Source organism: Engystomops pustulosus, chromosome 4 (assembly GCF_040894005.1).
Source record: "Engystomops pustulosus chromosome 4, aEngPut4.maternal, whole genome shotgun sequence".
In the NCBI taxonomy this organism is placed as follows: domain Eukaryota; kingdom Metazoa; phylum Chordata; class Amphibia; order Anura; family Leptodactylidae; genus Engystomops; species Engystomops pustulosus.
The window spans coordinates 178,176,927-178,295,452 of record NC_092414.1 but is presented as its reverse complement, the minus strand read 5'-3'; the positions used below and the strand labels follow the sequence as shown (position 1 = coordinate 178,295,452).

The following is a 118,526-nucleotide window of genomic DNA, read 5'->3' as shown; positions in this document are numbered from 1 at the left end:
TATAGACCTAAGCGCCATGGAAATCTCTTCCTCTAAATAGACCAAGATGCAGTCCTCAGCACATGGCAATCTCTACGTCCAAAGTGATCAAAGTTTAGACCTCTAGCACTAATCATAGTTCAACTTCTCTAAATACTGACCTGAGCAGCATCGAGCGCTCTATCAATATCCAAGTATAGACCTGATCTTCATGGACATCTCTATCTCGAATTACAGCAAGGTGATGAATTTATCTACATGGACAGGCCGATCGCTTAAGAGATAAAGATTTAGATCTTAGAATCGTGGACAACTCTATCTTTATTTAGATTAATGTATAGATCTCTGCAATGGGCTGGAAATCAAGAAGTGGACCTCAACATCATAGACTGTTGTATGGTTTGGAGTTCCAGGTATAAGGCTTTGTAACCTGCATAGTGGTTGGAAATCAGGTATAGACATGAAAGCAATGAGAAGAAAACTCAAGGTGTGGTGGACCTTATTGCCATAGACAGTTCTTTCTCTAATGAGATCAAAGTATTGCCCTCCCACTATGGGCGGCAGCTTTGTTATATGTACATGTTTATCTGGAGTCTGGAGATGGCAGTGCAGACATTTGGGGTCAATTTATACAATACAACATATTTCTAATAAAATCTGGGTATTGCTATATGCCCCATTTTCATATCTACTGAGAACTCAAGACATCAAGTGGTTAAATCTAGGCCCAGACTTCCGCAGCAATCTCTCCTTCCATATTGTCACTTGTCAGATATTTTTTAAAATCAACTATCACAATTGTCGAGACATTAATAATAGTGTTAGGGATCAGTCAGTGACCCGGGGTCATAAATCCTGGTATAACATCCCAAATCCACTTCTCTCTTCTCTCAGCCAGCAGTTTTTATGACTTATTTTCAATCTTAATTAATCAATTGATAAACTGGGAAATAATATTGTTATTTTGAACTGATGGAGTGATTATTTTCGTTGCACTCGCCACAAAATATAGCCCATATGTTTAGCAATACAACTTGTCATTGTGAGTTAATGTGAGCCAGCAAATCAATCTTCACCAGGAGATAAGTCAATCGCATCTATTACAAAGGGCCCATTCACAATGTAGTATGACGCTCCTCTGGGGAATACGTCCTATTCCTTCTGTAATAAGGTATTGGAAGTTTTCCCAGAGTGAATTTTCTTTACGTTCCCCAACTACTACCAAGAGGGAAAGTGTGACAACACAAACAATATTTCCATAGACAATTACAGGGATCATAATTTTACATCTACATAGTGAAATAGGAGAGTGACATTTAAAGTTGCATTCTGTTTTTGTGTTGAATTTGTGAATAATGCAAAATTCTCCAAATTCCTTTTATTTAAAGGACATCTACAATTAGAGTTACTGGTGGTAGACTGTCTTCAGTGTCATGCTCGTTACCGTAGGGCGTCTGGGCACTCGTTTTCTTATTCTTCAGAAGGTTCGTTATCCAGAGAAAATAGCTTTGTAACAATATGTAAAAGAGACAGATCCCCGAGACTGCACATGTGCGAGACTTACAGACAGCTGGGTGACATCACTGGCTGCCTGCAGCGCTAGAGGGTGGTACTAGAAGTCAATACAGAGAGTAGGAGTGGGGTCGGGCATAATTTATAAACGTCCGGAGCCAGAAGACGCAATGGTGATGTCGGCCGGAGTGCTCCTGGCTCATTTACATATTTTATAGAGTAATTTTCTCAGCATAACGAGCCTTGTGAAGAATAAGAAACCAAGTACCCTGACCCCCTAAGTTAACAAGGATGACACTGAGGACAGTCTACCATCAGTACATCCTTTAAGGTTTGTTTCTTAAAAATATTAAATAAAACAAAATTGCATAATCCGGTCTGAAAAATCTGAGACAAACACAACAGATGACAATATTGGCTGCTCCTTTATATATTGCTACACATTCATATACACTTTAAAGAAGACCTGTCATAAGAATTTCACATTTCGAACTAATGACAGATTCACACAGGATGTTAAACACTAATCATCAACCTTGTTTTTAAACATTCTAAGTTCCATTTAGTTTTGAAAGTATATAAAAGTTAACCTGGCTCCCTGACAGCAAAGAGGATCTAGTCATAGAGGTGTCTGTGCAAGGCTGTGACTTCATGCGTCATCACTGCTCTCCTAGCTCTCCCCCTCCCCTCATGTAGAAGTGAGCTCTAAGTGAGGGAGGGTCAGATATATGATAGGACAAATAATCTGTTGACTTTGTTTTTATAGACTTACAACTGAATGGAACAAAGAATGTTAATTCTAAAAAAAAAAATTGTAAATTGGCTTCTTGGTGCACCACGGGCAGGGCCACAACTACTGCTGCACCAAGGGCAGGGCCACAACTACTGCTGCACCAAATGCAGGGGCACAACTACTGCCGCACCAAGGGCAGGGCCACAACTACTGCCGCACCAAGGGCAGGGCCACAACTACAGCCGCACCAAGGGCAGGGCCACAACTACTGCCGCACCAAGGGCAGGGCCACAACTACTGCCGCACCAAGGGCAGGGCCACAACTACTGCCGCACCAAGGGCAGGGCCACAACTACTGCCGCACCAAGGGCAGGGCCACAACTACTGCCGCACCAAGGGCAGGGCTACAACTACTGCCGCACCAAGGGCAGGGCCACAACTACTGCCGCACCAAGGGCAGGGCCACAACTACTGCTGCACCAAGGGCAGGGCCACAACTACTGCTGCACCAAGAGCAGGGCCACAACGATTGGTGCACCCGCATTCTTTTTTGTGCAACCCAGGAATGCCCCTTACATACTGGTTGATATTCTATGTTGAAATAAAGATTTACCTTTAAAGATATAATGAATGTACTCTTACATTGCAAGCTTAGACTGTTCCCTACAAAATCTTGCTTTAACTTGTGGGGGGGGGGGGGGGGGGATTTAGGATCTGGTAGACTCTTTTAACTTATGTGACCAATGTTATTTGTGCTATAAAATTAGAGACATTTAGAATACTGCCATCTACATGTACAGAAATGCACCCCCACGGCTCGTACTGCTGGGACCCCCACTGATTACGAGAAAAGGGATTCCCATTCTCACAAATTGACAGAGGTGCTGGTTGATAATGTGTCCTGGATTCAATACTACGGGAGTGTAAGAATTTGCCAAGCTCAGCGCTCGGGTATCTCCGGCACTCTCACTATGAGAATCCTGAAGATTGCCAAGTGACTTTGAGGACTCCCACAATATGACTTGGTACAGCAACTTTAAAGACAATCCATCACCCAGCTATGCCTATGCTATATAGGGCTATGCCCACATGTACCACTGATACCTTAACTTTAGAATGATGCAAATAAGTCCCAAGTAGTAGCCATTGTAATTACAGCTCCACAGCAATAACGCCCCCCTACACTTCCATCTCTCATCACTACTCAGCTATGTCACTCCTGGGTCCAGCGAGAAGTAGAGCCGGTTCCCCGAGGTGCTCTGCCCAAGCACTTCAGCCTCGTATATAAGTGAAGTTATGGCATGGAAGCGGCAGTGGGACAATACAAACAAAGGTGTGGTTGGCATGTGAGGGCATAGCCCTACCTAACATAACACTTAATTCGAGTAGGTAAATTGAAAAGTGAAAAATTTGAAGTTCCAGTTTGGAGAAATGAAGAGCTCCTGAAGGTCCATTATGGAAGGTAACCTCTTGTAGATGCCACTTGCCCTTTCTATAGGTTAATAAAGAAAACCAATTCTGCTCCGAATCTGCCTAATTCCTATCAATTGTGAAGCTGTTCGCTGGTAAGTGATGTTGCAAAATGAAATTTACACAATCAATAGACAAGACTTTATTGATCAGGTTAAAATGGCTCTTAGCGAGACGGAGAAAATGAGTCAAGAGGAGCAATTAAGTCACCCAGTTATCCGGGACATTAAAGAGACTCCATGTGACAGTACGGGATGGATGAAGTGAAGAAATGGGGACGGAGGATCAGATAAAGAGATCAAGAGAAATATATGGCCAATGGGTCCAGGAATATGTGACTGGTGAAAGGTTATGCTCAATTACATTTCCTCACCCTCCGCATTTGGAATAAAGGGACTTGGTGACATCCAGCTGGACCAAGATGTGACACTTGTCACATTGTTTCATTCCTTTTCATGTCCCCAGACAACGATTTCTATTAAAAAAACATCTTGGGTTAGACAGGATTATAAACCTTGAACTTTGAGGCGGCTGTGTGGACGGCCTGTGAGTGGGAGAAAGGGAAGCATCATGCATCCCATAAAGTGACCCCCATAAATCGCTGCTTTAGTGCTCTCTCAATCATCTCTCAGTAAATGGACTGTGAGCCGGGAGCTCAGGGACAGGCCGGCCTCAGGTCTGCAGGTTTATGGCCCATTTGACTTCAGCTTTGATATTTCATATAATTACCATTTATAAGACAAGCATCATTGTCTCCCAAGTTTAATGCAAGTCTCAGGGCTGTGCCGGCTGCTGAATCACTGTCTGGATCCCCAGGTGAAGCCGGGAGTAATGTGCAGACTAAAGACTGCATCAGGTCTTGCTTACCTTTCAGAGGGGGTAGGATGTGCCGATGAAGGGTTAAACGCTATCCCTGTTAGGGGTCACACATCATTATGTCTAGTCAGTCAATTTAGATCCCTAATAAAAGATACCCATAGACTTTAGTAAGCCGAACACTAAATCGACCAAAAGCTATTCTTCTTGAGCCCTCTATACATGCACACTCAGCTCTGCCAAGCATGCATGTGTTATGAATGTACAAGTTTGCGTAGGATGTCGTGTGAGAACAGAAGGACGAAACGTTAAAATTCTTCTTTCCTCTGGTAAACGTCATCATAGGAAAGTTGGCTCTATACCCAGCTAAGGTGACTCCTTGAGGAGAGCACTACTGTACACTGGGGAAAATTCATTAAGACGGATAATTTGAACACCAGTTTTAGAATCCCCCCCCCCCCCTACTTGTGATCCTACAGTGAAATCAACTAATCACATCACTTAGTGGATACAAGTGCAAACTCTGCCAGTTCCAACCTGTATACTAGATCAGAACTAGGGAAGTTTTTTGCTGTAGTTTCCAGCAGTTTTCTAGTAGAGACTATAGTAAATGTGGCAGGTTGAAAGTTCACTCCTCTTCCCGCCCAGCTCCAACACACCCAAAGTGGAGTGCCGGTCGTGGGAACCAGATGGCAGAGAGCACCACAGACACAGGCACTTCCTGCCCAGCAGCAGCTCTAGGTACAAGATAAGCTCTGGATCCGAGGGGAGGGGAGGAATAGCAGTGCTAAGCGTTGGTTTTCTAGATGATGTAGCAAAGCTGAATATGTCATTGTGTCTTATATCCGTCTCATGACTTTGATCAATCTCATCTCTCTTTTTCTATGTGTCATATATTACTAGAATCTTCAGAAGCTAAATGAAAATGTAGATAAACCTGGACCCTGATTATGTAAGCACATTGTCAGCTCATAGCACAGAGGAATCATGAAGTGTCTGCTCAGCTAGTGCCGCTAACAATCTGGAATATTACACTGACCATCACTGAGTGATAGTTTATTGCTGTTTTTGCTCCTGAGAAAAAGGAAGGGGGTTAAAATTTATCCCCTAGTAAACATCACTAGGGGATTTAAATTTGAGAACTTTTTTCATGGGCAAACCCTTTAATTCCATGTTAGTGTACAATCAATAAGGGGTTCACATACATTAAGATGAGAACGAATGCAAGTACAAAATGCAAAAACTACAGAGGTCAGAAACAAGTGGAAGCAGGGGCGTAACTACAGTGGTAGTAGCCATAGCAGCCGTATGTATTTTAAAGGGGGCCCCATTCAGAAGTCTGCTATGGGGCCCTGTCTCTCCTAGTTACGCCCCTTAGTGGAAGGAGGAACCTGCGGGCTCACAATCGTCATAGTTTTGTTCTGCTCATCCTCAAATGACATTATCTTTGGAAAAGCTTTACATATCATATGTACGGTATCAATTCATCTGCCTTTTCAAGGTTCAGCTACAGATGCAGAGGGTGCATGTACTTCTGTAAACTCTCAGCTCTGTTTTCCTGTAGCTTCTTCTCAGTTCTGCCTTCAGCTAACTTCAGACAGTTATATCTTCTGCACCTAGAAACACAGTTCTGGTGTTGTATTAAAATGGAGTTCTATTCTTTAATATCATATGTGGATTGTGTTTCCAGGTGTCACAGAACCAGATATATCCACTGTTAAAGTTGGGAACGTGGAGCCGTCTTTAAAAGAAATAAAATAAAGTTTTTATGACAACTTTAACAGTGTATATATGCAGTTCTGTTGCATCTAGAAACACAATCCAGAAATAATGAAGATTTTCCTTTTTAATTTGACATGAGAATTATTTTTCTAGGTGTTACTGTTCAGAAGATAACGTTTTTTGAAGTTGGCCGCTGTATATACCATGTGCAACCTGCACAGGCTATGTACAAGTAGGGCGTATATAGCCATAAGGCAGTCAAGAAGAGGTTAAAATGACATCATGTTTGTAGGTACTATAGAACCGAAGATAGGTGTGTCTCAAGTGACGCTCTCCCTGCAGCCTCTAAACTTGACTCATCTCAGACAAAATATGACTCTTCTCATTTTGACATAACTTGGGAAGATTTTTTTTTTTTTATTATTTAAGTAAAAGTGGCGAGATTTCAGATAAAAGAGGGATTCTAGAAAGACATTTCATCCCCTACCTGAGGGGACTGGTTGTATTATCAAACAATATATTTTATGTTCACGTCTCAAATACAGGTTTTCTTTTATGAGGCTAATTAGTCATTATCTACTATAATTTTAAGGGGATGCTCCCTATATATAGCCCCTCTGCCTTTAGGACACCATTTTCTATAAAAACACAAGATATCCGTCTATATCAAAAACATTCTGTAATTAAACCGCGTCGATCCGGCCGACTGTAATCAAAATATTGGTGGCGAGTACATTACCCTAAAACTCCGCACTGACAGCTTTAAGACACCAGTAATATTAGTCCTATAAATTAAATTGCTTTCCCCCTGAAGGATTAAATGAGGTTATCGATTTATCAATTGTTCTTTAGCTTCTGGTATTTGCCAGGAACAATTTACACTTTTTTACGGTTTAACCTTTTGTCATTTTTCATCTTAAGCTTTGGACCCTTTCTTCATAAACATTTTATTTCTTCTGGAGTATATAGAATATTTAATATGTACTTACACATGAGTAAGGAAGACACTTGTATCCGGATTATCACCTCCAGGGCATCAAACACTGGTGACCCAGTGACAGGGATATTTTCTCATTTTTCTTTTTCATCCCCACATCCACATATAAACATGAAACGTGTTTATATGGCACCAATTTTTAAAGGGTGTTACCATATAGTATAAAAACATGTAGATTTATTAAAGGAAATCTGCCATCAAAATCCATCATGATAAGTCAGGGACACTGACACCGTGATTGTGGTAATAATCTTCTATTTGTTATCCATGGCCTCTTTCCTTCTAAAATCATGAGCTATATGTGCTATGGGAAGTGGGGAGTTAACAGAGCCCCTCTGTGCTGTCACTTCACAGTCTAATACACTGGTCAGAAGTACTTCCCCCCCCCCCAGGAGTGCTCATGCACAGTGTAACAGCCTGTAAAGATACAGCACTGAGGGGGGTCTGGTTATGCCCCCTAGAGCCCTTTTGACTCATTAGCATAATTTTAAAAGTTGATTTTAGAAGAAAGGAGGCCATGATTTACAAATATAAGAATATTAGAACAGTCTCGGTGTCTGGATCTCTGAGTAAGTGTCCCTGGTTTATCATGATGGATTTTGATGGTAGATTTCCTTAAAGTGGAGGTCATCCGATTATGAAAATAACAAATTTATAAAGTATTACCCTTACTATATTTTCTTAATAAAACAGTATTTTTCAATACTGTTTTTGTGTTGCTATACATGTTTTTTTTTTTTTTTTTTATGTTGGTGAAGCTGTACGAGGGCTGTAGTCTTCATTGGTAGAATTTTGATGGCTTCCATCCTTTGAGAGAGGTACATGCAATTATATATGCATTATTTAAAACCTAGCAACACATATAAAAAGAGTTAAAGTCAAGAATATACAGGTGGTATCTTAATATTTCGACCTTTAGGGCGTTACAATGTACGGTATACATTGCTCAAAAAATTAAAGGGAGCACTAAAATACCACATCCTACAGCTCAATGAATGAAATATTCTTTATTTATTACATAGCGGAATGGGTCAAGAACAATAAAATATGAAAATAATCAAAGAAAATCAAAATGAATATCCCATGGAGCTCTGGAATTGGAATGATATTCAAAATCAAAGTGGAGAATCAAATTTCCGGATGATCCAACTACAATGGAAATGCCCCAAGACAAGGAAAGGCTCAGTAGTGTGTGGTCTTCAAGTGCCTGTATGACCTCTCTACAATGCCTGGGCTTCTCCTGATGAGGTGCTGGGTGTCCAGCATCTAATGAGGGTCCAGCATCTATTGCAGTCAGAATACCTCTAGTTCCTGGTGGACTATGTGATCCTCCAAAGAAATGCTTCAACACACCATTCCTGACCCAATGCCAAACTGGTTTTGCGGAAGGATGTTGCAGTCACCAGTATGTTCTACACACGTCTATAGACTCAAATCTTCCAATCTTGGTGTCCTCTGGCAAATGCCCATCACCTCCAATGGGGTGTAAACACAACACAGACTAGTCGGGCCCTCAAACCACCCTCACAGAGTCCATTTCTGTTCGAGTAGACACATGGATATTAGTGGCCTGCTGAGGTCATTTTGCAAGGCTCGGTCACTGCTCCTCCTGTTCCTCCTTGCAGAAAGGAGCGGTAACGGAACTGCTGCTGGGTTGCTGCCCTCCTGCGCCACATCTCTGGATTTGCCATCCTGGATGAGCGGGACTACCAGAGAAACTTCTGTGGACAGTAGACACCTCCTCGCGTTACCTCTAGGGCTGACAGCAATGACAAAATGCAAAAGTGTTGAAAATAACAGCCAAAAAGGATGATAACAGAGAAATGGTCTGTGGTCACCACCTACAGAACCACTCTTTTACAGCAGTTGGTAATTGCTATAATTTCTACTTTGTTGTCTGTTCCATTTGCACAACAGCAGAACAAATTGATTTACAATCAGAAATGAGCGGACCCAAACTTTAGGTTTACATCCCCTGTTTGGCAGCTCCGCCTTACCCCAACATGTTGCTTGATGGGTTGCAGAGCAGCCAATATGGCAGCTATACCCCCATAGCAAATAGGCATGGCAGTGATTGGCCAGTTGTGTTCACCAGTTGTCCACCTAGCCAATCACAGCCATCCCTAGTTGCTAGGGGAGTAAAGCTGCCCAATCTCATAAAAAAACAATGTCTAGGTGTAGCATCCTCCGTTCTGCAGTAGCACCTAACCCAAAGTCTGGGTCTGCTCATCTCTATTCACAATCAGTGCTGATTTATAATTGTACAGGTCGATTTCATAGACTTGAGATTGACTTGGAGTTACACTGTGTTGTTCCTTTTATTTTTTGAGTAGTGTAGACTGTCAAGATCAGATCACATATGCTACTTAATGTAATACAATATATTTTATAGATGGATGGTGTCCATCAGTTGTCATAAGTCTCTCTTATATCGTGGTACGTAACACAACAGGTTCAACCCACTAAATGATTTTGTTTTGGTGCTACTCTTTAGGGCATTGGTATTAATGCAATATTGTCACCATTTCATCAGTGAGCAGCAATCTGTCTTGGGAAAAGCAGATCGTTCAGAGTCAATGGGGGTCATTTACGAACGGCACGATTTGCGTTTACCCGAATATTTCCGATTTGCGCAGATTTTTCCTGAATTGCCCAGGGTTTTTGGTGCACGTGATTGGATTGTGGCGCATCGGCGCCGGCATGCACGCGACGGAAATCGGGGGGCGTGGCCACTCGACAACCCGATGGATCCGGAGTAACCGCCGCATTAAAAAAAAAACACGCGCTTACCTTCACCAAGAATAGGATCGTAAACTCCGGAGGAACTGCCTTAGTGAATCGCAGGATGACCCGAATCCACCGCAGAGAACGCGCCGCTGGATCGCAAATGGACCGGGCAAGTAAATCTGCCCAAATGTTGGTTTGGAAAAAGTGCAGCAAAGCGTCTTCGTTTGACAAGATACAAGAAAACTTGTAGTACATTTTCTAGTCCGTTGGGCAGGTAGCAAGTTGAATTACATTGTACAATAATTTCTCTGAACTGTCTCACACAGTAGTAACCGTAGTAATCCAAGTAAAAAAAAAAATTATCAAAAATCTTCAAATATAAAAAGAAGGCAAAAACATCATCTGTATAAAAGTTTATTAGACGGAAAATTGAGATATGTGCGAGGCATCTCATCAGAAACATACAATGTCATAGTTATACATGACAGGGGGAGTGTGGTGGCACCCCAGTAACTGCAATAAGAGGATCACAGTACAGTACCACCTACTCACCACTGTCGTAGAGACTCCTGAGGCCTGGAATAATATGGCACTTTATAGAACAAATCCAGGAAGACTTTTTGTGATGAGAGATGAGTATCCAGACGGATCCGAGTGCCTCGATCCCAGACGCTCTTAGCAACTAGCCATAGGTCCGCTCATCTCTAATCACAATGTGTGAAGCTGCTTTTTGTCTGTAGAAAATATGTCCCAATCACCCTAATAGTGTGGCAATGTATATATATAGAGCCTATATACACTGCGTCATGCTACCAGCCTGGCCGCGCTGACAATGCAATGAATAGACCTTGACCTAGTTGGTCCCAAATGATTAACACCGTTTGTCAAGATGACCCCTGTCCTGAATATTCTTCTCCAGACACTGGATGCACGTAGAGTATGTCCCTGGCAGTCACATTGTGTATACAGCGCGACGGGGTCATGCTCACAGTGTATATGATGCTGCTCATAGTCCATGTGTACAGTCTGCCATGCTTCACCCGTATGATGTCTTCTCACTCCTGGCTGCTCTGTGCCCGTCTCTCTTCCAACGCCCTACACACCCACATCGACACAACCTCCGTGTTTCCATCATCAAACTGAACGATGAACGGATGACCCTGTCAGAGAGAGATAAGACCATTATATCCCCCATCTCCACGCTGCATTACTCCGCACCCATTGCTACAGCCATGAATTTTAATATGTAAAGAGTATAATAGGAGCGCCTGTCACTCATGTATATAAATGCACTTTCCAATCACAATATTCCTGGTTTTTGTTTGGAGGATATTAAGGGATTTATATTGGAAATGTAGATGTTACTTGTTTGCAATTCCTTCTTCGCCGTGGAGAATCTGTGGGAAAAATGTTATGAATCTGGGCCCAATGACAGACAAGAAACGGCTTTAAAAAAGCACTTCCTGCAGTACATACAACCTGCCTTAAAGAGAACCCGTCATGCAAAATAACCCCCCTAAACTAAATATATTTTCACAAACTGCCATTAGAGAGCATTGCCTCTATCCCTTCATTGTCCCTCTACATGCCTGTAAACCTAAGCAATGAGGTCCTAAAGCTGTATGCAAATGACCTGTGAAATGTCCAATGAAGCATTAGCATATTCAAGCTGTCCACTCTATTCATGAGTGGGAGTCACAGCCACACCCCCAGTGCTTGACTGACAGCCTGTATAATGATGTGAGGCTGTATAATGATGTGCTTCCTGGTGCTGGTGGCCACGCCCCCTGCAGCCTGTGTGTGCATGTGTGTGTGTTTAGGAGAGATACAGCAGCTCCAGGCAGCCATGTTACAGCAGAACATGTCAGATTCATGTGTAGCTGATGTCTGTGTCTCTCACATGTATATTAGGAGGATGCAGCATGTCAGCAGATGCAGCACACACACTAGCCATGCTTTACTATACATTACACACAGACATGAGCAGGGGGAGGAGAGGGGAGGGGGAACAGGGGTGACCTCACTGCCTCTGACCATGTGACCAGCCTCATTTTCATGATAAAGAATAGATGATTTTACAATGAATAATGTATGAATTGATTAGATAAAGGCTGTGATGGGATCCTTGTGAGCTGCTCCAACAGGTAGAGGTGACAGAACTAGTGGCAAGGACCTGATTACAGGTGTCCTTTAAAGGGGTTGGCCTTTATGACCAACATTTATGACCTATTCACAGGTTAGCGATAAAATGTACACTCATATAACACATCCTAGTTTTGAATGAATGAAACATTCTCATTGAATATTTTGTTCTGTACAAAGCAGAATGGAAATCAAATTTATTCACCGATTGAGGCCTGGATTTTAGGTCAGCCACGAAATTAAAGTGGAAAAACACACTACAGGATGATCCAACTTTGATCTAATCTCTCGTAAAACAAGACAAAATGAGGCCCAGTATTGTGTGTGGCCTCCATGTGCCTGTATGACCTCCCTATAACGCCTCGGCATGAGGTTGAGGATGGTTTTCTAAGTAATCTTCTCCCAGACCAGGACTAAAGCATCCGTCAACTCCTGGACAGTCTGTAGTGAAACGTGATGTTGGTGGATGGAGCAAGACATGATGTCCCAGATGTGCTCAATCGGATTCATGTCTGGGGAATGAGTGGGCCAGTCCATAGCTTCAGTGCCTTCATCTTGCAGGAACTGTTGACACACTGTCCCAGGGTCAACCGCACCAGCATATGGCCTCACAAGGTGTCTGAGGATCTCATCTAGGTACCTAATGGCAGTCAGGCTAATAATAATAATTCCTTTATTTATATAGTGCACACAGATCAGCATTGTGTACTTCTTTAAAAGGCAACTTTAATAGAATTATCTTTTGTAACAAAGAAATACCTGGAATCCCTAAAGGAGTTTTCAGGGGTTGTAAAATTTCTTTTATAAGCACCAAGTTATACTTAACGTTTGTCCAGCACAGCGCCTCCCATTAACTCCGGCCTCCATAGGTATACAGAGGCTCAGTTGTATAGTCACATTGACAGCACGCATCCCCCTATAGCCCAAAAGAGAAGCAGACTGTCCTCCCGGAAAGATGTCACTGCTGATCCTCTTTATATCAAAATAGAACGGCGGTGATGGGAGGTGCCGGGCGGGAACAGAGAAAAGGATTTGGTTTAAAGGATTTTTGACCATGATTAAGTTTGTTCTGTGCACAATTTACTAGACCAAACTAATAAATAAAGGAATTATTATTATTAACCAAAATTCACTGAAAAGAAAAGCATATCCATTTGATTCAGTGATTCTGGGTTCAGTCTAGTAAATCCGAACGCATGGAGCAGGTTTGTCGGACTAAACTAGCTTGCGAGTACATCAGCTCTGATAAATCTCCCCCAAATAATTGTATTTATAGGTTGTACCAAATCCGTAGGTCACAGAAGATGTTTTATTCGGCTCCGTTCACACTTACGTGGGTTTTTTTTCCATTACAATCTCCTTTTTAGGAGAGCATGGGGAAAAAAAAAAGAATGGTAGGTGAATAGAAAATCCACTGTTGATCTTCAACAACTCCAACTCCATTATAGTACAGGCAGTCCCCGGGTTACGTACAAGATAGGGTCTGAAAGTTTGTTCTTAAGTTAAATTTGTATGTAAATCAGAACTGTATATTTTATAATTGTAGCTCCAGATAAAATTTTTGGGTTACAGGATTAACAATAAAGCTTAATTGCAGACACCTTTGATATCTGTTACAGCTGTTTAATGTAGACTGGGACTAAAGTACAGTAAATTACCAACATCCAGAGGTCCATTTGTAACTAGGGGTCGTCTGTAAGACGGGTGTTCTTCGTAGGGGACCACCTGTAGCGGAAAAAAACTGCAGTGCTATTCGCAGCTGGAACCTGATGAATTCAGGTGTGAACTGAGCCCTACTTTATTACTTGGACACTTTTCATTGGTGGCTTAGATCTACTTTATGATGACTATGCCTTACCGCCGCTGTATATTATTATTAACCTGTTGTGGTGATGTAAATAAAAACGGTTCCATCACCACAACAGGTCCTGACCTAGTCCTGTCAGGAGTCCTGGAAGTCTGTGCGTAGTCCTAGCCAGGATAGGTAGCTGCGACCCATCTCTGGCAAGTGATACAGTTGTGGGGTCAGCAAGTGGCATTTGCGAACCTCTTATTGAAATGCTGAGAGCATTAATCATCCTGCCGCCCGCTCCGCCAGGCCCACCTGACTGCCACAATCAGCCGCCACACTGCCCCTGGGACTCCCCACACAATCTTAATTGTTTCTAGGCCTTGATGGTCTTTTAATCCAAGATTAATTTATGCATTTTTAAATAACTCTTCTTATGATTAATAAGCTCGAAAATTAAAAGGAGTTGGAAGCAATTATAATAAGCGGCTGGTCATAACCTCATTAAGGGGAGGAGGAGCGCTTACCTAAAATACACAGAGCAAGTTTCCACAATTTTGCAGATTGAGACAATACTTTGACTGAAAGGTCAGAAAATCCTTTGGCGACATGATGACAGGGTTACGTGATGGGCTGCCAGGCTCTGTTCTCCAACTCATGTTGATCAGTCATGCATTAAAGGGGCAGCACCACAACATCCCCTGTCATCCAGGATCGGTAAAACACAACGTCAAAGGTTTAATTACAGAACTTCTAAGTTATTACTCTATTACCATGGCAATCCTCATCAGTAGGATGTGATGACTCGTTAAATCATGTTAGTGCCACGTGTTGGCAGTGGGTGAAGGTCAAATCCACTACTTCCACTTACATTACTGAGCCCAACATCATATTCTTTATACAGTATGTCTATTTGGCAGGCCTCTAGGTAGCATCAGTGACAAAAAAAGCTGTGTAAATGGCTTTCTAAAAAGTTTAGGAATTTTCTGTAGGTTTAGTTAAGAAACAGAACATCAGCCATATTGGATTTCGAGCAGCCCTACAACCGATTTACAGAAATAGTCTCTGGATGCTGATAATTTATTTTCATTTATAGTTAATCCTTCTTTCCGTGACAACCCAAAATTTTGAAAATCCATTTGTCACAGGGACAATTTTTTTTTTTTAATCTGGGGTTACACTTACAAAATATACCTTTTTCGACATACAAATTCAGCTTAAGAACAAATCTACAGAACCTATCTTGTATGTAACCAGGGGACTGCCTGTATTAGAGACACCAGATCATTCAGCAGCATCTTGGTGTGAGAGTGTGGCCATTCATATACAAGATGGCCTCTACTTGTCATGCAGGTTTTGGAGACAGGGGAAGCATGATAAGTAAAGGGAGACATAACAGGGACCTAGTTTTGACTGAAAGGCTTTGAACTACAGAGGAGGAAATAGTTTTGGCAGCTTTGTAGTAAAACACTTCAAACAAGTATAAAAAACATTAATCCCGATGGACTAATAATCCAATGACCGTTCTAGGCCGCCAAAGCAAGAGTAAATTCATTTGGGGAAGGTCAAGGTAACAACCTTTTGGGGACAATTTTCTATTTTGACTGTTATGCCCCAATGACACGGATGGTCTTTATTAACCGAATTCTTTAACATCCTCTACATGTTAAGAAGTCTCTTGTGAAATCTAATGTGAGCACCTGACAATGTTGGGGCGTAGCCTCCTCGGAACAAACGCTCCATGGTCATAACTAGTTTTGGAGACAGCTTTAATAGCCATTTCTCTTGACTTTCCCATGCACATGCATATTCAGTTGGGCTGGGGATGAAGTTTTTCATGAAAAGAGTGCAACAAGTTGCTGCCAGACTCCAGTGATGTAGCTTACGCCCAGGAATTAGGTGATGATATTCCACATGCCGATCCTTCATTCCCGGGTAATATCTGTTGTTGCGGTTAGGTGGCTCCCTAACATAGAGTATGAAGTAGGCCTGCCACACCAAAATTACCAAGTTCAGACAAATTTTTAATGTGCTGTAAGCCCTTTACAATAGAAGATACCAGCAAAAGGGTCACATCTTTCCTCCAACAAGAGACTTTCCAATCCCACATTTAGCAATGGATTGTATCAAATATAATGTGGCACCATGTATTTATGACTATAACTTAATAAATAAAATTATGGCAATTAAAGATCATTTCTCTGACAATGTACAGCGAAATGTAGAGCATCACAAGTCATCACTCTCTGTAGTATTATCCTCCATGAGCGGCTACTTCTGATGTATGGCCGTAGCCCTCCCTTTCCATCACATAGTAATAATATCAATACACAATTCATCACCTTAGAGAACAGACAAATGTTTTCCTCAACTCCTTGTGAAATGAGTGAATTAGGCCCCTGGAGGGCTCAGTGCTAAGCGGTATAGAGAAGTTCAATACAAGAATTTGCAATTACCGCCCCTGTTTCTTCTCCAGCGTTCTCGTTCCTACACAAGGACTCTGCAGACAGACCTGCTGTCACACAGCAATAGCAGAGCTAAGGTGCTAAAAGGGGCTTTATCATCTTCTCTTTCCAGTACAATATACGGAGAGGAGGAGGGGGAAGAAATACAGTACCAGTAGGATATGAACCTGTTCTGGGTTATGTGGTTCTGGTTAATGGATTTCTACTGAATCTACAAGTCAAGATTATTTTTCAAGAAAATACTTTTCAGTACTAAAAAGATCCATGGAATTACATGTGGAAAATAATATAGGAACAGGGAGACTAAGGAACACGATGCCACAGGATCTTATGGTGGTTGAGACACTGGACAACTCTGTGAGGGGCCTAGACGATATTTTTCTTTCCAAGAAAGACATCATGTAACGAGAAATGGACTCAGAGAATGACACCACGATCCAGGGATTGATTGAGGCAGCCATACTGGAGTCTGGAATTATTTTTCCCTGCTATGGGATAATTGTTTTTTGTTTTTGCTTTCTTTTGTAGGATTTTAGGTTGGACTTGATGGACCGGCGTCTTTATTCTACCTACTCTTCTACGATACAATGAATATGGATTCTTTGGTGGAAATTTGTGAAAGGTCTATTTCTTCACGCTAAACTTAAAAAACTCAAAAAACACTAATCCGATAAATAACAATTTAACAACCTGTGAAATCTAAATACATCCTCGTGTTCAGGATGATTAGAATTGAGCAACTCATAACACCCAACTCATAACAAACTGATTTACTATGTCATCGGCCACAATGCTTACCATTAACTCTTCCGGGGCAGGTCTCTCCTTTGGTAGTTTTCTCATACTGTGAAACAAAAAATATGGCAGCGTTTAGACTATCACCAAGAGGATGACTTTATATGTAAGCTCACCCTTCAACAAACTGTGCAATTAATACAGAGTCCAGTGTGTATTATGTATTATGGTCATTATAATGTTCCCTTTCTTGCAGCTCTCATCTCTGCAGTCCTCTCTTAACTGCTGGGTGGAGACCTAGCTGCTGTGACTCACTGCTCCCCCTCCCCTCTGCATAGACTTCTATATAATCAGTGATTTTCTGTTGGTCCTGCAATAAAGTTTCAGCAAAACTTAGAGAAAATCAAGTAGTTATGAAGGGAGGAGACACAATAAGAGCAGTTAGTGGAGAAAGAAGCACTTGAAGCACAGCTGTAAAAGGGTATATTAAAAAGTTTCTTGTCACTTGTACAACTAAATAATGAAGTTTGTCGAATAGTTGCTGACCCTTTAAATTGTGTCTATATGATGTAAAGTGTTTAATAAATGTGCACTGCCCACAACAGCTATAGATTAGAAGGACAAATGTGTAATATTCTTACCACTGAGTAATGAAATGTACAAAGGGCTCGGAAAATTCCCCAACAGGAAGAACTGGAGAATCCTAAAAACAATCCAAATAAAATAAGTTACATACTGTACACAAACTGGGGTTTTCAAGGGGTTGATCAAAGATTATAAAAATAGGTGCCATATCAAGGACTACCCATAGTCAGGTGCGGCACTGTTTTTAGAAGAAAGCATATATGTTTTTCAACCATTTAATTTAATCAAAATTTACATGAATATATTTGTGTTGTAAACAAATATGATTTAAAATTATGAGCGACTGAACCCGTCTAGCTGAGCATTAGAAAGATACAATGATCTGTTAATGGTCCTGATCATTCTTATTGAGTAAGAATGGTGCTCTGTCAAGATATAAAGTGGGCCCGTCCTTCTAAGTTTTTTCAACCCCTTTAAGGATTTGTGCCACTATTAAACTCATATTCATTGTATAAATTATAATGGAACTTCTATTTTTTTCTACACTTGTATTCTGTTTCGGAGGACCAAATCACTAATTTAGGTATGACATTTACAAGTTATGCTATATACTCATATTATTTTTACAGTATAGCACCACCTGGTGTTCAAAGTATAAAGCACTATGCACGTCCACTAAATAAGCTTAAAATTGGTGGACAGCGGTGCTTGGTACTTCTCCTAGTCAAAAGGTAAAGGTTTGTGACCATGTCCACAGTTGTCCCTAGCAGTACAGATAAGAGCGAACATTAAAAATTTCTTCAAATCAGTTTTTCGTATGATTATAATGTATGGATTACCCATATGTCTTATTATTTATGTGAATGGCTGTGCATGTATTTTTCTGTATGACCAATATGAACACATTTAATGCAGCTCCCCACTGGCTGGAGGCGATGGCTTTGCTATCAGACACACATGATAATGTTTTCTTGTGGCATCATTGCCTTTACGTTATAGGTATCATTATACAAAGCATTCTGTGATATTATAGGTGTCTTTATTCAGTTAACTTTATGGAAGCAATTGTAAGAAAATCAGCAGGGAAAATACTCCATGAGGGCGGTCACAATTATGTGAATATCATCCCAACTACACTTACAACCCTCCGCTCAGATAATCATTCCCATATTCCGATATTCCATTCCCTCCACTCTCCATAATGGAGCTTCTTGGTGATCACAAATTGGGACAATTGAAGTCATCAATTCGATATTTCCACCATCCCTTCTGCGAAAATTTTGGCAATTCACAAATGGCAATTTAATTTTTTTTTTTTTTTTGTTGCATTGTACATAAATAAAATTGCTAAGAACCCAGTAAAAATCTAAAGCTTTCCATGGATTGTAGAACACACAGCAATGGTTACACTTCCCCCTGGCACATGCCTATATATTAAAGGTGACCATGCACTCCTTTGTAAAACAACACAGTAACAAGCATATGCCAATCACTAGGGCGGCATCACACTGCCATCTGATTGCTAACCATATAGATAATTACTGTGGCCCAATTATCAGTGAAACAAGTGCAGTAATTACAAGAGGGACAATTAGTGGGAGCCCTGATTAAGGGTTTCCATTCCCATATTAACAGAACATGGTTCATCCAGCACAGTCAGGAAACAATACAACCCACAATCTGCTCCTGCACAAATTAAATGCGCAACACACACCAGATTTGTGGGCCAATTCCAGTCCACAATAACCGTAACATATGGGCGAGGGAAGCTAAGCAATGTTTAGTCGACAGGGGCCAATATGGCCAGCACATTGTGTGGGATGCTAATCATAACGCTGGGAAAGGCTAACCTTTATCTATCCCGTTTACAAGGCTTAGAAAGCAATGAGAGACTGCGTAACCAACAGGTCCTAGAGCGGTGAACCGGCAGCGGCCCCCGAGCTGGACGCCGATCTACGGAATAAACATATGAGCACATAGATGGACCTAAAAAACATCTGCATAAATATACAAATGTATGCACTTAGAGTGACAGCTCCTAATCCGTACTATTCTCCATTCAATTACGCCACCTCCACATGGACATCCTCGTCTCCATATAACTCCAGCAGCAGGCAGGGCTGAGCCCCGATTAATATTCTCCAGCCCTGTCCATGGGGCCTGGTACAACAGATAGGATCAGTCTGCAGGGGGCTCTCAAAGAGATCCGAGAGGGGGGGAGAGCACAGGCCAAGCCATGTTAAACAGCTCCAAGCCTTGCCAATGAACTCTCTCAGAGGGTGTCGTCCATTGTGCTTCATTAGGAAACAAAATATAAGCTTTCCACTCCATTAGGAATGACTTTAGGAGCGAAAGCACATAAGTCTGAGACTCACCTCATCAACAATGCATTGCAATATCTGGAACGGCTGCGGAGAGATAGAGACAAGTATTAACCTATATGCAATATCTCTACAGTATAGTCATAAGAGACACAAAAAAAACACCATTAATGCAATAAAAATAGCAAGATTAATCAACAGCAGAGAGCTCTTATAAAACACATTGATGCCGGAGCATTGCTATTATTTCTAATGGTACCTAATCTAATACAGGCAGTTAAATGTTTGCTTTTTCCTCAAAATGCAATTTGCAAAGTTTAAAACAAGGCAGTGGAGCATGCAGGAAGAATCAGCCATCAGGAAAAAAAAAAAAAAGAGAAAAGTGATTTTTTTTTTTTTTTTTTTTATAACCCCCCCCCCCTTCTTGCTTTTTCAGATTTCCTTACCGCCACTAACCCCCTCCCCTGCCTGCCTGGACTCATAACACTCACCATTAAAGAGCCATGGTTTTTCTGAATCTGGGGAGGTAAGAGAGATAAAAAAAAAATCTTACATAAAAATATAATAAATAAAAAAAAAAAAACGCAAACAAAAAAAAAAGGAAAAGAATAGAAAAAGCGAGAGCAGAGGGGAAAAAGGCAATATGTAATTAGCATGTCATAATCAAAACATCTCACTAGGACACATTATGATCACTGGGAGAAAATGATTGTCTTGCTGGTGGCAATTTGTGGGCATGTGTTAACACAATTTACATAATGAAAATACACAAGTGTTAATAGCTCTTCTCTCATTTATGGGTGAAAGTCGGCAGAATGCTAATTTACCACAAACACTTTTTAGTATCCTCCAGGTTATATTAGAAGAGGGAGGGAAAAAAAAAACATAATCCATTTCGGAGGCAGAGCCGTTTCCGCTCCGTGTATAAATAATGTTTTATGCGGCTCCATCGTGAGCGCAGAGCTTAATGTGGCAATCATCGCTAATGTGAGGAAACTCGCTCTTTTTAAATTAAAAAACGATTTATTTAAAATTGAAATTAAATCATCGTCAGAAATTAGAATTTCTGGCCGCCTGCCAGGGTTGGCCTGGCGTGTCACCCCTGCCTAATTTCTGGCTGGGAGACACAAACTTTAATTATATCTCTGTAATGGGACAGGGGAGTTGGTGTGTGGAGAGAAGTGGCCGGAGATGCCAGAGAAGACCGCTCTGTGCACACGACAGATCTAAAGTAGGTGGGATGCAGGGTCCAGTGGGAGGGGGGAGATGTAGGGTCCAGTGGGGGGGATGCAGGGTCCAGTGGGGGGATGCAGGGTCCAGTGGGGGGGGGGATGTAGAGTCCAGTGGGGAAGGGGATGTAGGGTCCAGTGGGGAAGGGGATGTACGGTCCCGTCGGGGAGGGGGGATGTAGGGTCCCGTCGGGGAGGGGGGATTTAGGGTCCAGTGGGGTGGTCCCAAGTTACAATTCACATAATTGTCAGCTGAAAGTTGATACCTGGCTATGGCCAACAGGAAGGTAGAACAAACTGTTTCAAGCACAGCTAGCCAAAGGCAGGGCCTGCGTCAACACTAGGCATACATGGGCAGGTGCTGGGGCCCAAGGCTTCTGGGGGTGGCGTGGGGAGGGTGGGCCACATAAAGCTGTACAAAAAACAAAGGAGGGTGAGGGATAACCATGAGGGGGCTGTTTGCTATGATCAACTAGGGAATATTTTAGGGAACAGGAGACTGTTTTACTTTATATATTTTTAATGCCGCCACGTGAGTTCACTGCTGAGGGGCCCACTGAGGCTCTGCCGCCCAGGAACCTACTGAAACCTGGAGATGGTCCAGGCCACAAGGATGTGATGCAGACATTGGGCCTTACAAATCTCGATGATATTGGAGGTGGTGAGAGAATCAAGAATGAGAAATCGTTTAGAGGTCAATGTCAAGACGTTTTTACCTAAAGTGTATGACCAGTGAGTGAGTAAACTTGAATACATCAACTATTCCCCATCACAGAGAGGGCTCACTAAGGTTGCCAGTATTTTTACTGTGTTTTTTCCCCAGATGCACTGAAGACCAATTAACTAAATTAACAGTCCCACTGTAATTTTGAGTTCCAAGACCATTCATGGTGAACTGAGTTTTTACGATGATAGATCGTAAATATTAGATATTATTTTGCAGGAAACTTAACTGTCAAGTATAAAATGTGTAATATTAATCCTAACTTTAAGTAAATGTAATTAATAATTCAACTAATCATTCAAAGTGAATTTTTTTTCTGTAGGAATTATAAACCTAAGAACCTTTGCAATAATCTTATTTTGCTATAGATTTTGACTTTTCTCTATTAGGTGAAAACCTTGTTTGGTCGCGTCTTACTGTGCTATGTTCCATTAGGTAAGGGTTATTCTCATGGGAACGTTTATGAAATTAGTGTTTATGTGTCATCAAATATTAGGGGGAGATTTATCAGAAGTGTCTGAAAGCAGAAGTGTTCACGTTGCCCATGGCAACCAATCAGAGCTCAGCTTTAATTTTCCCACCGCAATTTATATTATTATTATTTATTTATAAAGCAGCATTAACTCCATGGCGCTGTACAATCAATAATGGATAACTATGGTAGGATACAAATACAAGACTACAGTGATCAGGAGACAAGTGGATGGAGGACCCTGCCCATGAGGGCTCACAATCTATATGGGAGGGAAGATGGAGACACAAGGTGAGGGAGCAGAGCAGTGCAGTTATTGTGTATAGTAGATGATCCTGAATAGGTGGGTTTTCAGATGACCTTTGAAGGTTTGGAAAGTGGGGGACAGTGTGACACATTTTGGTAGAGTTTTGGAAGGTCCTGTGAGGAACGGAGATTACATGTGGGATGGTATTGGCTGATAAGTTCAGAGATATATGGATGGGACTGGTTATAAAATTACAGCTGAGCTTTGATTGGTCTTTAATGGGCAACTAGAATAGTTATAACTCAGACACTTCTGATGAATCTCTCCATATGAATGTAGTTAGCTGAAAATAACATACTGGTCATAATGAAGTTTTCGACACTCTGTTATCACATACCACCACCGAGTCTGGACTAGACATAATTCTGTCTACAAGGTGACTCTGTATTGGATTCACAACTGTCTTGAAGTTGCACATCCTAAAATAAACTATACATGTGCACAGGAACTTTGTTCATGACTTTGGACCACAGATCATGTGGACCTTATGGATCAAGACAGAATCATCATACAACAAGGCAGGTTACAACATCTTTCATTTTCCATCCTTCATTGCTTAATGTTGTACCAGATGTAGACACATCTCTACCCCGTTCTCATGTCACAGTCTCTTTTCATCTTGTGATCTTTCGTCTTCCCACTGAGCTCTCTTATCTGTCTCTTCTATCTTGTTCATCAGATAATCTTCCTTTCTCCCCCCCTGACACTATGCACGCCAGCATTTTATTCAAATAATTCTTAAAAACAGCTTAAAAAGCCGTTTGGAATAACAGAGAGCATCTCCATCAATCAGTGCGGGGGAGGGCAAGGATTTCCGCTGGTAAGTGTATAAACAGCAGATCAGCTCTTCAGAAGCAGTCATAAAAAACTCCATTAACTTCTGACAAAGAATGCAAATTAATCACAACATGGGGCAGGGTTGGAATTAGTGTGTGTTCTGATCAGAGGCTATGCCTAGAGAAGGCTCCCCAATCCCCCGCCAGGGGGAAAGCATACCCTTGAGGAGCCCTGGAGCAGATTTAGAGAAAGCCCATATAAACCCATCTTAGACCTGTGGGACCGATTCACAATCCTGCAATGAAAGACCAGCCATGGTTTCCAAGAAGAACCTCTACAAATTTCCAGAGCAAATGGACCAAAAATTATGAGAGCATTCAGAAAAGTAACCCAGTAGTAAGATGAACCCATTAGCTGGTTGTCTATATGTGGTATTATGTGTTATGGGGCTAAAGAAGGTTCTGAGAACATTGATGGCAGGCCTTCACAAACGTGAAATCAAAAAGTGTAACAAATATTTAATAACGAATGATTCCATTCTAGTCACTCCAGGTTATTCTACACACAGAGGATATGCATTAAAGCACCAGGCACATTTCTGGATACATATATTATATTGTATAGTGGAATAGATGGTTATATGTGTCCTGGAAAATGTACAATTTGTTAAATGTGATCTTCATGGTCATATTTTTTTTATCATAAGTTATTAATGAAGGTGTATAAACCCTCCACTCAAGTATGTAGATGCAAGCTAGGAATAGAGGACCATAATATGTCTTTAACCCATGTAAAGGGAACCGTTCAATATATTTAGGGGCCTGGTACATATTTTGCATTCACTTGTGCCTTTACTGTACCTCTATATTAATCTGAAGGCACACAATTGGGTTCTTTACAAAAGTGACAGAAGAACTTTGTGGCATGTTGCATTGGTGTCTACCTAAACTGTTCAAATAGTTCTGCCTGTGCTGTCAATCTGTGTATGTCACACCTTGTAATGAAAAGGTATTCTAGAGGCTATACAGATGGCTAAAGGCAATGCCTTCAAAAAGGGAAAGCAATCGTGGGAGCTTAAGCTGAAATTCTGCGCAAAGGAAGCCCTGGTAGAATCAAAACAAAGGTGTAGCAGAGAGTTAAAAAAAAAAATTAAAAAACCCCCAAACTTCTAAATTTTGCTGTTCTTACCGAGTGAATTTTCAGACACATAGTGCAAGTATTTTTTGCCATAAGTAATAAAAAATAAAATTAATGGATGAACTCAAAGAACCTATAAAAGGAATGGCAAGAGGAAAATCGCCTGGCCCGGACGTTCCGCTTGTTGATGTGTATAACAGGTAGCAAGATACATTGCTTCCAGGAGTGTTAAAATGTTACAACACAACTTACCAAGTGGACAACCTACCCTCTTTATTTCATGACGCTAATATAATTTAATACCAGACAAAGACCCTCTGGATTGTGGCTCCTATAGGTACATTTCTTTACTGAATGCTGGTAATAAATTGTTAAGTAAGGTATTCGCCAACAGATTGATCAACCTGGACCAATATGGGTTGATACCAGGGAGGTCAACGTGCCTGGCAATCTAAGAAGGGTACAGATCATTTCAAAACTAGGCTCATTGTTGGACAAGAACTGGGCTCCGACTTCCTTAGATGCCACAAAGGCCTTTGGCAAAGAACCTGCAAAAGTAACAGCCATTCTACTGAATCAATGTGGGGATTGATTTATTAATTGGATAAGTATTTATACCAATTTCCTATCCAGCTCCTTCCCTCTCTACTGAGGCACTAGACAAGGCTGTCCCATGCCCCCACGGTCATTCACCCTGACAATAGAATTCACTGCAATTATTTTTACGAAAAACGCCCTATACAAAGGTTAAATGTATGGGGAACAGGGAAGACAGCACCGCATTGTATTGGGACGACTTATTAGATCCTGTTCACTCCTGTGCCGTAGCTATGGCCCACATTTATAAATTAAGCATATACTCCAGTCTTAAGATAAACTGGTCCAAATCTTTCCTTACTCCGTTGTCGAACAAATGTGGTCTGAGGCAAGTCCATGCTGGCGCTGTTGATTACCTCTACAACTAAATATCTTGGAATCTCTATCTCCACAGCTGCCTCATTGTCCCTGGATAGTAAGGTCTCCACACTTGTAGATCACTTTCAAACCAAATTCAGGATATGGGAGCTCTTCCACTTTCTATTCCAGCCGACTTACTGAGGGACCTCTCCACTCCCCTGGTGATGCTTTACTTTAGTTCCAGGCTGCAATGATCAGCTGTAAGGTATCTGTAATGAAGCTTTATCGATAATCCTTGTTGATTTGTTAAGTGCTGTGGAATTTGATGGCGCTATATAAATAAAGATTATTATTATTCCCACGATGGCATAAAATTTCGAAAATCCCATTGTCAGTGTGACAATTGGGCTATGGTCCGGTAGGGCAGATTCTTCTCATGAATAGCTTCTCCTGTCTGCACCATGCAGTGTGATCTCTGCCCCTCCCCTCTCCATTACAAGACAAGCTCACACATAGACACTTTATGCCTGCAAGCAGACTTACTCTACAAGTTACAGGCAAAATAAGATCTTTATTGATAATCTAACTACCTTGTCAACACACAGGGATCATGAAGTGTTTGCTTCATCCCACACTCTGGAATCTTACACTGACCATCACTGAGTGATAGGAGCTAAAACAGCAATAAAACTGATTAAAATTGTAACATAAGGGAGTTAAAAATGATCTTTATTGTGCAAACAGTACTATAATTTGAGAACTGTCTTTCATAAGCAAACCCCTTTAACCTATCTTGTACATCACAGTGATCTTCAACCATCGGGCCAAAGCCCAAGACTGGGCCGTGAAGCACTCAGTCCCGGGCCGCAGCTGAAGACCACTGGTATATGACACTTGGGAAAAAAAAGCTGGAACTTACCTTCCACGCTCCTCTTACCTTCCGTGGCTCTGGCTTCTTCCATCCTGCGCTTCCCTTCCATCCACAATGATGATGTAATCAGATGGCGACACAGCCGCATCGTAGTGGGTGCGCGCAGCAGAGAGCAGCACTGCAGGGAAGCGGGGGATAGAAGAAGCCGAAGCCACGGAAGGTAAGAGGAGCGTGGAAGGTAAGTTCCGGCTTTTTTTCCCCCAAGTGTCATATACCAGTGGTCTTCAGCCGGAGCTGCGGGGTGAAGAGGAGTGCGGAAGGCAAGTGTTTTCTGAACATTTCATGTACGGCAAAGAGGAGCACTGCTGGGCATATCTTCTGGGGAGGGAGCGATTCTGGGGACATTTTTTGGGGGGAACTGATGCTAGGGACATTTTATGGGGAGACACTGCTGGGGACAATTCATTGGTGGGCTCTGATGCAGACATTACAATAAGGTGGGGAGGATGCTGCGGACATATCATTAGTGAGGGGAGGCCGCTGCTGGACATGTTATTAGTGAGGGGAGGCCGCTGCTGGACATGTTATTAGTGAGGGGAGGCCGCTGCTGGACATGTTATTAGTGAGGGGAGGCCGCTGCTGGACATGTTATTAGTGAGGGGAGGCCGCTGCTGGACATGTTATTAGTGAGGGGAGGCCGCTGCTGGACATGTTATTAGTGAGGGGAGGCCGCTGCTGGACATGTTATTAGTGAGGGGAGGCCGCTGCTGGACATGTTATTAGTGAGGGGAGGCCGCTGCTGGACATGTTATTAGTGAGGGGAGGCCGCTGCTGGACATGTTATTAGTGAGGGGAGGCCGCTGCTGGACATGTTATTAGTGAGGGGAGGCCGCTGCTGGACATGTTATTAGTGAGGGGAGGCCGCTGCTGGACATGTTATTAGTGAGGGGAGGCCACTGCTGGACATGTTAATAGTGAGGGGAGGCCGCTGCTGGACATGTTATTAGTGAGGGGAGGCCGCTGCTGGACATGTTATTAGTGAGGGGAGGCTGATGCTGATACATTATTTTAAAGAGTAGAGGCATAATTTTCCACCCTAGGCCTATACTCGAGGTCATTTTTTTCCCCAGTTTTTTGTGGTAAAGTTTGGTACCTCAGTTTACACTCGGGTCGGCTTATACTTGTGTATATGTGATATGTATGTTTTTTTACTCACAGTAAAAATCCCAAAGACAAGGGGACATTATAGGTGTTTGGGGGTTGCTAAAGAAAAAGTGATATAATAATAATGTCCCCTTTTCTGTAGCCATCTTCTTATCAAAGACATTAGGACACTACAGAAAAAAAGGCAGCTGGAGGAAAGGGGGCATTATAGACCAGGGGCTACAAGAAAGGGGGCATTATATGGACTGTTTGCGAGGCACACAATTTTATTTTCCAGGGACCATGGTAAGAGGGTTACCTGGCCCGATCCCTGGTAAAAAAAAAAAATTTTGGGTGCAAAAAGGTTGGGGAACACTGTTGTATGTCACGTGGGGACTGCCTGTATATAACTAACTTCCAGTCACTGGACTGGACAGTGAAAGTACGTAGTGAAATATTATCTACATATGTAAGGAAGAAAGCTTTAGTCGCCATATACTTGCTGTGTACTAACTTTAAATTTTCCAATAAATTGCTCACTGCAGTGCAAGGATAGGAAAAAAGTAGGACAAAGAAAATGTTTTCTTAATAGAATTTATTACAAAGTTTTCTTTTATGGCCCACACTAATGTTGGACTGAATTATTAGTGAATAGAGAAAGCTTCTGCCTCTATCAGATCCAAAGATCACATGAATTGTCAGGTGCTTCTTAGAAGGCAGACCTCATAGTCATAATTTAATTTGAACATTTAAACTATAATTAGAAAAATATAATAATCTTAACATTTGTATGGTAACCCTGAATTAAATTAAAATAAAAACAAAAAAATGCACAAGTACTACATGGCAAAAATTATCGTGTAAAACTTTTTGGTACTTTGCCATGTTGCAAAGACCTTAATTATTTATATGCTCAAGGGTAAGAAAAGCCACCACACAAGTGATGATTGTCCTATTTTTTCCCCAGTTATGGAGCCGCACATGTGCAGCACCGTATAAATCTGTAACGCTCCGACGCGCCCATTGCTGGCCTATGGGGGACATATATATGCCCCCTCATCGGTTGTGTGAATGTAGCCTTAAAGTGAGCTACAAATTGGTTGCATAAAGTTAAGGAGGAGGAGAGTTTAACACTGATGTCAAGATGGAGCTCTCTGAATGCCTCCTCCTCCTCTGTGATTGACATCATGCATCAGACTTCAGGAGACCTGGTTAGTGATGTCTCTGGATGCAGGGCCATTCATTACAGTGAAGGGGCTTTCTGAGTAACAGAGAGCTTGACTTTATACAACCAACTTACATCACACTTAAAAAGTAGATTTTCTGGTTGATGCCACCAAACTTGGTCATAAAAGAAACATGATCTGGATGGTGTTCAGTTGCTGACAACATACTGGTAGTGCTTTGTTAGGTCAATTTCTGCTGACATATTCCCTTTACGTGTATACCATTTGCTACATTTTAATGTATTTTAAGACACAATTCTCACGTTTGTTGATATAAGGGCATGTCAACCATTGGGTGGTGAAAAGATAGATAGAATGGTCTGTGGTTTCAGCTAGAATTTATTAAGCGCCATTTCTTTTTCAGAGCTTGGATCCCGGCTGTCTTTGGGAAGAACTTTTTTTTATTGCTGTAAAACTTGATAGGACCTTTCCTTGGCTTCCAGGTTATCACCTCCTATCCTCTCATGCTGGTAACATTTCCTCAATGACTAACTCCAGCCTATATGTTCCCGCAGTCTGAGCATTGTCGTTCCCGATGCCTGAATAACCTTACAATCAGTGTTTGGAAACCGAGAGACGCGCAATAAATACACTTTACGGGAGGCTTGTAGATGCATCCAATTTGTTATTTGTACTCTGCCACTGAGGGCGCCTGGCACACTCGGGCATCGGGAACCTGATCTCACAGCTCTGGCCTGAGGACGTGCAGCAGAATCTCATTCAGCCTGCAGGTGAAAGCTCTGTTACTCCATATGGAGTCAGGAAAATTAACAGCGCAGAGAAGACTGAGGCAGCAGCAGGGGGCAGGTGGAGAGAGGAGGGGGCACCATTCTTTTTTTTTGAAAAGGGGATAGGAAAAAAAATGTAAAAGAAAAATGAAATTTGGAGATGAAAGGATGGAAGTAATGAATTAATGGGGTGTGAAAACACAGGCAGCTCGGCTGTAACAGACAATATCCACTCACATATCTGATCAGCTCCTCTCTGGGGCATAGTCATTTCATTTACTGGACGATTTCTACGACCGGAGCCAAAACGCGGCTCTTATTCTTAGAATAACACTTCCTTGATGTTCTTTAAATAACAATAGGCTCCGTATATATGACCTCTATTCCCTGCACTCTATATCTGGGCTTTAAACATTCACATTATATGTCAGTACTATCAAAGGACTCCAATATCACCGCCGTTAGGTCCAGCTCCAGTACAAGGCAGGATAAACCGGTATCTGAGGGTTTACACTAAGAAAAAGATGTTTGTAGGGACCTATAAATACATTATATAAACTAACACATTAGGGGATGGAGAAGAAGATGAGATGGCATATTCTATACATATCCTTTACATTATAATCGCATACCTATAGGCACAATAGATTTCTAAAAGTGCTGACGAAAACTGGCAAAGTCATGGACCGGATTAATTTTTTGGATCGATATTGTAAACTCTTACACTAGCCTCTAAAGGGAAATAAACATGATGTGAAATAGGCAAAATTCTATATTATATATACCAGGTAATGAAACAAAATATTTTGAGACAAGAGACTATCCCCTGCACTGTAAGGACGGCAATGACTTTGATACGCAGCATAATGCTTGTAGTCCAAAACATTTACACATGGAGATGTTATTCTAATAATCTTCCAGGGTGAGATCCCTCGATTAGCATTATAATAGTCAGTTAATAGCTGCCTGAAGAGATCCGCCAGTCCCCTCCTATAAATAACCAAGCAGAGCCCGAGGCACTGACCAGACGCCAGTGTCTTCACTCACCAACAGCATGTGATTTTCCCAGGGTGTTGGATCCTCCGCCAGCCAAGTGTCCAGCCTTTCACATGGTTCTGCATGAAGGCCAGAGTCACAAGACTGACAGATGCAAGTTCACAGCTCCCCCCTTTCCCCCAAAAACCATTTACTCGTCCTTTATCAAAAAATACCCCATCCATTGTATAGGAAATATATGGATTTACTAACTGGCGACCAAGTCCAAAAACATAATAGAAAAAAATATTGTGGTTCGGAAGCAAATCAGTGCATCAGTCGTAGATTACACACATTCTAGGAGTAGTACTAATATATAGTGCGGAGAAATGCTCTATGTGATCAATACCTTATCATCCTATTGTTTATACAAGGCCAATATAATTCACAAAGTCATTCAATAAGAATGCAATCGCTCACACCAGTCACTGACCCCAATGCCAAACAATCACCCCGAGGTTAATTTAATGAAATCTGATATGCTTATTCTGACGGTTTTACAAGAATTAATAGCCAAAGGCAGCCAACTAGTGGATGAGCTTTAGCCAGATAAACAATTTAGGAAAGCAAGTGTCCGACAGCTATTTCACCATCACATGCACACTCGGCACTAGGTGTTCTCAATAGGGAGAGAGAAATAAGCTTACCTAACCTGAGAACACAAGCAATGGATGTATTAGGCTCAGCTCACGCCTGCTTTTGGCAGGTTCTGTTTCCCATTCCATAATAAAATAGCGGAAATTAATAGAAGTAGCTAACGCCTTTTTAGCCCGTTACTATAACAGAATTGTAACAAAAATACAACCTTCTAAACATTTAAGTCGATGAGGAACAGAAGGTGAATGGAGACTCTGTACACAATCCATTCTTATTTTCCATTACAATCTCTTAAAGTTAAGAGTGTAACAGAGACCCTTTAGTGTGAACAAAGCCTTAAAAATCGAACAACCCAATCCTTGCAGAATTAAAGGGGTTGTTGACTTTCAGCAAATAATTTGTTTTGTTTCATGGAAAGTTATACAATTTTCCGATATACTTTCTGTATCAATTCCGCGCTTGCTGCCCTGTTATAGGTTTACTTCCAGTGGATAGAAATCTGTCCATAGTCATGTGATGTCACACAGGTGAATAAGGTGTATCACACGGCTCTGAATACTCTATGTGATATAATGACCCCTGCACCTGTGTGACATCACATGACCAGGGACAGGTTTCTATCCACTGGAAGTAAACATAGAAGCTTTCTAGAGCAGGGCAGCAAGCAGAGATCTAGAAAACCTTGAGGAACTGATACAGAAAGTATATTGGAAAATTGTATATATAGCCAGCAAGTCCCCCAGTATATAGCCAGCCCCTTGTAGTATATAGCCAGCCAGCCCCCTGTAGTATATAGCCAGCCCCCTGCAGTATACAGCCAGTCCCCATGTAGTATACAGCCAGCCTGCCCCCTGTAGTATATAGCCAGCCAGCCCCATGTAGTATATAGCCTGCCAGCCTCTGCACTATATAGCCAGCCACCTGTAGTATATAGCCAGCCACCTGTAGTATATAGCCAGCCAGCCTCATGTAGTATACAGCCAGCCTGCCCCCTGTAGTAAACAGCCAGCATGCCCCCTGTAGTATACAGCCAGCCTGCCCCCTGTAGCATACAGCCAGCCTGCCCCCTGTAGTATATAGCCTGCCAGCCCCCGGTACTATATAGCCAGCTCCCAATAGTATATAGCCACCAGCCCCCAGTAGTATATAGCCTCTAGTATACAGCCAGCCCCCCATGTAGCATGTAGTATACAGCCAGCCTGCCCCCTGGAGTATATAGCCTGCCAGCCCCCTGTAGTATATAGCCTACCAGCCCCCTGTAGTGTATAGACTGCCAGCCCCCTGTAGTGTATAGACTGCCAGCCCCCTGTAGTTTATAGACTGCCGTCAGTCGCTGACATCATTGTGTTTGCTGATGCCGGTACAATTAGTAATATGTCTGACGACGTGATCCCGGTCACAGACGGCGCAGGGACACAGAGCCGATACAGGAGCATTGCAGTATAAAGGGGGACCTACAGTATAGAGGGGGGGGGGGCGTCGGAAGGTGAGTACAGTGGGTTTTTTTTCTTGACTCGAGTATAAGCCGAGGTGAGGTTTTTCAGCACATTTTTTGTGCTGAAAAACTCGGCTTATACTTGAGTATATAAGGTAGCAACTCTGGAAATTTATGGTTCAGATAAATGAAAACGCAGAGTTGGTTAGAAGTTTTAGACTGCTTTAACACATGCCGGTTGATTGTGTTTTGAAATGCTAACCAATCCAATCAGAACAGGGAGGGGCTTGTTTGGATCGCATACGTGATCCATTTGAAATGCATGCAATCATTATTGAGCTCCACATGTTTTGCATGCAAAGAATTCAAAACCTGAGGTGCTTGTTACCGATTGCACAGGACTAACCTCTCTCCGTTCCAATTCAATTGCACTTAATACATTTAAAAAAGCGTGGTTGGACCACATCCTCAGTTTACCACTTTCTAAATACTGGACTCGGTTGCAGCTGCTGTAAAAAATATGCCCCGGGTCAGCTCCAGGTATCAGTAGTTCCGTGGGCACCAGAACCTCAGTGGGCCCCTTTGCAGTGAACTCATTAAAAAAATAAGAATAAAAATAAAAAAAAGAAGAAACTAAAACAAACAGTCTCCTGTTCCCTAAAATATTCCCAAGTTTATCAAACCAAAAAGCCCCCTCATGGTTATTTTGTTATAAGCCCCCCTCACCCCCATGGATTCCGTATGTACAGCCTTATGTGGGCCCCCCAGCAGCTATGGGTCCGGGCACTTGCCAAGGCATGCCCAGTGCTGGTGCCGCCCCTGAATAGGCAGTCCCCCTACTTAAGAACACCTGACTTACATACGACCCCTAGTTACAAACGGACCTCTGGATTTTGGTAATTTACTGTACTTTAGTCCTAGGCTACAATAATCATCTATAACAGTTATCATTGGTGCCTGTAATTAAGATTTATTGCTAATCCTGGTTCTTTTGACAATCCAACATTTTTAAAATCCAATTGTCACAGAGACCAAAAATTTTTTGACTGGGGTTACAATAATAAAGTATACGGTTCTGACTTACATACAAACTCAACTTAAGAACAAACCTACAGAACTTATCTTGTATGTAACCCGGGGACTGCCTGTATATATATACTGCTTATTCTTGCTTCCTAGATAATATGTAACATGAATGCATCTCACCTGTGGGTACGGGAATCTTCCAAGAGCTAACTGCAAAAAGAGAAGAAAATCCATATTATACACAAGACCCAGACACTGTTAATGGATCATTATCATTGTGTATCAGTATAAACCAGATTTACATTGCCCTGCACATGAATCTACAGTAATAGAATGGGTCTATCATCACAGAAATATGGAATGGTACCATATAAGCCAGACAAACAATCACATTACTATAATAGATGTGGCCTGAGCCCAAATGAAATGTACAAAACTTGTTAATGATCTCACATTTCCCATACACATCGAGATTCTTCTTAATTATTAGTCTTAATGGCCCAAGTATTGGGAAGGAGGGTCTGCGGAGAGCTCGGCATCAGACTCAGACACAGCCTGCAGACATTGCAGTGTATAAAATGTGCTTCAGATTTAATGAAGCCTTTATGGCCTTCTTAATTCTGCCTGTGTGTTTGAGGTTGGGTCACCCAGACAGGAGGGGTACTTTATTACAGGGGGAGAAAGTGATGTGCTCATGAACTGCAGAGGATTTTCTTAATTAACTACTGACTTAAGGCTGGAAGCTGAACAATCAGAGAGCACAATGTTAGATTGGAACCACTTAGGAGGTGAGCGGGTTCATCACAAACACATGACGGTGCTATACGGAGCCCTATTATATAGATTTGGCGGTGTCAGAGAGCCACCATGATTGTATTCCGAGCCTGGGAAAAAAAAGGGTTAATCACAGTGTTTGAGGGGCAGGTAACTCATGTAACATGTCTCTTATGAAGCTGCAACAGTTCAGCGAGTGAGCGATTACAGGGGCAGCCGTAACGTAACTGTGAATGAGGCCGAGAGAGCAAGTGAAGGAATTACAAATGAATGTAATCTGATGTGTACAGGCGGCAAAGGCACAGTGTGTCTGGGGGTTTAGAACAAAGCATGAACAGAAAGGGGGGCAAGGAAGCTGCATGTTTAATGTATAACACCATTAGCTGGCAGCGAGCAGAGGCTCTGACCCCTGTGGAGGGGCACCGGAGCCAGCAACACAGACTGATGGAGGGGGCAACAACCTGACCTGTAGCAGGACACTGCCGGTGACTAGTAGCCGAATATAGGAGACATTATGGGGCAGGATGGAGGACACAGAGAGGTGAGGACAAGATACGGGAAGAAGATTGACAGAAGTAAGTTTAATAAAGATCAGGCACAAGTTAGGCTTCCTTCACATACTGCAAACCGAATCGACACATAGTTGGCTTAAACCTTTCAACTAGCAATAATGAAACAAATTTTACTTGAACTCCCTTTAAAAACTTCCCCACTCTATGTCCGCAAAGTAAAAACTCAGTCTAAATATCGATAGGCGAGAACAAAACACCAACCAGCAATACCGCAGATGACAATCCAACCCATCCAAAAGTGATTGCATTATAGGCAGCGAGTCCAACTCTTACGATGGCCAAAGTTGTGAAAGGTGGACAACTGGATCAGAAAATCTATAAGGTGGTTAGTACCTACCAAAAGTAGTCTAAGGGGGGACAACCAGTAGGCCAAAATGATGGCTACTGCAAGGCTCGGGATACACATCCAATTTGATCATACACACAAACACACACACGGATAAAAAGTTTAAGGGGTAGCTCAATGTGCCGACTTGGCCTAGAAATTCCTCAATATTTTGTGGGATATACTCAAAAGGCAAGTCTACTCTATGGAGGCTCCTCTTGCACATGTAGGACTCCAATGATCTGCTGCTGACATCTTGGCTCCAGACATAACAGGACACAGGTGAATTATTCACTACACACTTCCTGAATTCTCATGAATCACAAATGTTGCCAATCTGACATTATACCTTATGGTGCATGAGGAAATTGAAACTTTGGACCAAGAGCTAAAAAAGTCTTTTGATAAATATTTTAAGTTACCTTCATACTGTCCATCCCCGAAAACATGACCTTCTGTGAAAATAAGCCCTAACATGATTTTTCAGTCTTTTTGGTTAAATGTCATTTTAAAGAAAATAATATCTTCTTAAATTTTGTGTTTCATGGGGTCAAAGAACTAGAGACATTCACTGTTGCAGTCGGGGGTGCGATTTTCATATCTGGCTACCGCTCCTGACTTTTAACTGTGGATAAAAGTCACCAAGAAACACAATTCTGGTGCAATATTAAAGATGTTGTTCTGCTCTTTAAAATAACACCACAACTTTGTTATAGAAGCTAAAGAAAGTACAGAAGTTACAGTTGTTTGAAATGTGCCCCCTTCTCGCCTATTTGCGAAAGGCAGCATGCAGAAGGAGAAGGAGTGAGCTGCAGCTTACATGCAATATCTATAAGCAGCTACATGGACAAGAGGGGCGCATGTAAGGAAAGTGACATCGTTAAGCATGGGAAATTGGGGCCAATGATTCTAAAAACAACAATAAATTCACATGGAAATTCGGTGTTTGAAGAATTATGATGATGTTTTAGAAGATAATAACATGAGTATATCTGAATATATGTTGATTTTTTTTTTGGTGGACAATAAATGTGTCTGAAAAGAAGCCCCAACTCATTTTTGACCCGGTCTTATTTTTGCAGAAACATCCTGGATAAAGCGATGGCACATGTAATGTACACATCTCTGTATAAAGAGACAGCACAAGAAAGTAAAGTGAAACTAATCTCAATACTTCAGCTATGAGGCGACATCTTCAAAATAACCTTTTTAAATTGGGAAATGCTTTCAATATTATGTCCGTGCTGAGAATACCGAAGCAAGTGTGAACTCTGTGCATCCAAAGTGTACAGTTCTTGTTTAAAAGCCTTGCTCCCCTCTGCCCACCCCGCTGGACTGAGACCAGCTCCCATCCGTGCTGTAACCTAACGCAGCCGCTATAATTGCCTTATTTATCTTGTGGCTCTCGCACAAGCTGTGTGTGCATTGGCTGCCTGAGTTTGATGCATGGAAGTCCCAGTCGGGCCTGAGTGAACCTTCGCTTACACTTCACAGACGTCCTGCAGCCCCCCGCTCCATGTCCCTGTGCAGCCGCTGGATAAATCATCTCTGAGTTTTACTCCAGCAAAGTTTGTCTGCGGCTCCAGCGCCAGCTTTTGAATGGCTGGAGCACAGGGCCATAACATGCACTAATTATGGAAGTTCTGGTCAGTGAGTGATGGATAGCCCTCCGCGAGGCAGCCGCAGCGTTCCCAGCATCGGTGACAGAGGAGGAGGGGGATATTCTGCAACCAACTATTAATTCACAGCCAGAGGTGCTGCCAGTTAATTGTGCACCTAAATTGCCCCCAAAATCAACACCCAGTGAGGTCAGAGAGAGTCACCGAGCCCCCCCTGGCCCCTGAGTGGCTGGCTGCACTTTGCTTAGTATTGTACATCACAAGGATAAAGTGCAATAGTCGTATTCTTTGCCTTAATGTACTTTAATTAAGATGTAAACGTCTTACCGTAACCAAACCCTCAGCTGATTAAGTACACAATGACAATTCACCAATGAAATATGTGCAGAACCGTCCTATGCAAGGGAAGATTTAAAGGGGTTGTCCACTTTCGACAAATAGATGACATTTTCTGTGTTATTTAAAGTTGGACAATTTTCCAATATACTTTCTGTATCAATTCCTCACAGTTTTCAAGGTCTCTGCTTGCTGCCCTTCTATAGAAAGCTTCATTGATAACTTCTAGCACCTAGAAGTCTCTCCATGGTGACAGGATGACACACAGGTGCACAAGTCGTTATTATCACATGGCTCCGATTACTTTCTATAATAATAAAGGGCTCATGCACCTGTGTGACATCACGTGACCATGGACAGATTTCTATGCAGTGGAAGTAAACAGAGAGATTTTCTAAAGCAGGACAGCAAGCAGAAATCTAGAAAACCATGAGAAATATATACAGAAAGTATATAGGAAAATTGTGTAACTTTTTATTGCACAAACAATATCAGTTATTTTCTAAAGGGGACAAGCCCTTTAATGCTTTCAGAAATATTCTAATTAAGTCACTGAATATTGCAATTCAACACAATAATACTCCACGTAAATCAAACTTATGTAAATTCATACTGTCCACTCAGGAAGCAGCACTGATTGACAATCAATTTCATAGGTAATTAGCAAGACACACTCAATTAAAAAGTGGTTCTGCAAGTGGGGACCACAGACCATTTCTCAGTACCATTGCTTTCTGGCTGATGTTTTGGTCAGTTTTGAATGTTGGTGGTGCTTTCACACTCGTGGTAGCAAGAGACGGACTCTACAACCCACACAAGGGGCGCAGGCAGTGCAGCTCCATCCAGGATGAGTGTGGTGTAAAGCTTGCACCCTTTAAATTACACTAATAAAAGATAGTTTTTAGTCATTGACAAATAGGTTATATATGCCAAATGGCAATTTTGTTCTCTCACTCATCCAGGATGGCACATCAATGAGAGCTGTGGCCAGAAGATTTGCTGTATCTGTTTGGTATTGTCCAGAGGCTGGAGGAGCTACCAGGATACAGGCCAGTACACCAGGAGATGTGGAGGGGGCTTTAAGGGACCAACAACCCAGCAGCAGGACTGCTACCTCTGACTTTATTCATGGAGGAACAGGAGGAGCGCTGCCAGAGCCCTGCAAAATAACCTCTAGGAGCCACAAATGTGCATGTGTCTGCACAAACGGTTAGAAGCCGACTCCATGAGGATGGTATTGATGTCTACAGATGGGGGTTGTGCTCACAGCCTAAAACCGTGCAGGACAATTGGAATTTGCCAGAAAACAACAGAATTGGCAAATTCCCCACTGGCGCCCTGTGCTCTTCACATCTAAAAAGCAGGTTCACACTGAGCACATGTGACAGACGTGACCGAGTCTGGGGAAGCCGTGGTGAGTGATCTGCCTGCAACATCCTTCAGTATGACTAGTATAGCAGTGGGTCAGTAATGGTGTGGGGTGGCATTTCTTTGGAGGGCCGTGCAACCAGAGGTAGCCTGACTGCCATTAGGTATCGAGATGAGATCCTCAGACACCTTGTGAGGCCATATGCTTGTGCGGATGGCCCTGGGACAGTACTAGACCTCATGTCTCTGGAGTGTGTCAGCAGTTCCTGCAAGATGAAGGCACTGAGTCTATGGACTGGCCCGCTCATTCCACAGACCTGAATCCGATTGAGCACATCTGGGACATGATGTCTCGCTCCATCCACCAACATCACGTTGCACCACAGACTGTCCAGGAATTGGCGGATGCTTTAGTCCAGGGACTTAGTCTGGGAGGAGATCCCTCAGAAAACCATCTGCAACGTCAACTATATACTCCAGGGGGCTGGCAGGCTATGTACTCCAGGGGGCTGGCAGGCTATGTACTCCAGGGGGCTGGCAGGCTATGTACTCCAGGGGGCTGGCAGGCTATGTACTCCAGGGGGCTGGCAGGCTATATACTCCAGGGGGCTGGCAGGCTATATACTACAGGGAGTTGTCTGGCTATATACTGGGGGGGCTGTGACCAATGCATTTCCCACCCTTTGGCTTATACTCGAGTCAATAGGTTTTCACAGTTTTTTGTGTCAAAATTAGGGGTCTCGGATTATACTCGGGTTGGCTTATACTCGAGTACGGTAGCTTTCCTGACTCATGTCTGGTGTTTGCGACTCTTCTCTCTCTCTCAGGCTGGCAGTGGACAAATCCCCAATATTCTGACTGACAACTCTGTGTCTCTTCAAATCCCTGCTCTGCCTCTTTGTATTTAGGGACCGTCTGCTAACATTCAACTACAGACATATAAAGCTCTATGTACAGATGGGAAATATTGTGTCAATTTTTTTTACACGGTGCCTTGTGTATGTCATATAGCCAGTGACATCATCGCAGGTCCTTCAGCCTTCTAAGAATAGCCAGTTGTACACCATGTACAGTGGTAGCCAAAAGTATTGGCATCCCTGCAATTCTGTCAGATCACAAAATCACAAATTCTTTAGTATTAATATCTTCATGTATTTTCAAAAAAATGATGATAAAAATGCAGCACCTTATATGTAAAATAGAGCTACATCAATGGTCCCAGATGGATCCAAGTATCACCCGAAGAGTTAAAAGTATACTATATTGTGTGATCGGAGCTCTAGAACTTCTTAGTCTTTTATCCTTATTTCAGATTCATGTCAGATTCTTATTCCACACATGGGATTCCTTGGTATGTTTACAGACCAATCCGACTGAAAACTACAGGATACTGCTACAGTATCCTCCTAGTCTTCAAAATTTCTCCTGGTAGTAAATTCCGCTATGCAGAGAAAATACACAAGGACATAGCGTAGACAGTTCCAAAAGGTCATTTATTTTAATATCAGTTCTGCTCACATAAGAAGAACTGCAAGGCGAAACCCAGGATCGGGCAGTGACTTGGCGTCATCGTGGAAATTATATGCGCATTTTAACGTGTTTTTACTCATTTCTTTAAAGGCCTCTTTTTTTCCTGTAAACTCTATGTTAATGCCTTTTCCGAAAAAGCTCTACTTTTGTCTCATCTGACCCAAAAACATTCTCCCAAAATGTTTAAGGCTTTCTCAGGTAAGTTTTGGCAAACTCCAGCCTGGCTTTTTTAATGTTTCTGTGTAAGAAGTGGGGCCTTCCTGGGTATCCTACCATACAGTCCCTTTTCAGCCTGTACTACGGAAAGTACAGGCTGACACTGCTGTACCCTTGGACTGCAGGGCACCTTGAACTTGTTTGGATGTTAGTCGAGGTTCATTATCCATCATCTGCACAATCTTTCATTGAAATCTCTTGTTAATTTTTTTTTTCGGTCCACATGTAGGGAGGTTAGCCACAGTGCCATGGTCTGTACACTTCTTGATGACACTGTGCACGGTAGACACAGGAACATTCAGGTCTTTGGAGATGGACTTGTAGCCATGAGATTGCTCAGGCTTCCTTACAATTTTGACTCTCAAGTCCTCAGACAGTTCTTCTTGCTTTTCTCCATGCTCAATGTGGTACACAGAAGGACACAGGACAGAGGTTGAGGTCAACTTCAATCCATTTCAACTGGCTGCAAGTGTGATTCAGTTATTGCCACCACCTGTTAGGTGCCCCAGGTAAGTTTAGTGCCAATACTTTTGTCCACCCCTTTTTTATGTTTGGTGTGGAATTATTTCCAATTTGGCTTTTTGAGGTTTTACATATATATATATATATGGTCTTATACACTCACCGGCCACTTTATTAGGTACACCTGTCCAACTGCTCGTTAACACTTAATTTCTAATCAGCCAATCACATTGCGGCAACTCAGTGCATTTAGGCATGTAGACATGGTCAAGACAATCTCCTGCAGTTCAAACCGAGCATCAGTATGGGGAAGAAAGGTGATTTGAGTGCCTTTGAACGTGGCATGGTTGTTGGTGCCAGAAGGGCTGGTCTGAGTATTTCAGAAACTGCTGATCTACTGGGATTTTCACGCACAACCATCTTTAGGGTTTACAGAGAATGGTCCGAAAAAGAAAAAACATCCAGTGAGCGGCAGTTCTGTGGGCGGAAATGCCTTGTTGATGCCAGAGGTAAGAGGAGAATGGTTTGAGCTGATAGAAAGGCAACAGTGACTCAAATCGCCACCTGTTACAACCAAGGTAGGCAGAAGAGCATCTCTGAACGCACAGTACGTCAAACTTTGAGGCAGATGGGCTACAGCAGCAGAAGACCACACCGGGTGCCACTCCTTTCAGCTAAGAACAGGAAACTGAGGCTACAATTTGCACAAGCTCATCGAAATTGGAGAGTAGAAGATTGGAAAAACGTTGCCTGGTCTGATGAGTCTCGATTTCTGCTGCGACATTCGGATGGTAGGGTCAGAATTTGGCGTCAACAACATGAAAGCATGGATCCATCCTGCCTTGTATCAACGGTTCAGGCTGGTGGTGGTGGTGTCATGGTGTGGGGAATATTTTCTTGGCACTCTTTGGGCCCCTTGGTACCAATTGAGCATCGTTGCAACGCCACAGCCTACCTGAGTATTGTTGCTGACCATGTCCATCCCTTTATGACCACAATGTACCCTGTAACATCTGATGGCTACTTTCAGCAGGATAATGCGCCATGTCATAAAGCTGGAATCATCTCAGACTGGTTTCTTGAACATGACAATGAGTTCACTGTACTCAAATGGCCTCCACAGTCACCAGATCTCAATCCAATAGAGCATCTTTGGGATGTGGTGGAACGGGAGATTCGCATCATGGATGTGCAGCCGACAAATCTGCGGCAACTGTGTGATGCCATCATGTCAATATGGACCAAAATCTCTGAGGAGCTTCCAGCACCTTGTTGAATCTATGCCACGAAGAATTGAGGCAGTTCTGAAGGCAAAAGGGGGTCCAACCCGTTACTAGCATGGTGTACCTAATAAAGTGGCCGGTGAGTGTATATATATGTATATATATATAAGATAAAAGGTGATTTATGTGGATGTAAGCCAAACAGTTTTAGCTAAAAGAAGGGAGTCAGTGAGTTAATAGGGCTCTATAGGAATTTTTATTGGACAATCCTCTTGTCTTAATTCTTCTTCTCTAAATGTTATCCCTCTATAATTGATCTAATTACCGTGAATGTTTATTCTCGTGGGGGACAGTCTGACACATTTTGGTAGGAAGTTCCAGAGTATGGTGGATGCACACCAGAAGTCCTGGAGACAGTTGTGAGAAGAGTGAATAGTAATAGAGTGAAGAAGGTCCTACTACGATCAGCTGATCACCACAGGTCCACCTTTCGAGACTCGCGGGACCTAGCTGGAGAAGTTATTGGTTGATCATTTACAGCTGCTTGTTTTGTGGAGGGCTTCTGCTTCTTCACACATGGGTCTTCCAAGTGGTAAACTTACCCTTCAAAATATTTACAGGCAGTCCCCGGGTTACATACAAGATAGGGTCTGGAGGTTTGTTCTTAAGTTGAATTTGTATGTAAGTCGAAACTGTATATTTTATAATGGAAGTTCTAGACAATTTTTTTTCTTTTGCCCCAGTGACAATTGGAGTTTCAAAATTTTTGGTGTAATTGGACCAAGAATTATCAATAAAGCTTCATTACACACATCTTACAGCTGATCATTGCAGTCTGGGACTATAGTAAAGCATCCAGAGAGCTTCACCAGAGGTCACATGGGGCAGAGGGGTCCGTCTGTAACTATGGGTTGTCTGTAAGTCGGGTGTCCTTAAGTAGGGGACCGCCTGTATATGACCTAATAGGGCACATGGAGAGGGCTTGTTCAAATTGAAAACTCCTTTTTATAATAAAGGGGCATCTATTTTAGGTTGACCGTGCATTATAATGAGCATTTGGCTAATTGTGCTGTTGAGTGATAACTGTCCATTATACAAGGACACTCAGCCAAATGTCCATATGCTCTGAATGAATAGAGGAGACACAGCCACAGTCATACAACTCTGATAGTGGAATTAAAGGATTGGGCTGTTGCAATTCAACCCATCTTAAAGGGCATCTACCACCAGGATAAAAGACTGCATGCAATAGAGCCTGAGGGGTTCCAAGCATCATTAAGACCTATGGAGCCTAGAGCCCCTCAGGCTCATTTGCATCCAGTCCTCCATCCTGGTGGTAGATGCCCTTTCAGTCCCAAAATCAGTCATTAAGTAAATATGGGTGTCCCAATTTTCATTAGATGGTCTACTGGTCCTGCCAAAATCTAATGAGTATATCCATATTCAGTTGCACTACTCACATTTTGCTAACACTGATTTATTACCTCCCATTCACTCACCTGTAATCCCTTGTACCTGTAAATAGTAATAAAACCTGGGCCAGACTCATCCGAGCTGCAAGCATGAGGCTTGGATACAGGACACAGAGCACAGCCGTGCGTCATTCCACATAAATTGTATTTTCATTCCTGTGCTTGACTTCTGATTATTTAAAATGTTACCTTTATACTGTGATAATGAAGCCTCCAACTCCCATAGGGAAGCAAACTGTATATAAATGGAGTTATTATTATAACCATCACTGTCAGTGCTCTGGGGATCGGCTTCAAAATACATGAAATTATTAAATCTAGAACAAACTGGAAGACTGTCCATTCCCTCCACAGGACGTGCGTGCCATTTATAAAGCCCGTATACCACCCTCATACTGGGAAGGGCAATAAAACGTCAATGAAAGCGCCACTGCGCTGCGCATGAATACATTTCTGCGCCCACTCACGTATATATGCACATGGCATTCTCACCTCCATAAATGAGATTCCCAGACTCCAAACATCCGAGTGAATTCCATACTGCTCTCCAGCAATCCGCTCCGGCTGTAAGGGGGAAAAATATGGTTTAGGATGTGTTCACACTTTACATAATGATATTGATTATTATTACTTATAGAGCACATTAATTCCATGCTGCTGTATATTCAATAAGGGCGTCACATAAATTAAGACAAGAACAGGTGCAAGTACAAAATCTACAAATGGAAGGGGGACCTTGCCGGTAAGGGCTCACAATCTGTATGGGATAGTAGATGGAGGCATGAGGTGGGCGGTATAGTAGGGGGATTATTGTGTACTGTATGCAATCTGAAACAGATGGGTTTTCAGGCTATGTTTGAAGGTTTGGAAGGCGAGGACAGTCTGACACATTTTGGAAGAGAGTCCCAGAGTATGGGGGATGCACAGGAGAAGTCCTGGAGACAAAGAGCGAAGCAGGTCTTGTGAGGATCAGAGATAACGTGTTGGAAGGTAAAGGCTGATTAGGTAAGAGATATATGTAGGGGACAGGTTGTGGGGACCATGTAAGTCATATATTAAAACTTTGTTATCCGATGAGAGAGAATGGCAGAGAAGAGGGGCGAAATGTGGAGATATGGATTAGCCGAGACAAGGATGTTTTGAAGGGGTGTTAGAGAGTTAGCTGGAAGACCATAGAGAAGAAAGTTGCAGTAGTCCTAACTGGAGATGATGAGGGCATGGATCAGAAGTTTTGTGGACTTAAGGTTGAGGAATGATACCCTGGAACTCTGTCTAGAAGAGAGGAGATGTCTGGGCTGGAGCTATAAAGCAGAGTGTCATCAGCATGGGATTGCTATTGAAAGCAATTTTACCATTTGCTTTTATGCATTATGAACCAAACATACCTTGAGAATGCTGTAGCTACACTCATGGAGAAATATATCTTGTTTAATCCCTGAACTCAGTGGTTTTGCGGAAAAAAACCGATTATAAAATTATGGTAATGAGGCTCTGTCGCTCCTGTGCCTGGCTCTGAACTTCTCCTCCTACCCTAATTATGCACTGCACCAGAGAACACTGTATTCAGGTTGATAAGTCCTATCTGGACAGTTCAGTTAGCTCCATGTATTGTGTTTATGTAGGGCACGCAGTCTGCACCCAGCTTTCCCAAGGTCTTGAGTTTTATAATTGTTTTGTGAGCAAAACCACTCGGATCTGGGATTAAACAAGATATGTTTCTGCATCAGTGCAGCTACAGCAATCTCAAGGTATTTTTGGTTCACAATGCATAAAAACAAATGGTAGATTTCCTTTAAGGAATAGTCCAGTCAAATCTGATTCACTGAATAATACCCAAAGGGAGAAGCAGGACTCTAGGAATACAATAAAAATGAGTCTTGCTCCTCTCTTCAGGCCCTGCACCATGTATTATTCAATGAATTAGCCGTTTCTGGAGAGTTTCTATGTGAGCTGCCCTAGAATTGAAGTATAGATGGAGAAAAATATGCATCCTAGGACAAAGTCTTGTGGGAGATCAAGGTGCTATGTAAGCGATAGACACTGAAGGTGTGATTGATGAGGAAATAATAATAAGAGACTTGTCTGAATACGTTATTAGTCATTCAGCCTTAAATACCCTACCTATACCCTGCCTATACCCAGTTTTAGGCTGTTATCTTGGCAGAGCCGCCAGCAAAATCAGGCTGCAATTTCATCAACAAATGATTTTCTATAAAACCTACCCATTTTTGGTAGTTTCAGCAGCCATATTGTAGTCAATTTATAGCCAGACCTAAACAAGGCCCAGGGGCATGCCCTTTAGAAGTTAACCAAAGTGAGATACTCTGTTCCTTCCAATAAGTCATGACATCACTATGTTGTGAGGCCTCCCGTCATTCACAGTAGCTGTGATAGTGAATGTAAATTCGCCTGTTCAATAGTATAGACGCAAGTAAAAATTTTAGATTTCTTTTATTTTGAACATACGAATGTTACCCGGTCAAGGTCTGAGTTCATGTTGAGTAATTTTCTGTGTGTCAAGGTCAGGAGAGAGTAAGAGAGCTAAGCGAGAGCACTCCCAAGACATAGATTGGCGCAGCGCTCTTAATGCACCTGGCTGCCTGACACCTCTTCTCACAGCCTCATAACCCCGGGGCCTTGATACAAGAAAACAAACTCAGAAATTAGTGCCAGCTGAGTGTGTTCAGTGCGGTTATCCAGGTCAGTGCGTGTGAGCCGAAGGAACAGTAAATAAGAGTCACAACTTGGGACCCTAATGTGCTGAATATCCCAGTGTTCCCTCTTGCTGACTTGAGCTTGGGAATTGCCGGGGATTCTTACTTGCTGCCTTCTGTATCAAAATCAAATCCATTTACATATCTGTTATTAAAGGGACATTAATCATAGAAATCTGAAAATAAATAATACGTCTCAAAACTCTCGAATCCCAGTTTATGTAAATCAGTTTATGTGGCCAACCTCCATCTTTGGTTAACTGAGGGACTTAAAGTTGTTGTACCAAATTTTCAAGTAATCCCTCATCTGCAAGGTAGTGGAAAACAATCTGATCAGTAAGAGTCTGACCGGAACTTCCCCCAATTACAATGGGACCCCCAACAACTCAGATAACAAGGGTCCCTAGCTCACCAATTTTCAAGAGTTTGGAAGTGCCGAAAATTGTCAAGCACAGCATTCGGCTATCCGCAGCACTTCCATTATAGCCCCATGCTATTGAACAGAGTAGCAGGACACATGCTCAACCTGTGGCTCCACCCATTAGTGAGAAGGGAACGCCATTCAGGGGATCGCTGGGGATCCCATTCTAGAAGTACTAGAAGTCGGAGCCTCACCAATCAGCTTGATATCCCATATGATATCTTGTGAATATCATCCAAACTTGGTATAACCCTTTTAAGGGTGTAGGGCATGATCTCCTTATATGTTGAGGAGACATTTTGGACTTGTTGGTTGTTAACATGAAGAAACGCTTATTTCTACCCTCTCAAAATTTAGTACAGTATGCATACAGATAGGTATTTAATGCAAAAAGTCACATATAAGCTCAAAAAGTTGAAAAACTTTCTTCTGACAAAATTCTGTTATTCGTGGCTGCACTCCTGGTTCTTATGCAGTAGAGCTAGAGAAGAGATATAATGGGGAAAGAAAGTGGATGCCAGTAGGATCCTATAGGAAAAACATTCTATTTTTATACCTTCTGTGCAATATTTTCAGACGCAACAAGAATTTTATACAGAATATTTGAGTTTATTTGCTTTTGTTTTTAGTTACCGATTGACAGTGCACCAATATTGTATGATTCATATGAGTTATATTTAGTATTTGCAATCTTCCTCCATGAATGGACATATATTGAATATACTGAATATATTGTTTGATTGCACCCCCTCAATATTCTTCCATGTAGTAAGTGGCACATTGATGCCTCCTGTACTTTGAACACATTCTTGAGGGTATCTCTTTGACAATGTTAAACTCATATACAGTAAATATTTTATTTTCTCACTGACTTTGACAAATGTCCAAATGTCCCAGATGAAGATGGAAAGGTGAAACCCTGGTTTGGGTAATCAGTGATGTGTTGCGAAGTAAATGAAGACCATAACTGGAACTTTACAGAAGTTGCAAGCAAGTTCTGGTCTCTCAAAAAGACTGTCTACTATGCATTATATACATTATATTGAAACTTCAAGCCGCCTTGTACACTGGACCTAAGTAAATGAAGAGGTTAAAATCTTAAAGAATATTTATTTGGAGAATATATGTTGGGGACTGCCATATGACACCACCATTATGGTTTTACTATTATCCATTACTAATTTTGCATTCTTAATGTTGTCATATGTGCAACACAGCAACAGGTTTATGTTTTAAACATGGTTAATAGGATTAAGAGGCGGAAACATTTTTCTGACAAAATATACAATGCAGGATGGAGCGGTGCTGCCTGTTGGATCTAATCCCCTTCCCCAATTAGTAGATGGAAGTCCTTTTCATCTGCCAATCAGTTTAATACCCAAGTGGGATCTTCCTTCATGCCATCAAAAGGACCCGCAATTTAATTACTGTCCCACTAAATGTGTGGGTTATATCTCGTTCTTTAACCCTTTGAAGGAGACACGTGTCAAATGTACCAAAGGGATTAAGCAGCCTTAACTAACTCTTTAACCAGAAACTTATTCAACAGTGTATATGTAAGAGCTGCAGTGAATACTATTAGAAATAAGACCAACTTACCGCCATATAAGCGTTTGTGCCCACGTAGGTCTTGGCGATAGAATTCACCAACTAGGACAGAAAGGGAACGATGGGGTTAAAAGAGTATAAAACGGGCAATTATTTCTCATTTAATCCACCCATCAAACAAAAGGAGAAGGAAATAGAATGATGACATAAAAGACAGAATAAAAAATATATAGAGTGCTTTTATCTGCAGGCATTAAACAGAAAATGATTACACTTATTGCTTCCCCTCCCACGTGGAAAAGCCAGCGAGTGTTAGTGGTGCTGAAGCTCCCATTTAGACAAACCCCTGGCCTACTGGAAGTATCCGTATTCTCCGGTACAGTACGATCAAGGGAGACATAAATGTACAAAGCATCATTTACAAGAACATATACAAACGCTTATGACTCAAAGATTACATCTACCACCGTTATTTACAAATGTGGCATTTACTTCACCCGCTACCATTTCTACACAGAGATATGGGCAAAGGAGAAGTCGAAAGAAAGGAATATTATAATGTCTAATCACAGCCTGAAGTGATCATAAGGAAAACAGACGTGCGACTAGAATGATACCAGACATAAGTAAAATGATCGGAACAGAATTGTCTCCTTATAAGGTATAAACCATATGAAAATAGAGACTTTACAATGAGCTGGTGTCCCTCTTGAAAGAAGATGACATTTGTGTGTTAGATAAGGCTCAGTTCGCACCTGCATTAGCGCATTTCATTACACACTCCGTTTAAACGGAGCCTGTCAGAAAAAAATAAAAAAATTACCTAATAACCAATACCAGTATGTTTCTTCCATGGTCTAGTGTGGGGGATCGTCCAGGAAACAAACTTTGAAGTGAGATGTAAACTGGTTATATAAAGTCACGGAGACGGAGAGGTAATCACTTAAGTCAAGCTCTCCTTTCGGAGAGCCACTTACTAGTGTTTATGAATGCAGGGATATCAATTCCAGCAAGGGCAACATTCTGCGGTAGGGAGAGCTTGACTTCAGTCCTAAATTCTCCGCCTCCTTGACTTAAATTTCACTTCAAAGTACATTTTCTGGATAATGCCACAACAACGGTCCCTGAAAGGAATATGATCAGGAAAGTGTACAGCTGCTTTACAACAGCCTGGTGGTGGCCATACATAAGTGTGAACTTAACCTAAGATGTTTGTCTGCGAAATGCTGTTATTTTAAACAATTGCCTAATGTGTGTGGGGTTCCAACTCACTCCTAACCGAATACTCATGAAATGGTTGTATAAACTTATATAAATCAGCAGGTATGGTCAATCCAAATGATAGTCTTATCTGATCAATGAAATGCATTATTTTGTGGGAACTATATTAGAGGAACAGGTCAAAACACTACATGTAAGACATCATAAACCACACACAAAATAATAAGCAAAACTTTTTAAAAACCTCTATTATCCCTGGTTGCAAGATAAGAGCTAAATGGAGTCTGCATGGAGCATCGGTCAACCATGGACCCTTCTGCTGGTAAAAATTGGAGAGCACAGGACTGTCAAGAGCCCGACTATCTACCATTTATTGCATATCCATCGTCAGCAAACTTTTTGTGCAACCATTGCAGGCAATACTCTATTTGTCTTTGTTCCAAGTCCAGACAACCCTTTTAAGTAACCCAAACCTTGTAAAAGAGACTGCTCCAGAAACAGCACTCCTTAGGTTATAGGTTATGACTGCTATTGCAGTTCAATCCTATTGACGTAAATGGGGCTTGGAAATGATACCAGCCACAGACCGTGGACAAGAGTGAAGAAAGTCTCCCCTTCCCCACCACCTTGGAGAGTTTTCTGCCCCACACGCTACTCTGGGGATGGAGAGTGGGTCGGGCAGTGAAAGGGCGTAAACGCTCGGCCCACCGTATTTAGTATAGTCTCTGCCTGGCTGAGATTGCGGCCACATCTACTAAAAGTCTGGAGCCTCTAAGTAGATCTGGGCCGGAGAGGGGATTTTAAGACTGGCGGTTAAAGCACCGGTCTCAATAAATTTTCCCCTTTATTTCAAACATCCCCTTTAATAACAAAATGAAACCAGGTAAATGAAGTCATCAGTATCCTCTCTGCATCTTAGCATCTCAGAACCTTTTCTGTAAGAATTTGGAAGTCTGAAACTTGCGAGGCTATACATTTTAGCAGAATTCCCCAGAACTCACTAACTCTTAATAGTGATGCACAAAGGGGAGTCAAAAATAATCCAAAGCGACTGACAGACAGGAATGCACAATGTGCAGAAGATAGACAGAGACAACAAGCGCTACACAATACGGCAGCCTGTATGAGTGAGGCTGGCAGTGCAGCAGGTGGGGCCAGACAGAATAGCTACTGGCCCCCTGAGTCCTGTGGTCTCTAGCCGAGGAAGGGGGAGTGAAGGGGCCTATTCAAAGTGACATGACAGGAAGGTCAGGGGTCAACCTGATGGGTTGTCTCTAGGGAGGCTTAGAGATGGAAATTAATTACAATTTGGGAGGAGGGTCTTGCCCAGACCTCACAGTCTTTGTTTTGCTCAACATTCATTTTTATTAATTATTATTATTTTTGATAACAGTCTCCCCTGGAAGCCTCCCCCCACCTCATTCTTTTGTCTGGACAGAACCGATCTTCTCCCGACTCCCCAGAACGCATATTAATGAGGCCGCAATCCCATTAGTAATTACCACATCATCTGTTACTCACTTTAACCCCTCACCTGCTGGAGAGACCTGCAATGTCCAGTGGCATATAAGACTTGATGTGTGGGGGATAAGTGAGTGACATGAAGCAGGGTGGATGTCTCAGGTCTCCAGATAACAGGTGACTTACCTGTATACTAACACCAAAGTCACATAGCTTCACCTGACCTCGAGTGTTCACCAGCATATTGGATGGTTTCACATCTACAAAACAAAATGTATATAATTGTTTTAGAACTGGTTACATTGCATCGAGTGTACCCGTCTCTGGCCTCATTGCATCGAGTGTACCCGTCTCTGGCCTCATTGCATCGGGTCTACCCGTCTCTGGCCTCATTGCATCGGGTCTACCCGTCTCTGGCCTCATTGCATCGGGTCTACCCGTCTCTGGCCTCATTGCATCGGGTCTACCCGTCTCTGGCCTCATTGCATCGGGTCTACCCGTCTCTGGCCTCATTGCATCGGGTCTACCCGTCTCTGGCCTCATTGCATCGGGTCTACCCGTCTCTGGCCTCATTGCATCGGGTCTACCCGTCTCTGGCCTCATTGCATCGGGTCTACCCGTCTCTGGCCTCATTGCATCGGGTCTACCCGTCTCTGGCCTCATTGCATCGGGTCTACCCGTCTCTGGCCTCATTGCATCGGGTCTACCCGTCTCTGGCCTCATTGCATCGGGTCTACCCGTCTCTGGCCTCATTGCATCGGGTCTACCCGTCTCTGGCCTCATTGCATCGGGTCTACCCGTCTCTGGCCTCATTGCATCGGGTCTACCCGTCTCTGGCCTCATTGCATCGGGTCTACCCGTCTCTGGCCTCATTGCATCGGGTCTACCCGTCTCTGGCCTCATTGCATCGGGTCTACCCGTCTCTGGCCTCATTGCATCGGGTCTACCCGTCTCTGGCCTCATTGCATCGGGTCTACCCGTCTCTGGCCTCATTGCATCGGGTCTACCCGTCTCTGGCCTCATTGCATCGGGTCTACCCGTCTCTGGCCTCATTGCATCGGGTCTACCCGTCTCTGGCCTCATTGCATCGGGTCTACCCGTCTCTGGCCTCATTGCATCGGGTCTACCCGTCTCTGGCCTCATTGCATCGGGTCTACCCGTCTCTGGCCTCATTGCATCGGGTCTACCCGTCTCTGGCCTCATTGCATCGGGTCTACCCGTCTCTGGCCTCATTGCATCGGGTCTACCCGTCTCTGGCCTCATTGCATCGGGTCTACCCGTCTCTGGCCTCATTGCATCGGGTCTACCCGTCTCTGGCCTCATTGCATCGGGTCTACCCGTCTCTGGCCTCATTGCATCGGGTCTACCCGTCTCTGGCCTCATTGCATCGGGTCTACCCGTCTCTGGCCTCATTGCATCGGGTCTACCCGTCTCTGGCCTCATTGCATCGGGTCTACCAGTCTCTGGCCTCATTGCATCGGGTCTACCCGTCTCTGGCCTCATTGCATCGGGTCTACCCGTCTCTGGCCTCATTGCATCGGGTCTACCCGTCTCTGGCCTCATTGCATCGGGTCTACCCGTCTCTGGCCTCATTGCATCGGGTCTACCCGTCTCTGGCCTCATTGCATCAGGTCTACCCGTCTCTGGCCTCATTGCATCAGGTCTACCCGTCTCTGGCCTCATTGTATCAGGTCTACCCGTCTCTGGCCTCATTGCATCAGGTCTACCCGTCTCTGGCCTCATTGTATCAGGTCTACCCGTCTCTGGCCTCATTGTATCAGGTCTACCCGTCTCTGGCCTCATTGTATCAGGTCTACCCGTCTCTGGCCTCATTGTATCAGGTCTACCCGTCTCTGGCCTCATTGTATCAGGTCTACCCGTCTCTGGCCTCATTGTATCAGGTCTACCCGTCTCTGGCTTCATTGTATCAGGTCTACCCGTCTCTGGCTTCATTGTATCAGGTCTACCCGTCTCTGGCTTCATTGTATCAGGTCTACCCGTCTCTGGCTTCATTGTATCAGGTCTACCCGTCTCTGGCTTCATTGTATCAGGTCTACCCGTCTCTGGCTTCATTGTATCAGGTCTACCCGTCTCTGGCTTCATTGTATCAGGTCTACCCGTCTCTGGCTTCATTGTATCAGGTCTACCCGTCTCTGGCTTCATTGTATCAGGTCTACCTGTCTCTGGCTTCATTGTATCAAGTCTACACGGCTTCATTGTATCAAAGCTATGTCTGATGCCTGATATAACTACTAGAACATTCTAATGGGTTCAATTGCACAACTGCTCTCAATAAGAGAATAAGCTCATAAGTTAAGACTCATCTGGTGGTAGCAAAAGAACAAACGATTGGACATGTTAAGATTTAACATGCCTGTTCCATTGTTATTCTGGGAATATTCAGCACACCTGCTTTGATCAGGTCCAGCTTAGGGTGCAATCACATGGTGCATTCTCGAACAATTCTTGGTACTTTTCCAACTGGACTTAAAAGACATGCGTTTTTGCATATTTACTATGTGTTTGGCTGGTTTGGCCGCTGTGTTTAATTAAAACACATGTGTTTTCAGTGTGTTTAAAAACGTACCAAGAACGCACCATGTGGCCGCACCCTTACTTTGCTATTATGTAAATGATCACCATTACTTCTCACCCTGTGCCAACTGCACCATTTATGGCCTAGAATACGAATGAGCAATATGCTTCAGGTGCATTTAGGTTTAAGTATTTGCATCCACAGCTATTAGTGGAGACCTAATAAATTGCTGTGTTCAGGTGGATAACTGTGGACCAGACGCCCAGAAGCAAATTTAATATAGCAAGCTAGATTCCAAGATATTATTATCGGTCTGAAGTGGATGCAAACTCAGAAGGCTTTTAGGTGCACTGCTCACTACAGGAAAAAGAGGAGAAAAAAGGCAAAGAGAAGCTGCTTTACTTAATTACTTACAAAGTTTACTATTATCACCTGCTTTATTCATCTGTGAATTTGCTTCAAAAGGTGTATTTACAGAGTAATTTTCTAGCAGTCTTTCTATAGTCTTTGGGGCCAATGTATCACGGCTTGGACATCAGTTTTCTCCCACGTATCTCTAATTTCTAGGCACTTTTGAGCTGTTGTGACTCTCTTCAGAGAGTTTCTATGTAATCAGAAACTTCAATGAGCTTCTGTCCATCTTACTAGCAAGATGCAATTTAGCTTTGATTTTTAGAGTGAACAGAAGCCAAATTGGAGAATGCAGCACTTTGCACTTCGAAGCATGAGAACTCCTTTTCATTTTTGTGTGTGAACAATCAATTACGTCAATAATTAAGAGATTTTATTGTTCATTGCTAATTGTTTTACTGATTTAAGTGTAAATTATCGATGAATGTTCACAATTGCTCAAACCTTAATGATAATTGCTTCATAAAAATTGGGATTAACTTGGGAGCCTGCTGAATGAATACTCATGTATGACTGCACATTACAGCTATTCTGCATATAGTAATATTATATTCCCTGTAAGAAGAAGTGAACACGAAATTCGCATCATTTTAATACATCATCCAGACTTGCATACATCACCGTTTGATATACAATTTAAACTATATGTTACATATATCCGTCATACCATTCCATCTCATAATGGCTGACTTACCTCTGTGTAAGATCTTTAAGCTCCAGAGGTATGTGAGGCCTTTTAACACCTGAAAAAAGAGGGAGCAATTAATATTAATTTTGTTAAACCTTAGATTTTAAAGTGTAATTACACATTCATAGATCAGTACAAATGAGAAGAAAATGTATCAGATAGCTTTTATAATATATCAGTCCTAACTGCATCACATGTCAGTAAAACATTAATAGTTACATGCTGTTTTCTCCATATATCATGGCTTGTATGCCAGTTCTCTAGCGCACATGTCATGAAAAAGTCACAATTCGTGACTTAGCCTCTCCTTTAGCCACCTTCGTATCACTTTTTTGAATAGTGGGGGAAGAGGAGTGGGACCACCCCTGCCTAGTTGAATTCTACAATTTATCTGGGAGGGGGCTGAAGCCTCTTAGTATATACCTCACGTTGTGCATTAGTGTATTAAGACACTCGCACCCAGTCTTGATAAATTGCTCCCCATTTTAAGTTAAAATATTGTTCTTTTTTTTTAAATATAATAAGGAAATTTTTAAAAATTCCTAAAAATAATGCTGAACAATTGTCATTAATTTTAACTGTGCACGTCTCTTTTATTCTCTCTCATTTGGACCCTTGTCTCACCCTGCCCTTTGTGTAGTCTTCTGTGGGTACAGGAAATCTCGCTCTTGGGCAACCAAGACTAAATTCAGGGGAGATTCAGACTGAATGTCAGACAGTTTGATAAGTGGAGAAAGTTACATTGTTTATGTAATAAACTAACAAAATGACTTAAAATGTAAAAGAGGACTAAAAAGAAAAAACTCACAGCAACAGAAATCCTTCCAAGGACTTGTTCTGGAATCTTTCTGTATACGTCTAGGGATCCACCTGTGGAATTAAAGAATAAAATTATAGCATTTTGTCCACATATTATATTGTTCTATGTTATATTTACAACTTGGTGAAAGAAACTTTGTAATAACATTCAAAAAAATCTATCTAAAAACCAAAATGGTTCCAAGATGGCGCATTAATGTTATACTGTAAAGTAGAAAAGGCCGAACCCCAGGCAAAGGTGTACATTCCCTGATAAACGTTCCCCTAAAAATCTGATAAATGGGGATCCGAATGTTAATGAGGCAGTTGAGGCCCCCTTTCTGTCAGATAAGCAAGATGTGAAAAGCATGGAGCAACACCGGAAGAAGTGATTTAGGCAAAAATAGAATTGGCACCCAAATTATCTGTTAGTATATCTAATTTATATCTTTTACATAGGGTCTATTTCACGTCAGCCAGATTGTTTCAGATGGGGTGTAGAAGTGACAATATTTGTCCCAGATGTCCTATGCAGATTGAATCCATTTGATGTGGAATTGGCCCAAAATGTGCCACTATTGGAGGAAAGTTACTGACCTGATTGACAAAATTTACTGTTACACATGCATCACTTGTCTATATTTTGGGGTGTGTGTCTAAACTTACTGGGGCATATTTACTTACCCGTCCATGCGTGTTTTTGAGGTGCTTTCCCCGATGAGAATGCACAGCTGTTGTGATTCACTGAGATCGTGCGCCCGATTTCCTGCATGTGTCGCTTCCCCACTCAGGTCCGCTGGAGTTCACCATCTTCTTCCCGGTGCATGTTAGTGCTTGGCTTGCGACATAATTTTGAAGTTAAATCTCACGCTTTGTCTGAATCAGTCGGATCGTCCAACGTGAAAGCCATCGCAACTGCGCCAAAATACGGTCCCGTGCGACACAATCCCCTTCAAAATCTCTGTCCCAGCAGCGATCACCGAAAAGTCGGAAAACCCGACGGAAATGAGGCCGCGGGACCCGTAGTAAATAAGCCCCACTGTGTTGGAGATTCACAGGTTGGCTGTACTGGGACTACACTAAATAGCTAAGAAACTCATTGCTTTCCACTGGATAAATTTGTGTACCATAAGAGAAGCGCTGGCGTCCATGGTTAGATGCTCCAGGATTAGTGTCACTGACTCTTACTAGAGATAATTTACTAACTTCTAAAAGAAGTAAAAAGTTGAAGTTGACGGTGGTGATGAAAGGTCATCTTTCATAAGATTTCCTATTAATACACTATGGAATAGTCTTAATATCTGTTGTATTCCTAGTCGTTCCCTTACAGCCCACAGAATGGCATAAAGGTCTAGGATGCTCTTATATTAGCAGATTAATACTGATCTGAACTCACCATCCATAAATTCTGTACAGATAGAAATTCGATTCTCTGCAAAAAAAGCCCCATAAAAGCCGATTATGTATGGAGAGTCACACTGTAAAGAGGAGAAGAATAGCATTGTCAGCCGGCTCGCCGTTGTTTGTGACAACAATTCCCAAAACAGAGACGCCACGCTCAAGCACCTTGTACAGAATCTCCAGCTCTGACATAATCTGTCTCTGCAGCTCCACAGTAATGTCTAATGGGATGACCTACGGAGAAAAGACACAAAACACTTGTCACTGATTGATACTATGTATTCGGCCTGCCACAGATAGCAGCGGCAAGCTCCATCTCCGGGCCTCAAACAAGCCGCGTCTCGTGCTGCCACACGGGCACCAGTGCGCTCTCCCCTACTCGCTGATGGAGCGCAGTTGTAAAATATATTAAGGGAGACAATGTGATAAGAAACATTTCACAGTCGTACATCCATGCTGACACACAACCGCCAAGTTTAAGACGCATTTCATCATGGAGGCGACAGCTGATGTGTACACGTGTCTGAAGATCCGTGTTCTGTCTGTAACCCAGGAGCACATGATATGGGCTTGGGGAACACAGACACTAGGATTCATAGGACAGGAAGGAATTTTTTTCTAAAATGTAACATAAACAAACTTTGCGGTTTATTTCATTCAAAAACATTTTCATTCTAATTTCGGATCTTTAGGAAAATGTGGTTCACAGGAACTCTACCATAATGAAGCCCGATAAACCAGGCACACTTACTCATAGATCTAGGAACTGTGACAGTGGGAATCTTCGTATATTTGTTATCCATGGCCTCCTTTTTTGTCAACTCTTAAATTATGCTAATGAGCCAGAAGTGCTCTGGGGGAGTTTCCAAAGCCTCTCTCTGGTGTAGCTTTACAGGCTGTTACACTGTGAGAAGCATCTCCCCCCTTCCACTATGTACTGAATCTCCCTTCTGCCGTGAGATTGCAGTGGGCGGAGGGATGGGAGAAGTGCTTCTACTTAGTGTAACAGACTGTGAAGCTACAGCATGGAGGGGCTCTGGTAACATCCCCAGAGCACTGAAGGCTCATTAGCATAATTGTAAAAGTTGATTTTAGAAGGTAGGAGGCCATGGATAACAAATATAAGATTACACGGTCATAGTGCCTGGAAGTGACCCTGGTTTATCATGATGAATTTTGATGGTGGATTTCCTTTGAAGTTCTGTCCACAATTAGAAAACCACGGCTGCCTTCTTCTAGAAATGTCTTCAGGTGGTGTTTAGCTGTGGTGTAAGTTCACACGTTTTTCAGCATCAAACTGAATGGCACAAGGCTGTAAAACTAAAGTGTTGCAAAAGCTTTTCTAATTGTTGATCTTTTTAAAGGCCTGAATTCCATAGTTACGGTCCATTAAATCTTTTATAATCTTAGCTATGATTTTCTTTTATGATCATTAGATTTTCAGAAGAGGCTCCTGAGAACAATGTTGGGAAAAAAAAAATAATTAAATGCCCTTGTGTACCTCAAAAAAATTCCAAATCAATGAGGAAAAGCTCTTTTTTTGGCAGGAGGGTACTTTTCTATAGATGAGATTGCAGTAGGTGGAGGGATGGGAGAAGTGCTTCTACTCAGTGTAACAGACTGTGAAGCTACAGCATGGAGGGGCTCTGGTAACACCCCCAGAGCACTTAAGACTAATTAGCATAATTTTACAAGTTGATTTGAGGTTAAAAAAGGGTTCAACATCCAGCTAGCTAAAGGGGTAATCCACAAGATGACAGTGGATAGTGGTTGTGTCTGGTACTGCAGCTCAGTCCTATTCAAGTGAATGGGACCAAAGTGTACAACACCTGCCTAGTGTACAATAAAGGGGAGGATAAAAGTTAGGCACCTCCTGATCCGAGGACTTGATGTTGACATCAAAGTTCAGTCTTAATACCTTTATAATTAAATTTACAACTAAATTGTCTTATACAGCAGTCTTAATAGAAGTTAATGGATTATGTAGAAATTAGTTTGCCACCCATCAAACCTTAGTCATGTTATCAGAGGGGGAAAAAGCCTAGAAGACCTGACAAGGAGTAATCTAGCCTTTAAGTGTGAACCCTTCATTCCTTACTGTGTGGCAGAGTTCCCTCTGGCAGTGACAGAGAGAATATCCACATTGTGCCTTGACGAGCATCTTATACAATGCACTCGTATATCTGTGCAGCCGTCAGAACAGACATATAAATTAAGATTTATATGTAGAAGGTGGGGGGTGGGAGGAATATAGACACGCGATATGCGAAGGCATAAATTAAATTTCAGAACGCTGGCATCCAAAGGAATAGGAAGAAGACGCAACCTGTTTCAATCACAAGCTTGCTTTAGGGTTATTTATAAACGCTCCGACTAATCCAGCTTGTAACTGTAATATAGAACTGCCAAGAGAAATTTAAAACACACTTCCCCAAATCAATAGTCATTTGCCAACTCCACTCACTTACATTTTTCAGAGCAGAAAAACTTGGAGAGGGAAAAAAAAAAAAGAATAATTTGCTGCTACATCATAGCAATTTTACTCAATTAAATTGTGAGAGGCATTTAACCTGTGTCAGGTGCAGCCGAGGGAGGAACATGCCCCAGGGACAGGTCAATATGCTGCGTAAGGAATGGGGGGGTGGGGGGGCTTGTCAGTCCCAATGGAAATAATCAGGATTTTATATTTAGGGCCAGAGAAAAGGTGCTAGGAGTTGCTTTAGCTTTTGTTAGAGGTCATATAGAAACAGGGAAATAAAAGTCGTAAAAGGGAGGATTTGCTACAGGTTTACAATGCAGGTTTTCCAATGTAGAATCCTTGTCAGATTTTGACTTGCATACCAATACTCAAGAAGAATTCACAGGGATTCTGCTTGGAACAACATCTCTGCGAGAGGGACCTAAACCAACGTTGGATTTTGCCATGGAATTTTTCCATTGAAATTTAGTGTAAACTTATCCCACCTCATCCAATGTGGTAAAGTAGTCTCCGAGCAAGTACATTGCTGCCCTGACTGAACTGTCCTGAGTAAATAACGTATAGGATCTTCAAATTATAGTGTTTTGGTTTAATGAACAAAAGTCATCCTACAGTACATTGCAAATCTGCCCAGATATGTAGCATGCAATGGTCAGATAATGTACCGTACACCAGCATAAAAGCTTCAGTAACACAGAAGAAACTGGGTCCCTATTGTCTACATATACGCTACGAGCCACGGAAAATCTGCATGGTGCTGTATGGGGTTTCCAAAGAACATCATATTACAGATATGGCAACCAATTACAGCTCAGCTTTCATTTTGCCAGTGCTCATGAATACTTTATAGGAGAGCTATAACTGGTTGCCAAGAGCAACTAAGAACATTCTTACTTTTAGAAAGCTTGATAAATCTGGCCCATAGTCTCCATAATTTGGTATGGGATTAAACATGGCACAATGAATCTTAAAGGGTTACTGTAATGAGTTAGGAGGAATAATCATTCTTAAAATGGGTATTTTTATTTGATTAAGTTTAATTAAACTTCCATATATATCAATTTCTTCAGTTGGATGTTAGTAAAAATATCAGTATAAAGATAATGTTACCATGCTGTTCATTAGGAAGGCGATAGCTGTCCTTGGATACGACCACCTGCTCACTCTGGCAGCGTAGGTCACACATGCACTATTGAGCCCTGCCTGACCACCTGGATTCAGTGTTCATTACCACAGGATGTCTGTGGGACATATAGTAACTCCCAGACATTTCATATGCAAAAACTATTTGTTACTTTTTACAATCACTCCAGCAACGGTGCTTGTATCCAAGGACAACAATCTAGTTTTTAAGGGACATTGTGGCTACATTTATGGGAAATTATTATTATTATTTTTAATAACATCCAATTGAAGAAATATATGTGTACTGCAAATACATTTAATTAAATACGAATGCACAGATAGGAGTACCCCTTTAACGTTATTAGTCTCAGGCAAAAATGATGGTACTAAAACTCTTATGAAGCCCTGACATGGCCAAATTCATGAGGTCTAATGTCACACACTCACACCCTAGCATGTGATGAAGGTGTACCTGTAAGCGGGTGTCAGTGTAAATTCCCCTGAAATATCTGAATACCTCAGCAAGTCATGAATGAAGGGGCCTTGTCAATTAGGCTTTGTCCAGAAAATGGGGACCATAATGGATAAAGGTCATGGTTTTCCAATGGGAAGGTGGTCATGTAGCATATAAAAGAACAGAATTGTCTCAGAAATGAAACAGAGTTGGAACAACCAGGAAGATTCCCAGTAATACACAACTATTAGACATGTTGTCCATGGTGCTGAACACAGGGCCATTTTTTATCAACCTGCATCAGGATCTACAGAGATCTGTCATGAGATCTTTGAACCACAAAAGTCTTCTTTGATGAAACATGACCACCGTCCCATAGCAAAAATTTACCCTTGATTCGTTATGGCGGCTTTCAAGATAGTGGCATTGTCTTGACATAAAAGATAGGCCCTCTCACCCATGACTGTCTGAGGTAGTTAGATATGTTGTTTGCCCTTTTTCCCCCAAAAGGTTATCCTGGGACATTTGTCTCACCCTGTATTTCTACATGGCCAATTTATATCTTGAGGGAAACGTTGCAGTAAAAGTGTGTACTGAAGCCAACACCAAGGGTTTGATGCTATATGGGATGTCACTGAAACCGATATCCTATCCACGAAACGTGGCATAAATGAAAAAATATTCTCTGGGTTCTGCAAGTGGAAAATAATGTCCGGTTATGGAGTCCACCACTCGGAGAGGTCAGGCTGTGAGCCGTCACATACTGCGTGGACTCTTAGGTGCCGGTGATTAATTTTCTGCTGCTCTGTGTAAATTAGCTGGAAACGCTTAAAATATACAATTCTAAATAAAGCCATCTATCAAAGGCTGTCAGAGGAGACCTTGTACACAAACTGCAGCAGAGAAAAACAGAGCAAACATCCCGGGTCAAATTAGGTGGATGTTCAGTTTTAATTCACTTAATCACCGGCGACATAATTGTCTTCTCCAGTAAGTAAACCACTGCAGGGCATAAGATGGGATTACATGTCCACGTGAGAAGGGTTATCTACCTCCTCATTCTCTATCCCCCGGAGGGCCAAGGAACTTTGATATCTTACATTTATGCACACTCTTGACACAACAAATTTGAAAGCAATTATTACAAGAGAGAGGGTCTTTCTAAAAGAAAGTGAGTGGCATGAGACAACTCAAAAAATCCTTAGGTCTACCCCTTTAAGAATGTAGTTCTAGAACGCTGCACAGAACCATAGAGCTCAAATAATTCTTCCTTATTCCATTCTTCCCACTATTTTCACTAAACTTTTTACATTTTTGGCCTTGTTTATGTGGACAAAATGTATAGGTCACATAATGTAAGTTCACCAAATTGTAAAAATAAAATGTTCTTTGGCCATAGCGGTCATGGTTCATATTATTGGAATTGCAGCTATGAGAGCCATGATCCTGGTTATCCAGCATGTGGCTGCTCGGTCTAACTTGCTGCAGCAAGAAGCAGCTGTTCGTATGTAGAAAGAAGTGGAAGTTCACCCCATGAAGCGATTGTCGAGTCACAACAAGTTAGGGGCTAACTTGCTGAATGGTGGGGGTGTTTGTTGACCTTGTTGCGCCCAAAAAGAATGGAGCAGCTGGTTGGACATTTTCCCTACCACTCAATCCACAGTCTACGGAACTGGCGGAGATAGCACTTAGCTATCTTAGTCAGCATCATAGAGATCAACAGAGTAGCAGTGAATGTGAAGATGTGCTGCCCAGGTCATCTGGGGTACAATGAGGGTACAACTGGCTCAGCTGACACAACTTGGCTCTGCTACATCATTCACATGCTGACTGCTGAAGAGAATTCCTGAGGTAGGGGTAAATGAGGGGATACTGGATGTGATTGGCTGAAGAGAAAGCAGCTCACCCCTCGCCCGGGAATTCGCTTCAGCAAGGGGTATGAGGAGAAGCTACTGAGCAGGAAGGAGATGAATATGCACAGTTTAGAAAATATGATGGGTCCATTTGCATAGATTGTGAGTCAACTTTACAAACGGACTGTGGAACTTTTCAGGCATGGAGAGGAATAATACAGGGGTACTTGTACTGCTGTTTAATAGCAGTTTTAGTTAGTTTAAGTGACAGGTTAAAACGTGACAAATATAAAATGTGAAGATTATTATTGCTCTACAGTAAAGAAGTTCAACATTTGGTGAAAATAATTTAAAATTATTCAAATATAGAATAATTAAATGGCAACTCAAACTTAAAAAAATAAATAGTACAAATTAACAGCAAAAACTTTGTATTATTATTATAGACAAAATCCTCCACTTCTTAAGTCCCCCTTCCCCAATTTGCTTTTCACACTGAGATGACTGGTGAATTTCATCTTGCTCGAAAGATGGAATAAAGCTCACAGAGATGTCATATTACAGAGAAGGTCTATGCAGAGGGGAGGCAGACAGGGAGTCACAGCAGCTAGCTCTCCAACCACTACCCAGCTCAGGGGAGTACAAACAAGGAAAGCTGCTAAAAATGGAAGATAAGAAGTCACACCTTGTCCAGAAACAATGTTACTTCTTATGTTCATTTCCTAGATGACAGCAAAGTTCAAGGAGAATAACCATCTAGAACTCATCAGACTACAGGGCACAGAGAAAACATTAGGATAACAAGTACTTACCTTAACTGCAAGGATCTTTCCACTTGGTACATGGTATGCCCTGTAAAAAGGAAATAGATATTTGGCTGCAGAAGGTTGTTGTGATACATATAGATGTTATACGTGGCTGTCAGGTGTAGGTGTATTATGTTATCCTGCAGATTACTGTCACACAATGCGGACATACTATAGATCTAAATATGGCTATGTTATGCGTCTCCCTAAATGCAGGGGAATATGGTACAGTCTATCATATAAACATCCTAAAATACCTTTGTCATTTAGTCGCCCCCCCCCCCCCAAAGCCTACTATCTCCCTGTCTTATTAAGACTTCCAAAAAGAAACCCTGCAGCTGTACATTACAGTACCAAATAGTATATCTAAATGAGACCATAAAATCTCTCCGTTCCTCACTCATAAAATGCTACGTAATGAAGGTTTCAATTTCTCTAAAATATGTGCCACTTTTGCTCAGTGCTACTTAGCATCTAACTCTCTCAAAGAAAAGGATTGGGTCGATGATTCTAGCAAAATCTGAGAAAATGTATAGAATTTGGATTTCAAACAAACACAAATGAACATCAGGTCTCTGCTGGTAGTAACGGTTAGAAGAGAAGATAAAGGAGAGTTCAAGCTATGAAAGAGGACAAGTGATGGACGGAGATGGACAGAGGTGGAGCTGGTCTCCTCCACCCCGAAAGCATCTCCAAGCGCTATAATTCTTTGTAAAACCTCAAGGAAATGTACCGTTGGTGCCAACTTTGGACAACAGACAGATATACTACTTGGGCAGCTGCTCATAGGAACTGGAGGCAACAATCTGTCACCAAGATAGAGCTGCTCAAATCAGAATGTCCATTAAATGGTCAACAACTTTTTAACAAGCTTTGCATACATCACATAGAACAAAAGAGCACAAGAAACTTTGTAATTTATCTCATCACATGAAAGTTCCCCTATTTTAAAGGAAATCTGTGTGACAGATGTGTACCACTCGCCTCCCCGTTTTGAGCGATCTTCTGTTGTTATATCTTAGAATTGCCAATTTTTGTCAAAAACTAGAGTTTTAAAAATAAGCCAATCATCTTGAGGTTCTCTTTAGAGCACATTGAGGCTCCACCGCAAACTAAATCATGCACGCCTCGGTGTGTCCTGGCACTGCATGCGGACCACTATAAGAGCCGGTGCCATCACCGCCTCTCTTTGGTAAATCCTGTGCATCTCCTATATTGGCAGCGCAAGGAAAATTATTCTCGTGCATGCATTCTTGTGCATTTCCAGAGAGAGCCGGTAACGTCCCCGTCACTCCCAGCAGTGTGAAGGCAGTGCCAGGAGACACGGAGGCGTGCATAATTGATTTTGAGGCGGACACGATTCGCTTATTTTTAAAACTCTAATTTTGACGAAAATAGGCCGTTCTAAGATGTAGCAAAAGAAGATTGCTGGAAAAGGGCACGGGTCGGGAGGGTGAGTGGCACATATCTACCATCAGGTAATCTGATGGTAGATGTCCTTTAAATCTTACAATCAGGAATCTGACAATTAAGGTAAATCTGATTGTAGGTGCCTACTTACATCCTAAGCCCTTAACTATCTTTCCCTAATCCTATAACACTTCCTAACCTTAAGTAAACTTTAGCTAACTAATACACACATTTTTTGGCAGAGGCTACTGTTACGTGGAGTAGCCTCTTGGGCTGTGACAGCAAAGGCTACTGCATACCCTAGTAGCCTATGCTGTCCTACATCCTTCCATGTCAGTATGCGTTTGATAGAAAGCTTGTGCACGTGCCGCCAGTTTCTTCAAGCTCTTCTCATGCACAGTCACTAGAGCACAGGGTTGCACAATGTATCAAAACCTTGGTACTAAATAACTTCTGAATAACTCCATTCTACAGACTCCTATCTGTCTGCAGGGGAATCGTCATTGGAGACATTTTGCAGGGAATACTTTGTGTTGGGTCGTGCCATCTACAGAGCAGGCAAAGTGTCATCAGGGATATATCATGAACTGTTCATATATGATGTTTCTACATCTCCCAGGGCTTCCCCAGTCACAAGGTGTCTAATTGATGTTATTCAATTAAATATTTTTTTTTTGGCCAGGCAGGATTTGAACTCACAAACTCTATTCTCCTCCTGCCATAGATATACAGCGCCTCTATCCATTAGACTATGGGCTTTCTGGACTGCACAAGCTGTGGGACAGCAGAGGCTACTGGTGCGTGGAGTAGCCTTTCTTCCCACAGCCCGGAGAGGCCACTCCATGCCCCAGTAGCATCTGCCGAAAACTGAAATATTAGTTGGATTTACTTTGAAAAGACAGAGGGACAGTTATCAGTTTCCCAGTTGAAACTTGACCATTGCAATAAAAATCTGAAGCAAATCTACAAAATAGAGAGCTGCACTGCTCAGAATTTCTGTACATATTTTTTCTGCAATGTGTGAATGGAGGCACATATTTAAGATTTTTAAAAATGATTCCATCTATCAAGCTATGCTGTTGTAATATTTAAATAAGAATATTTTTTGGGGGAAAAAAATCATAAATACGGTATGTGGCTAGAAAATAAAGAAAAAACTAAGTTAGGGGGAATCTGAAATAAATCATTAACACTTCTTGTACCCAATTCTGTGCCAACTTAATTAGCTCATCATGAAACTGGACTCCGGCTTCCAGAGATGCCTCTACAGTTTCCCAAGCAATTAAAAAAGGGAGGCTTAATGATTTAATTATGGTGTGCGCCAATTCACCCGTGGAGGCCCGGGTTAAATTTCTTGTGCACGGTACACGCCTGGTTTGGTTTACAGATCACTGACAGTACCAATTTAACATTTAATTATGGGGATGATTTGGGTCACAATGGGAGAGCGCAGGTGGGTGGTGGGCTCATGTCACAAGGAAGGAAAGGGAATGTGCAGTCTTTAGTTGGAGGTCTCAATTGCCTCAACTTACCCCAAACACACAAACTGTAAAGTGATTAATGCAGCCTGAATAGGGGATCTGGTTACAATGTAACACACACCTTCCACGCACCTCTGTCTTACTTAACAGCCAGTCCTTTAAATGAGTCTGTAACAGATGCAGTAATTACTTGTCCGTCTGCACCATTTGCATACTTCCGAGCGGCCCAGCGGACTGTCAACCCTTTGTGTGCTGGGTGATTCCACCCATCCTCGGAAGAGGCAGACTCATAAAGTCATCTCACACTTCATACCGATCTTCCAGGGAAAAGTATACAAATTGGCTCTCCTCCATCTATAGGACCATCTATAAGACAAGTCATTAAAACTCCCGCCACTACATTGTACCCTGCCTCCTTTATTGTAAGTAAATGTTTTTGATGGGATAAAGAGAAGAGGAAACTTTATGGAAGATTGGCGAGTACCATCCATTTTTCTGAACTCTTAACATTGCTACACAGTGTATCATTGTTTGTTAATGTTCTAATATGTTCATCACTAAAGATTTCCAAGTGTTCTTCCCTCTTAACCATCAATGGTTAAATCAATACAAAGGACAGTCTGGGATATCTGGATGACAACACAGTTGGTTCTGATTCATGTATGTCCCAGGACTGTGAAATGCTGACTACTGATTGGTTATCATGAACGAACTAACTTTTTATCCAAAATGAGGTTCTGTAGCAGCTGCTGCTGCGTACATTATACACTTAAATAGACAAAATTGACACTTCTAATGCTTCCGATCTTCATTTTTAGACAGAACATTAATGTTTCATATGAATCAGTAGCAGAATAAAAATACCACCTTAAATGGGGTTGTCCACTTTCAGCAAATATCTGTTATTGTTTGTGTAATGAAAACATACCATTTTCCATTTTCTCTGTAATTAGAGATGTGATAATAACTGCTCATGCACCTGTGTGTCCATCACATGACCATGGACAGATTTCTAGCCACTGGAAGTAAACATAGAAGCTTACTATAGAAGGACAGCAAGCAGAGATCTAGAAACCCGTGAGGAATTGATGCAAAAAGTATATTGGAAGATGTATAACATTTCATTAGACAAAACATATCAATTATTTGCCAAAGGGGACAAGCCCTTTAAGTCTCAAATGTGCTTATGTGACGGCTTTTGGATTCCTGGTGCTTCTGTTCGATGCTTCGATGGACTAGAAGTAATGATGTCTAGTACACACACAGGTGTCACACAAGCAATGGATTGTCATAGTCATCACTTCCAATAGGACTAGATCGGGAGTGCTCACTGGAACCACCTAGGGTCAGTATGCTGCCCCTGAAGGGATTTTTAAAAACCCCCCGTTATTCTTTATTTTGCTCTAAATGACAAAATTAGGAGTCACTTTGCAATTCCATGGGTGGTATGATAGTAATTAAGACAAAAGACCTAAAGGTTTATCTGGTCACGGAACATCTCAGTGACCCATTATATTCCTACAACGCATAGTACATTACCCCATATATAACGTACTGGAACTCCCAACACCTCCAATTATAGCCGACGCGCTCTTCTAGACGGAAACTAGGTTGGAGGTTATTATTTAATTCAAACCTTTCCCAACTATCTACATTAAGTGAGTTAGAGCTCGACGGAGCTTTCCATTGTCAGATGTGCCTATATAGCCCCTGGGACTTTAGTTGCGCAAACCTTGTAAATGGGCCTTTTTATTTTGCGTGACGCTTAAGTATGCAAAGGAAAAAATACAGCTCAGAAAGCCTTTTCATTTAAGAATCAGCCTGTTTCTAATTAAACTGGTGCCGGTAACTGGTTGCCTAAGTTTTAATCAGTTTCAATCACCTATTGATCTGCATACAGAAGCTAAGCAAAAATCATCTGAGTAAGAGATGGTTTGGGAATAGCCTGAGCGGAGAACAGACCCAGAGGCCTTGGGAAATAAGTCCCGTTTTAAGCATCCGATAAAGAAGCTGTTCAGCACTGCAGCCCAAGACCCGACGCAGAATGACTTTAACTAACCAGCAGAAATTTATCATCTTCAGCCAAAATCAATGTTCTGATCAATCCCCCCCCTCCTTCCCCCAAACACTGCCGTCTGCAGGGACTAGCTGGCAATTTAGGGAAATTACACCATGTAAATGCTTGTGCTTTTAATTGAACCATTTCATCAAGACGCCTTCCTCAGGCCGGCCCTCCATCTATCTGCCCTGTACCAGGCCGTTTGTCTTGTGTGATGCAGCCGGCATGCGGAGACATAGATGAAGAACAAACAAGCAGCAAGCCAGCAGAGAAAAAGCTATACAACAAGTGCAGAATATGAGCAGGGCCTCTAATATTATTCACTCATATGTACAGAGAAGTAATGTACAGGGTACATGGGGGAGGACTACCTAGCAAAAATTCTGATGGAAAATCCTACCTGGACTACAATGGCTGATAACAGAGAACTATGCACACTATTCCAATAAGTATATAGAAATAATACAGACTATTTAACTAAGTGCATAGTAATAGTACAGACTTTACAGCTGCACAAAAATATTAGCAACAATTAGATTACAATATTGCCACATGACTACAGTACATGTTATGTCCATCAGTTGACCCAACAAGCATATAGACTATAGACACGAATGGACGGGTGTAGTTTTTCGGGTCTCTGGCTGCTCTGGTAACCGACTGGCACCCAGTGAATTCCATGATGGGGGCAACTAGGTAAAAGAGCAGTCCCCACGTTCTGACAAACGGTTAGATATCAGAGTTCTGACTGACCATGACATGCAAAGAAATGGATCAGAGTTGACTTTGATATCAGCCATCCTAACATTGGTTGACAATGCATACCATACCGCGCTACAGAACTGCAGCCTCTGCAGAACATCTGATTATAAAGGCTGCGTCACCGCAGATAAAGCAGCACAGAGCTGAGGAGAGATGAAGACCTCAGCTGATTCAGCATACTGGCATTCTGCTTTTGATTATGTTGATTGGAGTTGATTGTCACCAGACCAATTTGACCAATTTCAAGGGCATGATCCAAGGCACTGTGTTGTTTTCACCCTTATGTGCTAGGATCTGCTGCAAAATGGATCATAACAGACGCACTGGTCAAAGAGAAAGTCTTGTAACAAATTGGCAAACGTTGCTGTCCAAAACCTGCGGTCATGAGGCTGCTTGTTTTGTGTTTGGTTGCTCTAACATTCGGTTTTTATAGATTAAGCTTTATGCTTTTATTGGATGCTGGAGAATTTTCCTTCATTTTTTTTTGCACTACTTTCTGAGTAGTCCTAGTACTGGTGGATGTGAAAATACCAGTTGAATGCAGCAGGGGGTAAGGTAGTGAATAGTCACAGAGAGGGGATGAGGTCAGGGCAGCCAGAGGTCAAGCAAAGTCTATATATAAGACCAAGCTCAGGGCAAGGTCAAGGTGGGGTCCATCACCAAATAGACACAGCAACACAATCCCTGGTCAAAGAGTCTCTGAAAAATTGTGGGTTGAGGATCAACAACAGAACAAAAACTTTTGCAGACTTGGGATCTATAATACTCCGGCGACTTCCTCCAGGGAGGAGGTGATTTATAACAGCAGGAATGTGGCATATGGGTGCAATGGTCTTTACAATGTAATGCACATGCCATAGGACCCTTAGGGCAGCAGTGTACGGTATAAAGCACCTAAAGCAGCTCTACAGAAACCAAAAAAACCCAAGCGGACAGGAGCAGAGGATGAATTTCAGAAGAGCGTGGCGGCACAAACGCTTAATTAGTCCGTGAAATGGCGGCACAGAACCGGAGCTGTCTGTTCCTGAAGGGAGAACAGGATGGATGGGGCACACTGACAGTTGTTTGAGGCTTAATTGGTTTTGTAAGAAAGTTAAATTCAAATAAACGTGCAAGCTCCTCATTTACTGCCAGGAATAAAGACATACAGACTTGTTAAAGGTGATGGGAAAAGTTTTTATGACTTTAAACGAGCTCTTCCTCTGGAGGTTTTCCGCTCTGTGATTTCTAATATATATCAGCCTTTTCTCCTCTCCTCACATGTTTTTCTTTTTTTTTTCTTCCCCTAAATCAATTAGCTATAGTTTATTGCTTTGTTGCCTACATTGTGTATCCTTCACTTTGCAAAGCGGAGGGAAATATTATGAAATGTACATGCCAGTGAGCCAGAGGATAGCATATGGCAGTCCCTGGTTACTGCAAAATACAGGGACAGCGGAAATAAATCTAGATACGTTTAAAGGCGATTTATAAGATTAACAGACTGAGAAAACAGAACTCATGACACCATTCTGAAAAGAGCTTCACCCGAGCTGCTCTTCTCAATTCCTCAAAAAGCTAAATATTCAAAGTTAATGTGTTTCAAAATCAGAAATTATAGGGGTTGCCAGGGAGTGGAAAAATAACACTCTTTGGAGGTCTGTGTTACCATACATTGGTGCTGTTAGTAGCAGCAGAACTGTGAAAAAATCATTAAATTACAACATTGTACCTAGACCTGGAACACTTAGGTGCACTGGTGTGTAAAATCTTTTCACTGAGCTCATCACAGCCCCTCCCCTCTGAGTAACTGCTTACATTTTTAAATAGAAACTGCATAGCAGTGGAAATCTGTGCTGGGTTCAGTGATTAGATCCCACACACTAGTGCACCACAGTCATTAAAGTACAGCTACAATCCTGAATATAAATACATTTTTCACAGTCCTGTTACGAGCTCCAGGGACAATACCAAATAGATTCAGCAGCTTTGTACGGCCGAACTGATGTCAGATTCCCTTTTAGTGAACTAGGCGAAGCTGCAATATATTAAACAAACAGTGTGGTGCCATATCTAATTGAAAGCTGCCGTGTTATTTTCCTGTACAAAAGGTGTAAAATTAACACATCAAATTGACGATTTAACCACATTAAAGGAAACCTACCATGAGGAATCTACTATCAGAAGTAGATCTGATTTTTGATTCCTTCTGCCTCTGCCCTAATCTATAATTTAATAATTGTGGAACCTAACTAGTTAAAAACTTTATTTTAGTAATATGTAAAGTAACTGCAGAGGCTACTGGTGCGTGTACTAGCCTGGCCCGAAACTGGTAGCAAAGGCTACTCCACACCCAAGTAGTCTCTGTAGTTAATTTACATATTAGTAAAATACATTTTTAACTAGTTAGGTTCCAGGATGATTAAATTACAGACTAGGGCAGAGGCAGGAAGGAGGAATCTACCATCAGATGCGCTTCTGATTCCTCATGGTAGGTTTCCTTTAAAGTGCTATTGCCATGTTATTAAGTGATAGAACATTCCTTTATATTTGTTGGAACCCTCTACCATTCCTGATTCTTAAAGGGCTGCCCTGAGAATATGGCACTGTGACCCTTTCAACTTTAGGCACTTCAGTTTAGGAAAAGACAAATAATAGGAAGCAGAGCCTGGCACTACAGTCCTGGATTTATGTTGTCTCAGAGGTCAGATCCTCACAACCATAAAGTAATAGCAAACCAGAGCAATTTGTCATCACTTAATAACATGGGAATATCCCTTTAATGGCAACAGTTCTACTTTTACGGATAACAAAAATGAGTAAGAAGTGATAAATGCCGACTCCCACAGTGTAAAAAGGGATACTCTGATATTGGCATAGTTCCTTTAAAGGTATGCTTCGATTTTAAATATATTTCCTTTATTTAAGCAGGTACCAATGTGACTCAGCCTTTACAGATCCCAATGATTTATGCTTAATATTGTACTGCGCACCGAGGGGCTTATATACTTACCTGTGAAATACGACTTTATAGAGTTCGGAAAATTCATGAATAACTTTAAGGAAGTCTACCATTTGCTTTTATGCGTTATGAATCAAACATACATTTAAAATGGTGTAGCTACACTGATGTAGAAACATATCTTGTTTAATCCCTGAGCTGAGTGATTTTGCCGGAAAAACAATTATAAAATTATGATAATGATGCTCTTTCGCTTCTGTGCCTAGCTCCAGCACTTCTCCTCTTACATTAAGTATGCACTGCTTCAGAGAATGATGTAATCACTGTGTTGTCCCTGACAGGCAGAAGTAATCAATCGCTGCACCATCCTCCGGCTGCTGTGTATGAGCGATCCAGCTCAGGTTAATTAGTCCTGTCTGGACAGTTCAGGAAGCTCTTTGTAATGTGTTTATGAATGGCAGGCTGAAGCTATCTGGCTTTCCCAAGGTCCTGAATGTTAGAATTGTGTTTTCAGCAGAACCACTCAACTCAGGGGTTAAACAAGATATGTTTCTGCATCAGTGTAGCTACAGCATTCTCAAGGTAGGTTTGGTTCATAATGCATGAAATCAAATGAAAGATTTTCTTTTATATAGTGCAATAATATAACCTAAACTTATTAGCAATTAATAATCACTTTATCCATGGTAACAAGCCTTGACCTCTTACTTGGCACGGGACTCTACCTTGCCAACACAATCCTGTAGTGAATTGGTTAACAATCTTGCATTTTCCAGGTTTAAAGGGGGGGTGGTGGGCATGCCTCCTGGTGATTCATGTGAGGAAGGGGCCTTGGATAGCTTTATTTCTTTACAGAAACACTATTATCCCTGAGAAGCAGGCTGGTGATTACAGTGCGTGGAGAGGATTGTTTCAGGGTTCTGGACAGACCGATATTGCTACACAAACAAGTTTTCATCCAATTGAGCCGAGGAGGAAAAAAAAAATCAATACGTGGCTGCCATATTTCAAGGAAAAAAAAAAAATCTGCTGAGTCTGGATTAACACTATAGTGCGAGTGTGACTGCATAGAAAGTCCAATCATAAATCATTCTGATTGCGCCATTATAGAATGGTGAACATATGGAGGACATGCTTAAAACAATGTCACGTTACCTGGCACTGCAGCCCGCTGGACTGGTGGTCTGAGAGGTGCAAAAAAAAAAAAGTACAACTTGAAATCTAACTTTACTCTGATACAGAAGAGGAACAAGTAAGCGTAAGCCATGTTTTTCGGATGTCAGCATGTCCCCCCCTCTGCTCATCTTCAGTGACAACAATGGGTCGTTGTAGGATTGTCTGACCTATTCAGGCCAACGTAGGGACAAAACAGAATCCTCAGGGGAAACTAAAAGGCTCCCGTATGAGCACTTACAATGGCGTGTGCATCACATCTTTGCTTCCTGATAGAAATTGATTTGTCACGAGACCTGATTGACAAACTAATACAAGCTGACAAACCCTTTTTCAATCGGTTATTATTCAGCTTAATGAAGGGGGGGGGGGAGGGGTTGTCAAGGATCGGCAGGACAAAATGAGAACTTTTGAAAGGCAGGGTTTCATTTACTATATTACATGTCACTTGTGTGTTGTACTTGAATCAGTTCGAAATTTATCACCCAACACAATAATTCTTATAAATCACAAAATATCTGCCACATAATACAAAGACAATCTAAGCAATAAAGCAACGTAAATCACTGAGACATATTATATTTTGACGTAAGAATTTAGCACAGCATCCTATGGCGCTAAGCTGTAAACGGTTAAACCTGCATACCCTATCCTAGGGTCAGCTGAGAGGGAGAGGGATAGCAGGGCCACTCAATCGTCTCCTACACACATACAAGGAATTGTCCACTGTGAGCAAACAAATGGAATATAAAAGATTTTACAATTTTCCAATATACTTTGTATATCAATTCCTCAGGTTTGCAGATCTTTGCTTGATGTCATTCAACAGGAAGCTTCCTGTGGATAAAAATCGGTCCATAGTCATATAATGTCACACAGGTGCACGGCTCGTTATATCCCTGGTCATGTGATGTCACACAGGTGCACGGCTCGTTATATCCCTGGTCATGTGATGTCACATAGGTGCATTGCTCGTTATATCCCTGGTCATGTGATGTCACACAGGTGCACGGCTCGTTATATCCCTGGTCATGTGATATCACACAGGTGCACGGCTCGTTATATCCCTGGTCATGTGATGTCACATAGGTGTACTGCTCGTTATATCCCTGGTCATGTGAAGTCACACAGGTGCATGGCTCGTTATATCCCTGGTCATGTGATGTCACACAGGTGCATGGCTCGTTATATCCCTGGTCATGTGATGTCACACGGGTGCATGGCTCGTTATATCCCTGGTCATGTGATGTCACACGGGTGCTTTGCTCGTTATATCCCTGGTCATGTGAGGTCACACGGGTGCTTTGCTCGTTATATCCCTGGTCATGTGATGTCACACAGGTGCATGGCTCGTTATATCCCTGGTCATGTGATGTCACACAGGTGCATGGCTCGTTATATCCCTGGTCATGTGATGTCACACAGGTGCATGGCTCGTTATATCCCTGGTCATGTGATGTCACACAGGTGCATGGCTCATTATATCCCTGGTCATGTGATGTCACACAGGTGCATGGCTCGTTATATCCCTGGTCATGTGATGTCACACAGGTGCATGGCTCGTTATATCCCTGGTCATGTGATGTCACACAGGTGCATGGCTCGTTATATCCCTGGTCATGTGATGTCACACAGGTGCATGGCTCGTTATATCCCTGGTCATGTGATGTCACACAGGTGCATGGCTCGTTATATCCCTGGTCATGTGATGTCACACAGGTGCATGGCTCGTTATATCCCTGGTCATGTGATGTCACACAGGTGCATGGCTCGTTATATCCCTGGTCATGTGATGTCACACAGGTGCATGGCTCGTTATATCCCTGGACATGTGATGTCACACAGGTGCATGGCTCATTATATCCCTGGACATGTGATGTCACACAGGTGCATTGCTCGTTATATCCCTGGTCATGTGATGTCACACAGGTGCTTTACTTATTATATCCATGGTCATATGATGTCACACAGGTGCTTTGCTCGTTATATCCCTGGTCATGTGATGTCACACAGGTGCTTTACTTATTATATCCATGGTCATATGATGTCACACAGGTGCTTTGCTCGTTATATCCCTGGTCATGTGATGTCACACAGGTGCATGGCACGTTATATACCTGGTCGTGTGATGTCACACAGGTGCTTTGCTCGATATATCCCTGGTCATGTGATGTCACAGATACGTGGCTCCTTACAGTAATCCGATTAGTGTTTTATAACGAGCTGTGCGCCTGTGCGACATCATATGACCAGGCAAACAAGGAAACTTTTGTAGAAGTTTTGTAGCAAGCAGAGATCTACAAAACCATCGACAACTGATAAAGAAATATATTGGAAAATTGTGTAACTTTTAAAAAAAATTCATTTTAAAAATGGTAAAAGGATTCCAACACACCCATTAGCATTGTGCTCAAGATCTTCTCTATACATCTTTTGGTCCTGCCATGTCCTTACACCGCTATAAGAACACAAAATTCCTTTCCCACTAAAAACTCCTCACTAGGGTTCTAGGTGGTTGTATAATAAACGTGCATAAATATTTTTTTATTCTCTCGAAAAGTGCAAGAAGTTCCATGGAGCTCTACAGCCAATCCCGAGTGACGGGAGTTATTCATTTATTTGAAAAGGACACACGGAGGAGCAGTTTCCCAAGGGTGGGAAGGGTGCTAAAAATGGGTCTCCTGGTGACAGATTCCTTTTAAAGTACAACCAAGACAGATAGTATCACAATAACAACAACATTGTATCCCAACTAACAATAGATGATGTCACAGCTTATCTCCTCCTCCTCTCTGTACAATGACCTCTATATAGATAACACTGACCCATCATTACATCACTACTGACAATAGATGATGTCACAGCTTATCTCCTCCCCCCCTGTACAATGTCCTCTATATAGATAACACTGACCCATCATTACATCACTACTGACAATAGATGATGTCACAGCTTATCTTCTCCCCCTCCCTGTACAATGTCCTCTATATAGATAACACTGACCCATCATTACATCACTACTGACAATAGATGATGTCACAGCTTATCTTCTCCCCCTCCCTGTAGAACGACCTCTATATAGATAACACTGACCCATCATTACATCACTACTGACACTAGATGTCACAGCTTATCTCCTCCCCCACCCTGTACAATGACCTCTATATAGATAACACTGACCCATCATTACATCACTACTGACAATAGATGATGTCACAGCTTATCTCCTCCCCCTCCCTGTACAATGACCTCTATATAGATAACACTGACCCATCATTACATCACTACTGACAATAGATGATGTCATAGCTTATCTCCTCCCCCACCCTGTACAATGACCTCTATATAGATAACACTGACCCATCATTACATCACTACTGACAATAGATGATGTCACAGCTTATCTCCTCCCCCTCCCTGTACAATGACCTCTATATAGATAACACTGACCCATCATTACATCACTACTGACAATAGATGATGTCACAGCTTATCTCCTCCTCCTGTACAATGACCTCTATATAGATAACACTGACCCATCATTACATCACTCCTGACAATAGATGATGTCACAGCTTTTCCCCTCCCTGTACAATGTCCTCTATATAGATAACACTGACCCATCATTACATCACTCCTGACAATAGATGATGTCACAGCTTATCTCCTCCTCCCTGCACAATGACCTCTATATAGATAACATCACTTAACCATAATACTAAACAATATATGATGTCACAGATTATCTACTTCCTTTAACAGATCATCCCTAAAAAATACTCCAAATAACTCAATAAGGCTTCAGATGACCCCCTATAATACTACTAATTCTTTATTTATATAGCGCACAGATAAGATGGCGAATAGGCAGCTGTAAAGCATATTACTAAATGCTGTAAAGAGCTCAGCCAAGATAGCGGTCCATGTCTAATCAATTTCCACTTCTTTTCAAAGAAAAATATCCTAACTTTGGCTTTTAATGTGCTTAATCCAACTCAAGTCCATTATCTCCCGTCATATAGCCCATTATGAACCTTCAGACAGCTCAGTATTACATCAATACAACTGTGTAGTTAAAAAAAAACACAAATAACTCTGCAAAAAAAGGCTGCTAATTTTCATTAAAAAAAATGATATACAAACATATACGTAGGTACAAATATCAGCAGAGATTTATACTTCCATAATCTTTCAATCAAATACTTACTTATACACAGTGCCTCCATTTCCATGACCAAGAATGTCACGATTCTGGATATCGAGCTCATTGATCTAAAAAAGAAAGAATTGGGCAAATATCATGAAGTAACAGAATAATAAAAAAAAAATTTGTTACATTACAAAACACTAGAATATCTTTTGCACTGCTAGGCAATTTCCATCAGCTCCATAGAGATTGATGAATGGTCATGTGCGGCTGTCTGCTCTGTTAGTCTGACGGAGTGACGGAGCGAGGAGAGGTCCGGTGGAGGTCCAAGGGACCAGTGTTGGACTGGGATACTTTGGGCCCACTAATAAATTCTGATCTTGGGGCCCACCACAGCTGTAAGTTTGTTACATTATCTATTAATATCATTATATAAATACATAGGATAGTTGAGATGCTCTATGCTAAATATATGTATAAATAGCAGAGAGGATACCTTGTCCAGTACTACTTATACAGGTCCTGGGGGTCCCAACTAACTCAGGTGCCCATCGGTGGATCCACCTGTTCACCTGTGGGCCAGTCCGAGCCTGCGTGGGACTCCATCAGTCCCCTCGTTTTTGCGATCTGTGGGCGTCTCAGCACTGAGGTCCCCACTGATCAGCAAGTTAGGCCCTATCCCGTAGAAAATCGTGCATGGGAAAATTCCTTTAAGTAGGTGACCGCCTGTAAATATATGTATATATTTCATATAAAGCAGATGACCAATCACACTAAAAGTATGTTTATGGAATAAAAAGACTAAGGTCATGTCTATAAAATGACTAAACAACCATTGAGTGAACAATCATCTGGTGCACAATCAACAACCAATAGTTGGCCAAAAAGAGTTCCCCCGAGGAGAGTAACAATGTTACATATGTCCCATAGATTCCAATATGGCCAAACGCAACAAAAAAAATAAATAAATAAAAGAACACAACCCCAAGTACAGAAGATATGAGACATTTAGATAAAAAGATGGAGTGATGAGGAGAATCCATGGCAGGAGTGAGGAAAAGATACAGACATGTGCAGGAGGGATCTCAGCGGGAGACATCGGTGGCGGTGGAGGGGGGGGGGGTGAATAACGAGAAAAAATAAAAAAAAGAGAGACAGAAGAGCTGCAAAATGAGTGACAGAGGAAGAACGTGTCAAGCTCAGGATGTAAAGTGTCAGGCAAAAGCAACTTGGGGCAATAAACAACACAAGGCCCAGGTCATTTCAAGTTCAGCTGCAAGAACAGCAAGATCAATACAACATTTGCCGTCCAATTTATAAAAGGTGATACCAAGGGACAGAGTGATGGAAAGTTTAATGACAATTTGTTTGCCTGGGTCATTTCATTAAAGTTTGATAAAAGGTGTCAGGCTTGGATGATATATCCGAGGTGCGGAGGGTCACACCAAGGGAGGGCCGATGAAGGGATCTTCAGCTCCTCGGACGGACACTAAGTGAATGGGTTATCCTGGTTAACACATTTTCAGGAAGGCGTGTGAAGGTTAACAGGGATTTTATATCAACCAAACCCAGGAATATTTAAAGATTCATATTTGGCCGTAACTTGTTTTCACAGATTTGCTGAATTTGTTCTGAATGGTTTCAGTTCCTTAATGTGATATTGGATAAATGAAACACTGAAATGCTCAATACATTTTTAGCAAATGTTCTATAAATCAACAGCACAAGAAACAAGAAAATCTAAGAAACTTTACAGTATATACTCTCATAGGAAAAGGTCTCTTTCCTCACTTATCAACCCATTTTGTTTCCCCTCAATTCTAAAACCTCTGCTAAATCCATCTTGTTTGAGCAAGACAAACTAGATTCACAGAAGCAGCAGGTTATTAAGAGGGGAGGGTGAGCAGGATTAGCAGAGAGGGAATAGGGATATGTAGAAACTAGGGGGCATTTATCAAGCCCTCATTCTGGCTTAAAAAGGACAACAGTGCGCACAAATTGCAGGAAAGTGGACGTGCTAATGTGTGGGGAAGATCTCTCTAATTGAGTGTTATTAACAAAAATACAGCAATTCACAGATATAATTCCAACCTTTCTCTAGGAGTCCTGGTGTATACAATTTTGGTTGCCCCTAAATAGGGAAGCACACTCGCTCAGTGGTTAGCACTATACAGAATTGCAGCACTGAGGACCTGGGTTTACGTTCCATCCGGGTCAACATCTGCAAAAAGTTTGTATGTTCTCTCTGTGTTTGCGTGGGTTTCCTACGGGTACTCCAGTTTCCTCCCACACTCCAAAACATACTGGTAGGTTGATTAGATTGTGAGTCACATTTGAACAGGGACTGATTTGCCAAGTTCTGTGTAGCCCTGCGTAATCTGTGTTATATAAATAAAGGAATTATTAATTATTATTATTTACGACCATAAATCTTCTGGTTGGATTCTTCTCTTGTCTGTATTATGTAGTGCTCTCTGCCTTCTGCTCCTCCCCCTGTATTACAGGACCAGCTCAGACACAAGCACTTCCTGCCAGCAAGAAGCATTGTGCAGAGACTTCCTCTACTAGAGAAAGGCAAGATAAGGTCTTTATCCAGTAGGGAGGCATATAGCAGAGCTGACTTTGTGTGTGTGTGTTATAGGCGAGTTATCAGAGCTGAGAGTGTCATAGTATTTTATATCCATTCATAGGTCTCATCATCTCTAATCTCCGATTAGTTTCATATCAAGTATAATGGTATACATCCTCCATTATTTAGAGAGTCAGGTCGGCTGACAGGGCCCCCCTGACACTGCGGGCCCCATGGCAGCTGCTATGGCTGCTACCGCTGTAGTAACGCCCCTGTATAGGAGCTAAAACAGAAATAAAACAGAGTAAAGTTGTTATGTATAGGGGTTGAAAATTATCTTTATTGTGTAAACATCTCAATGGGATTAAAAATTTGAGAACTTTTTCTCATGGGCAAACCCAATTAAACATTGGAAAAGTGGACATGATTAGGCTGTTAGGGAAGTCACCAAGAGTGTTGCAATTTCACTTTCGACTGAGCACAGACTCAAGACAAAACATTTCGGAACGAAAGGTAGAACTAAGGCTACAATCACACTGCCGTTACCCGCTGTACAGTAGCACGGCGGGAAATGGCAGCGCACGGGAGAGGAGGAGGTGAGCGCAGCTCACCCCCGCCCCTCTCCGTAGGAACATATGGCGCACGGCGCCGTACTACGGAAAAAGATAGGACATGTCCTATCTTTTTCCGGGGTACGGAGCGGTACGGTGCCGCACGTGTGTGGCTCCGTACCGCTCCCGTTGGGGGCGCCGTGGGCCCATTGCCGTCCGTGGGGAACATATATAGGCCGTATATACGTTGGCCGTATATACATCCCCCATACGGCAGTGTGAATGTAGCCTAAGAATTAAAGAAAGAGCCTCCATTGCGAGAAACTGCTAGAATGCAAGATCCAAGTTATATATAGAGTGAAATATTATTATTCCTCAAGCACAGACACTGTAGTTATTTAGGCAAAGAATACACACTATACACTTCTAGTGTAGTTTTTGTCTCTGAAAGTAAGCAGCAAAATCCTACTGCCCAATCCTCATCTCTTCCTCGTATGCTGAGTCTCGGACCCTACAGAATCACAACACAGACTACAAGAAAATCTGCTATAAAAACCATGAAAATTTTATATTTCCCCAACCAAACAAAATTCATTTGTACAATCTGAGCGCTCACAAGGCTTTTCATTTACCCCATGATACCTTTATATGAAGTGTTATGTCTACAGTATATGAACAGAATTTACTGCACCGCCGATCGTGTTGAATATTTTATCACTGGAATTAATAGACCGTGAAACCTAAAATTGAAGATGAAGTAGGTAAAAGAGTTGCTGATAGGGATTTCGGGAAGGTCCTGTTCACATGGAGTTAATGGCCTTTGATGTATATGGCGGGAATTACTTCCTGGCATCCATCACTCATAAGCTACCATAGAAATATGCAGTCAATGTTCATTTACTGGATTTGATGGGAATAGAGAAGGATACAACATCGTGACATACATTATTTTTGGCAGATTACTTACATATACCAGTCCATACACCAGAACACGCTTTCTAATTCCGTCTGGTTAATGGAACGCTATGAACATGCTATGTTCACATTAAATTGCGTTTTGAAACAGAATACAATAGCCCAGGAGATTCTCCTAATAATGTTGCAGTTTTCATTCACGTTTACAAAAAACGCATTGTTAACCGTATGTCAACTCATGTAAACGAAGTGCTTTTACATTCCGTTTTGTAAACGCTAATGTTAACACAATGTAATTAGGCAAATCTCCTCTCCTCAGCTTTTGAATTGCATTTCAAAACGCAATGTTAACTCCACGTGTGAATGCAGCCTCAGGTTTTGTCACACAAACGTTGTAAGGGCATAGGGTTGCAGTGGTAGTGATACACCAAGGTGGTAGGTGGCCAATCATTTCACATGTTTTTAGGTTAACTAGTTGGACTAGTTGGATCTTGCTTTAGATTAGAATTGAAGGATACAAGATTTTCGCATATCCCTAGAGAACCGATATATATTTGATGCGCACATGGAATTGCGCCCTCCCCGCCGCTGCGACATTGCTTCCTATCATGTGCTGACATTATCAATAAGGGATCAATACTCTGTATTCACCCAGAGTGACAGGAAAGAAATAAATATTTATACCATATAACCTGTATCAATGCGCCACTATTCCTGGCCTGTCAATATCTGATTAACTTGAGCAATGGCTTCTCGTTTTCTATTAATGATTAATAACGAGACAGAGTAACCCCTTAACCGCTGGAAGCCTCAGCCTCACAGCCAGTTGGGCACAAATCCAGGTCAGTTTTTTTTTTCTTTTTTCTGGCTACTTTTTTTTTTAGGTTTAGCGCTCCCCGGGTGCGGTTTTTATTAGTATTGAGATAAGCGAGCGCGGCCCGGTTGTATGCGATGAAGTGAACTAGTTTCTGCGGAGTTAGTGTCCGGTGTGAGTAAATGAAGAGTGTGTGATAGATGTGTGTGTGTTTACTAGGTGGGGGTGAATGGAGGCCACGGCGAGAGGAGGAGGAGGCTGCTTAATTGTCTTCTTGACACGTTCAACTATGACGACTTGATTCATGAAATGCCGATGAGTCTTGGAGAGGGTCACGCAGGGAAGACGCTGAGATAATTAAGATTTCAAGCGTCTGAACAAGGAAGGAAAGTGAGCAGCAGTTAGGAAATCAATAAGACCCTTTTATTTGCTGTGACACAGATGTCTTGGCCAATTGATCCTAATAGGTAGGCTTGATAGCATCGGGCAGCTGCCTCCCCAGAGCAGCAAGGGGGAGCCTGCTGCTTATCAAATGCACAAATCCCACGTGTCTACTATGCAGGCAGCAGAGTTGGACCAGTTCTTGCTACACCACACAGAAGAGGTGCCAAGACCTGACTTCAGCAGATGATAAAAAGAAGCATTCAACATGACGCTTGAAAATGTATCAGATTCATTGTATATAGGGAGGAAAAGGGTTAAACCTTAATTTAGAGCGTAATTTAGTCAAAGTAAGATTTTAATCTCAAATGCAAATAATCTATGTCACATTAAGATACATACAAATTTCCTATGCAGAAAATTCTGCAGCAGTTTTTTGGGGAATGGAATGATATCACATTGCAAAAATACAAAGCTGCAGAACCAACCCACAGAAAAATGCAATTGTGCAGGTTGTAAAGTGCAGGTATTAACCCGGAGTTGAACACTGCCAGAAAATAATAGATATTTTTTGTGTAAGAAGTTTTCCTATATACTTCCTGTATCAATACCTCACAGTTTTCTAGATCTCTACTTGCTGCAATTCTGTAGGAAGCTTCATTGTTTACTTCCTATGGATAAAAGACAGTCCTGATCATGTGATGTCACACAGGTGCATTGCTTGTTATATCCCTGGTCATTTGATGTCACACAGGTGCACAACCCATTATATCGCTGGTTATGTGATGTCACACAGGTGCATGGCTCGTTATATCCCTGGTCATGTGATGTCACACAGGTGCACAGCTCTTTATATCCCTGGTCATGTGATGTCACACAAATTCACGGCTAAAACCATCCCTGGTCATTTGATGTCACACAGGTGTATTGCTTGTTATATCCCTGGTCATGTGATGTCACACAGGTGTATTGCTTGTTATATCCCTGGTCATGTGATGTCACACAGGTGTATTGCTTGTTATATCCCTGGTCATGTGATGTCACACAGGTGTGCAGCTCGTTATATCCCTGGTCATGTGATGTCACACATTTGCACGGCTCGCTACATCCCTAGTCATTTGATGTCACACATGTGCACGGCTCGCTACATCCCTGGTCATGTGATGTCACACCGGTGCATTGCTTGTTATATCCCTGGTCATGTGATGTCATACAGGTGCACGGCTCCTTATATCCTAGTTATGTGATGTCATACAGGTGCACGGCTTCTTATATCCTAGTTATGTGATGTCATACAGGTTCATGGCTCGTTATATCCCTGGTCATGTGATGTCATACAGGTGCATGGCTCGTTATATCCCTAGTCATGTGATGTCACACAGGTGTGCGGCTCGTTATATCCTAGTTATGTGATGTCATACAGGTGCACGGCTCGTTATATCCTAGTTATGTGATGTCATACAGGTGCATGGCTCGTTATATCCCTGGTCATGTGATGTCACATAGGTGTGCGGCTCGTTATATCCTAGTTATGTGATGTCATACAGGTGAATGGCGCCTTATATTCTAGTTATGTGATGTCATACAGGTGCATGGCTCGTTATATCCTAGTTATGTGATGTCATACAGGTGCATGGCTCGTTATATCCCTGGTCATATGATATCACACAAATGCACGGCTAATTCCAGCCCTGGTCATGTGATGTCACACAGGTGCACATCTTGTTATATCCCTGGTCATGTGATGTCACACAGGTGCACGGCTCATTATATCCCTGTAATGTGATGTCACACAAGTGTGCAGCTCTTTATACCCCTGGTCTTGTGATATCACACAGGTAACCGCTGTACTGGTCCTCACTGTGACATGTGTTTGTGGGGTCCTCCTGATGAGTTAGAATTCCCCACTATTAATCATATATCTATTATTCTCATTGCTGGACCACCAAGAGAAGGCAGCGCAAGCCTCAATAAAAAGTGAAAGTGAATTAAAAGTGAGAGTGTCATCCATAGCAATTGTTCCGATTCTGGCCTTAATTTTTGATGGCAGGTTATAAATGAAGCAGTGTTATAAATGGTCGTTAAGAGAAACAATGGAAGCCTTTGTTTCACCAGCGTGATATCATAGACAGATGAAAATAGATATCTGACAATTATCTATAATTCTGTTTTTCACATGATAAAGGAAGACAAAAAAGGAAGTTATAAACATTCCCGACACACAGAATGGGTAAAGGCCGTCATAAACAGTACCGACACACAGGCTGGTGAAGGCCGTCATAAACAGTACCGACACACAGGCTGGTGAAGGCCGTCATAAACAGTACCGACACACAGGCTGGTGAAGGCCGTCATAAACAGTACCGACACACAGGCTGGTGAAGGCCGTCATAGACAGTCCCAACATACAGACAAGGGAAGAGCGTCATAGACAGTCCCAACATCCAGACAAGGGAAGAGCGTCATAGACAGTCCCGATATACAGACAAGGGAAGAGCGTCATAGACAGTCCCAACATCCAGACAAGGGAAGAGCGTCATAGACAGTCCCAACATCCAGACAAGGGAAGAGCGTCTCCTCCACTTACATAAAGCCTAAATCCATAATACATAGCATCACTGGAAGCATATCGGGGATCGGGAGCAGACAAAAAATAAATAAAATGACAAATTCGCCATTGCTTTTGCTTTCACAATTGATCTGTGTGATGGATAAATAAAAATGTCTATTTGGGCATTGTTTTTACCTTATATTTTAAAGTTTTGTGTCAGTATAAATACGATTATACATCCGTTTGGCCTTGGATGGTACAGGCGTGGAAGCTCCAAAATGTTTGTGCTTTTTTGTTTTTTAAATGTATAGTATTTTCTTTATTTATTTGTTTTGCAACCTCTTCTTTATTTTGGACCCCAGGCTGGCATTTGATGGCATCAGCAACCCATGATTGGGGCTGCAGGTTTCAAAAATCCATGATCACAGCTTTTCTAATTCTGGGTGTTAGAACCAAAGCTCAGTTTACAAAACGTAAGAGAGCATGTCCTGCAACAGGGCCAATTATCCCCCTAACTTCTTCTGAAGAAGTCCCATCAACAAACTCCATCAAATCTGATGGTGGTCCATAAGGGGTTAACCCTGTATATGAGCACCCATCACCTCAACCTCTTTTAGATGATCCACATTACATGACAGGCGGCCTAGAAGGAGGACCTGTTTTACATACTTGTTCACCTAATCCAAAAACTTTGGTAACACAACACGGATGCTGGATTATAGCAAATTTATTATTAAAAAAAAAAAAGAAAAACAAAGGAAGAATATTTTGGGGGTGACATCTCACCTGTCCATTAGCCAAAATCTTCTTGAGCTCTGCAGAAGATGTCTTTAGACTATAAGAGAAGACATTACATCTGGTTAACATGAGATATTTTATCATTTCAAAAACATTCAACGTCCTTCCAATTTACTCTAAAAAGATTAAATATTGATAGAAATATCATACAAAATATGATAAATTGAAAAGACAGAAGTTGTATTTTATCAAATCTTTACATGGAGATAAGTTAAATGTGGAAATACAAAAGATAACTGTGACTTGCTCCAGCAGATACTTTCGGACATCTCTAAAAATCGGTGGCATACAGAACACCAATACAGTACAATGTTCTTTAAAGTAATCCACGGAGACATCAAATGGGTCTAAATGTGGTGTAATAGAAGATTCATGTTTGGGGATCGGTCACATATAGGGGCTTTAGTTAGTCAACATGAACTGTGTACGAATGTGTAGAATGAGCAAATCAAGAAGGACTTAAAAAGTTAGGACTGCAGCAAAGTCGAAGCTTTCCTATAAGAGTACATTCGCATTTGGCAAATTCAAGTGATTGGGACCAATTTTCCATTGCAGAAATTTGTGCAACAAATCAGAGACAAGCGCATAGACTGTTGCAGCAAGTTCATATGACAACATTTTTTTGTCAAAGTTCTCAGATTTCTGCTGTGGATTTTCAGTACAAGTTGTTGCAAATTAACTTCATGTGTAGTTAACCATAGTGGTTTGGGGATATGGAGCAAGGATTAAATGGTCAATTCTGTTTTCTCCAAAACATGGAGTTAAAACCCCAAGAAAACCTGTGGCAATATGTAGAGCGATGCAGTAAGAGAAATGGTGTGGAAAGCCATATAAAAGTCACTCAGTTCATACATACTCTAAGGCAGTGGTCCCACACATGTGGCTCGGGGGGCTGTGTGTGGCCTCTAGGGCAGTCATCTATGGTCCGTGGGGACCCTTCGCTCAGAGTACAGTTGGGTCTGTGCCCGTTACCCCACAGCACCTCCTGCAGGGAGGTTAAAAAAAAAATAAAATAAAATAAAAAAAGTAGCCACTTAGAGGTGGCACAAAAAATAGGGGCAAAGAGGACACTTTTGAGAGGGCCACTGAAATAGTTACTTGGAATATAAAACTGGTTTGTTAAGGTAAGACAATAAAGTTGTTCGAATTTCGTTATGTTGCGGTAAAGCTCACAATTTTGTTATAGTAGTACAGATAAGTAATTGATTTACAATAATTTTGTATTGTGTGAGCCCCACTACCCTAAACATTCTTACATTTAATACAAAAAATTCCTGAAGGTGCCCACATCTTCCAAACATTATTATACCCAGGCTTACTCAAATAAGTACTGTAATATCTTCCCAGGTCTATGCACTAATGAGGTATGAACACTCCCTTTAAATGTTTTGTGTAGTCTGTTGACATAATAGTTGTATGACAAATCTCCGGAGCCCTGAGCAGTGAGTAATATAGGGTTAGGACCCTGATGAATGTACACATGTAATAGGTCGTGCTTCAGTCTCCTTATTAGCCATCCGTGGATTTACTTCCATTATTTTCCATTGACTGCCTCAGCCGTTAAGTTGTTCCTAAACAGTTTAGAGAAACACAAACCCTCAGCACCCGCTGCATTTTCCTGAACACAGCCCTGGGGTGATGCTTTTATAGGTGGCCCTGAGTGACATGCAGGAAGTATTGCTATAGTATACCTATTGCTGGCTAAACCGTCCGACACGGAGGAGCTGCAGTTACTGGATGATCCCGCTCGGGTGTTCACCTGCAATTAGGAAGAATAGAAGACGTCATATTCTTGCTTAACATAATGTAGAAGACAATTGGTTCTATAGAGAGAATTTAAAAATTGTGCTAGCTTGGTTTTAATATATTTATATATTTGACCAGAATCAATGACGATCGAGGGGATCCCTTAAAATTTACACAACACAATATCATCATTGGCAAATGAATGTTATTATGTTGAACGTTCGCTTACATGAATAAAACAGTACTTAAAATTTGGTTACCCCCTCCCCCTGCAACAATAAGTGCCGGAGATTTCAAAAATGAATCAAAACTGTGATTAAAAATTTGCAAGGCTTGCCGGGCTCTGCTGGATACCTGGAAATGTCTGCTACGGAGCACAGGAGCGAGGGGGCACAAAATCCTACATAGGTATCGCATTTACACCCGTTATGGGGATTTTTTGTATAGACGGTATTGCCTCTTGGAATGGCAAAAAAATGACAAATTGGCTCACCTCTCAGAAAATGGTCAAACATAAAAAAAAGTTAAAAAAAATAATTAAAAAAATTATCTTTTTAATCCTAAAATCCTTTAATCCTTAAAAAAAATGATAGGAAATGATGAATGGTGATAGTATTGGACAAGCAAGGCCACACACACAACACAAAATTTCCACCACGGATTTTGCAGTTCTCAAATTTCCTCATGGATCTTGTTGCGGTTTTCAATGTATTTATTGTAAACAGTGAAACCTGCCCAAAAAATTGAGTTTACTGCAACACACGGCAATTTTGTAGGAAAATTTATTTTTGCAGGGCATGTGGATAAGAGGTGTTACAATTTCTCAGAATTGCCACAGACTTTCTATGCAAATCTGATCAGTAAAACCCCAGCGTGTGCGCGATATATAACCACACCCATACGTTTTATCACTCACCAATACGGTACACATAAACGTGTGTTTATTTCCAAGTTATTTTTTTCTAAGATTCACGCTAATGTTTAAACCTCTGTTAGAAAAAGTAAAGAACCCAAGTTTAACACAGGAGTTAAAAATCCCATTGACATCAATGTAAATTTTATTTCATTTTATATGTTTGGATAGAACGTCATCCGTTATGCATGCGCTTTCTTGACGGAAAAAAAAAAAAACACATGCACAACTGATGTCATAATTTTTTATATCGTTTTTTCCATCAGGTTTTTTTTTCCTAAGAAATAGAGAAAGAGAGATTTTGATAGACAGAGATATCTATATAGATAGATAGATAGATAGATAGATAGATAGATAGATGCCACAAACCTGAGAAGGGAATAGGGATTCAGAGTAGAAATAATTAAACTCCTCACCAAGGGTGAATAAACTATCCACTTCTTACTTATTTATAAAAAATTGGTGTGCTGCCCGTTTTCTCGATTTATGAAAGATAGGATAGATACAGACAGACAGACAGTTCCACAAAAAAGGCAGCAATCCCAGGTAGTGAAACAAACTTGGTTGTCCTTTATTCCACAAAAGCCAATATTATATCGATAGATAGGAAAGAAAGATCAATGATTTGTTATAATACATACAAAAACGGACAGTAACTCACATGTCGTCAGTTATGTTCAGTTTATCACCAGTTTTTTTTTTTTTTTTAACGGAAATGCTGACAGCAGTGTGAACTGCGCCTAACTTTTCCTTTTTTTTACAAAACCAATTATCATGCAGATTATTTATGCTTTCATTAATTTCACTTTTTGATTTACAATATTTTTATCCCATTGCATTTTAATAGAAATTGTGTAATTATTTGTGTACTATTATAATTCACACAGCCAAAGGGTTAATGTCAAGCCAATGCGCACAGGTTCTGATCCGTCCTGTCCTCACAGCCCCTGCTAGTAAATGGAAGTCCTGCTTGTCAGCAATGTTGAAAGTACAGATTTTTTTTTTTTTTTTGACGTTTCAATAAGTGGAACACAGCATTTCAAATCCATCCAACTTTACTGAAACAATTATTGAAATTCCTACCTTGAGGCCATGTATGTTCCGCTTCCCGGGAGGCTTGCAGGCTGCAACAGTAATAGACTAAATTGTAGATCACATCGGGGCCATTTACAATCCACCCCCCCCCCCTTCTTCCTTTGAAATGAATCGTTTAAAAAGAAATGAGAGTGACACCAAAATTAGCAGCGAGGAATGATTGAAGAGAGGCTCTCCGAGCAGAGAGAGGAGTCCCAGAAGACTGGATCCTTTCTGTGAAATCACACACCCTCCTGACACCGTCTCATCTAAATTCTAATTTCTGCTTAAAACACATAATAAAAAAAAACACACGCAGACAGAGTGTAAGCTAAAACTGATTGTATGCTGCCCTTAATTCCACATTCTGGAGCAGGTGCGCCGATACTGGGAATTCCAGGCAATAGGAAGAACTGACTATTCATATTAATATCCCGGATGCTCTCCACGTGCTGCCTGTCAGTGCAGGGCGTCTTATTAAATGCTCCTAATAACTATCCGGGAAAAGGGGCAGCCCGGGCTCATCTCAGGCCGCAGACAGGAACCTGGTATAAAGCAGGCATATTGGAATTGCAGAAAAGCACTTCTAAATAATAGTGACCCCCTAGACTGACACTGTGCAGAGAATACTTCACCTCAATACGAAATCTTGGATTAACCCTCTATAAGTAAGCCAAAAAAAAAAAAGATCATATTAAACAGCACATCCCCTTAAAAAAAAAAAAAAAAAAAAAAAGGTTAATACAAATATTTTAGTTGTTACAAAGTCTTTATTGTATCTGAGAAATGTTTGCAATAACCAAACAAGTCAGAGATACCGGAGTTACTAGAATACCGGTGGTCCCCAACTTAAAGGGGTATTCTCATTTAATTTAATTCATCCGCTATATACATACATTTCTTCAATTGGATGTTGTTATCTAAAAAAAGTTTACCTTTGTGAATATAATTTTCCATAAATGTAGTCATGTTATCCCTTGAAAACAAGATGGCTGTCCTTGGATACAACCACTGCTGGTGGAGGGATTGCACAAACAAACAAATTGTTTTTGCATTTTACCGGAGAGATACCGGAGTTACTAGAATACAGGTGGTCCCCAACTTAAAGGGGTATTCACATTTAATTTAATTCATCCGCTATATACATACATTTCTTCAATTGGATGTGATCTAAAAAAAAGTTTACCTTTGTGAAGATAATTTTCCATAAATGTAGTCATGTTATCCCTTGAAAACAAGATGGCTGTCCTTGGATACAACCACTGCTGGTGGAGGGATTGCACAAACAAACAAATTGTTTTTGCATATGAAATTTCCAGAAGTTACAGGATGGCCCACAGTCGTCCTGTGATAATGAGTGCTGATACGAAGTGGTCAGGCAGGGCGCAATAGTGTATCTCTGGCCATTACTCTCAGAGTGCAAGGGGTGGTTGTATCCAAGGACAGCTATCCTCGTTTCAAAGGGACAACATTGCTACATTTTTTAATGGCATGCGGATGGTAGATAGATTTACACTTACTAAATATACCTGTTTCAACTTCCATACAAATTCAACTTAGGTTCTGTAGGTTTGTTCTTGTGTTGTACATAACTGCTCGGGTATATGCAATACTCTCATATAATGTCATAAGTAAACATACAGGAGTGCCAACCACTTAAAAGGACAAGGGCACCAGATTTTACCCCAATAAACTACTAGCCCCCTGAAGTAGGGTATGAAATGTCCTTCTAAAAGTCGTGTGAAAATGAGCAAAGAAGAGTCATAGTTGCACGAGATGGAACTGAATTTTTATCTGCAGCTCACATTCCTAACTATGTCTTTAACTGCCCGTTATAGATCACAAAACCACAAGCTTGATGCCATCTGAAAGATGAGATTTAGATCTTTAATAGCCACAATTGTTACAGGTAATTTAGAAACAAAGAAAGGGGCTTCTATAGTAGTACTCAGCCTGGAACCTCTAAATGTGACTCATCTCAGATAAAATATGACTCTTTTCTGCTTATTTTCATATGAAGGAGAATAAGTATTCATACCCTACCTGAGGGTGCTGGTTAGTTAAATGGGGTAAAATCTGGCGATAATGTCCCTTTAAGTGATTGTCACTCAGCTTTACCAACTTCATGTTTCCTTTGTTATCACATAATATGGGCTCCTGGCATATATTCTACTGACTGTAGGAGCTAGTGAGTTGCTTGGTTGTTTCCCAATTTTCCCAGGAATAGATACAATAAAGGCTTTGTAGGTGATGGAGGTTTGAAGAGATAATATCTGGTGACAGCTAAAGGTTTAGTTACCATATTCCTTATCACCCATCATTCCAAGAGTCAAAAACAAGAAGCTCTAACCCAAAACTTTCCTCTTCTGGTACGACAACTTGATTGGACCCTTGAGGTGCTACTTCCCTGCAGGGATGACATACCTTACACCTGCACATGATCACATCACCGGCCTTGGTCCTGAAACTAGTATCTGCACTAAAGCGGACAACAAGCTACAGCAGTCACAAAGATGTAGGTGATGTCTGATGTAAATTCACACCAGCATGGACCACCAGAGCAATGCATTTGAGCAGAAAAGGGTTTAACAGGTGATTATTTTGTTTTTGCTTTTTTTTTTTTTTTTACTAAAAAAAAGTTCAGATCACCAGTTTAAGTGAACAGGGTTAAGTTACAGAAAATCAACCACTCGAAAAAAAGAAAAACAACAGAAATACTCACCTCCGCTCCTCTTCATACTGGCGGTCTCTGTCGCTAGTCTTGACACGGCAGGATCACCAAGAAAAGAGAATTATAATTAGCAGCCCGGAGCGCGGGGACAAGATGTCCGGTGCTCCGGGCTGCTAATTGTGCACACCCCCGCATCTCCATCTCCCATGCTGGGGGAGGGAGGCGACGTCATGCAAGCGGTGTCACTTCACGCCCCTCACTTGACGTTACCTCCCTCTCCCATGCTTCTAGCATGGGATAGGGTGGTGCGGGGGGCATCATAATTCGCAGCCTGGAGTGCCGGACATCTGTCCCTGTGCTCCTAATTATAAAACTTTCTTTTCCAGGTGATCCAGGCGTGTTTAGACTAGTGATGGACATCTGAAGAGGAGCGGAGGTGAGTATTTCTAGGTTTGTGTTTTTCTTTGAAATTTTCATGTAGATTTAGGACAGGACAGGACTATGCCGGGACCCACAGATCAACGGAGAAGGTACATCCAAGAGGTACGTCTCTGTCTGTCTCTAGGTAAACACCTTTAGGCTATCTGCGCAAATTGTGAATTGTCATGTGAAAAATCTGCATCAAATATGGGTTTGTGTTATTTTTAGTGCGTTTCTCATGCAAATTCACATGCATTCACATGTACAGGCGGTCCCCTACTTAAGAACACCCGACTTACAGAAGACCCTTCGTTACAAACGGACCTCTGGTGTTGGCAATTTATTGTACTTTAGCCTTAGGCTACAATGAGAAGCTATAATAGTTATCACAGGTGTCTGCAATGAAGCTTTATTGTTAATCCTTGTTTTGATGACAATCCAACATTTTTAAAATCCAATAGTCATACAGACCCCTAAAATTTTGCCCGGAGGTATAATTATAAAACATACAGTTCTGACTTACATACAAATTCAACTTAAGAGCAAACCTGCAGAACCTATCTTGTAAATAACCCGGGGACTGCCTGTATTCTTTTTACCCATTTTGTTTCAGCTGATTTGATGTCATTTCAAACATGCCCATAGACTTCAATGTGAAAAAAAAAAAAATGCATGCAAAAATCTGCAAGGACGCTCAAGAAAAGGGACATTATCGTTATATTATTTTCCAATTTCTGTTGGAAAAAAACACATTTTGCCCACATTTATTAAAGTGTTTGCTTTATAAATGTATACATGTATAAATTGTCCGCGCCAGTTTTGTGTCATGGCTGCACTGTATCCGACAAGACAGAAAATAGTTTGCGCCACAATTCTGTCCGCACCACAATTTTGCAGCATGAACAAAATGCGCACTTCCCGAGCAGTGCAGAGGGCGCCAGATTCATGGAGACCATGCGCCAGTTTTTGATGAATCTGGCGCCCCCTGCACTCTCCACAGGTAAACTGCACATAGTACACACTGTACAAGTTTTGATAAACGTGGGCCAGTGTCTACATAACTTTTTACAAATCACATTCACTTTGATGCTACTGTATTATGCTACAGATTGTCCACAACAAAATCTGGAAGTAAAATCTGCACCCAATCCACAACTGATTGAGGTAGCCTCAGGGTTTGTACATGTAGGATAACCTAGCTGCTGACTCTCTGATCACAGTTAAGAACTTGCTGCACGGGTCACTATGTACTGGTGCCGTTCATTGCAGCAAATTAGCCACCTATGAGTTTGCTGCTACTAATCCACTGCATTGACGTAGAGACTTTAAAATGCTCTTTTTCATCAGTATAACTACTTAAATATGACCTCTAAAGTCAAAATAGTAAAGAGTTAATCTCCCCTTTAATTCTCATTGTAACACCATAGCACAAAATTTACTGCACCGCTATCCAACTTGGCTTAGATGCGTCCTGGAAGCCTCCCAGCTTTAGTCTATGGGCCTCCCGGTGATAACACAAAAGTAAGAATATATATTATTGATTTTCATCCCCTTTGGGACAAATCATAAAGTCTAGACACTACATCTTCGCTATAAAGATGCTGAGGCTTTAAAGGGTTATTCCCACCAAGGCAAAAATGTTTATTACATTCAGAAAAGAAAAATAACACATTTTGTAATTTGAGGTACGGGTAATAAAAAAAAAAAAAAAAAAAAAATGTTTCATAGATATATTTACAACCAGTCTCCATCAGTACTTTTTATATGGAATTTGGTTGCCCGGGGATCCGACCGTAAACTCAGCTTGACTGTGGTCGGGCAGGTCTCCTATTAGGTTGGATTCCCTAACATGAACGCAGAGAGAGGTCTAGATCAGAGGTCCCCAACCGCCGGTCCGCGGATCAGGACCGGGCCGTTGCAGTTTATCAGCCGGTCCGCGCAGGGGTCCGCGGCTCCGCTCCCCCCGTTGAGTTGTCAGCTCAGGCTCCAGGCCGAGGCCTCTTCCACAGAGAGCAGCCCCGAGCTGACGCCATTGTTGTTCACGGGGTCCCCCGACACCGCGGCCAGGCCTCCGCTGCCTCTGAAGGCCAAGGTCCTGCGGTTCATCTCCACACCTCACACAACACACGTGGCCCCGGGAGTGCCCGCGGGGGAACTGCTGCCTCCCCCCGGTACAAGACGTGATGTGCCCGCTGTGCGGTGCCGCTACTGCCACGAGCTCTCCGCCCCCGGCTCAAGCTCCACGGTCCCTTACCGCTCCCTCTGCCCCCCGCTCCTGGCTCTCGGCTCCCTGCCCCTGCTGAAGCTCCACGCTCCCCTACCGCTCCCTCCGCTCTCCGCTCCCTCTGCCCCCCGCTCCCTGCTCAAGCTCCACGGTCCCTTACCGCTCCCTCTGCCCCCCGCTCCTGGCTCTCGGCTCCCTGCCCCTGCTGAAGCTCCACGCTCCCCTACCGCTCCCTCCGCTCTCCGCTCCCCGCTCCCGGCTCAAGCTCCACGCTCCCCTACCACTCCCTCCGCTCTCCGCTCCCTCTGCTCCCGGCCCCGGGAGTGCCCGCGGGGGAACTGCTGCCTCCCCCCGGTACAAGACGTGATGTGCCCGCTACTGCCGCGAGCTCTCCGCCCCCGGCTCTCGGCTCCCTGCTGAAGCTCCACGCTCCCCAACCGCTCCCTCTGCCCCCTGCTCTCGGCTCCCTGCTCAAGCTCCACGCTCCCCAACCGCTCCCTCTGCCCACTGCTCTCGGCTCCCTGCTCAAGCTCCACGCTCCCCTACCACTCCCTCCGCTCTCCGCTCCCTCTGCTCCCGGCTCTTGGCTCCCTGCCCCTGCTCAAGCTCCACGTTCCCCTACCGCTCCCTCCGCTCTCGGCTCCCTCCGCTCCCTGCTCCCGGCTCTCGGCTCCCTGCTCAAGATCCACGCTCCCCTACCGCTCCCTCTGCCCCCCCGCTCTCCGCTCCCTCTGCCCCCCCCCCCCGCTCTTGGTTCTTCACCTACCCGCTTCCGGCTCCCGGCTCCCCTTTCACTTCCGTCTCAACCCCTCTCCCGCTTAAGCTCCAGGCTCCCTAGCCTCCCGGCTCTCATGACCTACCCGCTCCTGGCTACCTCACCGCGACACCACCGCTGCAGGACAAGGCACCGAAATTTCCAGGAACACAATAGAGAGGTAAGGTTACTTTATCTTTGCATATATATGTGTAATATGTGTATATATGTGTAATATGTGTATATATGTGTAATATGTGTACATATGTGTAATATGTGTATATATATGTAATATGTGTGTGTATATATATGTGTGTTTGTATATATGTATATGTGTGTGTGTATATGCTGTATCTACTGTTTGTTGATGTGTATATATGCTGTATGTATATGCAGCATTTGTGATATTTATCAGGGCTTCTATTTTGTACTACATGGCAGTACTCGGTATGCATTTTATACTACATGGCGATACGCCGTATGCATTTTATACTACATGGCGATACGCCGTATGCATTTTATACTACATGGCGATACGCCGTATGCATTTTATACTACATGGCGATACGCCGTATGCATTTTATACTACATGGCGATACGCCGTATGCATTTTATACTACATGGCGATACGCCGTATGCATTTTATACTACATGGCGATACGCCGTATGCATTTTATACTACATGGCGATACGCCGTATGCATTTTATACTACATGGCGATACGCCGTATGCATTTTATACCACATGGCGATACGCCGTATGCATTTTATACCACATGGCGATACGCCGTATGCATTTTATACTACATGGCGATACGCCGTATGCATTTTATACTACATGGCGATACGCCGTATGCATTTTAAACTACATGGCGATACGTCGTATGCATTTTATACTACATGGCGATACGCCGTATGCATTTTATACTACATGCCGATACGCCGTATGCATTTTATACTACATGGCGGTACGCCGTATGCATTTTATACTACATGGCGATACGCAGTATGCATTTTATACTACATGGCGGTACGCCGTATGCATTTTATACTACATGCCGATACGCTGTATGCATTTTATACTACATGGCGGTACGCTGTATGCATTTTATACTACATGGCGATACGCTGTATGCATTTTGCATTGCTTTATTTTTACACCAAACCGATATGATGGATCTGGTCCGGACACTCCCTGATATCTTATATTATAAGCTCCACCCCTCCATAACCCCACCCCATATGACCAAAGCCCCGCCCCCACCGGGCCATGGAAAACTGGTCTAGCTTAAAGCCGGTCCCTGGTGCAAAAAAGGTTGGGGACCTCTGGTCTAGATAACTAAACCCAAAGCTCGCATGTGTCCAGCAATGCATTGTGGAAAGACGCGCCATATAACTACAAGCACCCCGGGCAGCAATCCTTCACCATACACATCACCTGCATCAGAAGCACCGTCACCCGTACATGCACAGAGGTCTAGATTACTACATTTAAAACCAGTTTTACACCATCATCAGGGGTCAGGTCATATGATGTCATCTACAGGTAGTGATGTCAGACTTTATATGATCATCCTTAGCTGGCGAAGTGCTAATAATGTGATGTCATGTGTGATGGGTGATGGAGCCGGAAATGTAGGATTTTATATGCAGGTGGTAGAAACTGGTTTTATTTGAGGTCATCTTCAGCTGGTGAAGTGGGGTTATGTGATATCATACTTCATGGAGAAGGAGATGTCATTTTCTGCTGCTGATCTGCTAGATAACATGATGTTATCCCTAGGTCAGCGGGGAACATTAAGGTGTGCAAAGTAAAATTGCAAAGTAGGTGGTTAAAAGTTATCTTTATCATGTAAGGATCATTAGGGGATTAAGATTTGTGAACTCTTTTGTGCACTCATTTTAAATAAAAAAATATTCATAAATTCTACCATATCTTCATTATTTGCAGAAACTGCCGATTCCTTTTTAAACTGTTTTATTCTTTATATTCCAAGCACGCTTCGGCGTATCATGATATGGGTTCGGCGCACCATGTGCGCGATCGTGCGTGCGCTTGATTTGAAGTTGCGCAGGCGCGAGTGTGCCCAAGAGCTCAGTGACGTCACCGGCTCTCCGGCACCTCCTAATAAGGCGCACCGCACGGTTGCGTGTATGGTGCGCCGAAGCGTGCTTGGAATATATACAGAATAAAACAGTTTAAAAAGTAATCGGCGGTTTCTGCAAATAATGAAGATATGCTCCAGCATCAGCTCACCCTGACCTGGTGCAAGGTATTTCAGGGTTTTAACTGCCATTATAAAGTGGTAGGTTTCCTTTAGCATTTATGAGATGTTGGTTTGGGGGGGGGGGGGGGGGGGGTCGAAAATTTGTAGTTTAGTTCAGATAACGAATTATATTTCTTTTTTTAAAAGGAAACGAATAGTTTAAAAAAATAAAAGGGGTTGTCCAAGGGGTTGGCTGGGGAAGCTTAAAAAAAACAATATACTACTTATCCACTGGACTGAAGCAGATGCCTGGCAGCGATGTATGCTTCAAGAACGTAGGCGAGTACAAGATGCTGATGTTTTTTAAGCCCCCCCATACAATTTTTTTTCAATCTCTGGACAACTCCTTTAATAAAAAATTAAAGAAGCATCATTTTGTTTCAATCTCCTGCTATCCTTAAAACACATCTGTCCTCCACTACCCTTTATTTATCCTTCCCGTTATACAGGAAGTGCCTGCTCCCCCAATCACAAGCCACAGAGGTGCCCCTCCCTCAGGCGGTGATTGGCTGAATGCTATTTCCAGTGTGTCAAGAAGGACAAGAAGATATATAGACTGTCAAAACAGTAACAGAACCTGTCAGGGTGGTATGATACAATAAACCCCCACGTGTTTTAAGGACTGCTGGTTTAGAGTCCCAAATCCCCCTTGCAAAAAAACTTCTCATTGTCTCGGTGGTCTGGAGCTCTTGGCGCCCGTTGTCACTGTACATGAGCAATGAATCTGTGCTGTACTATGGCGGCAGCACTGTATTGGACCCATGTCTAGGCGAGTATAAAGATTTGCTTTACAGGGACAGCATGAAACTAGGAGACTTGAGACACTAAAACTGAGATCCATAAGGACCAGTAGTCGGTTCAGTCCCAAATCAACTCGATGGGTTCCCTTTAAGTAGATTTCTAAAATCCTTTACAAAAGTTTTTTTTTTAATGCCGGTTTATTTTAAGGTTTCTCAGAAAGCTGTGTAAACAACTCTTTGGCTGCTATTAACATTCACAGAGGGGCATCACATCACCCAGCTTTTCCAATCTTCTTTTAGCACTAAAATTAGAGGAGCCATCGTAGTGACACCAATTATATATCCCATTCAGGGGACTGGAAAAGCTAGAATTCCGTTCACAGCCTCTATATCTGTGATGACCCAGCTTGCCCGACAGCAGATATAACTGATTTTTAACTCCCTGCTAGAAGAGGGAAAGTTATTTATTGTGAGGTTTTTTTATGTATTTGAAGGAGGAGACCATTCTAGAATTTGGTTGATTTGTTTGAGAAGCGATAAAGGTCTGGGGGCTCTGCTGCTCGCTGCATTGCCACAGTTCCACAACATGCTCCGCCTGTCAATACTACATGACAAATAAAGATGATTATTATGAATAGAAACACGCTCACAGGTCTTGGCTCACACAGCGCAGGCTGCTCCCTTTCCACGTCCCCTGCACGCCACAAATTGTTGTTAAAGTCACTGTCAATTTTGATTGATTGTCTTGAAGTAAAGAATTACATTTTTGCCCCCTGCTCTGTCTCGGTGGAATGCATATTTAACCCCTGCTGTGTCAGCGGAGAGTGCGCTGTGCCCCAGCTATTAACAATCGTCACGCACTCTATAATTACTGCACACATCAATAAGCCTTTGTGCAACGCAGCAAGATGTGAAGTAATGTTGGAGGGCGGGCGGGCCGGCAGCAGGGAACAGGTGCACCGCTTCACACTTTTGTGCAGCAGAATGCGTGTGTAAACGTTTCTCAGGCGTGATGCTGGTGGGAATGCAAATGCACTTTGTGAATAAGCAAGAAGAGAGCAGAAAGGTTTTAAGGGACTCCGTCACCAGATCTTACCCCATCTAACAAGTAGAACCCTCAGGTAGGGTATGAAATGCCCTTTCTAGAATTCCCTCAATTATGCTAAATTTCACCTGCTTAATTGTAGAGAAAAGAGAAATACCTTTGAAAGTTACGTGAAAAAGAGCAGAGAAAAGTTATATTTTGTCTGGGGTGATTTACTTTTAGAGGCAGTTCAGTATAGAACAACGGTTCTATAGTATCTAGAAGAGAGCCTTTTTGTGTCATTATAAAGACAAGAATTTCTTCTATAACCCTGCATCAGGTTGGTGCTGCTCTAAGGTACAGAACTGGAGGTAAAGGGAGTTCAAGATATAGTTGGAAATGCAAGCAGCAGATAAACATCCAGTTCCTGCCTATTTCTTTAACTGTCTGAATCTTTGGTTCTGTAGCTCACATAACCACAAGCCTGGTGAGATCTGAAAGATGAGATTCTTATCTTTACTACTACACCAAAATGCATTTGTATAGATAATAAAGGATCGGATACAGGTGTCTGAAAAGACCCTCACCCTGTAGCCGCTAAATATGACTCATCTCAAGCAAAATGTTGCTCTTCTCTTAGTATTTTCACATGACTTTGGACTTTGCATCAGGGGCATAACTAAAGGGGTAATAGCCATAGTAGATGCTATGGGGCTGTAGTTTCAGGGTGCCATCTGACCCGACACACTAAAGAATGTAGGATATACATATTATTCTGCAGATTGTACAGAAAAATATGTCAGTGTTCCCCAACCTGCTGGTCCCGGGCCACTGCCAAACTCTGTGAAAAAAAAAAACAATAATCATCTTTCCCTGCAGTTGCCTTCTCTTCTTTCACTTCTCCTCTGTGTTAATACACATCTCCATTGCCATTGCGATTCGCGACAATAGAGCCGGGCATTATCGTGGAAGAGATGCGAAAGTAGAGAAGGCAGCTACAGGAGAAGGGGAAAGGTGAGTATTGGAATTTTTTTTTTTCGAGTTTGGCCCGGCAAAGGAGGCATTGAGAGAGGGGCCACATGCTCTAATAAAGGGGACATTGAGGGAGAGGAGCATGGTACAGGAAAGGGGACATTGAGGGAGAGTAGCATGGTACAGGAAAGGGGACATTGAGGGAGGGGGCAGCTGCAGGAAACGGTACATTGATGGAGGGGCAGCATGCTGCAAAAAAAGGGGACATTAGAGGAGGGGGACAGCTACTGGAAAGGGGACATTGAAGAAAGTGGGTTTGCTGCAGGAAAGGGGACATTGGACGCAGGGGGAGGGAAAGTTACGGGAAAGGGGACCTGGGAGAGGGGCAGCTACAGGAAAAGAAACAATGGAATCAGGGGAGGCATCAAACAAAAAGGGGACAATATAAGTGGGGAGACACTTCTTCAGGAAATGGTACAATATAAGCTAGGCCTACAGGGAGTTATTGTGGGGTGCGTAAACATACATTTTTAGCTAAAAAAAAAACAGACCCCATTCCCCCACCCACCAGTCCCTGGAGAAAATGTATTCTCACGGTATTTCCCACCGGTCCCTGTGCAAAAAAAGGTTTGGGACCACTTATGTGAATGACATATATGTGATGTATATCTGATGTATGTGTGTATCTGTCATGTAATAAGGCTCCATATGTGTGTGTGTGACGTACTGTATATATGGGTGTATGCGAAGTATATATTGCTGTATATGTTTGTATCTGTGTGTGTATAACTGTACTGTGAAGAACTGTATGTGTATATATATTAGACTGCAAGCTCTTCCGAGCAGGGCCCTCACTAATAATGTTCCATATGAATGTACTGTAATGTAGTTTTTTTATTTGTATATGTCCCCTATGATTTGTAAAGCGCTATGGAATACAATGACGCTATATATAAAGATTATTATTATATAAATGTGTGTATTTATAAGTGTATAAATGTGTGTGATTGTAACTCACATGTGTGAGTATACAAGTATGCAAATTTATTTATTTTTTAAGCAAGATAGGGGCCCCATTCAGAAGTCTGCTATGGGGCCCTGCCTCTCCTAGTTACCCCCCAGATTTGCATGTAAAAAAAAAAAAACCTTCATCAAGAGTTCTCATGAAAGTTTGCACTCAACCTGGGAGCTAAAAAGTTTTCTTTAAAGGATATTTCTCCCTAAAGTAGTACAAAATTCTGTGACATCCAATGCAGTCACTACCACAAGGGTTCCCAGAAGGTTTGTCACTCAATGATCCCAAGTGTCCCGACTGCCCGTCTATGAAGATATATCTTGGTTTCTCTAATATGGATGTGGTCAGGAGTATGAGACAAGTAGATGACGGATCCCTGATCTAAGATAATGGTCATACTGTAGTCAATTGTGTCCTTCAGCCCTTGAAATTATGTTAAATATCCCAATAGTATCACCTGCCTCTGTTCTGGGAGACTAGAGTATAAAGTCCCTCCGAGACTTCCCTCTCAATGTCTCCAAGTCTCCTACAAGAAATGATCTGGAAAAAATGATCTAGATGTTGTTTCAAGGCTGAGTGCATCAGTTTCATTGATGATCTGTCACACTTTGTGATGGCTTTGGACGACTGAACGGCCCTTAAGGCTTCCTATATACGGGGAACCGGTTAGTTACTATCCATCATGTGTGATCAGCCAGTAACGTCCAATAATAAAGAGGGCATCAAGAGGTTAAACCTCATCTTGAATTTGAATTTCCAACACAAAGGATGAATAAAAAAACCTCTCCGCCAGCACGGACACAAAGCATACGGGGTAGGATGTGCTAACAGTTCCGCTCTGACACACGGTAATGCGTTTTGTGATCTATATTGAGGCTGTATATTACAACATATTTAGAAAAGAAGCAACTAGGAGAGAGAATGTCCCAAATCTACCAAGAGGTAGGACAACGGGGACCTAGAATACAACATCATATGAAACTTTGCGACTTTTTCCAACCAAACCCTAAACTAGGCGAATATACTCCCAACATAGGAGGATCCCAGAGGATATAAAAGTGAACGGGTGCAATAAAGGCCAGGGTGCTACAGATGGGACAATGAGGCAAAAATGCTTCAGCCAGAATTTTTTTCTGCCAAGTTAAAAAGAGATTTTTATATTTTGACCTGGTTATTGTTGGCCTTTACATGACACAATCACAGCCTGAATGTGGATGGCGTCTACCAGGCCCCAAATGGCAGCACAATTAAAATCATTGTTGTGTAGGACGCTTTACATGGATAATAATACTAATAATTCTTTATTTATATAGCATATGGCGCCTACAGATTATGCAGCGCTGCAGAGCTTGCCAGAACAGTCCCTGTCCCCATGGGGCTCACAATCAACAATCAACCTATCAATATGTTTTTGGAGTTTGGGAGGAAACCGGAGGACCCAGAGGAAACTATGCAAACACAAAGAAGACATACAAACTCTTTGCATAAGTTGACCTGGATGGGACTTGAAACCAGGACCCCAGCGCTCAAGGCTGTAATACAGTTTTTGGATTTATGCAAATGATGTTCTTTACCCAGTGCCAACATTTGGAGAGGGGAAGATCTGGATCATTGTAGTGGGTCCCTACGCTATTGGGTGAGGCATCACACGGCCTCCACACCTACTGCTGCACACGTTTCCCGACTATGCAAATGTAGATATTAAGAGGGAGGGGGGATTCATGTGTCACATCCCTTGTGTATCTTTAGAATAAAGAAAGAAACTAGAGGCTAAGTTCACACCTGCATTCGGCAGGTTCTGTTACACCTTACTTTATTAATAGCGGGGAAGACAGCATAACAGAAGGTTCACTGAAATCTATGGGGAACAGTAGGTGAGCGGAAGACCTATAATTTAACTTCCGATTTTCTTTTCTGTTACTCTATTCTAAAACAGCGAGTGCACTGGAAACACATGACATAAGTGTGAACTGGGCGTAAAATGACATATCCCTAGAAAACAGGAAAGAAATGGCTGGAAAGTTTATTAAGTGCCACTTCCCACTAATGACATTTATTTCCTATTTATGGGATAAGGGATAAATGTCTGATTTTTGGCGCTCTCATTGCTGGGAAAGGCAAGTCATAAAGATGTCACACAACAGTGCGATACATGAAGGTGCAGGTGTCCACTATATGCAGGGAGTGGGTGCAGTGATCCCATAAGATTCACCACTTTCGGTTTGGAGGGGGGAGAGGGGAGGGGGGAGGGTCTGTGCCACTAGAATTGAATGTGTGGGGGGTTGGTATGTATGTCATGTATTTTTTTTTATTTTATACCTCCCCCTTACCTCATGAGAACACAGACTCATTCCCATTACCAGGTGTCTTATGGATTCTTTCAGCAATACTATTAGATTGTTCCAAATACAATATTATTTTCTGCCTTTTTTGGCTAACAGGACCCAACCCCACAAGTTACAACACAGTCTGATGACCGATCCAATTTAGTAGCGCTGCTGCACAACCACAGATTGCATCGGTCTTGATGTATTCCTATAGGATGTGATATAAAAACAAAAATGTGTGTTTTAGGCAATTCTTCTAAAACCGGTCACTATGAAACATAGCACTTGAAATGTAAATAAGGAGCGTATTTGGGGGCTGTGGGCACAAATTGGCCCTAATAGAGGTCTATTGTGCATGGCAGCTGCTCAGTTTCTATTGACTTGGGTGGGGTGGCTCTACTCGCCCATCCATGTCCACTTGTGCAATACTGGATGTAAACTTTCCCGTTTACGGCCCATATTACACACATGGTATGCAAATGAGGGCTAATAGGGAGGGCACAGTGGCTTTCTTTTTTAAAATCGGATACTTTTTTATTAAACAAACTCATTTTCCAACAGAAATCATCATAACACTAACCGTACATTACCATAAGAAAATGTACACTATACAGTTATATGTAAACAAACCCTCCTCCCAGCCCAGATTGAAAGAGGCAGCAGCAACTCGATTAAATTACTTTGAGTGGTTGAAAAATCAGATACACCCGTCACAATATGGCAATAAAACTGACTGGAGCCCATCAATTCTTATATGCTCAGAGGAAATGACCATGTAGACAAACCCCGGAGACCCCACCCCCCACCCCCAATCTCTCAAAACGACTCATTTTCATAAAAAAAGATATGGATCCTAGCATCTCTCCGCAAAGGACCTGAAGGTTAACCATCATCACGGCCCCAATCGGTAGCAAACTTTTTGAACACCCATTTTTATACACGTCCCTTTTTAATCTAATATACTTGTTCAACCAATTCCGCTGTTCCGTAATAGTAAAGATAGTGGGTTGGATCCAATGGGTTTGGGTGCCTGGTACGACATGCGCAACACTTGACCAACCCCTCAGTCCCCAAGGAAACCCAAGTTAGCAGGGCGGGTTGAATAGTAATAGAACAAACCTCTCGGATCACTGCCAGAACAGCAGTCCAGTAGGACGCCAATTGAGCACATCCCAGAAGATGTGTACCAGGTCTGCATCCTCCATACCACATTTAGGGCAATTGGCAGAGCCTCGCACCTTAGTAGCACAAGAGATTTGTAAGATCTGTGAATTAGTAACAGTTGTGAGTACCTCCAAGCCTCTGATAGCGATAACTTAGGAAGAACTTCCAGAATATCACTCCACTGCTCATCGGACAAGGGTCCTACTTCTGCTTCCCATTTGGCTCAGAGAGGATACTTCTGCAAATGTTTCCAAAGTAATGACTGGTATAATACAGAAATGAAACCACTGGTACTTCCTGATCTGTTTAACAATCCTAAAATTGGGAAAGTTCCCCCCTCTCCCACACATGAGGTGTGCACAGTGGCACTCGAAATAAAGATCTGGTCTTCAGCTGCATCTATAGTCTGTATGTGAAGCAAGCAGCAGTACTAGTAAAGTGTCCAGAGCACCAATAATAGTGGGACACTTTACCATTATTACATTTTTCGGTTTTTGATGCTCTAAACTAACCATGAGCACAATTTTCTACATTTCCACTGGTTGAGCGGAAAACGCTGAGTAGCCCCAAACTTTTTCATTATCTATATTTCTTTAAGCAGCAGTACTGCTTCTAGAAGAAGTTATGGTGCATACCGTTTGTATAAGACTACTTACCACGTGGAAAGATTTGCAGGGGTTCGATCAGAGGGCTGCTACCCTGCTGCTCAAGGACCATGTTGCAATACTGAAAGGAAAAACCCAAGAATAATATAATTCACATAATATTATTATTAATACAGAAGTCAGAGAGGAAAACTGGCGAATTTTAATTACGGTGATGTTGTCATAGGAACTACAGCCTTAGTTTCCTGACAATCACGTGCAAGTTGCTAGCAGGCACCTGTCTGGATGACATGGGCACCATCATTGCACAACAGGGGGTTTCGGTCTGCATTTCACAGGAGATTATTTATTTTTTGGACCCCTGATAAGCCCTTTACAATCTGCTCTGAGTATCAGATGTTTCTTATGTTAACATATCCCTGTCTAACACATGATGGGGGTGAGGTCTGTCCAGGACACACAGTCTGTGTGCACCCTCCTCCCTCTGTACATTCATACACAGTGGGGCTTATTTACCAAGGGTCCACGGCCGGTTTTTCTGACATTTTCGGGATTTGCACCGCTAGCACAGGTATTTAACTGGGGATTGTGTCGCATGTGATCGGATTGTGGCGTGGCTAAGCTGGCTTTCATGCGATAGAAATCCAGGGGGGGGGGGGGATGTCGTGATCAGACTGATTCAGACTGAGCTTTGGGATTTAAGATTCAAATTTGAAAGACAATGCACTTACATGCACCAGGAAGAAGAAGGTGTTACTCTGGCGGACCTGAGCGGGGAAGCAACACATGTAGGATATTGGGCGCACGATCTTAGTGAATTGCGTCACAGTGCATGATTGTTGGACAATGCACTTTCGTGAATTCTGCAGGATCAGGTAAGTAAATGTGTCCCAGTATCAGATTTTCTCTTCCCTTTGTACTAGTTGTGCAAATTAAACTTAAACAGTACAACTTGTGTGATGTGCGCTTCCAGATCCTGCTTCTTGGCCCCGTTTAGCAACATCATCCAGAAAATGTACTTTGAAGTGAACTGTAAAAAGTCATGGAGGCAGAGAAGCCACTGAAGTCAAGCTCTCCCTACAGAACCATTGTAACTGACACCCCTTTGCATGAAATGACATCATACCTGCCTCTCCAAAGGTCTGATGAATGAGGTTAATCACAGCAAGAAGAGCTTTTCTTCAGTGGTAAGCCCCCTTTCTTCATGGCCTTTATACATCTAACTTACACAAGACACAAGATCTGAAAGGTGTTAATCTGCTACATAACATACTCATAGTGGGGTCATAGGTCAAGGTCAGGTCCTCTTCCTTCTCCTCTTCACTGGTAACAAATCGGGCAAAGACGCATCCATGTGCTCACTATGAGGCGGTGGTGTCGCCGCTGCTTTGTGCGCCGCAGGCAGAACGCATGGACGAGTCTCTACCCGTTCTGTTATCAATGAAGAGGAGAAGGAAGAGGAGCCGTGCGGAGTGTCAGAAGGCGAGTATGTAAGTATATTTTTATACACTTGTTTAATAAGCCACATTGGGTATTTTCAGCAGATATTTTGTACTGAAAAACTTGACTCATACACGAGTGTATACCATACTTTGTAGTTCTTTTACTTTACACAGTACCTCTACAATGCTGGTGAAATTTTATGCAAAAGAGAAAGAAATTACGGCCCCAATATTCCTATTAAGTCTTATAAACTGTTAGCGGAGACGTTCCACCAGGATTTTACAAGACAAATTACCTCTGTATGTTCCAAAATTCATTGGGAAGGGTAAATGTAAAAGTGAATTTCTTTAATAACCAGCAGATAACTAGACCATTATTTAAGACTTTCCATAAATTTGCCAATGAGGTTTCATTTCAAATCTTCACCGCTTCTACATTACTCTGCCGCACCACTAGCTGCTCCCTGTCTTAGTAGTTTTATTCGAAGCTCAATATATATGACTGACCTACATTTATGTGTATGATGAAGAACAGCACAAGGATGTACATCCCAAACAGGCGATTTGTACAATCAAAGAAGATATGGCACTTTTTCTAATATGGAGTCATAAATGCTTCATGTAATATGATGGAGAAAGAAATATAGATCCATATTCCCCCATGTCAGCTTCCATTGACAAAATTACAACAAGGCAGTTTCTCCATTTTACTATTTCTATTTGAGAAATAGGATACCGAAATAGTTAAATAGACTCTGTCACCAGATTTTACACCACAAAATCTCTGGGAATACCAAACAAAGCCCCTAAAGGCTCATTAGCGTAATTTTAAAAGCTGATTTCAGAAGGAAGAAGGCCATGGATAACAAATATAAGCAGATTAACACAGGCACAGCACCTGGATCTATGAGTAAGTTTCCCTGGTTTTTAATAGTAGATTTTCTTCGACCATTTCCTATTAAAAAAAAAGAGTAACTTTTTGCCGTGGGGGAAGTGTCACTTCAGAATGGATGATGCTTTTGCCGTCATATTAGGATATGAACATCTAAAGTGATGGATTCTCTTCAGACTGACTCTTGACAGGCAAAAAGTGACTCTTCTCTGCTCATTTTCACATGACTTAGGAGGTGCTTCTTTTAGGTTAAAAACTGAGATTTAAAAGATGGAATTCCAGAAAGGGCATTTCATACCCTACCTTAGGGGGCTGCTAGTTTATTGGTGTAAAAGTTGGTGAGTCCCTTTAAAGGGGTTTTCTCACAAAACAAGTTAGGCCCACAGGATAGAGCCTGATCGGTGGTGGTCGCAACGATGATGAGCGGAGAAGCCGAATGCCGTACTCGGCAACCTCTGTCAGCTCCATAGAGATGAACGGGGCAGCCTGTACACGCACAATTGGCTGCTCCACTCATCTAAGGAACCGATGAGGAGTCCAACAGGGGTACCCCATTCTCGTGATTTATGGGGGTCTCATCACTGAGGCCCCCACGGAACAGAAAGTTAGGCCCTTTCCTGTAGGTAGGGCCTAACTTGTTTCGTGGGAGAATCCCTTTAACTAAAAAACATGGAACTGTCCTGGTATATCAGTATTGTAACTGACCTGTATTTATAAGGATAGGTTAGTATTATTTACAGTACAATTCGGGAGCTTTATGTGTTTCAAAACCCCAGATGTAAGGGATCCCAAAAGCAGTCCCCTTTTGCAGGCTCTATTTTTAACCCCCCCATCCCTGTTATGGCTGGTTATTCTAAATTGTAAAGGTAGCAATACTATATACATTTACATCTACCTCTGTACACTCAACTGGGATAAATGTGCAGGTATATAGGGAAGGGATTGGCAGGAGAGATAATGATGCTCTAAACGTGCATTGTAAGTCTTAGACAGCCCAAAAAGTTAGGTGCCGGCTGCAAATTTATCCTCAGATCTGATGTAGGTGCACCCAAACCACGTGCAACTCTCTAGAAGGTCCTTCTCAAGTACAAATGATTGAGTCACTTGATACTTCTTACGCAAAGCACTGCAAACACAGCAACTTTATCCTCATTTCCTATCTCTCCCAGTTTATATTATGTGTGGATACACTTCACAAGTAGACTTAAGTTAGTGTAATCCCACCGGAATAAGAAGAAGAGGCAGCTGACAGCCTGGAGGGGGTTAATTACCAATGAGGCGTAACTTTAAGTACTGCATAAAAAAAGCTTAGAAATTGATAGTTCATTTATCCAGCACAATACCTAATGCACAAGTCATTAACAGAGATTATTCCTAATGTGCTGTTCACATTAAAAAACATCAAGCGAGACCCTAACCCTCCAAGTCATAAGAGATCATTTGTATCTCCAGGACGTGACAAGGAGCTGCAAGACAGACGGCAATGGATGACTACACAGACGCCCAGGTGGACGGTAGACTAAGGAACACAGTGACTGAAGCAAGGATCCGACAGCGGAGTTGTCCATCGTATTCCGCACAATCTAGTGGAGGCCCCATGGCGTTTGGACAAAATATAAAAAGTGCACAGCAGCACCAACTACATGTTTGTTCCACATATGAACAAAAAAATCGGACATGTTGAAATTGATCTGCTGCTGGCAAAGAGTCACTTAAAGGGGTTTTCCAGAGGTTAGAAAAACAGGGCTGCTGCTATTTTCAACAAACAGCTCCTCTTCTCACCATGGTTTGTGACTGTTTTGTAGCTCAGCTGTAAAGAGATGAATGGAGCTGAGTTGCAATACCACCCTTTAATGGCTGTTACAAGTAAAACTGGAGAGTTTATTATGTGTAAAGTCACTTAGAGGGGTTTTCCAGGAGTAAAACGTGGCCAGACCACAGTAATGCAATTCATTTAGTCAATTGAGAGCTAAGCTGCAGTGACTCAGTTCAGCCACTACACAGAGAATGGTGCCGTCTGCGTAATGTTCCATTCTCTGTTTATCAGCTGCTAAGTACAGCTGGTCTGTAGGAGTGCCAGGTATTTTCATACAAATTCTTATGAAAGGGTCATCAATATATTTTTTTATCTTGGAAAACCTCTTAAATAATGCTGGGATATGCCATTACTTTATGGCCCCTTTATTTGAAGGACTCTAGGGTCCCAAGCAGTTCATCCCTACTAGTTTTATGGAGCCTTACAAACTGTCATCAGATGGAAATACCATAAAAATTAAACTTATCACTAGATTTCAGGATGCAAAACCCAAAATATTACAATATTAATGATTCTTAGGATTTCCCACTTACATAAGACAACATAGCCTTCATCTCCTCATCACTCCGGACAGTAATCCGATCACCGTCTTCATCTTCATCTGCAATATCAAAAATATTATAATGTTAGGTTTTAAGAAACATTAATAATATTAGACAATGTATGAGTCCTTGTAAATATACCCTCTGGTGGTGGTGGGACCGTGTTCATTACCTGAGATCAGTAGTTGGCGACTATATTCGAACACAATCAAACAATTCAATTCTAATATACGGATCAGAATTGAAACTGTGTGAATGACAACTTTACACGTTGTGCATCTGGGAATTTTTAGGCGCACTGTGTGGATTCTCATGTGGAAAATCCGCATGTAAACCTGCACCGAATCTGTGTAGTTTTTATACTGCTTTGTTTTATGTGTATTGTGACTTCATCTGCCGTTTTTATGCACATAAAAAGATCATTATTTTTATTTCTGCACAAAAATAAAGCATCATCAACATAATGCCATTGCTTTATGATCAATGGAGGTCTGACCTCCAGGAATCCCCGCTTCTCCTGCAGATGAAGCAGCCACAATACTATATCCTTCATCCTTCACCTCAGGTACTGAATTTCTGAACCAGGAGCTACTCGAGAAGAAGTGAAGGAAGAAGTGGTCTAGTACCATATGACACCTACCGTAACAGCACAAAACATGAAAAAAAACACGTATAGGCAGCTTAAGCCGAAGTGAAATAGTCTAGCTGGGTGAAGCAACTTCAGTCAAGCGACTTAACTGCGGTTCCAGCTTGCGCTTCACAGCTTTTCTACACACATAACTGCACAACCTATTTCTTTTTACGGTTTCAGCTTCCGCCAGAAATTTCTAGGAGCTGCCCAGGAGGTCACCTAATAAAATCTAGCACATAGAAAACAAAGTGATGCAGTAAAAACTTAAATTAAAACTCTCACAGCGCTGCAGTAAATATTCACAATGGCGCTAATTGATATAGTGTGACCTGAGGTTGCTTATACGTAGGGTACAGACAGGGAGCACAAGCCATGTCCTCTGTACTATACATCTACACTAACATGCTCCCTCAAAAGTGTCCTTCAGTGATTTTACTGACTTGTAAAGCGCAAACTGAGAGCTTCATGTATAAAAACTAGTGCAGACAGTAAGTGGAGCAGTTCCCCATAGCAACTAGAGCCTAACGATTATTATTACTCTGGAAGCCCGATATTCACGACCTATCATATGGGACAAGTCATCAATATCTTATCAGAGGTCCGACTGCCAGCACCCACACCAAATAGTATTTTAAAGATGCCACAGCACAAAGACAAGTGCTATAATCTCTTTATTGCATCCAAACCACAGTGCCATCAGTTTTATAGTGGCTCTCATTGGTATTGCAGCTAAGTTCTATTAAGTGCAAAGGGACTAGGCTGCTAAATGACCTTGTAATAGATGAAGATAACATCCTGGCCTAGGAAGAGGAATTGGTTCTCCCATGAAAGCTGATCAGTAAAGATGCTGGGTGTAACACCCCCCCCACACACACACACACACAAACACACACACACAAATATGATATCAATAGAATAGGTTACCAACCTTTTAGATTGTACAAGTGAATACGAAAAAAATTGTAATATATCTTATCAAAGAAAAGGATGCTCTAATAATGGCTGGTGATATAAAATATGGGAGTCCTGTGGTGAGAGGAGGCCATGCACTGAACTAGTAACACTTCTTTGCACTTCTTTGAGTAAAATGAAAACATTCTGTTTACCATCAGTCACCACTAGAGGGAGATCACTGCATACTAATTATACAGCTCACAATAAGGTCATTGAATGTGTTTGTTTCTAGCAATTTTATCACCTAAGTTTCCATCCAGATGGTCATATTTGGGCTAGGAAAGACAGCACCATGTTAATACTAGACAGCAATTATGATCCTATGTCTAGTAGAGGAATGCATCTGACACATGCCTGCTGCAAGGATGCTGCAAGGATGATGCAGATTTATAAATGAACAAAACTATAAAAATCCAGCTATATGGTCCATATTGGCAGAGTGGATTAACCCTTTATTTAATATCTGTACCCATTACCATAATGATGACAGTAATATGTTGCTCACATTCAAATGCTGTGGTTGTGGCATCAGGAAGAACCTGGCCGATCACATCCTGGAAAAAAGGAAACAAGAAGAGAACAATGTATCAAAAAACTGCAAGAAGAACCTTAAAGGGAACCTGTCACCAGGGACCTCATTTTTCACTAAAGACAGATTGTAAAAGCCCATGACGCCTGCAGTGCAAATATGTCTTTCTGCCTTTTCTAAGCATTTGCATTACAATATAATTGTGTGTTATAACTTACCTTCCATCCTGACAAAATCCTGGGGTAGTCACAGGGGCTGGACTTTGGTTTGCATGCATTTCAAAAAACAACATGTGACCTTTTTGAGCTGCAGGCTGTCTCCATGTTTGTGCTCCTGTACAGCTTGTCCCTCCCCCACTTATTTCAGGTTGACCAGGCTGTAACCTCTGAGAAGGAGCAGGAGGTGGAGCTGTACAGGAGCACAAAGGTGGGGGCTAAGCTCTGAGGAGTGGGTAACACAGACCAGGAACATGTTGTTTTTTGAAATGCATCCAAACCAAAGTCCAGCCCCTGTGACTACCATAGGATTTTGTCAGGATGCAAGTCAGTTATAACACACAATTATATTGTAATGCAAATGCTTAGAAAAGGCAGAAAGGTAGATTTGCACTGCAGCTGTAATGGCCTTCTGCAACCTGTCTTTAGTGAAAATGAGGTCCCTGGTGACAGGTTCCCTTTAAAGAAGTCCCATTGCCTCTCACAGAACCCTCTAAAATAACTTTCCAGAGAATCTTTTCTTATGCCCCCGCATTGTAATGTTCCTCTATAAATAAATACTGTACATCGAAAACAAGGTGATCTCAGTCACCTGTGATGATATTGCAAATAAACATGTATATTGGACAATAGGAATGGCAACACCAAGTTGTCATTATTTCAATAGTTTTCCAGGTAGAACAACTGAGCAATGACATTCAATTATTTAGACAAAAGAAAAAAAAGGCAGCACACCAGATTGTGGTGAAAAAATACCTTGTGGATTTATTCCATGTGAAAGAGCAACGTTTCGGCTCCAAACAGTGAGCTTGAGAAAGGCTCACTGTTTGGAGCCCACAATCTGGTATATATATTATATATAGTGCCTTTGTACCCCATCCCCCACATCAAAGAAGCAGCAAGTCACACATCCAAGAACATTTCATTACCTGCAATAGAAGTGTAAGGCTAAGTTCACACTTGTGTGCGTCAGGTTCTGTTATTACGAGCGGAACAAATAGCACAGCAGCTAACATATTTTTTCCCCTCCATTAATAACAGATGTGTGAGATAAGTTAAAGTCTACGGGGGGGGGGGAGGGACCTGCAGAGCCTATGAATCTGCAGCATGGAAGGGCTCTGGTAACACCTCCCAGAGTCCTGGTGTATTAGCATAATTTATTAAGTTGATTTTAGAAGAAAGAAGGCCATGGATAACAAATATAAGAAGATTACTATACAGTGCCCAGATCAAGAGTAGGTAATGCATCTTAGTTATAGCTGAATACAGCACTTAACTATCTCTGACAAATATATAGGGGAAAACTTATATTACGGAAATACCTGTTTAAACAAACAAAAAAAAAAAAATACTTGCAAGATCCCAAAATACTGTGAGTCAAAGAATATACTGTATAGTTATAGCTAATTATGTTGAGTTTTTGGTTATTATACCCGGAAAGTGACACACAATCCATCATTGGCAGCCAGGTATAAGGAGCCTTAGCTTAGATTAATGTAGTGGTCCAAGTTCTACTACATTTGAACAGTACAAGGGTACGATCTCTAACCTATTACTATGAGATCACAGGGATGAGCAGAGTTCTCAGTTTTCCGGAAAAAAAAAAGAACAGAAACAAAACAACACAACACTCTGCAGTCTGTAATAAAGCAGGGTGCCAGGGGTCACATAAACTGATCTGCGGGGGATTTAAGAGGGGAGGGGGGGGGTACAGTTTATTTTTAATGCTTTTCAATAAAATTATCTTTTTTATATGTATTTTGATAACCACTGTAAAGGGATGGTGCATGTGCAAGACAACCATCTGACACTCTGTAAGTATCATACACAGATCCATTGACGACAGCCCTGTCTTCTCTATACCGGAATATGTCACCACTACAAAGAACAGAGAAGTTAGATGTCCCGCAGAAGTGGCTGAGGCACATAGAGGACCTGTATATGCACACACAGAGGACCTGTATATGCACACACAGAGGACCTGTATATGCACACACAGAGGACCTGTATATGCACACACAGGGGACCTGTATATGCACACACAGGGGACCTGTATATGCACACACAGGGGACCTGTATATGCACACACAGGGGACCTGTATATGCACACACAGGGGACCTGTATATGCACACACAGGGGACCTGTATATGCACACACAGGGGACCTGTATCTGCACACACAGGGGACCTGTATCTGCACACACAGGGGACCTGTATCTGCACACACAGGGGACCTGTATATGCACACACAGGGGACCTGTATATGCACACACAGAGGACCTGTATATGCACACACAGGGGACCTGTATATGCACACACAGGGGACCTGTATATGCACACACAGGGGACCTGTATATGCACACATAGAAGACCTTCCTTAGGCTCATACACTTCCTTGAGCTTGGTACTGATGGAGGGCATCTAAAATCTGTGCATTTATCCCATACAGAGACTAGATACCAGGAGGACCCCCCTATCCAGACCTCACCCAGGACCCTGTACTACCATTATGGGGGCATTTCAGGACACAGCAAATGCTACACACTACAAATGGATAAGGGGTGCGTGACGTCACCGTGACGTCAGCAAGGTAACAGAGTGGCCTTACTCACCAGGATATCCCGAAAGAGCAGCTGTGTGGCCGGCTGTACGGTCCAGTCCACTGCGCCTCCATCAGGAATACGGATCCGGATGACCAAGGCCTGGCTATCCATGTCCTGAGGCTGCTCGAAGCCAAGTAACAGCATCCCGGCCCGGGCCGGGTTACATCGTACGGGGGACTCAGGGGACAGAGTAGGACGGGCGGAACCAAATAGTTCTGAGCCGGAAGATTGGGGAAGAAAAGGGCAACGGACATGTCGCCATATTGAGAAAGGGAAACTCGTCACTTGAACGTCTGTGCGCCATATTTGTTAATGGAACAGGGTTTAGCTGCTAAGAACGAGAGATGCTGCTGGGAGTACAGGTCTATTGGGTAATTGTAAAGTGACTAAAGAACCCCATTACAGGGATGTCCCTATCAAGGCCTCTCTATCATGTGGCCATAATTAGCAATGTGTTAAAAACCAAAAAAAAAAAAGGAAAACCACGATTAACCCCTTCAGGACCAAGCCCAATTTTAAAATATTCTGCCCTGTGTCGCTATCAGTGGTTCTAACTTTGGAACGCTTTAACATATCCAGGGGATTTTTGATATTTTTTTCACCCAAATAAATTCATATCTAACATTTCCCTAATATCTGCTTTATGTGTTCATATTTTTTTAAGCATCCTCTCATTTTTCTGAGAAGTTAACAGATCTAGTATTTTGGGTGCAATTTTTTAAATTTTTATAAAAATCGATAAAACCTGTATTTACTGGAACCTGCTCAACTTTCACATTACTTAGGTGTTTCACAAACTGGAAGTGAAATTTCCAATTTTTTTGGGACAATACATTCATTTGGGGCCAAAAATTAGACACTCACAATGAATTAAATGACCAAAAGCACCACAAAGTTTGATACCAAAGTTCTCCCGAGTTTGCCGGTACCCCATATGTGGTAGTAAACTGCTGTATGGGGACACGCCCGCATAGAATGGAAGAAGGGCAATCCAGATTTGCATTGTCACATTTTCCCAGATATAATGAGGCAGATTTATCAAGCTGTCTAAAAGTTAGAATGTTCTTAGTTGCCCATGGCAACCAATCACAGCTCCCCTAAAATATGCATGAGCACTGGAAAAATGAAAGCTGAGCTGTAGAACATTCTAACTTTTAGACAGCTTGATAAATCTGCCCCAATATGTAATTTTTTTTGTAATGTGGACATATGGGTGCTTATTTTGGGGGAGATTAAATCCTCTTTTCAGGTACATTATTTAGAGGGATTCAATCACTGCTATTTTAACTCTTTCTTGGCAGGGATAAGAAAATCATGTGTTTTTAGCTTTTTTCTGCAGAATATAGCACTTATTTTTTTGAGGCATAACAATTTTATCTCTTTGTTTACAAAGCTGTTATAGGGCTTGTTTTTTGTGAGACATGCTGTACTGTTTGTTGGTATCATTTGGGGGTAAATGTCACTTTTTATCCTGATTTTATGAGATTGGATGTGAAAATATTATTTTATTGCACAACTTGTTAAGGATGATACCCAATATGTAGTGTTTTGTGGTGATTTTCACTTTTTTATGTTAAATGTCATTTTTTACATAGGATGGGAATCTTTTTTTTGGTCCTTTTTTAAAACATTTTTTTACTGTTTTATTTTGTGACAAGAGCACTGTTAGATCAAGCTAAAAGCATAATCTAACAGGTATTTGCTGAAGGCAGCCCTATGGTCTTTTATCGGACCCCAGGGCTTCCAATGGAAATGATTGGCACCCGGCGATGAGGATGCTGATCGTCTGGGTGAGTACTTGGTAATGCCCTATAGATGTTGTGGTCAGCTTGACCCTGGCATCTATAAGGTTAAACTCCTGGGATTGCATCTATTGCGATCCAAGCTGTTACTACGGGAGCCCGGCTGTCACATACAGCAGGATCCCATGATGATCGCCCAGACGATCACCATGAAGTAACTGTACATCATGGTGCGGTAACCACCCACACCTTATGACGTACAATTAGATCACAGTGCGGGAAGGGGTTAATCTGTTCATATCATGGGACTGGTGTAGCCAATCATTGGATATGAAGATTTACAACAAGTGTTTTATTTTTATTTTCTAACTAGCAGCGGACCACTATGTTTAAGTGTCGGTAGCTTCCTCCTAAGCCACCCCCTGTTTTGGCCTTTATTTTTGAGTTCCATAAGTAGTAACCTTAGCAGTAATGCTACAAAACATGGTGGTGAAGCCAGATTGGCACTACAGCGGGTACGTGAAGTATATACATGATGTCTGCACTGAAGGACTGGCACACATCACTGGAGCGTAAGTATTAGCACTAGTTGTTTTTGTACAGTATCACCTTGTCAACTCACACTCCTGAGACCTAGTCAGTATTTTCCATCAGTTGGAGATGTATATTCCTTTATACTTTCTCCTTCACTTGCTCCAGATCTGGCTTTGGATCTTCTGTTACACATCAGTGATTAATAGTGAGAAAAAAAGATGTGGGTTGCTGTACTATTTTTTTCTGCTATTAATATTGGATTAATAATGTGCAACGGAACCTCCAGAACGTAAGTGAACGTAGACATCCAGCATTCATTTCTTTGTAAAGCTAAGTATCCAGATAAATCTGCAGCCTCTGCAGGCTAAACTACTGGTACTACCTCCAGTGTGGCCCTCAGCCCCTCCATTCATCACAACACTTTCATAAAACACCTCCCACTACTTATAAAAAATTGCTTATACAGTGGGTATGGAAAGTATTCAGACCCCTTTAAATTTTTCACTCTTTCCTCATTGCAGCCAATCGGTAAGATCAGTTAATGCTCATTAATATACACTCTGTCCCCATCTTAAAAGAAAAGAAAATTAAATGTAGTTATTTTTACAAATGTATTAAACAAGAAAAACTGAAATATCACATGGCCATAAGTATTCAGCCCCTTTGCTCAGTGTTGAGTAGAAGCAGCTTATGAGCTAGTACAGCCAGGAGTCTGCTAAGGAAGATGCAACAAGTTTATCACAGAGGAT

General features: G+C 42.1%; 1 protein-coding gene across 2 annotated transcripts; it reads right to left on the bottom strand.

Annotated features, from left to right (window-relative positions):
• Positions 1-10,356: 10,356 nt before the first annotated feature.
• Positions 10,357-115,742, bottom strand: MAP2K5 (mitogen-activated protein kinase kinase 5). 2 transcript variants are annotated; one of them, XM_072148717.1, is made up of 22 exons: positions 115,511-115,742; positions 112,660-112,708; positions 110,561-110,628; positions 105,929-105,998; positions 89,705-89,745; positions 87,654-87,721; positions 85,951-85,999; positions 77,444-77,508; positions 63,417-63,456; positions 56,859-56,927; positions 56,689-56,770; positions 55,303-55,364; positions 54,501-54,549; positions 51,046-51,119; positions 48,229-48,279; positions 43,987-44,058; positions 33,778-33,807; positions 20,485-20,511; positions 20,048-20,080; positions 17,729-17,790; positions 17,151-17,196; positions 10,357-11,116 (listed from the first exon to the last, which is right to left on the bottom strand). In XM_072148717.1, exons 1-22 carry the CDS (start codon positions 115,643-115,645, stop codon positions 11,012-11,014), a joined length of 1,347 nt encoding a protein of 448 aa, XP_072004818.1. In that variant the 5' UTR covers positions 115,646-115,742; the 3' UTR covers positions 10,357-11,011. The 2 variants fall into 2 exon arrangements, with proteins under 2 accessions (XP_072004818.1, XP_072004819.1); XM_072148718.1 differs by lacking the exon at positions 115,511-115,742 and having other exon boundaries at positions 112,631-112,691.
• Between the last annotated feature and the right edge of the window lie 2,784 nt (positions 115,743-118,526).

What these genes read in the sequence shown, in the direction of transcription:
- MAP2K5 (XM_072148717.1), bottom strand. Translation starts at nt 115,645, where the DNA reads ATGCTGTTACTTGGCTTCGAGCAGCCTCAGGACATGGATAGCCAGGCC. An exon ending in CCTGCAAATCTTTCCACGTG is followed by an intron (nt 89,746 to 105,928) that starts GTAAGTAGTCTT and finishes TTACTGTTGCAG; the next exon opens with CCTGCAAGCCTCCCGGGAAG. An exon ending in AAAACCATGGCTCTTTAATG is followed by an intron (nt 20,081 to 20,484) that starts GTGAGTGTTATG and finishes ATCTCTCCGCAG; the next exon opens with CCGTTCCAGATATTGCAATG.